Raw genomic sequence first — 144,179 nt, forward strand, 5'->3', positions numbered from 1 at the left:
TTCTATGCCACGTTTTCTTTATCCAGTCTATCATTGATGGGCATTTGGGTTGGTTCCAAGTCTTGCTATTGTGAACAGTACTGCAATAAACATCTGTGTGCATGTGTCTTTATAGTAGCATGATTTATAATTCTTTGGGTATATACCCAGTCATGGGATTGCTGGGTCAAATGGTATTTCTGGTTGTGTAATCTTGAGGAATTACTACACTGTCTTCCATAGTGGTTGAACTAATTTACACTCCCACCAACAGTGCAAAAGTGTTCCTATTTCTCCACATCCTCTCCAGCAACTCTTGTTTCCTGATTTTATTAATGATTGCCATTCTAATTGGCATGTGATGGCATCTCGTTGTGGTTTTGATTTGCATTTCTCTAATGACCAGTGATGATGAACTTTTCTTCATATGTTTGTTGGCTACATAAATGTCTTTTGAGAAGTGTCTGTTCATATCCTTTGCCCACTTTTTGATGGTTGTTTTTTTCTTGTAAATTTATTTAACTTCTTTGTAGAATCTGGATATTAGCCCTTTGTGAATGGATAGATTGCAAAAATATTATCCCATTCTGTGGGTTGACTGTTTACTCTGATGATAGTTTATTTTGCTGTGCAGAAGCTCTTTAGTTTAATTAGATCCCATTTGTCAATTTCGGGTTTTTTTGCCATTGCTTTTGGTCTTTTAGTCATGAAGTATTTGCCCATGCTTATGTCCTGAGTGGTATTGCCTAGACTTTCTTCTATAGTTTTTATGGTTTTAGGTCTTCCATTTAAGTCTTGAATCCATCCTGAGTTAATTTTTATATAAGGTGTAAGGAAGGGATCCAGTTTCAGCTTTCTACATATAGCTAGCCATTTTTCCCAAAACATTTAGTAAATAGGAAATCCTTTTCCCATTGCTTCTGTTTATCAGGTTTGTCAAAGATCAGATGGTTATAGATGTGTGGTGTTATTTCTGAGGCCTCTGTTCTGTTGCTTTGGTCTATATATCTGTTTTGGTAATACTACCATGCTGTTTTGGTTACTGTAGCCTTGTAGTATAGTTTGAAGTCAGGTAGCGTGATGCCTACAATTGTGTTCTTTTTCCTTGGGATTGTCTTGGCTATGCGGGCTCTCTTTTTGTTCCACACAAAATTTAAAGTAGTTTTTTCTAATTTTGTGAAAAAAGTTAATGTTAGCTTGATGGAGATAGCATTGAATCTATGAATTACTTTGGGCAGTATGGCCATTTTCATGATATTGATTCTTCCTATCCATGAGCATGGAATATTTTTCCATTTGTTTGTCTCCTCTCTTATTTCCTTTTGCAGTGGTTTATAGTACTCCTTGAAGAGGTTCTTCACATCTCTTGTAAGTTGTATTTCTAGGTACTTTATTCTCTTTGTATCAATTGTGAATGGGCGTTCATTCATTATTTTGGTCTGTCTGTGTCTATTATTGATGCATAGGAATACTTGTGATTTTTGCACATTGGTTTTGTATCCTGAGACTTTGCTGAAGTTTCTTATCAGCTTAACAAGATTTTGCGCTGAGACGATGGGGTTTTCTAAATATATAATCATGTCATCTTCAAACAGAAACAATTTGAATTCCTCTCTTCCTATTTAAATACACTTAATTTCTTTCTCTTGCCTGATTGCCCTGGGTAGAACTTCTCATATTGTGTTGAATAGCATTGGTGAGAGAGGGCATTCTTGTCTTGTGCCGGTTTTCAAAGGGAATGCTTTCAGTCTTTACCCATTCAGTATGATGTTGGCTGTGGGTTTGTCATAAATTGCTCTTATTATTTTGAGATACATTCCATCAATACCTAGTGTACTGAGAATTTTTAGCATGAAGGGTGTTGAATTTTATCAAATGCCTTTTCTGCATCTATTGAGATAATCATGTGGTTTTTGGCATTGGTTCTGTTTATGTGATTGATTACATTTATTGATTTGCATATGTTAAACCAGTCTTGGATCCTAGTGATGAAGCTGACTTGATGGTGTTGGATAAGCTTCTTGATGTGCTGCTGGATTCGGTTTGCCAGTATTTTATTGAGGATTTTGGCATCAATATTCATCAGGGATATTGGTCTGAAATTTTCTTTTTTGTGTGTGTCTCTGCCAGGTTTTGGTATCAAGGTGATTCTGGCCTCATAAAATGAGTTAGGGAGGAGTCCTTCTTTTTCTATTGTGTGGAATAGTTTCAGAAGGAATGGTACCAGCTTCTCTTTGTACCTCTGGTAGAATTCAGCTGTGAACTTCTCTGGTCCTGGACTTTTTTTGCTTGGTAGGCTATTAATTACTGCCTCAATTTCAGATCATGTTTTTGGTATATTCAGGGATTCGACTTCTTGTTGGTTTAGAGTTGGGAGGGTGTATGTGTCCAGGAATTTATCCATTTCTTCTAGATTTTCTAGTTTATTTGCGTAGAGGTGTTTATAGTATTCTCTGATGGTACTTTGTATTTCTATGGTATCAGTGGTGATATCCCCTTTATCATTTTTTATTGCGTCTATTTGATTCTTCTCTCTTTTCTTCTTTATTCGTCTGGCTAACCATCCATATATTTTGTTGATGTTTTCAAAAAACCAACTCCTGGCTTCTTTGATTTTTTTGAAGGGTTTTTCATGTCTCTCTCTTCTTCATGTCTGCTCTGATCTTAGTTAACTCTTGTCTTCTGCTAGCTTTTTGTTTCCCTTGCTTCTCTAGTTCTTTTACTTTGGTGTTAGGGTATCAATTTTAGATCTTTCCTCATTTGTCTTGTGGGCACTTAGTGCTATAAATTTCCCTCTAAACAGTGCTTTAGCTGTGTCCCAGAGATTCTGGTACATTGTGTCTTTGTTCTCATTGGTTTCAAAGAACTTATTTATTTTTGCCTTAATTTAGTTATTTACCCAGTAGTCATTCAGGAGCAGGTTGTTCAGTTTCCATGTTGTTGTGTGGTTTTGAGTGAGTTTCTTAATACTGAGTTCTAATCTGATTGCAGTGTGGTCTGAGATACTGTTTCTTATGATTTCCATTCTTTTGCATTTGCTGAGGAGTGTTTTACTTCAAACTGTGGTCAATTTTAGAATAAGTGTGATGAGGTGCTGAGAAGAATGTATATTCTCTTGATTTGGGGTGGAGAGTTCTGTAGATGTCTATTAGGTTGGCTTCATCCAGAGATAGGTACAAGTCTTGAATATCTTTGTTGATTCTGTTTTGTTGATCTGTCTCATATTGACAGTGCAGTGCTAAAGTGGCACAATAAAGTGCCACTATTATTGTGTGAGAGTCTGTTTTTTTACAGGTCTCTAAGAACTTGCTTTATGAATCTGGGTGCTCCTGTGTTGGGTACATATATATTTAGAATAGTTAGCTCTTCTTGTTGAATTGATCCCTTTACCATTATGTAATGCCCTAATTTGTCTCTTTTGATCTTTGTTGGTTTCACGTCAGTTTTAACAGAGACTAGGATTTCAACCCCTGCTTTTTTTTTTTTTTTTTTTTTTTTTTCCTCTCTCCCTTTGCTTGGTAAATTTTCATCCATCCCTTTATTTGGGCCTATGTGTGTCTTTGCACATGAGATGGGTCTGGTGAATACAGCACACCGATGGGTCTTGTCTCTTTATCCAATTTGCCAGTCTGTGTCTTTTAATTGGGGAATTTAGCTCATTTACATTTAAGGTTTATATTGTTATATGTGAATCTGATTCTGTCATTATATTGCTAGCTGGTTATTTTGCCCATTAGTGATGCTCTTTCTTCATAGTGTCGATGGTCTTTACAATTTGGTATCTTTTTGTAGTGGCTTCTACTACTTGTTCCTTTCCAGGTTTAGTGCTTCCTTCAGGATCTCCTTTAAGACAGGCCTTGTAGTGACAAAATCTCTCAGCATTTGCTTCTCTGTAAAGGATTTTATTTTTCCTTTGCTTATGAAGCTTAGTTTCATTGGATATGAAATTCTGGGTTGAAAATTCTTTTCTTTAAGGATGTTGAATATTGGCCTCCACTCTCTTCTGGCTTGTAGGGTTTCTGCAGAGAGAGCCACTGTTAGTCTGATGGACTTCCCTTTGTGGTTAACCCAACCTTTCTTTCTAGCTGCCCTTAACATTTTTTTCTTCATTTCAACCTTGGTGAATCTATTATATGTCTTGGGGTTGCTCTTCTTGAGGAGTATCTTTGAATTGTTCTCTGTATTTCCTGAATTTGAATGTTGACCTGACTTGCTAGCATGAGGAAGTTCTCCTGGATAATATCCTAAAGAGTGTTTTCCAACCTGGTTCCATTCTCCCATCACTTTCAGGTACACCAATCACACGTAGGTTTGGTCGTTTTCCATAGTCTTATATTTCTTGGAGGTTTTGTTTATTCCTCTACATTCTTTTTTTGCTAATCTTGCCTTCATGCTTTATTTCATTAAGTTGATCTTCACTCTTGATATCCTTTCTTCCACTTGATCAATTCATCTATTGACACCTGTGTATGCTTCACGAAGTTCTTGTGCTGTGTTTTTCAGCTCCCTCAGGTCATTTATGTTCTTGTCTACAGTGGTTACTCTGGTTAGCAATTCCTCTAATTTTTTTCAAGGTTCTTAGCTTCCTTGCATTGGTTAGAGTATGCTCTTTTATCTCAGAGGAGTTTGTTATTACCCACCTTCTGAAGCCTGTTTCTGCCAATTCATCAACTCATTCTTTATCCAGTTTTATTCCCTTGCTTGTGAAGAGTTGTCATCCTTTGGAGTTGAAGAGGCATTCTGGTTTTTGAAATTTTCAGCCTTTTACACGGGTTTTCCCCATCTTCGTGGATTTATCTACCTTTGGACTTTGTTGTCGGTGACCTTCGCATGTGGTTTCTGCGTGGACCTCCTTTTTGTTGATGTTGATGCTCTTTTTTTGTTGTTGTTTGTTTGTTAGTTTTTCTTCAAAGAGTCAGGCCCTTCTGCTGCAGGTCCGTTGGAGTTTTCTGGAAGTCCACTCCAGACCCTGTTTGCCTGGGTATCACCAGCATAGACTGCAGAACAGGAAAAATTGCTGTCTGTTCCTTTTTCTGGAAGCCTTGTCCCAGAGGTGCACCCGCCGCATGCCATCCGGAGCTCTCCTGTATGAGGTATCTGTCAACCCCTGCTGGGAGTTGTCTCCCTGTCAAGAGCACAGGAGTCAGGGACCCACTTGAAGAGGGAGTCTGTCCCTTAGCAAAGCTCAAGCGCTGTGCTGGGAGAACCGCTGCTCTCTTCAGAGCCAGCAGGCAGGAATGTTTAAATGTGCTGAAGCCTGCGCCCAGAGCTGCTCCTTCCCCCAGGTGCTCTGTCCCAGGGAGATGGGGGTTTTATCTTTAAATCCCTGACTGGGGCTGCTGCTTTTTTTTCTAGAGATGCCCTGACCAGAGAGGAGGAATCTAGAGAGGCAATCTGGCTACAGCGGCTTTGCTGGCTGACTCTTACACTAAAGGTAGGACCTTACTCCACAGGGAGAGGTCAGGTGATTTTAACAGTCCTGCTCTTAAAGTCCAGTTTCCTGTTATCATTATGCTCTCAGCTTTCCCATAACAACTATCAGCATATTTACATTGATCAACATCTTCCAAGCTGAATGTGGGGAAGGCTATTAACTCAAGTCCATGTACTGTTAGGTTAGTTACTTAACTTCTCCAGGCCTCAAATAGTCCTTTTCTTATAGCATTGTCGTGAAGATTCAGTGAGCTAATACATGTTAAGCACCTAGAAGAGTACCTGAAAAGTATTCAAGTAGTGGTAGTTATGCGGAAGATATTAGTAATGATGATTAGCTTCCTGAGAAGCCAAGGATGATGATGATGATGATGATGATGATGATGAAGACTTACTCAGAATTCCAAATGTGCAAAATCAGACAATTCAATAGGTGAGGGGTTGTCCTTGTATAGGGTCTCCCATAAAGGGCAAGCAGACAGCTAGGAGTCATGGTACCTTTCCTGAAGATTGAGAAGACTCTGAGGCTCAGCTGCCACCAGCCATTTAACCTGTTTAATGGTTGTAAAGGACACAGGCCCTTCCTGAAAACTAAGTAAAATTACCCTTTTTTACTACATTCTGTTCTGCTTATGGCTGGGAAGAGAAGTCCATCCTTAAACAAGTACTCCCCATCAGTAGTCTAGGCTCCCTTGCACTTCAGTGATTTCCATATTGCACAGTACAGGGAAATGACACTGATTCAGGAGCCAATTGTTTCTGTGCTCAAATCCCAGATCTTCTATTTAGTAGCAGTGCATTCTTGAGCAAGTTATTAAACTTATCTGATCTCCCGTTTTTCTCATCTGTAAAATTTAGATAATACCTGCTGTGTGGGGTTGCAGTGAAATTTTTAAGAGTGATGGAGAGAATCATCATTCATTGGATACCCACAATGTGATGGATTTTGTCCTAAGTGCTTTCACATACTTAATTACATATGGGATGCAGCATAGTATAATCGCTAAGAGCATGGATACTAAAGCCAGATAGTCTGGATTCAAATCTCAGCAAATTCCATTTGCTAACTATGTGACCTTTGGTGAACTCACTAACTTCCTGAAATCTCAGTACCCCAATTTGTAAAATAGAGATAATAGTAGAATCTACCTTATTGGATTGTTATGGAGAATAAATGAGTTAATATTTATAACGTGAACATAAAAAAAGCACTATTTGAATGTTTGATAAATAACTAAACAAATCAAATATTCCTACCAATACTCAGTGTCATCAACTTAGAGACAAAAATATTGAGGTTAGGAGAGGTCAAGTGTCTTTACATTTGGGTCTGTCTGATCCTACTGTATCCCAAAAATGCCTGGAAGAGTACGTAATACAGTTAGGTCCTTAATAACATTTCATTCTCTTCCTCTAGACTTGGAGTTTGAAGGCTTGAATCTTTTCTTGGCTCAGAGTCAATGAGGAGAGGAGGGAAATTGATAAGACAAAGTCACACACTACAATAAGAAGCCACTGGGGTTAATTCTCCCTACCCAGTGTTCAAGCTAGCCTTTGCCCTCTTGACAGGTACATATATTAGTGATTCCCCTGATTGTCTGCCTTCATTCTCCACTAAACCTGAGCTCCCAGAGAATGGATCCTGTATCCTCAACTGCCTAGACCACTCTCCTCTACCAGTAGGTACTGAGCTGCTGAGACTGAGAAAGACTTTCAGAAGCATATTACAGATGAGTTTCTTTATTCCTATAAAAACAGTTTTTCATCTGTCTCTCAGTTTGGGTCTCTAACTGAAGCTGGAGATAGGAAAGTGAGAACTGGCACAGGTCATCCAACCACTGCTTCCCCTAGGACATTGCCAGGCAGATTTCACCTAAATTAGGCTGCAATTGTGGAGGACAGTAGACAGGGGGCAGTCGGAAGGGGTGCCATTAATTGTCCAATCCCAGACTTATTTCCAGCTGCCTTGGTACTAAGCAATGGCAAGAAAGAGATGCTTTCAGGAGAGCAGGACTAACCCTAATTCAACTTAATTACTGTTTTCCAGGTTGTAGTAAATGGCATTTCAATGCATTGCTAATTCTGATACGTGTGCACACGTGCATACTACACAAAATTCTCTTCACCCTCTGGCTTTTTGTCCCCTCATATCCCTCATTCCTCAGCCCCAATATCAGGCTTTATCATCTGTGCATTGGGAAATTCTTGTGATTAAAAAAATAGTTCCTATTCTGGCAGCTTGTCTCTCCACAACATTCCTTAGTACTCTGTCACTCTGTCATTTCCTAGAGGCCTACTGCATGTCAAGTGCATATCACTCCCTGTCTTGCTAAGTTTTGGAGAGTCAAAGACATATGAGACACATTTTCCTGTATCCATACATACTCTTCTCTCTCATCTCTGGACCAGCCAAAGCCAATCCCTCCATCTTTGTGTGGACCCACCTTTTTCTGCTTACTCAAGCCCTACTAATTCCATCACTTATCCATCCTCTTTCCCCCAGTCCCAACCTTTACCCTGGATTATGAACAAGCTCAATTGGTGCTCATCTTTTAGAAAAAAAGGAAAGAAAGAAAGAAGGAAAGGAAAGAAAAAGAGACACCCCTGTTAAGACTTTATGTTTCTCACATCCCACCCTCTCTCCTTCTGTATTTTATTCAAACTTCTACATGGACTTCTAGATAGTCTGTGCCAACTGTCTCCACTTCTTTATACACATCTCCATCACTATAATTTACTTTTGTTTTCCAATCCGTGAAAAACCTCTGAGAAATCTCAAATTACTTTCACATTGTGGAAGTCAATGGACTTGAGTTGATCCTACTTGATCTTTCTTTGCCTACTGTATGATTAACTCTTCTTGCACTGATGACACTCCCTGGCTTCTTGCAATGTTCTGTATAGGTTCTTTCTCCTACCATGGCCACTCTTTTGTATTCTTCTTTGTAGGTTCTTATACCTCTGACTGCTTTCTGGAAGCTGATCTACCTTGAGGTGTCAACCTCAGCTCTCTTCTTTTTGTATGTTACAACAAATTCTTTGAGAGATATCATCCACCTCCTGATTTCAACAGCCCCCCTACAACAATCACCTGCATTTCTGTATGCAGATTTCCCACCTGAGCTCTAGAAAAATAGGAGAATAATGACAATGGGCATTTATTGAGCACTTGCCATGTGCCAAAAACCGTACCTAATATTTTACATGCATTTTATCATGGAATCTTCACAAAAGCTTTATGGAGGCAGGAGTATTTTTTGTTGTCCTCATCACTGTAATTATTAAGAAAAATGAAGCTCAATTTTTTAATTAATTTGCCTAATGCAACAGTTAATAAGTGGTAGAATTAGGATTTAAATTTGAATCTATTCAACCTCAGAGTTTTTGTTGTTAACCACTTTACTACTAGGTAGAAAATAACCCCATGATTTCCCAAGATAATGATACAGAATTCTTCACATGGAGAGCTTATTTTCAGCTTTTGTAGAAAGACTGGGTAATTAAAGATAAATCCACACAGAAAGCACTGTGAAAGCTGTGGAAAATTTGGACAGGTGGAACCAGAGAAGAAAGGGTTTTCCAGGCTAAGGCAGCAACAAAACCCAAAGGCTGAGGTGCAGAAAAATATACAATTCTCATGCTGGGCAAAACAGCTTGGTCTTTTCTTCAGAATAGTTTTACATAGCAACACGGAAGGTGGATGTGAGGGAGAGACAAAGGCAGAGAGATCATCTAGGAGGCTACTGAAATAATTAAGGCAAAAGTGTCTTAACTAAGAAATGCATTAGGGATTGTGTGAGAGGAACAGATTTAGCCAAAATTCAGAAGGGAGGAAAAGGGCTCCTAGGGAAAGAAGAAAACAGAAAACGATTGCCACAATGAGGGAGAAGGTTTAATTCAGAACCTCAGGCCAGCGTCTTCCTCTTCATGTTTAGCAAGGGATGAAGATAAAATTAATGACTAGAGCATTTCTGGCCTGTAACATTAGGAGGTTTAGTTCAGACTTGTCAATGCTTCAGGAATGTAGACCTGAATCCCAGCCCCTGAGTGGTGTTATTTTTTTCCCCGGGGTCAAATGAGTAGTTATGAAGAGGTACTTTCCTAATTGGGAATTGTGACTTCCACAATATAATCAGTTGCTAGGAGATAGAGTTTTTCTCCCTAGAAATCACCCCCATAGAAATTGGTTATGTTGGCCAGTGTAGTGGGGGGAAATCCAGGCCAGACTGAGGCATGGAGAGAGAGCTATTCTCTACACAACTCTGGTAGCCCCCTGATGCTAGGACAGGGACTTCCCTTTTGAGAAAAGCTTTGAAGAATGAGGACCCAACACTTCCCTGTGGTCCCACATGGGCTGTGAGATAGGGGTTGGTGGTTGGTGATAAAAATTATAGATGAGAAATATTTACTATACTTGATACTTCTGAATTGTTTTATTTTTAATAAGTAGGTTTGACATTTGTAATGAAACCAGGCCATGCATACCACTACACACCCAATAAAATGGCTAATACAATATTAAAGACTGATGACATCAAATGTTGATGAGGAAGTGGAGCAACTAATACTCTCGTACACTGCCTGAGAGAATGTAAAATCTTAAAATCAATCACTTTGGAAAAGGCCTGGAAGTTTCTTTTAAAATGAAATGGTCACCAGCACTATAATGCAACACTATATCCCAGCAGTACATATAACTACTAGACATGTACTTAAGAGAAATTAAAAATGTCCACTAATGTCTTACATATGAATGTTCATTGCAGTTTTATCCATGGCGACTCCAATCTAAATACAGCTCAGGTGTCTATCAATAAAAGAATGGATAAGACACTCAGGAACAAGATGACAGATAGGAGACAGGGCTAATGTGCAGCTCCCCCTTGGAAGGATAGAACGGAATGTGGGGACTCACACCACAATCTTTTGCTGCTATAACCACCACAGCAACATACCAGGAAAACAGAGAATTCAAAGATCCTTTGAAAGAAGCAGCACAGCACTGCAAATTCTGCAAAACTGTGAGTTCCCAAAGTGTGAGGGGGGAAAGCGTGCCTCTGAACACACATTCCCACTAGGGAGTCTGAAAATCCAGATCATAGGAGAAGGACTTAACCTTACCTAGAGTAGAAATGGATTTGGGTAATCATATGAAATATAAAAGTAGAAGTCACAGTGGGAAGTGCCTTGGTGGCACTCCCAGTCTCCAGCTCGAGTTCAGGGAAGCCATCCCTGACTATACCTCACAAGGTCCCTTGAGGTAGGCAGCCAGCAGAATTCAGGGAAGGGTCATGGGATAAAGAAAGCTTCCAATTAAAATTGGTAGTGGTTTTAACTGGGCACAAATTTACTTGAGTGAAGTCTGGGAGATGAGTGGGACCTGAGGCAGATATGAGTGCAGGAGCACAGGAGCCTCTGCCAACAGAGTGGGGAGAGAAGGGCCTAGGTCCAAAAGCCAGGCTTGCTTTCCCAGCAGGGAAGCTTATGGCCTGGGGCAAGATCTGAGCAGGGCACTGAGGGGGTGAGACCAGCCTTGCCAACTGCATGGGAGCTCAGTTAGGCCTCTTGCTACTGTCTATTTCCCACTTCCCTGACAAAGTATATGACACAGCAGAGGCAACCAAGATCTCCTCTGGAACATAACCCCACTGGGCCCAAGAACCACCTCCCATATCCCCCACAGTGGCCATGGCAAGCCCTGCCCAAGGAGAGTCTGAGCCCAAACTCACCTAACCCTGACCCCATTTGATGGTATTTCTCGGCCCACCATGATGGCCAAACACAATGGATAGAAACTCTGGTGGTCTCTTGAAAGTGCCACTGCCTGGCTGGAAGTCGACCAACTCAGATTATTATAGCAACTCATGACAAGATAACCCTGATCCTAGGAAGGATAAGATAATATCTAATTCTACTTCCTGCAACATCCTGGCTAATCAGAGGTCCAGAGGACAACTTCACTGCTGGCATAACCAGCATTGGAGATAGCCAGCACACTAAACATATCTACAACCAAGGACTTTTACAGAGTCTAACTTCACTTCCCTGCCAGCTCTACCAGTGCAGGTGCTGATATCCATGGCTAGAAGACCTGAAGATAGATCACATCACGGGACTCTTTGTAGACATTCCCCAGCACCAGCCTGGATCCTCGCAGCCCCACTGGGTGGGTAGACCCAGAAGAGCAATAATGTTCACTGCAGTCTGGTTCTTAGGAAAGATCATCTCTAGGGGAAGGGGGAGAGCACCACATCAAGGGATCACCCGATAGAACAAAAGAATCTGAGATGACCTTGAGTTTCAGAACTCTCCACTGAAATAGTCTACCCAAATGAGAAAGAACCAGAAAAGTAATTCTGTTAATATGACAAAACAAGGTTCTATAACACTTTCAAATGATCACACAAGCTCCCCAGCAATTGATCCAAAGCAAAAATAAGTCTCTGAATTGCCACATAAAGAACTCAGAAGGTTGATTATTAAACTACTCAAGGAGATACCAGAGAAAGGTGAAAAAAAGGTTTAAGAAATTAAAAAAAACAAACAGGATCTGGATGAAAAATTTTCCAGATAAATATATATCATAAAGAAAAAACAATCAGAGTGTCTGGAAATGAAAGACACACATAGAGAAATACAAAATGCAGTGAAAGTTTCAACAATAGACTAGAACAAGTGGAACAAGTGGAAGAGAGACCCTCAGAGCTCAAAGACAAGGCTTTTGAATTAGCCCAAACAGACAAAGACAAGTAAAAAAAAGAACAAAGTATCCAAGAAATTTGGGATTACTAAAATGACCAAACCTAAGAATAATTGATGTTCCTGAAGAAGAAGAGAAATCTAAAAGTTTTGAAAACTTATTTGAGGGAATAATTGAGGAAACTTATTTGGCCTTGCTAGAGACGTAGACATCAAATACAAGAAGTTGAAAGAACTCCTCAGAAATTCATTGCAAAAAGATCATCACCTAGGTGCATAGTCATCAGATTATCTAAAGTCAAGACAGAGGTAAGAATCTTAAGAACTGTCAGACAAAAGCATCAGATAACCTATAAAGCAAAACCTATCAGTTTAACAGCAGGTTTATTGGCAAAAACCTTACAAGCCAGAAGAGATTGGGGTCCCATTTTTAGCCTCCTGAAACAAAATAATTGCCAGCCAAAAATTTTGTACTCAGCAAAAATAAGCTTCATACATGAAGAAGAGATAAAGTCTTTATCAGACCAAGAAATGCTGAGAGAGTCACCATTACTAAGCCACTACTACAAGAAATGCTAAAAGGAGTCCTAAATTTTGAAACAAAAGCTTGATATACACCAAAATAGAACCTCCTTAAAGGATAAATCTCACAAGGCCTACAAAACAATATCACAATGCAAATAAACCAAAGTATTAAGGCAACAACTAGCATGATTAATAGAACAGACCCTCACATCTCCATACGTATGTAGAATGTAAATCGCCTAAATGCTCCACTGAAAAGATACAGAATGGCAGAATGGATAAAAATCCACCAGCCAAGAATCTGATGTCTTCAAGAGACTCACATAACACATAAGGAAAAGATATTCTACCCAAATGGAAACCAAAATTGAGCAGGAGTCACTATTCTTTTTTTTTATTTTATTTTATTTTTATTTTATTATTATTATTATTATACTTTAAGTTCTAGGGTACATGTGCATAACGTGCAGGTTTATTTCATCTCTATACTTGTGCCATTTGGTGTGCTGCACCCATCAACTCGTCACCACCCATCAATTCATCATTTATATCAGGTATAACTCCCAATGCAATCCCTCCCCCCTCCCACCTCCCCATGATAGGCCCCGGTTTGTGATGTTCCCTTTCCGGAGTCCAAGTGATGTCATTGTTCAGTTCCCACATATAAGTGAGAATATGCGGTGTTTGGTTTTCTGTTCTTGTGATAGTTTGCTAAGAATGATGGTTTCCAGCTGCATCCATGTCCCTACAAAGGACGCAAGCTCATCCTTTTTTATGGCTGCATAATATTCCATGTTGTATATGTGCCACCTTTTCTTTCTTTTTTTATTTTTATTTTTATTTTTTTTTTTTATTATACTTTACGTTCCAGGGTACATGTGCATAACGTGCAGGTTTGTTACATTTTTATACTTGTACCATGTTGCTGTGCTGAACCCATCAACACGTCAGCACCCATCAATTCATCATTTATATCATGTATAACTCCCCTATGCAATCCCTCCCCCCTCCCCCTCCCCATGCTAAGAATTATGGTTTCCAGCTGCATCCATGTCCCTACAAAGGACACAAACTCATCCTTTTTTATGGCTGCATAGTATTCCATGGTGTATATGTGCCACATTTTCTTAATCCAGTCTGTCACAGATGGACATGTGGGTTGATTCCAAGTCTTTGCTATTGTGAATAGTGCCACAATAAACATGCATGTGCATGTGACTTTATAGCAGCATGATTTATAATCCTTTGGGTATATACCCAGTAGTGGGATGGCTGGGTCATATCTAGTTCTAGATGCTTCAGGAATCGCCATACTGTTTTCCATAATGCTTGAAATAGTTTAAAATCCCACCAATAGCGTAAAAGTGTTCCTATTTCTCCACATCCTCTCCAGCACCTGTTGTTTCCTGACTTTTTAATGATTGCCATTCTAACAGGTGAGAGATGGTATCTCATTGTGGTTTTGATTTGCAACTCTCTGATAGCCAGTGATAATGAGCATTTTTTCATGTGTCTGTTGACTGTATGAATGTCTTCTTTTGATAAATATCTGTTCATATCCTTTGCCCACTTTTTGATGGGGTTGTTTTTTTCTTGTAAATTTGTTTGAGTTCTTGTAGATTCTGGATATTAGCCCTTTGTCAGATGAGTAGATTGCAAAAATTTTCTCCCATTCTATAGGTTGCCTGTTCACGCTGTTGGTAGTTTTTTTTTTTGCTGTACAGAAGCTCTTTAGTTTAATTAGATCCCATTTGTCAATTTTGGCTTTTGCTGCCGTTGCTTTTGGTGTTTTAGACATGAAGTCCTTGCCCATGCCTATGTACTGAATGGTACTACCTAGGTTTTCTTCTAGGGTTTTTATGGTATTACGTCTAACATTTAAGTCTCTAATCCACCTTGAATTAATTTTCGTGTAAGGAGTAAGGAAAGGATCCAGTTTCAGCTTTCTACTTATGACTAGCCAATTTTCCCAGCACCATTTATTAAGTAGGGAATCCTTTCCGCATTTCTTGTTTCTCTCAGGTTTGTCAAACATCAGATGGCTGTAGATGTGTGGTATTATTTCTGAGGACTCTGTTCTGTTCCATTGGTCTATATCTCTGTTTTGCTACCAGTATCATGCTCTTTTGTTTACTGTAGCCTTGTAGTATAGTTTGAAGTCAGGTAGCATGATGCCTCCAGCTTTGTCCTTTTGACTTAGGATTGTCTTGGCAATGCGGGCTCTTTTTTGCTTCCATGTGAACTTTAAAGCCGTTTTCTCCAATTCTGTGAAGAAAGTCATTGGTAGCTTGATGGGGATGGCATTGAATCTATAAATTACCTTGGGCAGTACGGCCATTTTCACGATATTGATTCTTCCTATCCATGAGCATGGTATGTTCTTCCATTTGTTAGTGTCCTCTTTTATTTCACTGAGCAGTGGTTTGTAGTTCTCCTTGAAGAGGTCCTTGACATCCCTTGTAAGTTGGATTCCTAGGTATTTTATTCTCTTTGAAGCAATTGTGAATGGAAGTTCATTCCTGATTTGGCTCTCTGTTTGTCTGTTACTGGTGTAAAAGAATGCTTGTGATTTTTGAACATTAATTTTGTATCCTGAGACTTTGCTGAAGTTGCTTATCAGCTTAAGGAGATTTTGGGCTGAGACAATGGGGTTTTCTAAATATACAATCATGTCATCTGCAAACAGGGACAATTTGACTTCTTCTTTTCCTAACTGGATACACTTGATTTCTTTCTCTTGCCTGATTGCCCTAGCCAGAACTTCCAACACTATGTTAAACAGGAGTGGTGAGAGAGGGCATCCCTGTCTTGTGCCACTTTTCAAAGGGAATTTTTCCAGTTTTTGCCCATCCAGTATGATACTGGCTGTGGGTTTGTCATAAATAGCTCTTATTATTTTGAGGTGCGTTCCATCAATACCGAATTTATTGAGCGTTTTTAGCATGAAGGGCTGTTGAATTTTGTCAAAAGCCTTTTCTGCATCTATTGAGATAATCATGTGGTTCTTGTCTTTGGTACTGTTTATATGCTGGATTACGTTTATTGATATGCGAATGTTGAACCAGCGTTGCATCCCAGGGATGAAGCCCACTTGCTCATGGTGGATAAGCTTTTTGATGTGCTGCTGAATCCAGTTTGCCAGTATTTTATTGAGGATTTTTGCATCGATGTTCATCAGGTATATTGGTCTAAAATTCTCTTTTTTTGTTGTGTCTCTGCCAGACTTTGGTATCAGGATGATGCTGGCCTCATAAAAGGAGTTAGGGTGGATTCCCTCTTGTTCTATTGATTGGAATAGTTTCAGAAGGGATGGTACCAGCTCCTCCTTGTACCTCTGGTAGAATTCAGCTGTGAATCCATTTGGTCCTGGACTTTTTTTGGTTAGTAGGCTATTAATAATTGCCTCAATTTCAGAGACTGCTATTGGTCTATTCAGGGATTCAACTTCTTCCTGTTTTAGTCATGGAAGAGTGTAAGTGTCCAGGAAACTATCCATTTCTTCTAGATTTTGTTGTTGATTTGCGTAGAGGTGTTTATAGTACTCTCTGATGGTAGTTTGTATTTCTCTGGGGTCCGTGGTGACATCCCCTTTATCATTTTTTGTTGCATCTATTTGATTCTTCTCTTTTTTCTTCTTTATTAGTCTTGCTAGCAGTCTGTCAATTTTGTTGATATTTTCAAAAAACCAACTCCTGCATTCATTGATTTTTTGGAGGGTTTTTTGTGTCTCTATCTCCTTCAGTTCTGCTCTGATCTTAGTTATGTCTTGCCTTCTGCTAGCTTTTGAATGTGTTTGCTCTTGCTTCTCTAGTTCTTTTAATTGTGATGGTAGGGTGTCAATTTTAGATCTTTCCAGCTTTCTCTTGTGGGCATTTAGTGCTATAAATTTCCCTCTACACACTGCTTTAAATGTGTCCCAGAGATTCTGGTATGTTGTATCTTTGTTCTCATTGGTTTCAAAGAACATCTTTATTTCTGCCTTCATTTCGTTATGTACCCAGTAGTCATTCAGGAGCAGGTTGTCCAGTTTCCATGTAGTTGAGCGGTTTTGATTGTGTTTCTTAGTCCTGAGTTCTAGTTTGATTGCACTGTGGTCGGAAAGACAGTTTGTTATAATTTCTGTTCTTTTACATTTGCTAAGAAGTGCTTTACTTCCAATTATGTGGTCAATTTTGGAATAAGTGCGATGTGGTGCTGAGAAGAATGTATATTCTGTTGATTTGGGGTGGAGAGTTCTATAGATGTCTATTAGGTCCGCTTGGTGCAGAGATGAGTTCAATTCCTGGATATCCTTGTTAACTTTCTGTCTCGTTGAACTGTCTAATTTTGACAGTGGAGTGTTGAAGTCTCCCATTACTATTGTATGGGAGGCTAAGTCTCTTTGTAAGTGTCTAAGGATTTGCTTTATGAATTTAGGTGCTCTTGTATTGGGTGCATATATATTTAGGAGAGTTAGCTCTTCCTGTTGAATTGATGCCTTTACCATTATATAATGGCCTTCCTTGTCTCTTTTGAGCTTTGATGGTTAAAATCTATTTTATCAGAGACTAGGATTGCAACCCCTGCTTTTTTTTGTTCTCCATTTGCTTGGTAGATCTTCCTCCATCCCTTTATTTTGGGCCTATGCATGTGAGATGGGTCTCCTGAATACAGCAGATTGATGGGTCTTGACTCTTTATGAAGTTTGCCAGTCTGTGCCTTTTAATTGGACCATTTAGTCCATTAACATTTAAGGTTAATATGTTTATGTGTGAACTTGATCCTGCCATTATGATATTAACTGGTTATTTTGCTCGTTAGTTGATGCAGTATCTTCCTAGCCTTGATGGTCTTTACATTTTGGCATGTTTTTGCAATGGCTGGTACTGGTTGTTCCTTTCCATGTTTAAGGCTTCCTTCAGGGTCTCTTGTAAGGCAGGCCTGGACGTGACAAAATCTCTAAGCATTTGCCTATCTGTAAAGGATTTTATTTCTCCTTCACTTATGAAACTTAGTTTGGCTGGATATGAAATTCTGGGTTGAAAATTCTTTTCTTTAGGAACGTTGAATATTGGCCCCCACTCTCTCATGGCTTGTAGAGTTTCTGCCGAGAGATCTGCTGTTAGTCTGATGGGCTTCCCTTTGTGGGTAACCCGACCTTTCTCTCTGGCTGCCCTTAAGATTTTTTCCTTCATTTCAACTTTGGTGAATCTGGCAATTATGTGTCTTGGAGTTGCTCTTCTGGAGGAGTATCTTTGTGGCGTTCTCTGTATTTCCTGAATTTGAATGTTGGCCTGCCCTACTAGGTTGGGGAAGTTCTCCTGGATGATATCCTGAAGAGTGTTTTCCAACTTGGTTCCATTTTCTCCCTCACTTTCTGGCACCCCAATCAGACTTAGCTTTGGTCTTTTTACATAATCCCATACTTCTTGCAGGCTTTGTTCATTTCTTTTTCTTCTTTTTTCTTTTGCTTTCTCTTCTCACTTCATTTCATTCATTTGATCCTCAATCGCTGATACTCTTTCTTCCAGTTGATCAAGTCGGTTACTGAAGCTTGTGGATTTGTCACGTATTTCTCGTGTCATGGTTTTCATCTCTGTCATTTTATTTATGACCTTCTCTGCCTTAATTATTCTAGCGATCAATTCTTCCCCTCTTTTATCAGATTTTTAGTTTCTTTGCACTGGGTAAGTAATTCCTCCTTTAGCTCTGAGAAGTTTGAGGGACTGAAGCCTTCTTCTCTCATTTCGTCAAACTCATTCTCTGACCAGCTTTGATCCGTTGCTGGTGATGAGCTGCACTCCTTTGCAGGGGGAGATGCGTTCTTATTTCTTGAATGTCCAGCTTCTCTGCCCTGCTTCTTCCCCATCTTCATGGTTTTATCTGCCTCTGGTCTTTGGTGATGTTGACATACTGATGGGGTTTTGGTATAGGTGTTCTTCCTGTTTGATAGTTTTCCTACTAATAGTCAGGACCCTCAACTGTAGGTCTGCTGGAGATTTCTTGAGGTCCACTCCAGACCTTGTTTGCCTGGGTGTCAGCAGCAGAGGTTGCAGAAGATAGAATATTGCTGAACAGCGAGTGTACCTGTCTGATTCTTCCTTTGGAAGCTTCCTCTCAGGGGTGTACTCCACCCTATGAGGTGTGGGGTGTCAGACTGCCCCTAGTCAGGGATGTCTCCCAGTTAGGCTACTCAGGGGTCAGGGACCCACTTGAGCAGGCAGTCTGTCCCTTCTCAGATCTCAACCTCCGTGTTGGGAGATCCACAGCTCTCTTCAAAGCTGTCAGACAGAGTCGTTTGTGGCTGCACAGGCCTCTGCTGCTTCCCCTTTGTTGTTTAGCTGTGCCCTGTCCCCAGAGGTGGAGTCTACAGAGACAGGCAGGTTTCCTTGAGCTGCTGTGAGCTCCACCCAGTTCGAGCTTCCCAGCGGCTTTGTTTACCTACTTAAGCCTCAGCAATGGCGGGCGCCCCTCCCCGAGCCTCGCTGCTGCCATTTTAGTTAGATCGCAGACTGCTTTGCTAGCAATGATGGAGGCTCCGTGGCCGTGGGACCCTCCCGGCCAGGTATGGGTATAATCTCCTGGTGTGCCCGTTTGCTTAAAGCGCAGTATTGGCGTGCTAATTACCTGATTTTCCAGGTGTTGTGTGTCTCAGTTCCCCTGGCCTGGAAAAGGGATTCCCTTCCCCCTTGTGCTTCCCAGGTGAGGCAATGCCTCGCCCTGCTTTAGCTCTCGCTGGTCGGGCTGCAGCAGCTGACCAGCACCGATTGTCCGGCACTCCCCACTGAGATGACCCCAGTACCTCAGTTGAAAATGCAGAAATCACCGGCCTTCTGTGTCGCTCGCGCTGGGATTTGGAGACTGGACAGGAGTCACTATTCTTGTATCAGACAACTGTTGTTTGATGCAACAACAGTTTTTTTTTTAAAAAAAGACAAAAACAATAAATGCTTAAAAGATTAGTCCAACAAGAAAATATCACAATCCTAAATATATGTGCACCTAACACTGGAGGTACCAAATTTATAAAACAATTACTATTAGACCTAAGAAATGAGATACATGGCAACAAAATATTGGTGGGGACTTCACTCCACTGACAGCACTAGACAGATTATCAATACAGAAAGTCAACAAAGAAATAATGGACTTTAACTATACCCTATAACAAATGGACTTAACAGATATTTACAGAGCATTTTATCCAACAACTGCAGAGTGTATGGTATTTTCTTCAGCACATGGAAGATTCTCCAAAAAAAACCATATGATAGGTCACAAAACAAGTCTCAATAAACTTAAGAAAATTATGTCAGGTATCCTCTTCATTCACAGTGAAATAAAACTGGAAATTAGCTACAAAAGGAACCCAAAAAACTATACAAACACATGGAAATTACATAATCTGCTCTTGAATGAGCTTTGAGTGTACAATGAAATCAAAATAGAAATTAAAAATTTCTACGAGCCCTATAACAGTGGTGCAATATATCAAAACCTCAGGGATTCAGCAAACGTAAATCTTAGAGGAAAGTTCATAGTATTAAACGCCTACATCAAAAAGTTTGGAAGAGTACGAATGCACAACTGAATGTCACACCTCAAGGAACCAGAGAAACAAGAACAAAATAACCCAACCCCAGAAGATGAAAACAAATAACAAAGATCAGAGCATATTCAATGAAATTGAAACAAATAAAAAAAATACCAAAGATAAATAAAACAGAAAGCTGGTTTTTTGAGAAGATAAACAAACGTGATAGACTGTCAGTGAGATTAACCAAGAAAAGAAAATGGAAGATCCAAGTAAGCTCAATTAGAAATGAATTGAAAGACATTACAATCAATACCACAGAAATACAAAATATCATTCCAGGCTATTATGAACACCTTTACACACACAAACTAGAAAATCTAGAAGAGATGGACATATTTTTGGAAACATACAACCCTCCTAGATTAAATCAGGAAGAAATAGAAACTCTGAACAGACCAATAAGAAGTAGCCAGATTAAAACAGTGGTTGTAAAAATTACCAACAATAACAATAACAACAAAAAGCCCAGGACTTTTTTTGGAATACTGTCAGTATTCCAAAAGATAGAGAAGGAAGGAATCCTCTGTAAATCATTACATGAAGCCAGTATCAACCTAATATCAAAACTAGGAAAGAGTTAAACCAAAAAAGAAAACCACACAGCAATATCCCTGATGAACATAGATTTAAAAATCCTCAAGAAAATACTAGCTAACCGAATTCAACAGCATATCAAAAACATAATATATCACGATCAATTGGGTTTTATCCCAGTGATGGTTTAACATATGCAAGTCAATAAATGTGATACATCACATAAACAGAATTATAAACAAAAAATATTGATTATTTCAATAGATGCAGACAAAGCATTTGATGAAGTCCAGCATCCCTTTGTGATGAAAACCCTCAACAATATTTTCTTAGAAAGGACATACCTCAATGTAATAAAAGCCATCAATGACCAACTCACAGCCAACATTATACTCAATGGGGAAAAGTTGAAATTATTTCTTCTGAGAACTGGAACAAGACAAGAATCCCCACTTTCACCATCTCTATTAACATAGTATCGGAGATCCCAGCCAAAGCAATCAAAGAAGAGAAAGAAATAAAGGACATTCAGGCCAGGCATGGTGGCTCACAAATGTAATCCCAGCACCTTGGGAGGCCAAGGCTGATGGATCATTTGAGGTCAGGAGCTCAAGACCAGCCTGGCCAACATGGAGAAACTCCATCTTTACTAAGAATACAAAAATAATTAGCTGGGTGTGGTGGCACATGCCTGTAATCCCAACTCATTGGGAGGCTGAGGTAGGAGAATCACTTGAACCTGGGAGATGGAGGCTGCAGTGAGCCAACATCACACCACTGCATTCAAGCCTGTGTGATAGAGTTAGACTCTGTCTCAAAAAAAAAAAAAAAAAAAAAAAAAAAAAAAAAAGGAAAAGAACATAAAAAAAAAGAAAGGGCATCCAAATCAGTAAAGAGAAAGTCAAATTGTCACTGTTCACTGATAATATGATCATATACCTAAAAAACCCTAAAGACTTATCGAAAAGACTCCTAGACCTGATAAATAAATTCAGTACAGTTTCAGGATACAAAATCAATGTACACAAATCAGTAGCATTACTATATAGCCCCAACAACAAAGCTGATAAACAAATCAAGAAGTCAATACCTTTTACAACAGTTGCAAAAAATAAAATACTTAGAAATATACCTGACCAAGGAGGTAAAAGATCTCTATGAGAAAAACTACAAAACTGCTAAAAGAAAACATAGATGACACAAACAAATGGAAACACATCCCATGCTCATGGATGAGTAGAATCAATATTGTGAAAATGACCATATGGCCAAAAGCAATCTACAGAGTCAATGGAATTTCCACCAAAATAGCATCATGATTTGATATGGTTTGGCTGTGTCTCCACCCAAATCTCATCTTGAACTGTAGCTGCCATGATTCCCACATGTCATGATAGGGACTTTGTGGGAGGTAATTGAATCATGGCAGTGGGTCTTTCCTGTGCTGTTCTCATGATAGTGAATAAGTCTCTTGAGATCTGATGGTTTTATAAAGGGGAGTTCCTCTGCACACCCTCTCTTGTGCCTACCATGATGTAAGACATATCTTTGTTCCTCATTCACCTTCTGCCATGATTTTGAGGCCTCTCCAGCCATTTGGAACTGTGAATCAATTAAACCTCTTTCCTTTATAAATTAATCAGTCTCAGGTACATCTTTATTAGCAGCATGAGAACAGACAAATACAGTTAAATGGCACTGGGTAGTGGGATGCTACTGTAAAGATACCAGAAAATGTGGAAGCAACTTTGGAACTAGGTAACAGGCAGAGGTTGAAACAGTTTCGAGGGCTCGGAAGAAGATAGGAAGATGTGGGAAAGTTTGTAACTTCCTAGAGACGTGCCGAATGACTTTGACCAAAATGCTGATAGTGATATGTACATCAAGTACAGGCTGATGTGGTTTCAGATGGAGATGAGGAACTTGTTGGGAACATTAGTAAAGGTCACTCTTCTATGCAAGGAGGCTGGCAGCATTTTGCCCCAGCCCTAGAGATCTGTGGAACTTTGAAATAGAGGGATGATTTAGGATATCTGGCAGAACAAATTTCTAAGTGGCAGAGCATTCAAGAGGAAGCACAGCATAAAAGTTTGGAAAATGTGCAGTCTGACAATGCAATATAAAAGGAAACTTCATTTTTCTGGGGAGAAATGCAAGCCAGCTACAGAAATTTGCATAAGAAGGAGCCAAATGTTAATCACCAGGACAATGGGAAAAACGTCTCCAGGGCATGTCAGAGACCTTCAAAGCAACCCCTCCCATCAAAGGCCTGGAGGTCTAGGAGGAAAAAATGGTTTACTGAGCCAGGACCAGGGCCTTGCTGCTTTGTGTAGTCTCAGGATGTGATGCTCTGTGTCCTAGCTGTGGCTAATAGGGACAAATGTAGAGCTCAGGCTGTTGCTCAGAGGGTGCATGCCTTAAGCTTTGGCAGCTTACATGTGGTGTTGGACCTGTAGGTGCACAGAAGTCAAAAATTGAGGTTTGGGAACCTCTGCCAAGATGTCAGAGGATGTGTGGAAATTCCTGGATGTCTAGGCAGAGGTATGCTGCAGTGGCATAGCCCTCATGGAGAACCTCTGCTAGGGCAGTGCAGGAAGGAAATGTGAGGTGGGAGCTCCCACACAGGGTGCCCCCTAGGGCACTATCAAGTGGAACTGTGAGAAGAGGTCCACTGTCCTTCAGACCCCAGAGTTGTAGATTCACTGAAAACATGCATTGTGTGCTCAGAAAAGTCACAGACACACGATGCCAGCTTGTGAAAGCAGCCAGGGTGAGGGGTTGTACTCTGCAAAGCCACAGGGGTGCAGTTGCCCAAGACCATGCGAGCCCATCTCTTGCATCAGCATGCCCTGGATGCCCTGGATTCAAACGTCATTTTGGAGCTTTCAGATTTGACTACCCCACTGAATTTCAGAGTTGCATGAGACCTGTAGCCCCTTCATTTTGGCCAAATTCTCCCATTTGAAATGGTTGTATTTACCCAATGCCTCCATTGTATTTTGGAAGTAACTGACTTGCTTCTGATTTTACAGACTCATAGGCAGAAGGGACTTACCTTGTCTCAGATAAGACTTTAGACTGTGGATGTTTGAGTTAATGCTGAAATAAGTTAAGACTTTCGGGGACTGTTGGGAAGGCATGAATTGTTTTGAAATGTGAGAACAGGAGATTTGAGGTCAAGGACAGAATGATATAGTTTGGCGGTGTCACCACCAAAATCTCATTTTGAATTGTAGCTCCCATAATTCCCAAATGTTGTGGGGAGACCCAGTGGTAGGTAATTGAATCATGGGGATAGGTCTTTTCCATGCTGTTCTTTTTTTTTTTATTTCTTTTATTTTTTTTATTATATTTTAAGTTGTAGGGTACATGTGCATAATGAGCAGGTTTGTTACATATGTATACTTATGCCATGTTGGTGTGCTGCGCCCATCAACTCATCAGCACCCATCAATTCATCATTTATATCATGTATAACTCTCCAAGGCAATCCCTCCCACCTCCCCCCTCCCCATGATAGGCCCTAGTGTGTGATGTTCCCCTTCCCGAGTCCAAGTGATCTCATTGTTCAGTTCCCACCTATGAGTGAGAACATGCGGTGTTTGGTTTTCTGTTCTTGTGATAGTTTGCTAAGAATGATGGTTTCCAGCTGCATCCATGTCCCTACAAAGGACGCAAACTCATACTTTTTTTTTTGGCTGCATAGTATTCCATGGTGTATATGTGCCACATTTTCTTAATCCAGTCTGTCACAGATGGACATTTGGGTTGATTCCAAGTCTTTGCTATTGTGAATAGTGCCGCAATAAACATACGTGTGCATGTGTCTTTGTAGTAGAATAATTTATAATCCTTTGGGTATATACCCAGTAGTGGGATGGCTGGGTCATATGGTACATCTAGTTCTAGATCCTTGAGGAATTGCCATACTGTTTTCCATAATGGTTGAACTAGTTTACAATCCCACCAACAGTGGAAAAGTGTTCCTATTTCTCCACATCCTCTCCAACAACTGTTGTTTCCTGACTTCTTAATGATTGCCATTCTAACTGGTGTGAGATGGTATCTCATTGTGGTTTTGATTTGCATTTCTCTGATGGCGAGTGATGATGAGCATTTTTTCATGTGTCTGTTGGCTGTATGAATGTCTTCTTTTGAGAAATGTCTGTTCATATACTTTCCCCACTTTTTGATGGGGTTGTTTGTTTTTTTCTTGTATATTTGTTTGAGTTCTTTGTAGATTCTGGATATTAGCCCTTTGTCAGATGAGTAGGTTGCAAAAATTTTCTCCCATTCTGTAGGTTGCCTGTTCACTCTGATGGTAGTTTCTTTTGCTGTGCAAAAGCTCTTTAGTTTAATTAGATCCCATTTGTCAATTTTGGCTTTTGCTGCCGTTGCTTTTGGTGTTTTAGACATGAAGTCCTTGCCCATGCCTATGTCCTGAATGGTACTACCTAGATTTTCTTCTAGGGTTTTTATGGTATTAGGTCTAACATTTAAGTCTCTAATCCATCTTGAATTAATCTTCGTATAAGGGGTAAGGAAAGGATCCAGTTTCAGCTTTCTACTTATGGCTAGCCAATTTTCCCAGCACCATTTATTGAATAGGGAATCCTTTCCCCATTTCTTATTTCTCTCAGGTTTGTCAAAGATCAGATGGCTGTAAATGTGTGGTATTATTTCTGAGGACTCTGTTCTGTTCCATTGGTCTATATCTCTGTTTTGGTACCAGTACCATGCTCTTTTGGTTACTGTAGCCTTGTAGTATAGTTTGAAGTCAGGTAGTGTGACGCCTCCAGCTTTGTCCTTTTGACTTAGGATTGTCTTGGCAATGTGGGCTCTTTTTTGTTCCATATGAACTTTACAGCATTTTTTTCCAATTCTGTGAAGAAACTCATTGGTAGCTTGATGGGGATGGCATTGAATCTATAAATTACCTTGGGCAGTACGGCCATTTTCACGATATTGATTCTTCCTATCCATGAGCATGGTATGTTCTTCCATTTGTTTGTGTCCTCTTTGATTTCACTGAGCAGTGGTTTGTAGTTCTCCTTGAAGAGGTCCTTTACATCCCTTGGAAGTTGGATTCCTAGGTATTTTATTCTCTTTGAAGCTATTGTGAATGGAAGTTCATTCCTGATTTGGTTCTCTGCTTGTCTGTTACTGGTGTATAAGAATGCTTGTGATTTTTGCACATTAATTTTGTATGCTGAGACTTTGCTGAAGTTTATTATCAGCTTAAGGAGATTTTGGGCTGAGACGATGGGGTTCTCTAAATATACAATCATGTCATCTGCAAACAGGGACAATTTGACTTCTTCTTTTCCTAACTGGATACCCTTGATTTCTTTCTCTTGCCTGATTGCCCTAGCCAGAACTTCCAACACTATGTTGAAATGGAGTGGTGAGAGAGGGCATCTCTGTCTTGTGCCAGTTTTCAAAGGGAATTTTTCCAGTTTTTGCCAATTCAGTATGATATTAGCTGTGGGTTTGTCATAAATAGCCCTTATTATTTTGAGGTACGTTCCATCAATACCGAATTTATTGAGCGTTTTTAGCATGAAGGTCTGTTGGATTTTGTCAAAAGCCTTTTCTGCATCTATTGAGATAATCATGTGGTTCTTGTCTTTGGTTCTGTTTATATGCTGGATTACGTTTATTGATTTGCGAATGTTGAACCAGCCTTGGATCCCAAGGATGAAGCCCACTTGCTCATGGTGGATAAGCTTTTTGATGTGCTGCTGAATCCGGTTTGCCAGTATTTTATTGAGAATTTTTGCATCGATGTTCATCAGGGATATTGGTCTAAAATTATCTTTTTTTGTTGTGTCTCTGCCAGGCTTTGGTATCAGGATTATGTCGGCCTCATAAAATGAGTTAGGGAGATTCCCTCTTTTTCTATTCATTGGAATAGTTTCAGAAGGAATGGTACCAGCTCCTCCTTGTACCTCTGATAGAATTCAGCTGTGAATCCATCTGGTCCTGGACTTTTTTTGGTGGGTAGGCTATTAATTGTTGCCTCAATTTCAGAGCCTGCTATTGGTCTATTCAGGGATTCAACTTCTTCCTGGTTTAGTCTTGGGAGAGTGTAAGTGTCCAGGAAATTATCCATTTCTTCTAGATTTTCTAGTTGATTTGCGTAGAGGCATTTATAGTATTCTCTGATGTTTGTTTGTATTTCTGTGGGGTCAGTGGTGATATCCCCTTTATCATTTTTTATTGCGTCTATTTGGTTCCTCTCTCTTTTCTTCTTTATTAGCCTTGCTAGCGGTATGTCAATTTTGCTGATCTTTTCAAAAAACCAACTCCTGGATTCAATGATTTTTTGGAGGGTTTTTTGTATCTCTATCTCCTTCAGGTCTGCTCTGATCTTAGTTATTTCTTGCCTTTTGCTAGCTTTTGAATGTGATTGCTCTTGCCTCTCTACTTCTTTTAATTGTGATGTTAGAGTGTCAATTTTAGATCTTTCCTGCTTTCTCTTGTGGGCATTTAGTGCTATAAATTTCCCTCTACACACTGCTTTAAATGTGTCCCAGAGATTCTGGTATGTTGTATCTTTGTTCTCATTGGCTTCAAAGAACATCTTTATTTCCGCTTTCATTTCGTTATGTACCCAGGAGTCATTCAGGAGCAGATTGTTCAGTTTCCATGTAGTTGAGCGGTTTTGATTGAGTTTCTTAGTCCTGAGTCCTAGTTTGATTGCACTGTGGTCAGAGAGACAGTTTGTTATAATTTGTGTTCTTTTACATTTGCTGAGGATTGCTTTACTTCCAATTATGTGGTCAATTTTGGAATAAGTGCGATGTGGTGCTGAGAAGAATGTATATTCTGTTGACTTGGGGTGGAGAGTTCTATAGATGTCTATTAGGTCAGCTTGGTGCAGAGATGAGTTCAATTCCTGGATATCCTTGTTAACTTTCTGTCTCGTTTATCTGTCTAATGTTGACAGTGGAGTGTTGAAATCTCCCATTATTATTGTGTGGGAGTCTAAGTCTCTTTGTAAGTCTCTAAGGACTTGCTTTATGAATCTGGGTGCTCCTGTATTGGGTGCGTATATATTTAGGATAGTTAGCTCTTCTTGTTGAATTGATCCCTTTACCATTATGTAATGGCCTTCTTTGTCTCTTTTGATCTTTGATGGTTTAAAGTCTGTTTTATCAGAGACTAGGATTGCAACCCCTGCTTTTTTTTTGTTCTCCATTTGCTTGGTAGATCTTCCTCCATCCCTTTATTTTGAGCCTATGTATGTCTCTGCATGTGAGATGGGTCTCCTGAATACAGCAGACTGATGGGTCTTGACTCTTTATCCAGTTTGCCAGTCTGTGTCTTTTAATTGAACCATTTAGTCCATTAACATTTAAGGTTAATATTGTTATGTGTGAACTTGATCCTGACATTATGATATTAACTGGTTATTTTGCTCGTTAGTTGATGCAGTTTCTTCCTAGCCTCGATGGTCTTTACATTTTGGCATGTTTTTGCAATGGCTGGTACCGGTCGTTCCTTTCCACGTTTAGGGCTTCCTTCAGGGTCTCTTGTAAGGCAGGCCTGGTGGTGACAAAATCTCTAAGCATTTGCTTATCTGTAAAGGATTTTATTTCTCCTTCACTTTTGAAACTTAGTTTGGCTGGATATGAAATTCTGGGTTTAAAATTCTTTTCTTTAAGAACGTTGAATATTGGCCCCCACTCTCTTCTGGCTTGTAGAGTTTCTGCCGACAGGTCTTCTGTTAGTCTGATGGGCTTCCCTTTGTGGGTAACCCAACCTTTCCCTCTGGCTGCCCTTCAGATTTTTTCCTTCATTTCAACTTTGGTGAATCTGGCAATTATGTGTCTTGGAGTTGCTCTTCTCGAGGAGTATCTTTGTGTGTTCTCTGTATTTCCTGAATTTGAATGTTTGCCTGCCCTACTAGGTTGGGGAAGTTCTCCTGGATGATATCCTGAAGTGTGTTTTCCAACTTGGTTCCATTTTCCCCCTCACTTTCAGGCACCCCAATCAGATGTAGATTTGGTCTTTTTACGTAATCCCGTACTTCTTGCAGGGTTTGTTCATTTCTTTTTCTTCTTTTTTCTTTTGGTTTCTCTTCTCGCTTCATTTCATTCATTTGATCTTCAATCGCTGATACTCTTTCTTCCAGTTGATCGAGTCGGTTACTGAAGCTTGTGCATTTGTCATGTATTTCTTGTGTCATGGTTTTCATCTCTGTCATTTCGTTGATGATCTTCTCTGCATTAATTAGTCTAGCTTTCAATTCTTCCACTCTTTTTTCAAGATTTTCAGTTTCTTTGCGCTGGGTACGTAATTCCTCCTTTAGCTCTGAGAAGTTTGATGGACTGAAGCCTTATTCTCTCATCTCGTCAAAGTCATTCTCTGACCAGCTTCGATCCATTGCTGGCGATGGGCTGCGCTCCTTTGCAGGGGGAGTTGAGCTCTTATTTTTTGAATTTCCAGCTTTTCTGCCCTGCTTCTCCCCCATCTTTGTGGTTTTATCTGTCTCTGGTCTTTGATGATGGTGACGTACTGATGGGGTTTTGGTATAGGTCTCCTTCCTGTTTGATAGTTTTCCTTCTGACCGTCAGAAGGACTGTCTGTTGTTCTGTTGGAGATTGCTTGAGGTCCACTCCAGACCCTGTTTGCCTGGGTATCAGCAGCAGAGGTTGCAGAAGATAGAATATTGCTGAACAGCGAGTGTACCTGTCTGATTCTTCCTTTGGAAGCTTCCTCTCAGGGGTGTACTCCACCCTGTGTGGTGTGGGGTGTCAGACTGCCCCTAGTGGGGAATGTCTCCCAGCTAGGCTACTCAGGGGTCAGGGACCCACCTGAGCAGGCAGTCTGTCCGTTCTCCGATCTCAACCTCCACATTGGGAGATCCACGGCTCTCCCCAAAGCTGTCAGACAGAGTCGTTCGCTTCTGCACCGGCCCCCGCTGCTTCCCCTGTTGGTCTTCAGCTGTGCGCTGTCCCCAGAGGTGGAGTCTACAGAGACAGGCAGGTTTCCTTGAGCTGCTGTGAGCTCCACCCAGTTCAAGCTTCCCAAGGGCTTTGTTTACCTACTTCAGCCTCAGCAATGGTGGGCGCCCCTCCCCCAGCCTCCCTGCTGCCTTGCGGATAGATCGCTGCAGACTGCTGTGTTAGCAGTGAGGGAGGCTCCGTGGGCATGGGACCCTCCCGGCCAGGTGTGGGATATATTCTCCTGGTGTGCCTGTTTGCTTAAAGCACGGTATTGGGGTGGGAGTTACCAGATTTTCCAGGTGTTGTGTGTCTCAGTTCCCCTGGCTAGGAAAAGGGATTCCCTTCCCCCTTGAGCTTCCAGGTGAGGCGATGCCTCGCTCTGCTTCAGCTCTCGCTGGTCAGGCTGCAGCAGCTGACCAGCACCGATTGTCCGTCACTCCCTAGTGAGATGACCCCAGTACCTCAGTTGAAAATGCAGAAATCACCGGTCTTCTGTGTCGATCGTGCTGGGAATTGGAGACTGGAGCTTTTCCTATTCGTCCATCTTGCTCAAGTCTCCGTGCTGTTCTTGTGATAGTGAATAAGTCTAACAAGATCTAATGGTTTTATAAAGGGGAGTTCCCCTGTACACCCCCTCTTTTGCCTACTGCTCAGCCATAAGAAGGAATGAAATAATGGCATTCACAGCAACCTGGATGCAGGTGGAGACCATTATTCTAAGTAACGTAACTCAGGAATGGAAAACCAAATATCTTATGTTTTCACTTATAAGTGGCAGTTAAGTTATGAGGATGCAAAGGCATAAGAATGATATAATGGATTTTGGGGACTCAGGTGGAGGGATAAAAGACTACACACTGAATACAGTGTACACTGCTCGGGTGATGGGCATACGAAAGTCTCAGAAATTACTGTTAAATTACTTATCCATGTAATCACCAGTCAAAATTATGTTCCCCAAAAACTATTGAAATAAAAAAAACGGATAAACAAACTATGACACATTTATATAAAAGAATACTATTTAGCAAGAAAAAGAAAAAAAATTATTGATATATTGGACAACACATGGATCTTAAAAAAACACTTATGCTGAGGCCGGGCGCGGTGGCTCAAGCCTGTAATTCCAGCACTTTGGGAGGCCGAGACGGGCGGATCACGAGGTCAGGAGATCGAGACCATCCTGGCTAACACGGTGAAACCTCGTCTCTACTAAAAAATACAAAAAACTAGCCGGGCGAATTGGCGGACGCCTGTAGTCTCAGCTACTCCGGAGGCTGAGGCAGGAGAATGGCGGGAACCCGGGAGGCGGAGCTTGCAGTGAGCTGAGTTCCGGCCACTGCACTCCAGCCTGGGTGACAGAGCAAGACTCCGCCGCAAAAACAAACAAACAAACAAACAAAAAAAAGACAAAACAAAACAAAACAAACAAAAAAAAAACACTTATGCTGACTGAAAGATGTCAGACACAAGGGTAAATCCTATATGATTACATTTTATAAGAAGTTCTAGAAGAGGCAAAATGAATTTATAGGGAAAGAAATTAGAACAATGTTTCTGAAGGATTGGATGTTAGGATTAACAGGGAAGAGGAATGAGGAAAGTTTCCAGGATGGTTGTTTTGATGGAAGGTCTCAGGACCACTTCCATGTTAGAAGATTTTATAGGAGGACTCACAGGTTTCAGCATCATGATTTAATCCAGTCCATGTTCATGATTTATTACAGTTAAAGGATACAAAGCAACAGCAGCCAAATAAAAGGGAGATGGGGTAAAGTCAGAGGAAACCAGGTATAGGCTTCCAAGAGTCATTTTCAGTGGAATCACACAGGACACACACAATTCCACCAACAATTACCTGTGACAACACTGTAAAATATTGCCTATCAGAAAGGTCACTGGAGACTCAGTGAGCTGACTTTTTTTTTTTTAATTATACTTTAAATTCCAGCGTACATGTGCACAATGCGCAGGTTTGTTACATATGTATACACATGCCATGTTGGTGTGCTACACCCATTAACTCGTCATTTACATTACGTATATCTCCTAATGCTATCCCTCCCCCTTCTTCCCTTCCCACAATAGGCCAGGGTGTGTGATGTTCCCCTTTCTGTGTCCAAGTGATCTTATTGTTCAATTTCCACCTGTGAGTGAGAACATGCGGTTTTTGGTTTTCTGTTTCTGTGATAGTTTGCTGAGAATGATGGTTTCCAGCTGCATCCATGTCCCTACAAAGGACAGGAACTCATCCTTTTTTATGGCTGCATAGTATTCCATGGTGTATATGTGCCACATTTTCTTAATCCAGTCTATCACTGATGGACATTTAGGTTGATTCCAAGTCTTTGCTATTGTGAATAGTACCACAATAAACATAAGTGTACATGTGTCTTTATAGCAGCATGATTTATAATCCTTTGGGCATATCCCCAGTAATGGGATGGCTGGGTCAAATGGTATTTCTAGTTCTAGATCCTTGAGGAATCGCCACACTGTTTTCCACAATGGTTGAACTAGTTTACAATCCCACCAACAGTGTAAAAGTGTTCCTATTTCTCCACATCCTCTCCAGCACCTGTTGTTTCCTGACTTTTGAATGATTGCCATTCTAACTGGTGTGAGATGGTATCTCATTGTGGTTTTGATTTGCATTTCTCTGATGGCAAGTGATGACGAGCATTTTTTCATGTGTCTGTTGGCTGTATGAATGCCTTCTTTTGAGAAATGTCTGTTCATATCCTTTGCCCACTTTTTGATGGGGTTGTTTGTTTTTTTGTAAATTTGTTTGAGTATTTTACAGGTTCTGGATATTAGCCCTTTGTCAGATGAGTAGATTGCAAAAATTTTCTCCCATTCTGTAGGTTGCCTGTTCACTCTGATGGTAGTTTCTTTTGCTGTGCAGAAGCTCTTTAGTTTACTTAGATTCCATTTGTCAATTTTGGCTTTTGTTGCCATTGCTTTTAGTGTTTTGGACATGAAGTTCTTGCCCATGCCTATGTCCTGAATGGTATTACCTAGGTTTTCTTCTACGGTTTTTATGGTTTTAGGTCTAACATTGAAGTCTCTGTTTTGGTTACTGTATCCTTGTCATATAGTTTGAAGTCAGGTAGCATGATGCCTCCAGCTTTGTTCTTTTGGCTTAGGATTGTCTTGGCAACGTGGGTTCTTTTTTGCTTCCATATGGCCATTTTCATGATATTGATTCTTCCTATCTGTGAGCATGGTATGCTCTTCCTTTTGTTTGTGCTTTACTTCCAACTATGTGGTCAATTTTGGAATGAGTGGGATGTGGTGCTGAGAAGAATGTATATTCCGTTGATTTGGGGTGTAGAGTTCTGTAGATGTCTATTAGGTCCACTTGGTGCAGAGTTGAGTTCAATTCCTGGATATCCTTGTTAATTTTCTGTCTCGTTGATCTGTCTCATGTTGACAGTGGAGTGTTAAAGTCTCCCATTATTATCGTATGGGAGTTTAAGTCTCTTTGTAAGTCTGTAAGAACTTGCTTTATGAATCTGGGTGCTCCTGTATTGGGTGCATATATATTTAGGATAGTTAATTCTTCTTGTTGAATTGATCCCTTTACCATTATATAATGGCCTTCTTTGTCTCCTTTGATCTTTGTTGGTTTAAAGTCTGTTTTATTAGAGACTAGGTTTGCAACCCCTGCCTTTTTTTGTTTTCCATTTGCTTGGTAGATCTTCCTCCATCCCTTTATTTTCAGCCTATGTGTGTCTCTGCATCTGAGATGGGTCCCCTGAATACAGCAAACTGATGGGTCTTGACTCTTTATCCAATTTGTCAGTCTCTGTCTTTTAATTGGTTCATTTACATTTAAGGTTAATATTATTATGTGTGAACTTGATCCTGTCATTAAGATATTAGCTGGTTATTTTGCTCGTTAGTTGATGCAGTTTCTTCCTAGCATCGATGGACTTTACATTTCAGCATGTTTTTGTAATGGCTGGAATCAGTTGTTCCTTTCCATGTTTAGTGCTTCCTTCAGGATCTCTCATAGGGCAGGCCTGGTGGTGACAAAATCTCTAAGCATTTGTTTGTCGGAAAAGGATTTTATTTCTCCTTCACTTATGAAACTTACTTTGGCTGGATATGAATTTCTGGGTTTAAAATTCTTTTCTTTAAGAATGTTGAGTATTGGCCCCCACTCTCTTCTGGCCTGTAGAGTTTCTGGCAGAGATCTGCTGTTAGTCTGATGGGCTTCCCTTTGTGGGTAACCCGACCTTTCTCTCTGGCTGCCCTTAACATTTTTTCCTTCATTTCAACTTTGGTGAATCTGACAATTGTGTGTCTTGGAGTTGCTCTTCTCGAGGAGTATCTTTGTGGCGTTCTGTGTATTCCTGAATGTGTATAATGGCCTGCCTTGCTAAGTTGCGGAAGTTCTCCTGGATAATAGCCTGCAGAGTGTTTTCCAACTTGCTTACTTTCTCTCTGTCACTTTCAGGCACACCAATCAGATGTAGATTTCTTCTTTTCACATAATCCCATATTTCTTGTAGGCTTTCTTCATTTCTTTTTACTCTTTTTTTCTCTGAACTGCTCTTTTCACTTCATTTCATCAATTTGATCTTCAATCACTGATACTCTTTCTTCCAGTTGATTAATGAAGTTGTACATTTGTTGCGTAGTTCTCGTACCATGGTTTTCATCTCTAGCAGTTTGTTTATGACCTTCTCTGCATTGGTTATTCTAGTTTTCCATTCTTCTATTCTTTTTCAAATGTTTTTAGTTTCTTTGTACTGGGTACATAGTTCCTCCTTCAGGTCTGAGAAGTTTGATCAACTGAAGCTTTCCTCTCTCAGCTCATCAAAGTCATTCTCTGTCCAGCTTTGTTCTGTTGCTGACGATGAGCTGTGTTCCTTTGGAAGGGGAGATGCACTCTGATTTTTTTGAATTTCCAGCTTTTCTGCCCTGCTTTTTCCCCATCTTTGTGGTTTTATCTGCCTTTAGTCTTGGTGATGGTGACTTACTGATGGGGTCTTGGTGTGGGTGTCCTTTCTGTTTGTTAGGAAACTCAGTTGCAGGTCTGTTGGAGTTTGCTTGATGTCTACTTCAGACCCTGTTTGTCTGGGTATCAGCAGCAGAGGCTGCAGAAGATAGAATATTGCTGAACGGCAAGAGTTGCTGTCTGATTCTTGCTCTGGAAGCTTCGTCCCAGAGGTGTACCCAGGCTTGTGAGGAGTGAGGTGTCAGTCTGCACCTAGTGGGGGATGTCTCCCAGTTAGGCTACTCAGGGGCAGGGACCTACTTGAGCAGGCAGTCTGTCTGTTCTCAGATCTGTACCTCCGTGCTGGGAAAACCACTGCTCTCTTCAAAGCTGTCAGACAGGGACATTCACGTCTGCAGAGGTTTCTGCTGCTTTTTGTTTAGCTATGCGCTGTCCTCAGAGGTGGAGTCTACAGATGCAGGCAGGCCTCCTTGAGCTGTGGTGGGCTCCATCCAATTCGAGTTTCCCAGAGACTTTGATTACCTACTTAAGCCTGGGCATTGGCGGACGCCTCTACCCCAGCCTCGCTGCCACCTTGCAGTTAGATCTCAGGCTGCTGTGCTAGCAATGAGGGAGGCTCCGTGGGTGTGGGACCCTCTGGGCCAGTGTGGGATATAATCTCCTGGTGTGGCGTTTGCTAACACCCTTGGTAAAGCACAGTATTAAGGTGTGAGTTACCCGATTTTCCATGTGTTGTGCGTCTCAGTTTCTCTTGGCTAGGAAAAGGAATTCCCTTCCCCCTTGCACTTCCAAGATGAGGCAATGCTTCGCCCTGCTTCAGTTCTCGCTGGTTGGGCTGCACCGGTGACAATGGCTATACTGCCCAAGGTAATTTATAGATTCAATGCCATCCCCATTATGCTACCAATGACTTTAGTCACAGAATAGGAAAAAAATGTTCTAAAGTTCATATGGAACCAAAAAAGACCCCACATTACCAAGACAATCCTAAACCAAAAGAACAAAGCTGGAGGCATCATGCTACCTGACTTCAAACTATACTACAAGGCTACAGTAACCAAAACAGCATGGTACTGGTACTAAAACAGAGATATAGACCAATGGAACAGAATAGAGCCCTCAGAAATAATACACACATCTACATCCATCTGATCTTTTAGAAACCTGAGAGAAACAAGAAATGGGGAAAGGATTCCCTATTTAATAAATGGTGCTGGGAAAATTGGCTAGCCATAATTAGAAAGCTGAAACTGGATCCTTTCCTTACTCCTTATATGAAAATTAATTCAAAAAGGATTAGAGACTTCAATGTTGGACCTAAAACCATAAAAACTGTAGAAGAAAACCTAGGTAATATCATTCAGGACATAGGCATGGGCAAGGACTTCATGTCTAAAACACCAAAAGCAACAACAACAAAAGCCAAAATTGACAAATGGATTCTAAGTAAACTAAAGAGCTTCTGCACAGCAAAAGAAACTACCATCAGAGTGAACAGGCAACCTACAGAATGGGAGAAAATTTTTGCAATCTACTCATCTGACAAAGGGCTAATATCCAGAACCTACAAAGAACTCAAACAAATTTAGAAGAAAAAAACAACCCCATCAAAAAGTGGGCAAATGATATGAACAGATATTTCTCAAAAGAAGACATGCATACAGCCAACAGACACACGAAAAAATGCTCATCATCACTCACCATCAGAGAAATGCAAATCAAAACCACAATGAGATACCATCTCACAGCAGTTAGAATGGCAATCATTAAAAAGTCAGGAAACAACAGGTGTTGGAGAGGATGTGGAGAAATAGGAACACTTTTATGCTATTGGTGGGATTTTAAACTAGTTCAACCATTATGGAAAACAGTATGGCAATTCCTCAAGGATCTAGAACTAGATGTACCATATGACCCAGCCATCCCAATACTGGGTATATACCCAAAGGATTATAAATTATTCTACTACAAAGACACATGCACACGTATGTTTATTGCGGCACTATTCACAATAGCAAAGACTTGGAATCAACCCAAATGTCCATCTGTGACAGACTGGATTAAGAAAATGTGGCACATATACACCATGGAATACTATGCAGCCATAAAAAAGGATGAGTTCCTGTCCTTTGTAGAGACATGGAGGCAGCTGGAAACCATCATTCTCAGCAAACTATTGCAAGAACAGAAAACCAAACACTGCATGTTCTCACTCATAACTGGGAATTGATCATCTAGATCCCTTGGACACAAGAAGGGGAACATCACATACCAGGGCCTATTGTGGGGAGGGAGGAGTGTGGAGGGATAGCATTAGGAGATATACGTAATGTAAATGACGAGTTAATGGGTGCAGCACACCAACATGGCACATGTATACATTTGTACAAACCTGTACTTTGTGCACATATACCCTAGAATTTACAGTATAATAATAATAAAAAAAAGAAACTCATTTGAAACTGCGTAACTACATGTAAACTGAAAATCCTGCTCCTGAATGACTACTGGGTATAACATAAAATTAAGCAGAAATAATATAATTATTTAAAACCATTGAGAACAAAGACACAGCATACCAGAATCTCTGAGACATAGCTACAGCTGTGTTAAGAGGGGAATTTATAGTACTAAATGCCCACAGGAGAAAACGGGAAAGATCTAAAATCAACATCCTAACATCACAGTTTAAAAAACTAGAGAAGCCAGAACAAACAAATTCAAAAGCTAGCAGAAAACAAGAAATAACTAGCATCAGAGCAGAACTGAAGGAGATAGAGACGAGAAAACCCCTTCAAATAATCAACAAATCCAAGAGCTGTTTTTTTTTTGAAAAGATTATCAAAATAGATAGACCACTAGTGAGACTAATAAAGAAAAAAAGAGAGAAGAATGAAATAGACACAATAAAAATGATAAAGGGGATATCACCACTGATCCAACAGAAATACAAACTACCATCAGAGAATACTATAAACACCTCTATTCAAATAAACTAGAAAATCTAGAAGAAATGGATATATTCCTGTCCACATACACCCTCCAAAGACTAAACCAGGAAGAAGTGTAATCCCTGAATAGACCAATATAAAGTTCTGAAATTTAGGTAATAATTAATAGCCTAACAACCTAAAAAAGTCTATGACCAGATGAATTCAGAGTCAAATTCTACCAGAGGTACAAAAAAGGGCTGGAACCATTCCTTCTGAAACTATTCCAAACAACAGAAAAGGAGGGAATTCTCCCTAACTCGTTTTATTAGGCCAGCATCTTCTTGATTCCAAAACCTGGCAGAAGAACAACAACAACCACAATAACAACAACAAAAAATCCCAAAAAATTTCATGCCAATATCCCTGATGAACATCAATGCAAAAATCCTTAATAAAATACTGGCAAGCCAAATCCAGCAGCACATCACAAAACTTATCCACCACATGCAAATCAAACATAATCCATTATATAAATGGTGTGAATGACAAAAACCACATGATTATCTGAATAGATGGAGGAAAGTCTCCAACAAAATTCAACGCCTCTTCTTGCTAAAAACTCTCAATAAACTAGGTATTGATGGAACATATCTCAAAATAATAAGAGCTATTTATGACAAACCCACAGCCAATATCATACTGAATGGACAAAAGCTGCAAGGATTCCCTTTGAAAACCAGCACAAGACAAAGAAGCCCTCTCTCACTCCTCCTATTCAACATAGTGTTGCAAGTTCTGGCCAGGGCAATCAGGCAAGAGAAAGAAATAAAAGCTATTCAAATAGGAAAAGAGAAAGTCAAATTGTCTCTGTTTTCAGATGACATGATTGTCTATTTAGAAAACTCCATTGTCTCAGCCCAAAATCTCCTTAAGCTGATAAGCAAATTCAGCAAAGTCTCATGGCACAAAATCCATGTGCAAAAATCACTGGCATTCTTGTACACCAATAATAGACAAACAGAGAGCCAAATCATGAGTGAACTCTCATTCACAATTGCTACAAAGAGAATAAAATACCTAGGAATACAACTTTCAAGGGATGTTAAGGACCTCTTCAGGGAGAACTACAAACCACTGCTCAAGGTTGTGAAAATGGCCATACTTCCCAAAGTAATTTATAGATTTAATGCTCTCCCCATCAAGCTACCATTGATTTTCTTCACAGAATTAGAAAAAACTACTTTAAATTGCATATGGAATCAAAAAGAACCTACATAGCCAAGACAATCCTGAACAAAAAGAACAAAGCTCGAGGCATCACGCTACCTGACTTCAAACTATACTACAAGGCTACAGTAACCAAAACAGCTTGATACTGATAACAAAACAAATATATATACCAACGGAACAGAACCAAGGCCTCAGAAATAACACCACACATCTACAGATTTCTGATCTTTGACATACCTGACAAAAACAAGCAATGGGGAAATAATTCCCTATTTAATAAATAGTGCTGGGACAACTGACTAGCCACATGCAGATATCTGAAACTGGACCCCTTCCTTACACTTTATACAAAAATTAACTCAAGATGAATTAAAGACTGAAACCTAATACCTAAAACCACAAAAATCCTAGAAGAAAACCTAGGCAGTACCATTCAGGACATAGGCATTGGCAAAGACTTCATGACTAAAACAAAAAAAGCAATGGCAATGAGAGCCAAAATTGACAAATAAGACCTAATTAAACTAAAAGACTTCTGCACAGCAAAAAGAAACCATCATCAGAGTAAACAGGAAACCTACAGAATGGGAGAAAATTTTTGCAATCTACCCATCTTTCAAAGGGCTAATATCCGGAATCTACATGGAACTTAAACACATTTACAAGAAGAAAACAAAAAACTCCACCAAAAAGTGGGTGAAGGATATGACCAGACATACCTCAAAAGAAGACATTTATGTGGCCAACAAACATGAAAAAAAGCTCATCATCACTGGTCATTAGAGAAATGCAAATCAAAACCACAATGAGATACCATCTCATGTCAGTTAGAATGGCGATGATTAAAAAGTCAGGAAACAACAGATGCGGAGATGATGTGGAGAAATAGGAACTCTTTTACACTGTTGATGGGAGTGTAAATTAGTTCAACCATTGTGGAAGACAGTGGCAATTTCTCAGGGATCCAGAACTAGAAATACCATTTGACCCAGCAATCTACTGGGTATATACCCAAATTATTATAAATCATTCTCCTATAAAGACATATGCACACGTATGTTTATTGCCACACTCTTCACAATAGCAAAGACTTAAAACCAATCCAAATGCCCATCAATGATAGACTGGATAAAGAAAATGTGGCACATGTACACCATGGAATACTATGCAGTCATAAAAAAGGATGAGTTCACGCCCTTTGCAGGGACATGGATGAAGCTGGAAACCATCAGTCTCAGCAAACTAACACAGCAACAGAAAATCAAGCACTACATTTTCTCACTCATAAGTGGGAGTTGAACAATGAGAACACATAGACATAGGGAGGGGAACATAACACACTGTGGCCTGTTGGGGGTAGGGGTATAGGGGAGGGATAGCGTTAGGTGAAATACCTAATTTAGATGACAAGTTGATAGGTGCAGCAAGCCACCATGGCACGTGTAAACCTATGTAACAAACCTGCATGTCCTGCACATGTATTCTAGGACATAAAGTATAATAATTAAAAAAAAATAAACAGTTTCAGAAATGGATTTCAGAAAAAGTAAAAATCATCCATAATTCTGTTCTCCGGAAAAATAATTTTTTTTTTTTGTAAATCCTAATTTTAAAAAATGGTATAATACTATTTTACATTTTTTTTTTTTTTGCAGTTGGCAATGAAAGCCACCACACACAGATCTATTTCATTTGTTTTAACTGCTATGTAATTAAATGCTGTAAGTCATTTTAATAATAGTCTCTTAGAATGCCCTTGTTTTCAGGAAATATTCACTGGAGGATTTGGGGGAAAAAACATAATGTCCACAAGTTTCACATGTTTCAAAAGAAAGATGTATGTGTATGTGGAGGAGTGGAGAATTAAGAATAAAGATGGTAAAATACTTACATTTGTAAGATAGAGGTTAAGGGTTTAAGGGATTTTTAAACAATTTATGCAACTTTTTTATAAAACTGAAAATGTATCAGAACAACAAGCTAAAAATAATCCAGCACTTTGGGAGGACAAGGTGAGAAGTTTGGTGAGCCCAGAAGTTCAAAACTGTACTCCCTTGTCTGGGAAAAAAAATTAGTGCTTGCCAGGAGTTCAAGGTGAGAGTGATAAATAATGAAGAAGAAAGGATGTTTAGGGTGGTGAAACTCTTCTGTATTGTACTATAATGGTAGATACATGACCTTATGTATTTGTCAATACCTATAGAACTTTACCACACTGAATGAAACAATGCAGGCAAATTTTTATTTTATTTATTTAATTAATTAATTAATTTATTGAGCCGGAGTCTCACTCTGTCACTCAGGCTGAAGTGCAGTGGCACGATCTCAGCTCACTGCAACCTCTGCCAGGTTCAAGGTATTCTCCCTCCTCAGCCTGCCAAGTAACTGAGATTACAGGCACCCACCACTATGCTTGGCTAATTTTTGTATCTTTAGTAGAGACATGGTTTCACCATGTTAGCCAGGCTCTCGAACTCCTGACCACAATCAATCCACCCGCCTCAGTCTTCCAAAGTGTTGCAAGTATAGGCATGAGCAAATTTTTAAAAGGTCTCATATATGAACTCTACAATCTTATTTACATAAGAGTAAAATTTACTTTTTTTTTTTTTTTTTTTTGACTGTGTTCATTCTCATGTCTTCAAGCCTAGGAATTTCAGCTGTGGAGATACAGAGAAACTAAATTTCCATACTTCTGAGAGGTACTGGCTGCCTGTATTAGTCCAATTTTATTACTGAAAAAGACATACCTGAGACTAAGTAATTTATAAAGAAAAAATAGGTTTAATGGACCCAGAGTTCCATGTGGTTGGGGAGGCTTCACAATCATGGTGGAAGGCAAAAGGCACATCTTACATGGCAGCAGGCAAGACAGAATGAGGGTCAAGTGAAGGGGTTTATCCTTATAAAATCATCAGATCTTATGAGACTTATTCACTACCATGAGAACAGTATGGAGGAAACTGTCCCATGATTCAATTATCTCCTACCGGATCCCTCCCACAACACATGGGAATTATGGGAGCTACAATTCAAGATGAGATTTGGGTGGGGACAAAGCCAAACTATATCACTGCCTATACACAAGTTAACAAACTCAATATTGCCTCACTGTAAAAAAACTGGTATATCATTGGCTATTGATGATAGTGTAAGTTAGTACAATTTTAGTGAAGGGCAGTTTGAAAGTACCCATTGCAAGGAAAAATGCACAAGTTTTCAACTCAGAAATTCCGTTTATGGACATCTGTTCAGAAGAAAAACATATGCATGTACATTGTGAGAAATGTACAAATGTGCTTATGATAGCACTGGTTGAAAAAGTAAAAGATTGACAACAGCTTAAATATTCATGAATATGAAACTAGCTAAATAAATAATAGACTATCTTCTTTATGGAATACTATGTAACAGTTCAAAAAAATGGGAAGGAACAGAACAATAGAAAGTTCCTCTGATCATGCCCTCCCACAGGAACACCAAATTTAATAACTATCAGTATAAAAAAGCACCTTCATAAGAACCAAAAATCAGGTGAGGAGAGTGAATCTTTCAGCAGCTTGGTAGAGGGAGAGCATAGTGATTGTGAGACTTTGCATTAAACTCAGTGCTGTCGTGTCACAGCAAAAAGCAAAACCAGGCTGAATTCAGCTGATGCTTGCCCATGGAGGGAGCATTTAGACAAGCTCTAGGCAGAGGAGTATTGACCATCCCAGTGGTCAGAATTTGAGTTCCAGCAAACATTACCACTGTGGGATAATGTGCTCTGGGATTCTAAATAAACTTGAAAGGTAGACTGGGCCACAAGAACTGCAAATCCTAGACAAGTCCTAGTACTGAGCAGTGCTAAGAGCCAGTAGACTTGAGAGGCATGTGAACTACTGAGACACCAGATGGGGCAGCTAAGGGAGTGCTTGTGCCACCTCTTGAACCCCAGGCAGCACATCTCATGGCACCAAAAGAGATCCCTTCCTTCTGCTTGAGTGGAGGAGAGGGAAGAGTAAAGAGGACTTTGTCCTTTATTTTGAATACCAGCTCAGCCACAGTAGGACATGTTAACAGTCAGAGTTGTGAGGCCACCATACATTGCTGTAGCTTTCAGATGACATTTTTGGACACATCTTGAGCTAGAAGGTAAAGCACTGCCTTGAAGGGAAGAATCCAGTTTTTAGCAGGACTCATCACCTGCTGACTAAAAAGCCCTCGGGTCCTGAATAACCAGCACTAATACTCAAGTATTATGCCATGGGTCTTACATGAGAATCTGAGATATGCTGGCTCCGGGTGAGATCCAGCAGATTTCCAGCTGTAGTGGCTACAGTGAAAGACTCCTTCTGCTTAAGAAAAGCAGAGAGAAAAATAAAGAGGCCTTTGTCTTGCATCTTAGGTACCACCTAAGCCACCAAGTGGGCTCTTGGTGAGTTCAATCCATATATTGGCTTAAGAACAGCACTTCTGGAACTTCCCTTTAACAGAGGAAAAGCCACTTCCATGAAGTGTGAGTTGCAGGCCTATCAGTATTCACTGCAAGCTGACTGAAGAGCCCTTGAGAGTTGAGTGAACGTTGGTAGTAGCCTGGCAGTACTCTCCTTGGGCCTGTTAGCTGAAGAACATGAAAAGAGACTCTACTGCCTGGAGAAAGGAGAGAAGAAAGTGAGGACTTTGTTTTGTGGTTTGGGTGCCAGCTCATAAACAATAAAATAGAGCACCATATCGATTTCTAAGGTTTCTGACTCTAAGACCTGGCCCTTGGATGGTATCTCTGGACACATTCAGCACCCAGGGAAATTTACTGCATTGATGTAAAAGACGTAAGTTCTGCCTGCCTCAGCATCTGTCGATTGCATAGTCCTAGGGTCTTGAATAAACATAAGTGGTAACCAGGTAATAGTTACAGCAGGCCTTGGGTGAGACCTAGGGCTGTGCTGGCTTTATGTATAAACAAGCATAATCCCAGTGGGGTGGTAACAGGGGTGCTTACATCTCCCATTCTCCAACTTCAAGTGTCTCAGCACAGTGGCAGAGACTATTTGTTTGGGAGAAAGTAAGGAAAGAAAACAGGAGTCTCTGCCTGGTAATCCAGAGAAGTATTTTAGATCTTATCCAAGACCATCAAGGTGGCACCTCTAAGAGTTTGCAAGAACCACAGTGTTACTGCGCTTGGGGTGCCCCCTAATGCAGATATGGCTGAAAACACAACACCTACATCTTTTCAAATATGTGGAAAGACTTCCAAGAAAGACAGGTACAAAGAGGCCCAGACTGTGAAGACTACAAAAAATGTCTATCTCTTTAATGTCTGGACAATGACAAAATGCTCAAGCATCAAGACCATTCAGGAACACAACCTCACCAAACAAACTAACTAACTAGGCATCAGAAATCAATCTTGGAGAAACAGAGACATGTGAACTTTCCTACAAATAATTCAAAATAGCTTTTTAAAGGAATCTCAAAGCAATTCAAGAAAACGAGAAGGACTTCAGACTTATATTAGATAAATTTAACAGAGATCAAAATAACCAAAAAGAATCAAGCAGAAATTCTTAAACTGAAAAATGCAATTCACATACTGAAAAATGCATCAGCCTCATCAGAAGAAAGAATTAGTGAGCTTGAAGGTAGGCTATTTAACAATACACAGTCAGGAGAGACAAAAACAATTAAATGAGGTATGCCTACAAGATGTAGAAACTAGCCTCAAAAAGGCAAATCTAAATGTCATTGGCCTAAAAGAGGAGGTAGAGAAAGATAAAGAAGCAGAAAGTTTATTCAAAGGGGTAATAAAAGAGAACATTCCAAACCTAGAGAAATATATCAATATCCAAGCACAAGAAAGTTAAAGAAAACCAAGAAAACTTAACCCAAAGAAGACGACTTCAAGGCATTTAACAATCATACTTCAAAAGGTCAAGGATAAAGAAAGGATCCTAAAATCAGCAAAAGAAAAGAAACAAATATCATACAATGGATCTTCAACACATCTGGCAGCAGACTTTTCAGTGGAAACTTTATAGGCCAAGAAAGAATGGCATGACATATTTAAAGTGCTGAAGGAAAAGTCTTTTACTCTAGAATAGTATATCCCTTGAAAATATTCTTCAAATATGAAGGACAAATAAAGACTTTCCCAAACAAACAAAGGTGAGATATTTCATCAACACCAGACGTGCCCTACAAGAAATGTTGGGTGCCATGACTCACACCTGTAATCCCAGCACTTTGGGAGGCTGAGGTGGGTGGATCATGAGGTCAAGAGTTCAAGACCAGCCTGGCCAACATGATGAAACCCCGTCTCTACTAAAAATACAAAAATTAGCTGTGCGTGATGGTGCATGCCTGTAATCACAGCTACTGGGGAGGCTGAGACAGGAGAATGGTTTGAGTCCAGAAGGCAGAAGTTGCAGTGAGATGAGATCATGCCACTACACTCCAGCCTGGGCGACAGAGCAAGACTCCGTCTCAAAAAAAACCAAAACCAAACAAACAGAAGAAATGCTAAAGGGAGTACTTCAATCACAAAGAAAAGAATTAAAGGATGCTAATGAGAAAAAAGAGATATTTATATGAAGATATAAAACTCACTGGTAATAGTAAAAACACAGAATATTATGAAACTGTAATTATACCATGTAAACTACTCTCAGTTAGAAAGACTAAAGGATAAACCAATCAAAATTAATAACTACAACAACTTTTCAAGGAACAGACAGTACAATAAGAAACAGAAACAATGAAAAGTAAAAAAGCAGAGGGAAAGATTAAGGTATAGAATTTTTATTAGTTTTTATTTTTCTTCTTTGTTTCTTTTCTTTTTTTTTTTCTTTTTTTTTTTTTTTTTTTTTTTTTGAGACAGAGTCTCGCTCTGTCACCCAGGCTGGAGTGCAGTGGTGTGCTCTTGGCTCACTGCAAGCTCTGCCTCCTGGGTTCACACCATTCTCCTGCCTCAGCCTCCCGAGTAGCTGGGACTACAGGCTCCCACCACCACGCCCGGCTAATTTTTTGTATTTTCAGTAGAGACGAGATTTCACCATGTTAGCCAAGATGGTCTCAATCTCCTGACCTCGTGATCCACCAGCCTCGGCCTCCCAAAGTGCTGGGATTACAGGCGTGAGCCACAGCACCAGGCCTCTTCTTTGTTTCTTTATGCAAACAGTGTTAAGTTGCTATCAGCTTACAGCTGAATGAGTTGTAAGATCGTATTTGGAAGCCTCATGGTTATCTTAAATCTAATATCATAAAATGGATACCCAAAAGATTAAAAGCAAGTAATAAAAGCAACTTTTTGGAATAGTTTCAGTAGGAATGATACTAGATCTTCTTTGTACCTCTAGTAGAATTCGGCTGTGAATCCATCTGGTGCTATTAGTATTATTATAAAATCGATATGGTTATTGAAACTAACTGTATCTTAGGATATCATAAAAAAACCATAAACGTTAAAGAAATAGCTACAGGTTTTCAAAGCACTCCACCTTTCTTGAGAGCATGTGAGGTAGGTATTAGTTATTACATGGCTCATTCTGAGACTATGTTATATAGTATAATCTTCAATTTGAGCTCATTCAAAACTTATGATTATGGACAGAGGTTCTGGAAAAGTGTATCTTTTCTTGACAAACTTTCTCTTCATCCTGAAAATTTATTATAGAACAAGATTGGCAGAGGTGGACAGAAAGGAACAGATAAAAGCTAAGAAAATAAGCTATTTTTAGGCATCCTTGACCATGTTAAAAGCTGCTGGGATCGTTACACAGAATTAACTTGCTCACTTAATTCTCCTGATTGTCTATTCTTGTAAACATGTATCAACTGATTTATTTCTACCAATTGATTCAATTTAACATCTGCTAATTAATGCCTAATATTCACAAGGTACTTTGCTTGACCCAGAGAGTCTACAGAGTGGATTTACAATCTAGTGAATGAGACATAAATATAAATACTTTCCAGTACCATATTATAGAATGTCATAAGTACTTAACAGAAGATAGTTATACACAGTGAAAGAATAAAAAAAGAAATGATTCTTTCTGACTGGGGGATATCAGAGAAGGCTTTACAATGAAGAGGTGGCACCTGAAAGATACAGCTTATTTTGATTGATAAAAAAGAGCATTGTGAACTTAATGAAAGTTTTTATATCCTCTTGAAAGTAACAAACTTCCATGTTTTAAATCTGGTCAGTAATTTAGATATCTAAATGTTAGTTCAAACTGCCCTCTCCTTTCACTCCCCTACTTCACCTTCAATTACACCTAATTAGTTAAAATTTACTATATAATGTTATCCAAAAAATGCACCTTTTTTTTTTTTTTTTTTTTTTTTTTTTGCTTTTATATAAAGCTGTAAGCAAGAATCACTTTCTAGCTGGGTTTCATGAGCTTTGTGGGTTTGTAAAATGTGTATCTGTGGGATCAGCATGAGGAAAGCAACCTGAGAGTTTGGAAAAGACATATTGCAAGCTAGTGATTCTCCCAATTCTCTGGGAGTTTACCTTTACCATTTTATTTCACAGAATCCACCTGACTGATCTCAATTTTTCCCTCCTACTTTGATTCCAGTAGCTTTTTAAAATGACTTTTTAAGGCTTATATATTAAAGTCTTGCCAATTATTTCCTTTTGTGTCTCCCTTAGTTGTAGTCATACAATATAAAATTAGAAGAATTGTTAAAAATAATTTAGTTCACTCTCCCATTGCTTTTTTCAGAGAAAGAAACTGAGGTCTAGAGAGGTTAAGATTTTACACAAGATCACATGATTATTTTGGAAAAAGGAATCTGCTAGATGGTCAAATGAGCAAATTTTCTTGCTAATTTAATACCTAGTTTTTGATCTTGCTATATTGAGTTCTGAGTAAGCTTCCTGTTCTTTGTATTGGGACTTGCAAGGAAGTTAGTGTAATATAAAAGACCTAGGGAAAGTTTCTAGGGGACACTTATTCTTCATCAAGTTTTAATCATAAATTGCTTAATCTGCAACAGATCTTGGGAATTATCTAATTAGAGTAACGTAATGTGTTGATTTCAGACAAGGGTATTGTAGTTCACCTTTCTTCTTAATTTACAGATGACCTACATAATTCACCTGTTCAGAGTAGAATCGTTTTTATTCCTCAATTCTTCTTCCTCTCAAATAAATCTCATTACCTTTGTTCTGTATTTAGTGAGTTTGAAAAGAGTTAGATCCTGTCTCTCTTATATGCTAATAACTCAACAGAATTTTTAAAGTACATGCAAATGCTAAGTTATTAGAATAGATAGCTGTATAACTGTATCAGTCAACCGTCCTTTTGAATGTTTGATTCTCATTTTATTTTATTATTCTTAATATTTTTAACATTTTTGTGGGTACACAGTAGGTGTATATATTTACCAGGTACATAAGATATTTTGATACAAGTTTGCAAAGTCAAACACATCATGGAGAATGAGGTATCCATCCATTCCTAAGGTATTTATTCTGTGTGTTACAAGCAATGCAGTTAAATCGTTTAAGTTACTCTAAAACATGCAATTAAGTTATTATTGATTATGGTAATCCTATTGTGTTCATCAAATAATAGGTCTTCTTTATTTTTTCTTATTTTGGTACCCATTATGATTCTCATTTTAAGTAACAGCATTAGAGATTGAAATTTCTGGACACTTGATTGACTAGAAAGTTATATATTTGGTAGAATGAAGATAAATTTTTTGCTGTTTGATTTTTAGTTCTCTTAGCACCTACTCCATCAACATAACCACCTCCTGCTTGGTTCCTGGGTGTCTAAGCATTGATGATTACAAGCAGGAAGCCACTGTTTGCTAAACTTGTTGATGTGCTCTTGAGGAATAGTATTAGTCTGGTGTATACAGCAATTATTCCCTAATTAATATATTAATGTCTTTGAATCAGGAGTTTAAGTAATACTTAGACCTATCATCTGTTTTGCATTAGACTGAACATTTACTCCAAAGTTATCTGCATTTCTGCCTCACACTGAATAGTATTTCATATACATCCATATAATTAAAAAAAATAAGAACTTGCCACATGCAATGGTAGTTCCAATTTTGTAAGTGGAAGTTTTGAGGTCAGGCCTTAATTTGCACTCCCAAAAATTTGCTTGGTTTCTCCTACTATCCTGTAGTTTTATGCTATGGAGAATAGTAAGCTGACACCTGCCTTACTATAAATCAGTTGTTGTGCCGCAACCTAAATATTTAATACTAGCCCTTGTAATTATAGATGGGTTAAATAAGATAAGTAACATTTTTAAAAGATTTTCTCCTCATTGATGCTTTGAAAGTGTGAGGGAAGTGAACTTTCTTAAAAGTAAAGTACTTCGGGCCTAATTCCCTGTTCCATATCCAAGACTGGATGATTTGCACATGAATATGAGATCAAAGAATTTTACACTCAGAAGAGACCTCAAGTATTATGCAGACCAATTTTCTCATTTACCTATAATAAAACTAAAAGATGGATAAGTGATATAGTCTTTTTAAAATCACAAAATTAGGTAGGGACAAAGCTTGGACTGAATCCAAGGTCTACAAATGCTTAAAACCATCAACTTACCTGCTTTAGCTACAACCATTGCCTACCCAGGGATTCTTCCCCTACTGACCTGAAGCTTGAATCATCAACTCAGTAAATAAAATACTGGGAAAAAATAACTTAAAATAGTGTGCACTATGGGAGGATGAAATAGGCTTTAGAACATTCTTGCCATTCCAACTCCATAGGAGACAGTGAACTTGCCCACATACCAAGTATGTAACTACTGCAACCAGCATCTGGGAAAGCCAGTGCACAAAGACCCTCTATAACTAAGAAATGCATACAGCGTATTCACCCTTAATAGCACCAAGAATCAAACCAGGCTATTATAAACCGTAAACATTAAAATCAGATCCTTAAGAGGAAAAAAATAAAATTTGGTAAAATCAGAAATAAATTCAAAAACAATTTGAAGAAATGGTCTACACAAATGAGAAGAAACCAGAAAAGTAAATATGGTAATATGAGAAACCAGGGTTCTATAAAACCCCAAAAAGATTACACTAGCTCCACAGGAATAAATCCAACCAAGAAATATCAGATAAATAATTCAGAAGGTTAATTATGAAGCTATTCAGGGAGATGCTAGAGGAAGGCAAAAACCAACATAAAGAAATTTAAAAAATTAGGATACAAATAAAAAGTTTACCAGAGAGATATGTATCATAAAGAAAACAAAAATCAGAACTTCTGGAAATAAAAGACGCACTTAGGGAAATATAAAATGCAGTGGAAAGTTTCAACAATAGACTCTAACAAGTAGAAGAAATAATTTCAGAGCTTGAAGATAAAGCTTTGGAATTAATCCAATCAAGGTTAAAAAATAGATTCAAAAGAAACAAACAAAGTCTTCAAGAAATATGGGATTATGTAAAATGGCCAAACCTAAGAATGATTGTAGTTTCTGAGGAAGAAGAGAAGTCTAAGTGCTTGAAAAATTGAAGAAATAATTGAAAAAAAGTTTCCTGGCCTTGCTAAAGATCCAGATATTCAAATACAAGAAACTCAAGGAACCCCTGGGAAATCTATTGCAAAAAGATCATTAACAAGGCACATAATCATCAGGCTATCTGAAGTCAACACAAAGTAAATAATTTTAAGAACTGTGGGACAAAAGCATCAGGTAACCTCTAAAGTGAAATCTATCAAAATAATAGCAGATTTCTCAACAGAAACTTTAGGAGCCAGAAGAGATTAGAGTCCTATCTTTAGCCTCCCGAAAGAAAATGATTCAGTCAAGATTTGTATGTCCAGCCAAATTAAGTTTCATAAATGAAGGAGAAATAAAGTCTTTTTCAGACAAACAAATGGTGAGCAAATTCATCACTACCAAACAAGCACAACAGAAAATGCTAAAAGGAGTTCTAAATTTTGAGACAAAAACTTTATATGCACCAAAGTAGTACCTTAATAAAGCATAAATCTAGTTTTTTCTTTTTTTTGAGATGGAGTTTTACTCTTGTTTTCCAGGCTGGAGTGCAATGACGTGATCTTGGCTCACTACAACCTCTGCCTCCCAGGTTCAAGCTCTTGACTCAGCCTTCCAAGTAGCTGGGATTAGAGGCAATCATCACCATGCAAGGCTAATTTTGTGTTTACTTTTAGTAGAGACGGGGTTTCACCATGTTGACCAGGAGATAAAGCATAAATCTTACAGGGCCTGTAAAACAATAACACAATGAAAAAAAGTACCTAGGTAACAACTAACATGATAAATAGAACAGTACCTCACATCTCAGTATTAACATTAAATGTAAATGGCCTAAATGTTCCACTTAAAAGGTACAGAATGGCAGAAAGAATTAAAAAAAAATCCACTAACCAAATATTGGCTCTCTTCAAGAGACTCACGTAACATGTAAGGACTCATATAAATCTACAGGAAAGGGGTGGAAAAATATATTCCACGTGAATGGAAATGAAAAGCAAGCAGGAGTAGCTATTTTTATATAAAGACAAAATAGACAGTAAAGCAACAGCAGTAAAAAAAATATATATATTATATAATGACAAAAGGATTAGTCCAATGAGAAGATATCACAATCCTAAATTTATATAAAGCTAAAAATGAAGCTCCCAGATTTATAAAATAATTACTACTAGACTTAAAGTATGTGACAGACAGCAACCCAATAATAGTGGGGAACTGAAAATTTCCTGATAGCACTATACAGATAAGACAGAAAGGCAAAAAACAACAAACAAACAAACAAAAAAGTGGACTTAAGCCATACCCTAGAGCAAATAGATTTAGCAGATATTTACAGAACATTCTTCCCAACAATTGCAGAATATGCATTCTTTTCATCAGCACATGAAACATTTTTCAAGATAGACTATATAATAGGCCACAAAAAAATCCATATAAATATAAGGAAATCTAAAGTATTTTCTCAGACCACAGTGGAATAAAACTAAAAATCAACTCCAAAAGGAACTCTCAAAACTATACCAATACATGGAAATTAAATAATCTGCTCTGGAATGATTTTTGGGTTGAATATACAAGGTAATAGGGACAAAACTTATCAAAAACTCTGGGATACAGCAAAAGCAGTGCTAAGGGTTTATAGCATTAAATGGCTGCAACAAAAAGTTTGTAAAAGCACAAAGTGACAACCTAATGATACACCTCAAGGAACTATAGAAATGAGAACAAACTGAACCCAAAGCCAGCTGAAGAAAAGAAATAACAAAAATCAAAGCAGTAATGAATGAAATTGAAACAAAATAAACAATACAACAGATAAACAAAACAAAACGTGGTTCTTCGGAAAAATAAGCAAAATTGATAAGCCATTAGCAAGATAAGCCAATATAAGAAGAGACAAGATCAAAATGAGCTCAATTAGAGATGAAACTGGAGATATTTCAAAGAATACCACAGAAATACAAAATACTATTTCAGGGTACTATGAACATCTTTCTGTGCACAAACTAGAAAATCTAGAGAAAATGGATAAATTCCTGGAAACATACAACCCTGCTAGATTAAATCAAGAAAAAATAGAAACCCTGAACAGACCGATAACAAGCAGTGAGATTGAATCATTAATGAATAATTGCCAACAAAGAAAGTCCAGGACCAGATCGATTCACAGCTGAATACTATCAGGTATTTGAAGAATTGGTACCAATCCTACTGAAATTATTCCAAAAGATATAGAAATAAGGAGTTCTCTTGAAATCATTCTGTGAAGCCAGTAACCCTAATATCAAAACCAGGAAGGGACATAATAAAATAACAAGAAAATGATAGACCAATATCTCTGATTAACATAGATGTAAAAATCCTCAACAAAGTACTAGCTAACTGATATGATTTGGATTTCTGTTCCATTGTATTGTAATACCCAGTGTTGGAGGTGGGGTCTGGTGAGGGTGTTTGGATCATGGGGGCCTATTTCCCCCTTTGGTGCTGTTCTTGTAATCATGAGATCCGGTTGTTTAAAAGTATGGGGCCCCTCCCCCTTTACTCTCTCTTGCTCTTTACTTACCATGTAAGATGCCTTGTTTCCCCTGCTCTGCCAAGATTTTAAGTTTCCTGAGGACTCCCCAGAATTTAAGCAGATAGCAGCATCATGCTTCTGGTACAGCCTGTGGAAGTTTGGGCCAATTATACTTTTTTCTTTATAAATTACCCAATCTCAGGTATTTACTTATAGCAGTGTGAGAATGGACTAATACACCAACCAAATTCAACAGCACACCTAAAATATCAAGATTAAGTGGGTATCATTCCAGGGATGCAGAAATAGTTTAACATGTGCAAATCAATAAATGTAATACATCACATTAGTAATAGAATTGCAGAAGATAGCTGAATAGGAACAGCTCCAGTCTCCAACTCCCAGCACGAGTGACACAGAACACTGGTGATTTCTGCATTTTCAACTAAGGTACTGGGGTTATCTCACTAGGGAGTGCCAGACAATCAGTGCTGGTCAGCTGCTGCAGCCTGACCAGCGAGAGCTGAAGCAGGGTGAGGCATTGCCTCACCTGGGAAGCGCAGGGGGAAGGGAATCCCTTTTCCTAGCCAGGGGAACTGAGACACACAACACCTGGAAAATTGGGTAACTCCCACCCCAATACCGTGCTTTAAACAAATGGGCACACGAGAAGAATATATCCCTCACCTGGCCGGGAGGGTCCCACGCCCACGGAGCCTCCCTCATTGCTAACACAGCAGTCTGCCGCGATCTAACCACAAGGCAGCAGCAAGGCTGGGGGAGGGGCGCCCGCCATTCCTGAGGCTTAAGTAGGTAAACAAAGCCGCTGGGAAGCTCGAACTGGGTGGAGCTCACAGCAGCTCAAGGAAACCTGCCTGTCTCTATAGACTCCACCTCTGGGGGAAGGGCTCAGCTAAAAAAAACAACAGGGGAAGTAGCAGAGGCCTGAGCAGATGCGAACGACTCTGTCTGACAGCTTTGAAGAGACCAGTGGATCTCCCAACACGGAGGTTGAGATCTGAGAATGGACAGACTGCCTGCTCAAGTGGGTCGCTGACCCCTAAGTAGCCTAACTGGGAGACATCCCCCACTAGGGGCAGTCTGACACCCCACACCTCACAGGGTGGAGTACACCCCTGAGAGGAAGCTTCCAAAGTAAGAATCAGACAAGTACACTAGCTGTTCAGCAATATTCTATCTTCTGCAACCTCTGCTGCTGATACCCAGGCAAACAGGGTCTGGAGTGGACCTCAAGCAATCTCCAACAGACCTACAGCTGAGGGTCCTGACTGTCAGAAGGAAAACTATCAAACAGGAAGGACACCTATACCAAAAGCCCATCAGTACGTCACCATCATCAAAGACCAGAGACAGATAAAACCACAAAGATGGGGAAAAAGCAGGGCAGAAAAGCGGGAGATTCAAAAAATAAGAGCGCATCTCCCCCTGCAAAGGAGTGCAGCCCATTGCCAGCAACGGATCGAAGCTGGTCAGAGAATGATTTTGACGAGATGAAAGAAGAAGGCTTCAGTCCATCAAACTTCTCAGAGCTAAAGGAGGAATTATGTACCCAGCGCAAAGAAACTAAAAATCTTGAAATAAGAGTGGAAGAATTGACAGCTAGACTAACTAATGTAGAGAAAGTCATAAACGAAATGACAGAGATGAAAACCATGACACGAGAAATATGTGACAAATGCACAAGCTTCAGTAACCGACTCAATCAACTGGAAGAAAGAGTATCAGCGATTGAGGATCAAATGAATGAAATGAAGCGAGAAGAGGAACCAAAAGAAAAAAGAAGAAAAAGAAATGAACAAAGCCTGCAAGAAGTATGGGATTATGTAAAAAGACCAAATCTACGTCAGATTGGGGTGCCTGAAAGTGAGGGGGAAAATGGAACCAAGTTGGAAAACACTCTTCAGGATATCATCCAGGAGAACTTCCCCAACCTAGTAGGGCAGGCCAACATTCAAATTCAGGAAATACAGAGAACGCCACAAAGATACTCCTCCAGAAGAGCAACTCCAAGACACCTAATTGCCAGATTCACCAAAGTTGAAATGAAGGAAAAAATCTTAAGGGCAGCCAGAGAGAAAGGTTGGGTTACCCACAAAGGGAAGCCCATCAGACTAACAGCAGATCTCTCGCAGAAACTCTACAAGCCAGAAGAGAGTGGGGGCCAATATTCAACATTCTTAAAGAAAAGAATTTTAAACCCAGAATTTCATATCCAGCCAAACTAAATTTTATAAGTGAAGGAGAAATAAAATCCTTTAGAGATAAGCAAATGCCTAGAGATTTTGTCACCACCAGGCCTGCCTTACAAGAGACCCTGAAGGAAGCCCTAAACATGGAAAGGAACAACCGGTACCAGCCATTGCAAAAACATGCCAAAATGTAAAGACCATCGAGGCTATGAAGAAACTGCATCAACTAACGAGCAAAATAACCAGTTAATATCATAATGGCAGGATCAAGTTCACACATAACAATATTAACCTTAAATGTAAATGGACTAAATGCTCCAATTAAAAGACACAGACTGGCAAGCTGGATAAAGAGTCAAGACGCATCAGTCTGCTGTATTCAGGAGATCCATCTCACGTGCAGAGACATACATAGGCTCAAAATAAAGGGATGGAGGAAGATCTACCAAGCAAATGGAGAACAAAAAAAAGCAGGGGTTGCAATCCTAGTCTCTGATATAACAGACTTTAAACCCTCAAAGATCAAAAGAGACAAAGAAGACCATTACATAATGGTAAAGGGATCAATTCAACAGGAAGAGCTAACTATCCTAAATATATATGCACCCAATACAGGAGCACCCAAATTCATAAAGCAAGTTCTTAGACAGTTACAAAGAGACTTAGACTCCCATACAATAATGATGGAAGACTTCAACACTCCACTGTCAACATTAGACAGATAAACGATACAGAAAGTTAACAAGGATATCCAGGAATTGAACTCATCTCTGCACCAAGCGGACCTAATAGACATCTATAGAACTCTCCACCCCAAATCAACAGAATATACATTCTTCTCATAACCACATCGCACATATTCCAAAATTGACCACATAATTGGAAGTAAAGCATTCCTCAGCAAATGTAAAAGAACACAAATTATAACAAACTGTCTCTCAGACCACAGTGAAATCAAACTAGAACTCAGGACTAAGAAACTCAATCAAAACCGCTCAACTACATGGAAACTGAACAACCTGCTCCTGAATGACTACTGGGTACATAACGAAATGAAGGCAGAAATAAAGATGTTCTTTGAAAGCAATGAGAACAAAGATACAACATATCAGAATCTCTGGGACACATTTAAAGCAGTGTGTAGAGGGAAATTTGTAGCACTAAATGCCCACAAGAGAAAGCAGGAAATATCTAAAATTGACAATCTAATATCACAATTAAAAAATCAGGAAACAACAGTTGTTGGAGAGAATGTGGAGAAATAGGAACACTTTTACACTGTTGGTGGATTGTAAACTAGTTCAACCATTACGGAAAACAGTATGGCAATTCCTCAAGGATCTAGAACTAGATGTACCATATGACCCAGCCATCCCACTACTGGGTATATACCCAAAGGATTATAAATTATTCTACTACAAAGACACATGCACACGTATGTTTATTGCAGCACTATTCACAATAGCAAAGACTTGGAATCAACCCAAATGTCCATCAGTGACAGACTGGATTAAGAAAATGTGGCACATATACACCATGGAATACTATGCAGCCATAAAAAAGGATGAGTTTGCATCCTTTGTAGGGACATGGATGCAGCTGGAAACCATCATTCTTAGCAAACTATCACAAGAACAGAAAACCAAACACCGCATGTTCTCACTCATAGGTGGGAACTGAACAATGAGATCACTTGGACTCGGGAAGGGGAACAATACACACTGGGGCTTATCATGGGGAAGGGTGAGGGGGGAGGGATTGCACTGGGGAGTTATACATGATATAAATGATGAATTGATGGGTGCCGACTAGTTGATGGGTGCAGCACACCAACATGGCACAAATATACATATGTAACAAACCTGCACGTTATACACATGTACCCTAGAACTTAAAGTATAATAAAAAAATGAAAAAAAAAAAGAAAAATATGAACAACAACAACAAGAAAAAAGAACTAGAGAGGCAAGAGCAAACACATTCAAAAGCTAGCAGAAGGCAAGAAATAACTAAGATCAGAGCAGAACTGAAGGAGATAGAGACACAAAAAACCCTCCAAAAAATCAATGAATCCAGGAGTTGGTTTTTTGAAAATATCAACAAAATTGACAGACCGCTAGCAAGAAAAATAAAGAAGAAAAGAGAGAGGAATCAAATAGATGCAATAAAAAATGATAAAGGGGATATCACCACTGACCCCACAGAAATACAAACTACCATCACAGAATACTATAAACACCTCTATGCAAATCAACTAGAAAATCTAGAAGAAATGGATAATTTCCTGGACACTTACACTCTTCCAAGACTGAAACAGGAAGAAGTTGAATCCCTGAATAGACCAATAGCAGGCTCTGACATTGAGGAAATAATTAATAGCCTACCAACCAAAAAATGTCCAGGACCAGATGGATTCACAGCCGAATTCAACCGGAGGTACAAGGAGGAGCTGGTACCATTCCTTCTGAAACTATTCCAATCAATAGAAAAAGAGGGAATCCTCCCTAACTCATTTTATGAGGCCAACATCATCCTGATACCAAAGCCTGGCAGAGACACAACAAAAAAAGAGAATTTTAGACCAATATCCCTGATGAACATTGATGCAAAAATCCTCAACAAAATACTGGCAAACCGGATTCAGCAGCACATCAAAAAGCTTATCCACCATGATCAAGTGGGCTTCATCCCTGGGATGCAAGGGTGGTTCAACATTCACAAATCAATAAACATAATCCAGTATATAAACAGAACCAAAGTCAAGAACCACATGATTATCTCAATAGATGCAGAAAAGGCTTTTGACAAAATTCAACAGCCCTTCATGCTAAAAACGCTCAATAAATTCGGTATTGATGGAAGGTACCTGAAAATAATAAGAGCTATTGATGACAGGCCCACAGCACATATCATACTGAATGGGCAAAAACTGGAAAAATTCCCTTTGAAAACTGGTACAAGACAGGGATGCCCTCTCTCACCACTCCTATTCAACATAGTGTTGGAAGTTCTGGCTAGGGCAATCAGGCAAGAGAAAGAAATCAAGGGTATTCAGTTAGGAAAAGAAGAAGTCAAATTGTCCCTGTTTGCAGACGACATGATTGTATGTTTAGAAAACCCCATTGTCTCAGCCCAAAATCTCCTTAAGCTCATAAGCAACTTCAGCAAAGTCTCAGGATACAAAATTAATGTGCAAAAATCACAAGCATTCTTATACACCAGTAACAGACAAACAGAGAGCCAAATCAGGAATGAACTTCCATTCACAATTGCTTCAAAGAGAATAAAATACTAGGAATCCAGCTTCCCAGGGATGTAAAGAACCTCTTCAAGGAGAACTACAAACCACTGCTCAGTGAAATCAAAGAGGACACAAACAAATGGAAGAACATACCATGCTCATGGATAGGAAGAATCAATATCGTGAAAATGGCCATACTGCCCAAGGTTATTTATAGATTCAATGCCATCCCCATCAAGCTACCAATGAGTTTCTTCACAGAATTGGAAAAAACTGCTTTAAAGTTCATATGGAACCAAAAAAGAGCCCACATTGCCAAGAGAATCCGAAGTCAAAAGGGCACAGCTGGAGGCGTCACGCTAGCTGACTTCAAACTATACTACAAGGCTACAGTAACCAAAACAGCATCGTACTGGTACCAAAACAGAGCTGTAGATCAATGGAACAGAACAGAGTCCTCAGAAATAATACCACACATCTACAGCCATCTGATCTTTGACAAACCTGAGAGAAACAAGAAATGCGGAAAGGATTCCCTATTCAATAAATGGTGCTGGGAAAATTGGCTAGCCATAAGTAGAAAGCTGAAACTGGATCCTTTCCTTACTCCTTATACGAAGATTAATTCAAGATTGATTAGAGACTTAAATATTAGACCTAATACCATAAAAACCCTAGAAGAAAATCTCGGTAGTACCATTCAGGACATAGGCATGGGCAAGGACTTCATGTCTTCATGAGATACCACCTTACTCCTGCAAGAATGGCCTTAATTAAAAAGTCAAAAATAACAGATGTTAGCATCGATGTGGTGGAAAGGAAACACTTTTACACTGCTGGTGGTAATGTAAATTAATATAACCACTGTGTAAAATAGTATAAGGATTCCTTAAAGAAGTAAAAGTAGAACTACCATTTGATCAGCAATCCCACTACTCTGTATCTACCCAAAGGTAAAGAAGTCATTACATGAAAAAGACATATGCATACACATGTTTACAGCAGCACAATTTGCAGTTGCCAAAATATGAGACCAACCTAAATGCCATTCAACCAATTACTGGATAAAAAAAAATGTGATACATGTATACCATAGAATACTACTGAACCATAGAAAGAAATAAAATAATGTATTTTGTAGCAACATGAATAAGCTGGAGGTCTTAATTCTAATTCAAGTAACTCAGGAATGGAAAACCAAATCTCATTGGTTGTCACTTGTAAGTGGGAGCTAATCTATGAGGAAGCAAAGGCATGACTGATATAACGGACTTTGGGGACTCGGGTGGGGGAAGGTTGGGAGTGGGGTGAGGTATAAAATATTACATACTGGGTATAGTGTATACTGCTTGGGTGATGCGTGTACTAACATCTCAAAAACCACCACTAAAGAACTTATCCGTGTAACCAAAAGCCACCTGCACCACCAAACTATTGAAATTCTTAAAAATTACCAATAATGACCCAGCCATCCCACTACTGGGTATATACCCAAAGGATTATAAATTATTCTACTACAAAGACACATGCACACGTATGTTTATTGCGGCACTATTCACAATAGCAAAGACTTGGAATCAACCCAAATGTCCATCTGTGACAGACTGGATTAAGAAAATGTGGCACATATACACCATGGAATACTATGCAGCCATAAAAAAGGATGAGTTTGCATCCTTTGTAGGGACATGGATGCAGCTGGAAACCATCATTCTTAGCAAACTATCACAAGAACAGAAAACCAAACACCGCATGTTCTCACTCATAGGTGGGAACTGAACAATGAGATCACTTGGACTCGGGAAGGGGAACATCACGCACTGGGGCCTATTATGGGGAGGGGGGAGGAGGGAGGGATTGCACTGGGGAGTTATACATGATATAAATGATGAATTGATGGGTGCTGACTAGTTGATGGGTGCAGCACACCAACATGGCATAAGTATAAATATGTAACAAACCTGCACGTTATGCACATGTACCCTAGAACTTAAAGTATAAAAAAAAGAAAAAAAAAAAAAAAGATGGCATCTTAAAAAAAAAAAAAAAAAAAGATGGCATCTTAAAAAAAAAAATTACCAATAAAAATAAATAGAAACAAAATAAAATAATTCCAAATGTATTAAATACCTAGTGTAAGAACTAAAACCATAAAACTACTAGAAGATAACCTAGAGGAAAATCTCTATAACATTGATCTGGGCAATGATATTTTTATATATTACCCCAAAAGCAAAGGCAAAAAAGCAAAATAGACAAACGAGAATACACCAAACCAAAAAGCTCCTGTAATGTCAAGGGAACAATCAACAGAATGAAAGGGAACTTACAGAATGAGAGAAAATACTTGCAAACTGTACATCTGATCAGGGTTTAATATCCAATCTATACAAGGAACTCAAATAAATTAATACTTAGAAAAAAAATAACTCAATTATAAAATGGGCAAAGGACCTGAACAGACATTTCACAAAAGAAGGCATACAAATGCCCAATAAGCATATTAAAAAATTCAACATCATTAATCATCAGCGAAGTACATATTATAACCATAATGACAGATGACTTAAAAGCTGCTAGAATGCCTATCAAAATGAAAGACAGCAAGTGTTGGAGAAGACGTGCAGAGAAGAAAACTGTTGCACAATGTTGATGGAAATGTAAATTTGTACATTCATATGTGTGATGGTTAATACTGAGTGTCAATTTGATTGGATTGAAGAATACAAAGTATTGACCCAGGATGTGTCTTTGAGGGTGTTGCCAAAGAAGATTAATATTTGAGTCAGTAGGCTGGGAAAGGCAGACCAACCCTTAATCTGGGTGGGCACAATCTAATCAGGTGTCAGCATGGCTAGAACATAAGCAGGCAGAAAAATGCAAAAACAGAGACTGGTCAGGCCTCCCAGCCTACATCTTTCTCCCGTGATGAATGTTTCCTGCCCTTGAACACTGGACTCCAAGTTCCCAGCCTATTGTGAGACCTTGTGACAGGGTGAGTTAATACTTAATAAACTTCCCTTTATATATATATATATATATATATATATATATATATATATATATATACACACACACACACACACACACACACACACACACACATACATACACACACACATATAATGGAATATATATATATATATATTCCATTAGTTCTGTCCCTCTAGAGAACCCTATTACAGATTTTTGTACCAGGATTTGTTCTAGAGGAACAGAATACTAAGGATGGGGATAATTTATTGGTTTTGGTTTCCTGGAGATGGTTGCTTATTATGATTAGACCCCAAAATGCTAAGGACTCTACTTCTAATAGTGGGGAGAACACTGATAGTCCTTGGCATGAACTTTTTAGAGAGCTATGCAAAAAAAAAAAAAAAATGCATTTGACACCCGATTCATTGTTCGTGAGAAGCAAGGAATTTAGTGACTCTATACATAATACCTTTGACCATATGGGGAGAACCAAGAAGCATAATGAAGCTGGTTGGTTTTTTCTAAGTTCAGTAGACAAAGTGATGAAAGAAAATGATGAATGATAAATTCAGAGACTCTAGCTCCCGGCCTCAGAAGCAGATACTGAAATTCAAATCCACTAAGATTGCCCTGAGTGAGAGTCTTATCTCCTGTAGAGAAATAGATGAAACTGTAGAAAAACAGACACAAGCTCTTACATGAATGGCTGACCTGAAATGAAATGTGCATGCACAGCCTTGCTAGGTTCCTATTGTTAAAGTGAGGGCAATGATTGGAAAAGAATGGGTCCTTGCAACTTCGAATGATGACAGGTGGGAGGACCCTGATGCAACTGAGGACACTAAGTTTGTTAATTCTGATGAATCTTTTTACCAGGAAAAAAAAAAAAAAAATAAGCTTCCCCATCCCCAGTAGTGGAAACATCCCTTCTCTGATCCATACTGCAGTCAGTTTTTCCATTTTTGTCTGAGGAGATAAACCCTGCGCTGCCTGAGGCAACAGTGATGGCCTGTCTTGAGGAAGTTGCCAGGCAAGATAATTTTGATTCTCCTCAGGAGCCACCACCAACACCGCTATTTGCTTCTAGACCTATAACTAGACTCAAGTTTCGGTGGACCCCCAGAGGTGAGGTTGAGAGTGTGACCCATGAGGAGGTGTGCTGCACTCAAAAAGAACTGCTTGAGTTTTTAAATTTATATAAACAGAAATCTGGAACACAGTCATGGGAATGGGTATTAAGGGTGTGGCATAATGGTGGAAGGAACATAGAGTTGAATCAGACTGAATTTATTTATTTGGCCAACTAAGTAGACACTCTGTATTTAATGTTGCAGCTTGGGGAGTTAAAAAGTTCTAATAATTTATTTGCTACGTTAGCTGAAACATGGATTACAAGATGGCCCACTGTGAGCAAGCTGGAAATGCTTGATCTCCCTTGGTTTAATGTAGAAGAAGGAATCCAAAGGCTTAGGGAGATAATGATGGTGGGGTGGATTAGTCACTTTAGACTCACTTATTTCAGCTGGGAAGGTCCAGAAGATATACACTTGACCAATGCCTTGTGAAATAGATTTGTGAGGGTGGCGCCTGCATCTTTGAAGAGCCCTGTAATTGCTGTTTTCTGTATGTCAGATCTAACAGTTGAAACTTCAGTCACTCAACTACAAAATTTAAATACAATGGGAATATTTGAGTCCCAAGGTGGCAGACACCAAGTTGTAGCACTCAACCATCAAAGGCAAGGTGGACAAAGCTACCATAATGGACATCAGAGGCAAACCATTAATAAGAATAGTCTGATTCGTGTAGAGCTCTGGCATAGGCTCATTAATCATGGTGTTCCTAGAAGTATAATTGATAGGAAGGCTACTGCATTCCTACTTAATTTATACAAGCAGAAAACTTCTAGGTCAAATGAACAAAAGATTAACTTGAATTGTAAAAACAGAATCATAAACACCTCTACGCAAATAAACCAGGAAATCTAGAAGAAATGGATAATTTCCTGGACACATACATTCTCCCAAGACTAAACAAGGAAGTAGCTAAATCCCTGAAGAGACCAATAGCAGGCTCTGAAATTGAGGCAATAATTAATAGCCTACCAACGAAAAAATGTCCAGGACCAGATGGATTCACAGCTGAATTCTACCAGAGGTACAAGGAGGAGATGGTACCATTCCTTCTGAAACTATTCCAATCAATAGAAAAAGAGGGAATCCTCCCTAACTCATTTTATGAGGCCAACATCATCCTGATACCAAAGCCTGGCAGAGACACAACAAGAAAAGAGAATTTTAGACCAATATCCCTGATGAACATCGATGCAAAAATCCTCAATAAAATACTGGCAAACCGGATTCAGCAGCACATCAAAAAGCTTATCCACCATGATCAAGTGGGCTTCATCCCTGGGATGCAAGGCTGGTTCAACATACACAAACCAATAAACATAATCCAGCATATAAACAGAACCAAAAACAAAAACCACATGATCATCTCAATAGATGCAGAAAAGGCCTTTGACAAAATTCAACAGCCCTTCATGCTAAAAACGATCAATAAATTCGGTATTGATGGAACGTATCTCAAAATAATAAGAGCTATTTATGACAAACCCACAGCCAATATCATATTGAATGGGCAAAAACTGGAAAATTTCCCTTTGAAAACTCGCACAAGACAGGAATGCCCCCTCTCAACACTCCTATTCAACATAGTGTTGGAAGTTCTGGCTAGGTTAATCAGGCAAGAGAAAGAAATCAAGGGTATTCAGTTAGGAAAAGAAGAAGTCAAATTGTCCCTGTTTGCAGATGACATGATTGTTTATTTAGAAAACCCCATTGTCTCAGCCCAAAATCTCCTTAACCTGATAAGCAACTTCAGCAAAGTCTCAGGATACAAAATTAATGTGCAAAAATCACAAGCATTCTTATACACCAGTAACAGACAAACGGAGAGCCAAATCATAAACGAACTTCCATTGACAATTGCTTCAAAGAGAATAAAATACCTAGGAATACAACTTACAAGGCATGCAAAGGACCTCTTCAAGGAGAACTACAAACCACTGCTCAGCGAAATAAAAGAGGACACAAATAAATGGAAGAACATACCATGCTCATGGATAGGAAGAATCAGTATTGTGAAAATGGCCATACTGCCCAAGGTCATTTATAGATTCAATGCCATCCCCATCAAGCTACCAATGAGTTTCTTCACAGAATTGGAAAAAACTGCTTTAAAGTTCATATGGAACCAAAAAAGAGCCCGCATTGCCAAGACAATCCTAAATCAAAAGAACAAAGCTGGAGGCATCACGCTACCTGACTTCAAACTATACTACAAGGCTACAGTAACCAAAACAGCATGGTACTGGTACCAAAACAGAGATATAGAACAAGGGAACAGAACAGAGTCCTCAGAAATAATACCACACATCTACAGCCATCTGATCTTTGACAAACCTGAGAAAAACAAGAAATGGGGAAAAGATTCCCTATTTAATAAATGGTGCTGGTAAAATTGGCTAACCATAAGTAGAAAGCTGAAACTGGATCCTTTCCTTACTCCTTATACGAAAATTAATTCAAGATGGATTAGAGACTTAAATGTTAGACCTAATACCATAAAAACCCTAGAAGAAAACCTAGGTAATACCATTTAGGACATAGGCATGGGCAAGGACTTCATGTCTAAAACACCAAAAGCAACAGCAATAAAAGCAAAAATTGACAATGGGATCTAATTAAACTAAAGAGCTTCTGCACAGCAAAAGAAACTACTATCAGAGTGAACAGGCAACCCACAGAGTGGGAGAAAATTTTTGCAATCTACTTATCTGACAAAGGGCTAATATCCAGAACCTACAAAGAACTCAAACAAATTTATAAGAAGAAAACAAGCAACCCCATCAAAAAGTGGTCAAGGGATATGAACAGATATTTCTCAAAAGAAGACATTCATACAGCCAACAGACACATGAAAAAATGCTCATCATCACTCGCCATCAGAGAAATGCAAATCAAAACCACAATGAGATACCATCTCACCCTAGTTAGAATGGCAATCATTAAAAACTCAGGAAACAACAGGTGCTGGAGAGGATGTGGAGAAATAGGAACACTTCTACACTGTTGGTGGGATTGTAAACTAGTTCAACCATTATGGAAAACAGTATGGCGATTCCTCAAGGATCTAGAACTAGAAGTCCCATATGACCCACTCATCCCATTACTAGGTATATACCCAAAGGATTATAAATCATGCTGCTATAAAGACACATGTACACGTATGTTTATTGTGGTGCTATTCACAATAGCAACACTTGGAATCAACCCAAATGTCCATCAGTGACAGACTGGATTAAGAAAATGTGGCACATATACACCATGGAATACTATGCAGCCATAAAAAAGGATGAGTTTTTGTCCTTTGTAGGGACATGGATTCAGCTGGAAACCATCATTCTCAGCAAACTATCACAAGAACAGAAAACCAAACACCGCATGTTCTCACTCATAGGTGGGAACTGAACAATTAGATCACTTGGACTTGGGAAGGGGAACATCACACACGGGGGCCTATCATGTGGAGGGGGGAGGCAGGAGGGATTGCATTGGGAGTTTTACCTGATGTGAATGACGAGTTGATAGGTGCTGACGAGTTGATGGGTGCAGCACAGCAACATGGCACAAATATACATATGTAACAAACCTGCACGTTATGCACATGTACCCTAGAACTTAAAGTATATTAATGAAATGAAATAAAATAAAATAAAATAAAATAAAACCCATAGCATCTGAATTTTTGAGCAAACTAAATTGAGGCAGATCTTACTATAAATCTGATATCCTGTTTAGGTGGCTTTACATCTATTAAACTCTTTCTCTGTTGTTGAAAACAAAAACAAAAACAAGAAGAACAACAACAACAAAAACAGAGAATCACGGACCCTCAATCAATTTTTAGACTTGAGCCAGTTTATAGACACAGAATGCCTTGAATGAAAGAGAGGCTGTGTCCTCTTGAGGAAGGACCCCATTACATTACCAACTATGTGTGCAGTGAATCTTTCTTCTATCCTTCCCCAAGGAGACCTCTGGCCTTTCACCAGGGTAACTGCATTGGGCAAAGTGAAATGATCAGACATTTGGGGACTACTGGTTACTCACTCTGAGCTGACGTTGATTCCATGGAACCCAAAACATCATTGTGGTCCTCCAGTCAAAGTAGGGACTGATGGAGGTCAGGTAATTAAAAGAGTTTTAGCTCAGGTCCTACTTATAGTTGGTCCATTGGGTCCCCAGACTCATCCTGTGATCATTTTCCCAGTGCCAGAATGCATAATTGGCATAGAACAACTTAGCAGCTGGCAGAACCCCCACACGGCTCCATCATTGGTAGGGTGAGGGATATTATGGTGTGAAAAGCCCAGTGGAAGCCATAAGTGCTGCCTCTACCTAGAAAAACAGTAAATCAAAAAGATTACTGCATCCCTGGAGGGATTGCAGAGATTAGTGCCACCATCAAGGACTTTAAAGAGGCAGGAGCAGTGATTCTCACCATATCCTTGTTCAACTCTCCCATTTGTCCTGTGCAGAAGACAGATGGATCTTGGAGAATGACCGTGGATTATCACAAGCTTAACCAATTGCAGCTGCTGTACCAGATGTGGCTTCATTGCTTGAGCAAATTAACATATCTCCTGGTATCTGGTATGCAGCCATTCACTTGGCAAATGCCTTTTTCTCCATTTCTCTTTATAAGGCCCACCAGAAGCAACTTGTCTTCAGCTGGCAAAGCCAGCAATATACCCTTACTTTTCTACCTCAGATATATTTCAACTCTCTGGCTTTATGTCATAATCTTATTCAGAGAGACCTTGACTGCTTTTCGCTTCCACAAAATATCACATTGGTCTATTAAATTATGCCGACTGGATCCAGTGAGCAAGAAGTAACAAACACCCTGGACTTATTGTTGAGACATTTGCATGCCAGAGGATGGGAAAAATATTTAATAAAATTCAGGGGACCTTCTACCTCAGTAAAATTTCTAGGGTTCCAGTAGTGTGGGGCCTGTCAAGATATTCTTTCTAAGGTGAAAGATAAGTTGCTGCATTTGTCCCCTCCACAAAAATAAAAAATAAATAAATAAAAATGCACAATGCCTAGTGGGTCCATTTGGATTTTGGAGGCAACACATTCCTCATTTGGGTGGGTTACTTTGGCCCATATGTCAAGTGACCCGAAAGGCTGCCAGTTTTGAGTGGGTTCCAGGACAGGAGAAGGTTCTTTAGCAGGTCCAGGATGATGTGCAAGCTGCTCTGCCACTTGGGCCATATGACCCAGCAGATTCAATGGTGCTTGAGGTGTCAGTGGCAGATAAGGATGTTGCCTGGGAACTTTGGCAGGTCTGTATAAGTGAGTCACCACGGAGGGTTCTAGGATTTTGGAGCATGGCCTTACCATCTTCTGCAAATAACTACTCTCCTTTTGAGGGGCAGCTCTTGGCCTCTTACTGGGCTTTAATGGAAACTGAGCATTTGACTATGAGTCATCAAGTCACCATGCATCCTGAATTGCCTATCATGAATTGTGTGCTTTGTGACTCATCTAGCCATAAAGTGGGTCATGCATAGCAGCATTCCAGCATCAAATGGAAGTGGTATATATGAGATCCAGCTCGAGGAGGTCATGAAGGCACAAGTAAGTTACATGAGGAAGTGGTTCAAATGCCCATAGTCTCCACTCCTGCCACCCTGCCTTCTCTCCCCCAGCCTGCACCAATGGCCTCATTAGGAGTTTCCTATGATCAGTTGACACACAAAGAGAAGACTAGGGCCTGGCTCACAGATGGTCCTGCACAATATGCAGGCACCACCTGAAACTGAACAGCTACAGCACTACAGCCCCTTTCTAGGACATCACTGAAGGATGGTAGTGAAGGGAAATCTTCCCAGTGAGTAGAACTTCAAGCAGAGCACCTGGTTGTGCACTTTGCATGGAAGGAGAAATGGGCAGATGTGTGATTATATACTGATTCATGGGCGGTAACCAATGGTTTGGCTGGATTATCAGGGACTTGGAAGAAGCATGATTGGAAAATTAGTGACCAAATAGTTTGGGGAAGAGGTCTGTGGATGGACCTCTCTGAGTGGTCAAAGACTGTGAAAATATTTCTATCTAATGTGAGTGCTCAACATCGGGTGACCTCAGCAGAGGAGGATTTGAATAGCCAAGTGGATAGGATGTCACATTCAGTGGACATCACGCAACCTCTTTCCCCAGCCACCCCTGTTGTCTCCCAAGGGGTCCATGAACAAAGTGGCTATAGTGGCAGAGATGGAGGCTATACATGGGCTCAGCAGAATGGACTTCCACTCACCAGGACTGACCTAGCTACGACCACTGCTGAGTGCCTAATTTTCTGGCAACAGAGACTAACACTGAGCCCTCGATATGGCACCATTCCTCAGGGTGATCAGCCAGCTACCTAGTGGCATATTGATTATATTGGACATTTTCCATGATGGAAAGGCAGAGGTTTGTCCTCACTGGAATAGACACTTACTCCAGATATGAGTTTATCTATCCTGCATGCCATGCTTCTGCCAAGACTACCATTCAAGGACTCACAGAATGCTTATCCAATGTCATGGTACTCCACACAGCATTGCCATTGCCTCTGACCAAGGCACTCACTTTACAGCTAAAAAAGTATGGCAGTGGGCTCATGCTCATGGAATTCACTGGTCTTACCATGTTCCCCATCATCCTGAATCAGCTGGATTGGTAGAACAGTAGAATGGCCTTTTGAAGTCACAATTACAATGCCAACTAGGTGACAATACTTTGCAAGTTTGGGACAAAGTTCTCCAGAATGCCATGTATGCTCTGAATCGGTGTCCAATATATGGCACTATTTCTCCCATAGCCAAGATTTGCATCTCCAGGAATCAAGGGATGGAAGTGGAAGTGGCACCAACTCAACATTACCCCTAGTGATCCACTAGCAAAATTTTTGTTTCCTGTTCCTGTGACACTACATTCTGGTGGCCTACAGGTCTTTGTTCCAGAGGGAGAAATGCTGCTACCAGGAGACACAATGATTCCATTAAACTGCAAGTTAAAATTGCCACCTGGACACTTTGGGCTCCTCCTACCTTTAAATCAAAAGGCTAAGAAGGGAATTACAGTGTTTGCTGGTGTGATTGACCCGGATTATCCATATGAAATCAGTCTACTACTCTACAATGGAGGTAAGGGAGAGTATGCATGGAATACAGGAGATCCATTAGAGTGTTTCTTAGTATCACCATGTCCTATGATTAAGGTCAATTGGCAACTACAACAGCATAATCCAGGCAGGACTACAAATGACACAGACCCTTCAGGAATGAAGGTTTGGGTCATTCCACCAAGAAAAAACCCACAATCTGCTGACGTGTTTTCTAAAGGCAAAGGGAATACAGAAATGGGTAGTAGAAGAAGGTAGTCATCAATACTAGCTAAGACCACATGAGCAGCTGCAGAAACAAAGACTGTAAATGCCATGAGTATTTCCTCCTTCTTTTGTTAAAACATGTTTGTGCATATATACACTTGTACTAAGAGAATGTCTTCATTTTATTTCCTTTCTCCTTTGTCATCTGACATGAAATTTATTGACTCCACATCAGCATTTAAATATTGTTAACTTTATGTAATAGTATTTGGGTTGGGGATTGGTGAGTTTCTGGTTGTATGAAGGATAGTTGTATTATGTTAGACATAATCATGTCCTCATCACTGTCTTTATTTCAAGGTTATATATGATCTCAGGAGATATGTATGGGTTTAAGTTGACAAGGGGTGGACTTGTGAAAGTTAATACTGTCAACTTGATTGGATTGAAGAATACACAGCATAGATCCTGAGTGTATTTGTGAGGGTGTTGCCAAAGGAGATTAACGTTTGAGTCATTGGGCTGGGAAAGGCAGACCTACCCTTAATCTGGGTGGGCACAATCTAATCAGCTGCCAACGCAGCTGGAATATAAGCAGGAAGAAAAACGTAAAAAGAGAGACTGGCCTAGCCTTCCAGCCTCAATCTTTCTCCCATGCTGGATGCTTCCTGCCCTCAAACACCAGACTCTAAGTTCTTCAGCTTTGGAACTTGGATTGGCTCTAATAGAGTAGAATATGTATATATAATAGAATTTGAAAACATAAAAATATATTATAATATTTTAATACATTTCTAATGTAATTCTATTATTCCAGTGTTGTAATATAATTTTAATCTAATATTCTAATATTATTCTAATATAATTCTATTATAATTATATTATTCTAATATAATTCTAATATTCTATTCAGTTCTGTCCCTCTAGAAAACCCTGACTAATACAATATGGAAAACAGTATGGATGTTCCTCAAAAAATTTAAAACAGGATTACTGTATGATTCAGAAACCTTAGTTTTCACTATAAAGCCAAAGGAAATGAAATCAATTTGTTAAAGAGATATCTGCACTCCCATGTTCTCTGCAGCTGCATTCATGATAGTCAAGATATGGAAACAACCTAAGTGGCCATCAATAGATATATTAAGAAAGAAAACATGGTAGATATACAAATTGGAATACTATTCAGCCTTTAAAGAGAAGATAATACTGTCACTTGTGAGAACATGAATGAACCTGGAGGACATTGTGTAAAGTGAAGCAAGACAGGCACAGGCACAGAGCAATGAATACCACATGATTTTCCTTGTATGCAGAATCTAAAATAGTAAAGCCCTTTGAAGCAGAGGGTAGAATGGTAGTTACCAGTGGCGTGTTGAGGGGAAAATGTTAGTCAAAAGATACAAAGAAATAAGTTAAAGTGATTTGTTGTACAATATAATGACTATAGTTAATAACAAAGTATTGTATACCTGGAAATTGGTAAGAGAGTAGATATTAAGTGTTCTCACAAAACATATATAATTAGATGAGGTAATTCTTATGTTGATTAGCTCAATTTAGGCATTCCATGTTGTGTATATATTTCGAAATATGTTGTACACCATACATTGATCAAATGTTTATTTAATTTAAAAATAAGTAAATACATAAAAATATTTTTTAAATTGTGAGATAAATGAGTTAGTGAGAATTGGAGCCTGCCACTCACAGCAGCCAATGCAGTCGTGAATGTAGAAAATTTTCACTGAGCCCTATTTACCTTGAAATTCAAACAGTTATAAATATTACATTTGTTTTATTTCATTTTCAAGACTACAATATAACTACAATAATACAAAACAGTAACAGTTCTAAAGAAAGATTTAAAATAAAATGCATAAATGCTTGCATCTGAACTTGAATTAAAAGCTTCTTCAAAACTGAACAAAAAATGTGCTTCATCATTCAGATTTATGACATTTAAAATAATAAACTCAAAACTAAATGTAAAATTTAAGAAATAAATAAATAGAATTATTTGTCAAGCACCTCACAACTAATCATGACACACTGAAAGTTTACATCACTTTTAGTACCTTAATGCTCACCTACAGTGCTGGTCATCACACTTGTTGATGCTGCAATTATGCATCCCTTTCAGTGAATCATTTTTGAGCAGACATTCTCATACATATTTACTCACTTATAAATTTTATATCATGGTATGAGCATTATAAATATTGTAATAATGTACACAAAATATGACATTTTTAATGACAGGATGATAAAAATGACATTATTGAAATTTTAAATGTGTATTTATTGATGGCAAAACAAAACTTTTTACTCTCACTGAAAAATTATCTTAGATGTAGCAATGTGATTGAATATGCTTTTTTTAGATCTTGGTATAACATTTGGTATGACCATCCAAAGCTCTGATTATATATTCAATTTGTTTCAGCAGTTTAGTATTTATTTTACAAAGACTAAAGACAACGTGATACATTTTGGATCTGTGTCCCTACCCAAACCAAAACTTTTGTTGAACTGTAACACCCAGTATTGAAGGTGGGGCCTGGTGGAAGATTGGATCATGAGGGCAGAGTTCTCATGAATGGGTTAGCACCACCTGCCTCTTGCTGTTCTTGTGACAATGAGTGAATGAGTTATCATGAGATCTGGTTGTTTAAAAGTGTGTAGCACCTCCGAACTCTCGGTTCTACTCCTGCCATATAAGATGCTTGTTCCCACTTTGTCCTCCACCATGAATACGAGTTCCCTGAGGCCTCCCCAGAAGCAAATGCTGCCATGCTTCCTGTACAGCCTGTGGAACCCTGAGTCCAATTAAACCTATTTCCTTGATAAATTTACCAATCTCATGTATTTTTTTATAGCAGTGTGAGAACAAACAAATACCCAGTTTACTGTTAATGGATGCTTAGATATTAATTTTTACTGTTCATATACCTGTCTTGATAATTTTGAAATTTATGTTCAAATTTATGAAATCTGATTGGATCAGTGTTTTTTTTCATTTGCTTGTTTTTACTAGTAGAGTGGCTGAAGGATCACTGGAAATATTAATATAAGTGTTAGCTGTGCCATTTTCTTATTACTATTACAATTCATTTTTAAATAAGGAGAAAACATGTTTTAATAAAAATGATAATTTTAAATTTTAATTTTACACTATTATGTAATTATTGACTCCGAATTATTGGCTTTATGTCTATCAACATTTAATACAGTATTACTCATTCCTTTTAATTTTACTATGTATTATTCATTTGTTCAGTTGTTTTCTGATACAGTATTTCAATACCTTAATTCTGTAGTATACCCTTTTCAATTTTTATTGTGCATTAAACATACATCATAAAATTATCTATAATATGTGTACAGTTTAAAGAATAAAATCAACATCTGTATACTTACTACCTACGGCAAGAAATAGAATATGGCTAGTAGTGCAAAAGTCCTCTGTATAACCCACCCAGAATGCACTGTCCTTTGTTGCCACTGGTGATAAACACTATCTTAAGTTTCGTATTAATTACACCTTTTTTTCTTTATAGTTTGACCACTGTGTGTATATATCTTTTTTATTTAACTTACAATACATGAAACCATACTGCATGTGGTTTTTAGATGCTTTTTTTCACTCAACATTATTTTCTGGAGACTCATACATGTCACTCAATACAGCTGTAGTTTATTCATTTTTTTCAGGCTGTGTACTTTTCTATCTTTTATACAATAATGTATTTATCCATTCTACTGTTGATGGACATTTGGATTGTTTGCTTATATTCAATATTACAAACAGTGCTGCTGAAAAATACCTGTATATGTTTCCTGGGAGGAAATATGCAAGAATTAATTTAAGGGGAATTGTTGGATGAAAGAGTATGCAAATGATTGACTATTCTGGGTGATACAAATAGTAAGTTTTGGAAGTGGTTGCCAATTTAAATTCTCTTCAGCAATGTGTGAGAGTTCTCATTGTACTACATGTTCACCAAAACTTGGTTTACAAAACTTTTGATTTTTTCCCCATCTGATTTTGGTAAAAGGTTATCTCAGGAACTCACTTTTCAATTTCCTCATAACCAATGATATTGTATATATTTGTATATATTTATGTATCATATTTATTTTTTCTTCTGTCAAGGGCATATTCATGCTTTTTGCTGATTTTTCTATTAAGCGTTTACCTTTTTCTTATTGCTTTCTAGAAGTTTGTTGTATTTTTGGTTACTAATACTCTGGCTGCATACATTGAACATTATTCTCCCAGTAGTAACTTATTTATTTTCATCTTTTTGTGGTAATTTTTAGATGACAATAAATTCTTATTTTAATATAGTTGAATTTGTTACTGTATTTCATTATGGTTTGGATGTTTAGTGTCTTGCTTAAGAAAAGTTTCTCGAAGGGCGGAGCAAGATGGCCAAATAGGAACTGCTCCAGTCTCCAACTCCCAGTGCGACCCACACAGAAGACCGGTGATTTCTGCATTTTCAACTGAGGTACTGGGTACATCTCACTAGGGAGTGCGGGACAATCGGTGCTGGTCAGCTGCTGCAGCCTGACCAGCGAGAGCTGAAGCAGGGCCAGGCATTGCCTCACTTGGGAAGTGCAAGGGGGAAGGGAATCCCTTTTTCTAGCCAGGGGAACTGCGACATACAACAACTGGAAAATCGGATAACTCCCACCCCAATACTGTGCTTTAAGCAAACGGGCACACCAGGAGATTATATCCCACACCTGGCCGGGAGGGTCCCACGCCCACGGAGCCTCCCTCATTGCTAGCACAGCAGTCTGCTATCTAACTGCAAGGCAGCAGCGAGGCTGGGGGAGGGGCGCCCACCATTGCTGAGGCTTAAGTAGGCAAACAAAGCTGCTGGGAGCCCAAACTGGGTGGAGCTCACAGCAGCTCAAGGAAGCCTGCCTGTCTCTGTAGACTCCACCTCTGGGGACAGGGTACAGCTAAACAAAAACAAAAACAACAACAAAAGCAGCAAAACCTCTGCAGACGCAAACAACTCTGTCTGACAGCTTTGAAGAGAGCAGTGGATCTCCCAACACAGAGGTTGAGATCTGAGAACGGACAGTCTGCCTGCTCAAGTGGGTCCCTGAACCCTGAGTAGCCTAACTGGGAGACATCCCCGACTAGGGGCAGACTGACAACCCACACCTCACACAGTGGAGTACAACCCTGAGAGGAAGCTTCCAAAGTAAGAATCAGACAGGTACACTCGCTGTTCAGCAATATTCTATCTTCTGCAGCCTCTGCTGCTGATACCCAGGCAAACAGGGTCTGGAGTGGACCCCAAGCAATCTCCAACAGACCTACAGCTGAGGGTCCTGACAGTCAGAAGGAAAACTATCAAACAGGAAGGACACCTACACCAAAACCCCATCAGTACGTCACCATCATCAATGACCAGAGACAGATAAAACCACAAAGATGGGGAAAAAGCAGGGCAGAAAAGCTGGAAATTCAAAAAATAAGAGTGCATCTCCCCCTGCAAAGGAGCAGAGCTCATCGCCAGCAACGGATCAAAGCTGGACGGAGAATGACTTTGACGAGATGAGAGAAGAAGGCTTCAGTCCATCAAAATTCTCAGAGCTAAAGGAGGAATTATGTACCCAGTGCAAAGAAAGTCAAAATCTTGAAAAAAGAGTGGAAGAATTGATAGCTAGAATAATTAAGGCAGAGAAGGTCATAAACGAAATGACAGAGATGAAAACCATGACACGAGAAATACGTGACAAATGCACAAGGTTCACTAACCGACTCGATCAACTGGAAGAAAGAGTATCAGCGATTGAGGATCAAATGAATGAAATGAAGCGAGAAGAGAAACCAAAAGAGAAAAAGAAGAAAAAGAAATGAACAACCCTGCAAGAAGTATGGGATTATGTAAAAACACCAAATCTACGTCTGATTGGGGTGCCTGAAAGTGAGGGGGAAAATGGAACCAAGTTGGAAAACACTCTTCAGGATATCATCCAGGAGAACTTCCCCAACCTAGTAGGGCAGGCCAACATTCAAATTCAGGAAACACAGAGAACGCCACAAAGATACTCCTCCAGAAGAGCAACTCCAAGACACATAAATGCCAGATTCACCAAAGTTGAAATGAAGGAAAAAATCTTAAGGGCAGCCAGAGAGAAAGGTCGGCTTTCCCACAAAGGGAAGCCCATCAGATTAACAGCAGATCTCTCGGCAGAAACTCTACAAGACAGAAGAGATTGGGGGCCAATATTCAACATTTTGTTGTTGTTGTTGTTGTTGTTGTTGTTGTTTTACTATACCTTAAGTTCTAGGGTACATGTGCATAGCCTGCAGGTTTGTTATATGTGTATACTTGTGCCATGTTGGTGTGCTGCACCCATCATTCTTAAAGAAAGAATTTTAAACCCAGAATTTCATATCCAGCCAAACTAAGTTTCATAAGTGAAGGAGAAATAAAATTCTTTACAGATAAGCATATGCTTGGAGATTTTGTCACCACCAGGCCTGCCTTACAAGAGACCCTGAAGGAAGCACTAAACATGGAAAGGAACAACCACAACCAGCCATTGTAAAAACATGCCAAAATGTAAAGACCATCGAGGCTAGGAAGAAACTCCATTAACTAACAAGCAAAATAACAAGTTATCATAATGGCAGGATGAAGTTTGCACATAACAATATTAACCTTAAATGTAAATGGACTAAATAGTCCAATTAAAAGACACAGACTGGCAAACTGGATAAAGAGTCAAGATCCATCAGTCTGCTGTATTCAGGAGACACATCTCACATGCAGAGACATACATTGGCTCAAAATAAAGGGATGGAGGAAGATCTACCAAGCACATGGAGCACAAAAAAAAGCAGGAGTTGCAATACTCGTCTCTGATAAAACAGACATTAAACCATCAAAGATCAAAAGAGACAAGGAAGGCCATTACATAATGGTAAAGGGATCAATGCAACTGGAAGAGCTAACTATCCTAAATATATATGCACCCAATACAGGAGCCCCCAGATTCATAAAGCAAGTCCTTAGAGACTTACAAAGAGACTTAGACTCCCATACAATAATAATGGGAGACTTCAGCACCCCAGTTTCAACCTTAGACAGAACAACAAAACAGAAAGTTAACAAGGATATCCAGGAATTGAACTCAGCTTTGCAGCAAGCAGACTTAATAGATATCCATAGAACTCTACACCCCAAATGAACAGAATATACATTCTTCTCAGCACCACACCACACTTATTCCAAAATTGACCACATAATTGGAAGTAAAGCACTCCTCACCAAATGTACAAAAACAGAAATTGTACCAAACTGTCTGTCAGACCACAGTGCAATCAAACTAGAACCCAGGACTAAGAAACTCAATCAAAACCGCTCAACTACATGAAAAATGAACAGCCTACTCCTGAATGACTACTGTGTACATAACGAAATGAAGGCAGAAATAAAGATGTTCTTTGAAACCAATGAGAACAAAGATACAACATACCAGAATCTCTGGGACACATTTAAAGCAGTGTGTAGAGGGAAATTTATAGCACTAAATGCCCACAAGAGAAAGCAGGAAAGATCTAAAATGGACACTCTAACATCACAATTAAAAGAACTAGAGAAGCAAGAGCAAACACATTCAAAAACTAGCAGAAGGCAAGAAATAACTAAGATCAGAGCAGAACTGAAGGAGATAGAGACACAAAAAACCCTCCAAAAAATCAAAGAATCCAGGAGTTGGTTTTTTGAAAAGATCAACAAAATTGACAGACCGCTAGCAAGACAAATAAAGAAGAAAAGAGAGAGGAATCAAATAGATGCAATGAAAAAATGATAAAGGGGATATCACCACCGACCCCATAGAAATACAAACTACCATCAGAGAATACTATAAACACCTCTACCAAATCAACTAGAAAATCTAGAAGAAATGGATAATTTCCTGGACACTTACACTCTCCCAAGACTAAACCAGGAAGAAGTTGAATCCCTGAATAGACCAATAGCAGGCTCTGAAATTGAGGCAATAATTAATAGCCTACCCACCAAAGAAAGTACAGGACCAGATGGATTCACAGTTAAATTCTACCAGAAGTACAAGGAGGAGCTGGTACCATTCCTTCTGAAACTATTCCAATCTATAGAAAAAGAGGGAATCCTCCCTAACTCATTTTATGAGGCAAACATCATCCTGATACCAAACCTGGCAGAGACACAACAGAAAAAGATAATTTTAGACCAATATCCCTGATGAACATCGATTAAAAAATCCTCAATAAAATACTGGCAAACCGGATTCAGCAGCACATCAAAAAGCTTATCCACTATGATCAAGTGGGCTTCATCACTGGGATGCAAGGTTGGTTCAACATTCGCAAATCAATAAATGTAATCCAGCATATAATCAGAACCAAAGACAAGAACCACATGATTATCTCAATAGATGCAGAAAAGGTCTTTGACAAAATTCAACACCCCTTCATGCTAAAAACGATCAATAAATTTGGTGTTGATGGAACGTACCTCAAAATAATAAGAGCTATTTATGACAAACCCACAGCCAATATCATACAGAATGGGCAAAAACTGGAAAAATGCCCTTTGAAAATTGGCACAAGACAGGGATGCCCTCTCTCACCACTCCTATTCAACATAGTGTTGGAAGTTCTGGCTAGGGCAATCAGGCAAGAGAAAGAAATCAAGGGTATTCCGTTAGGAAAAGAAGAAGTCAAATTGTCCCTGTTTGCAGATGACATGATTGTATATTTAGAAAACCCCATCATCTCAGCCCAAAATCTCCTTAAGCTGATAAGAAAGTTCAGCAAAATCTCAGGATACAAAATTAATGTGCAGAAATCACAAGCATTCTTATACACCAGTAACAGACAAACAGAGAGCCAAATCAGGAATGAACTTCCATTCACAATTGTTTCAAAGAGAATAAAATACCTAGGAATCCAACTTACAAGGGATGTAAAGAACCTCTTCAAGGAGAACTACAAACCACTGCTCAGTGAAATAAAAGAGGACACAAACAAATGGAAGAACATACCATGCTCATGGATAGGAAAAATCAATATAGTGAAAATGGCCATACTACCCCAGGTTATTTATAGATTCAATGCCATCCCCATCAAGCTACCAATGAGTTTCTTCACAAAATTTGAAAAAACTGCTTTTAAGTTCACATGGAACTAAAAAAGAGCCCGCATTGCCAAGACAATCCTAAGTCAAAAGAACAAAGCTGGAGGCATCACAATACCTGACTTCAAACTATAGTACAAGGCTACAGTAACCAAAACAGCATCGTACTGGTACAAAAACAGAGATATAGACCAATGGAACAGAACAGAGTCCTCAGAAATAATAGCACACATCTGCAGCCATCTGATCTTTGACAAAGCTGAGAGAAACAAGAAATGGGGAAAGGATTCCCTATTTAATAAATGGTGCTGGGAAAATTGGCTAGCCATAAGTAGAAAGCTGAAACTGGATCCTTTCCTTACTCCTTTTACAAAAATTAATTCATGATGGATTAGAGACTTAAATTTTAGACCTAGTACCAAAAAAACCCTAGAAGAAAACCTAGGTAGTACCATTCAGGACATAGGCATGGGCAAGGACTTCATGTCTAAAACACCAAAAGCAACGGCAACAAAAGCCAAAATTGACAAATGGGATCTAATTAAAATAAAGAGCTTCTGCACAGCAAAAGAAACTACCATCAGATTGCACAGGCAACCTAAAGAATGGGAAAATTTTTCCAATCTACTCATCTGACAAAGGGCTAATATCCAGAACGTACAAAGAACTCAAACAAATTTACAAGAAAAAAACGAACAACCCCATCAAAAAGTGGGCAAAGGATATGAATAGGAACTTCTCCAAAGAAGACATGCATACAGTCAACAGGCACATGACAAAATGCTCGTCATCAATGGCCATCAGAGAAATGCAAATCAAAACCACAATGAGATACCGTCCCACACCAGTTAGAATGGCAATCCTTAAAAAGTCAGGAAACAACAGGTGCTGGAGATGATGTGGAGAAATAGGAACACTTCTACACTGCTGGTGGGATTGAAAACTGGTTCAACCATTATGGAAAACAGTATGGTGATTCCTCAAGGATCTAGACCGAGAAATACCTTATGACCCAGCCATCCCATTACTGGGGATATACCCAAAGGATTATAAATCATGCTGCTATAAAGACACATGCACACGTATGTTTATTGTGGGACTATTCACAATAGCAAAGAATTGGAATCAACCAAAATGTCCATCAGTGACAGACTGGATTAAGAAAATGTGGCACGAGGGGTTGGAGCAAGATGGCCGAATAGGAACAGCTCCAGTCTCCAACTCCCAGCGCGAGCGACAGAGAAGACCGGTGATTTCTGCTTTTTCAACTGAGGTACTGGGGACATCTCACTAGGGAGGGCCGGACAATCGGTGCTGGTCAGCTGCTGCAGCCCGACCAGCGAGAGCTGAAGCAGGGCGAGGCATTGCCTGACATGGGAAGTGCAAGGGGGACGGGAATCCCTTTTCCTAGCCAGGGGAACTGAGACACACAAAACCTGGAAAATTGGGTAACTCCCACCCAAATACTGTGCTTTAAGCAATGGGCACACAAGAAGAATGTATCCCTCACCTGGCCGGGAGGGTCCCAGGCCTAGGGAGCCTCCCTCATTGTTAACACAGCAGTCTGGGGCGATCTAAACGCAAGGCAGCAGCAAGGCTGGGGGAGGGGCCCCCGCCATTGCTGAGGCTTAAGTAGGTAAACAAAGCCGCTGGGATGCTCGAACTGGGTGGAGCTCACAGCAGCTCAAGGAAACCTGCCTGTTTCTATAGACTCCACCTCTGGGGGAAGGGCTCAGCTAAAAAACAACAGGGGAAGCAGCAGAGGCCTGTGCAAAAGCGAACGACTCTGTCTGACAGCTTTCAAGAGAGCAGTGGATCTCCCAACACGGAGGTTGAGATCTGAGAAAGAACAGACTGCCTGCTCAAGTGGGTCACTGACCACTGAGTAGCCTAACTGGGAGACATCCCCCACTAGGGGCAGTCTGACACCCCACACCTCACAGGGTGGAGTACACCCCTGAGAGGGAGCTTCCAAAGGAGGAATCAGACAGGTAAACTCGCTGTTTAGCAATATTCTATCTTCTGCAACCTGTGCTGCTGATACCCAAGAAAACACGGTCTGGAGTGGACCTCAAGCAATCTCCAACAGAACTATAGCTGAGGGACCTGAGTGTCAGAAGGAAAACTATCAAACAGGAAGGAGAACTATACCAAAACTCCATCAGTACGTCACCATCATCAAAGACCAGAGACAGATAAAACCACAAAGATGGGGAAAAAGCAGGGCAGAAAAGCTGGAAATTCAAAAAATAAGAGCGCATCTCCCCCTGCAAAGGAGCACAGCCCATCACCATCAACGGACTGAAGCAGGTCAGAGAATGACTTTGACGAGATGAGAGAGGAAGGCTTCAGTCCATCAAATTTCTCAGAGCTAAAGGAGGAATTATGTACCCAGCACAAAGAAACTAAAAATCTTGAAAAAAGAGTGGAAGAATTGACAGTTAGACTAAGTAATGCAGAGAAGTTTATAAACGAAATGACAGAGATGAAAACCTTGACCCGAGAAATACATGACAAATGCACAAGTTTCAGTAACCGACTCGATCAACTGGAAGAAAGAGTATCAGCGATTGAGGATCAAATGAATGAAATGAAGCGAGAAGAGAAACCAAAAGAAAAAAGAAGAAAAAGAAATGAACAAAGCCTGCAAGAAGTATGGGATTATGTAAAAAGACCAAATCTACGTCTGATTGGGGTGCCTGAAAGTGAGGGGGAAAATAGAACCAAGTTGGAAAACACTCTTCAGGATATCATCCAGGAGAACTTCCCCAACCTAGTAGGGCAGGCCAACATTCAAATTCAGGAAATACAGAGAACACCACAAAGATACTCCTCGAGAAGAGCAACTACAAGACAGATAATTGCCAGATTCACCAAAGTTGAAATGAAGGAAAAAATCTTAAGGGCAGCCAGAGAGAAAGGTCGGGTTACCCACAAAGGGAAGCCCATCAGACTAACAGCAGATCTCTCAGCAGAAACTCTACAAGCCAGAAGAGAGTGGGGGCCAATATTCAACGTTCTTTTTTTTTTTTTTTTTTTTTTTTATTATACTTAAGTTCTAGGGTACATGTGCATAACGTGCAGGTTTGTTACATATGCATACTTATGCCATGTTGGTGTGCTGCACCCATCAACTCGTCAGCACCCATCAATTCATCATTTATATCATGTATAACTCACCAATGCAATCCCTCCCTCCTCCCCCCTCCCCGCTCCCCATGATAGGCCCCAGTGCGTGAAACGTTCTTAAAGAAAAGAATTTTCAACCCAGAATTTCATATCCAGCCAAACTAAGTTTCATAAGTGAAGGAGAAATAAAATCCTTTACAGATAAGCAAATGCTTAGAGATTTTGTCACCACCAGTCCTGCCTTACAAGAGTTCCTGAAGGAAGCCCTAAACATGAAAAGGAACAACCGGTACCAACCATTGCAAAAACATGCCAAAATGTAAAAACCATCGAGGCTAGGTAGAAACTACATCAACTAACGAGCAAAATAACCAGTTAATATCATAATGGCAGGATCAAGTTCACACATAACAATATTAACCTTAAATGTAAATGGACTAAATGCTCCCATTAAAAGATACAGACTGGCAAACTGGATAAAGAGTCAAGACCCATCAGTCTGCTGTATTCAGGAGACCCATCTCACATGCAGAGACATACATAGGCTCAAAATAAAGGGATGGAGGAAGATCTACCAAGCAAATGGAGAACCAAACAAAGCAGGGGTTGCAATCCTAGTCTCTGATAAAACAGACTTTAAACCATCAAAGATCAAAAGAGACAAAGAAGGTCACTACATAATGGTAAAGGGATCAATTCAACAGGAAGAGCTAACTCTCCTAAATATATATGCACCCAATACAGGAGCACCGAAATTCATAAAGCAAGTTCTTAGACACTTACAAAGAGACTTAGACTCCCATACAATAATAATGGAAGACTTCAACACTCCACTGTCAACATTAGACAGATCAACAAGACAGAAAGTTAACAAGGATATCCAGGAATTGAACTCATCTCTGCACCAATCAGACCTAATAGACATCTATAGAACTCTCCACCCCAAATCAACAGAATATACATTCTTCTCAGCACCACATCGCACTTATTCCAAAATTGACCACATAATTGGAAATAAAGCACTCCTCAGCAAATTTAAAAGAACAGAAATTATAACAAACTGTCTCTCAGACCACAGTGCAATCAAACTAGAACTCAGAACTAAGAAACTCGCTCAAAACCGCTCAACTACATGGAAACTGAACAACCTGCTCCTGAATGACTACTGGGTATATAATGAAATGAAGGCAGAAATAAAGATGTTCTTTGAAACCAATGAGAACAAAGATACAACATACCAGAATCTCTGGGACACATTTAAAGCAGTGTGTAGAGGGAAATTTATAGCACTAAATGCCCACAAGAGAAAGCAGGAAAGATCTAAAATTGACACTCTAACATCACAATTAAAAGAACTAGAGAGGCAAGAGCAAACACTTTCAAAAGCTAGCAGAAGGCTAGAAAGAACTAAGATCAGATCAGAACTGAAGGAGCTAGAGACACAAAAAACCCTCCAAAAAATCAATGAATGCAAGAGTTGGTTTTTTGAAAAGATCAACAAAATTGACAGACCGCTAGCAAGACAAATAAAGAAGAAAAGAGAGAAGAATCAAATAGATGCAATAAAAAATGATAAAGGGGATATCACCACGGACCCCACAGAAATACAAACTACCATCAGAGAGTACTTTAAACACCTCTACGCAAATCAACTAGAAAATCTAGAAGAAATGGATAATTTCCTGGACACTTACACTCTCCCAAGAGTAAACCAGGAAGAAGTTGAATCCCTGAATAGACCAATAGCAGGCTCTGAAATTGAGGCAACAATTAATAGCCTACCCACCAAAAAAAGTCCAGGACCAGATGGATTCACAGCTGAATTCTACCAGAGGTACAAGGAGGAGCTGGTACCATTCCTTCTGAAACTATTCCAATCAATAGAAAAAGAGGGAATGCCCCTAACTCATTTTATGAGGCCAACATCATCCTGACACCAAACCCTGGCAGAGACACAACAAAAAAAGGGAATTTTAGACCAATATCCCTGATGAACATCGATGCAAAAATCCTCAATAAAATACTGGCAAACCGGATTCAGCAGCACATCAAAAAGCTTATCCACCATGACCAAGTGGGCTTCATCCCTGGGATGCAAGGCTGGTTCAACATTCGCAAATCAATAAACATAGTCCAGCATATAAACAGAACGAAAGACAAGAACCACATGATTATCTCAATAGATGCAGAAAAGCCTTTTGACAAAATTCAACAGCACTTCATGCTAATAACGCTCAGTAAATTCGGTATTGATGGAACGTACCTCAAAATAATCAGAGCTATTTATGACAAACCCACAGCTAATATCATACTGAATGGGCAAAAACTGGAAAAATTCCCTTTGAAAACTGGCACAAGACAGGGATGCCCTCTCTCACCACTCCTATTCAACATAGTGTTGGAAGTTCTGGCTAGGGCAATCAGGCAAGAGAAAGAAATCAAGGGTATTCAGTTAGGAAAAGAAGAAGTCAAATTGTCCCTTTTTGCAGATGACATGATTGTATATTTAGAAAACCCCATTGTCTCAGCCCAAAATCTCCTTAAGCTGATAAGCAACTTCAGCAAAGTCTCAGGATACAAAATTAATGTGCAAAAATCACAAGCATTCTTATACACCAGTAACAGACAAGCAGAGACCCAAATCAGGTATGAACTTCCATTCACAATTGCTTCAAAGAGAATAAAATACCTAGGAATCCAACTTTGAATGGATGTAAAGGACCTCTTCAAGGAGAACTACAACCACTGCTCAGTGAAATCAAAGAGGACACAAACACATGGAAGAACATACCATGCTCATGGATAGGAAGAATCAATATCGTGAAAATGCCCATACTCCCCAAGGTTATTTATAGATTCAATGCCTTCCCCATCAAGCTACCAATGAGTTTCTTCACAGAATTGGAAAAAACTACTTTAAAGTTCATATGGAACCAAAAAAGAGCCCGCATTGCCAAGACAATCCTAAGTCAAAAGGACAAAGCTGGAGGTGTCACGCTACCTGACTTCAAACTATACTACAAGGCTACAGTAACCAAACAGCATGGTACTGGTACCAAAACAGAGCTGTAGACCAATGGAACAGAACAGAGTCCTCAGAAATAATACCACACATCTGCAGCCATCTGATCTTTGACAAACCTGAGAGAAACAAGAAATGGGGAAAGGATTCCCTATTCAATAAATGGTGCTGGGAAAATTGGCTAGCCATAAGTAGAAAGCTGAAACTGGATCCTTTCCTTACTCCTTATATGAAGATTAATTCAAGATGGATTAGAGACTTAAATGTTATACCTAATACCATAAAACCCTAGAAGAAAATCTAGGTAGTACCATTCAGGACATAGGCATGGGCAAGGACTTCATGTCTAAAACACCAAAAGCAACGGCAGCAAAAGCCAAAATTGACAAATGGGATCTAATTAAACTAAAGAGCTTCTGCACAGCAAAAGAAACTACCATCAGAGTGAACAGGCAACCTACAGAATGGGAGAAAATTTTTGCAATCTACTCATTTGGGAAAGAGCTAATATCCAGAATCTACAAAGAACTCAAACAAATATACAAGAAAAAAACAAACAACCCCATCAAAAAGTGGGCAAAGGATATGAACAGACATTTCTCAAAAGAAGACATTCATACAGCCAACAGACACATGAAAAAATGCTCATCATCACTCGCCATCAGAGAAATGCAAATCAAAACCACAATGAGATACCATCTCACACCAGTTAGAATGGCAATCATTAAAAAATCAGGAAACAGCAGGTGTTGGAGAGGATGTGGAGAAATGGGAACACTTTTACACTGTTGGTGGGATTGTAAACTAGTTCAACCATTATGGAAAACAGTATGGCAATTCCTCAAGGATCTAGAACTAGATGTACCATATGACCCAGCCATCCCATTACTGGGTATATACCCACAGGATTATAAATTATTTTACTACAAAGACACATGCACACATATGTTTATTGCAGCACTATTCACAATAGCAAAGACTTGGAATCAACCCAAATGTCCATCTGTGACAGACTGGATTAAGAAAATGTGGCACATATACATCATGGAATATTATGCATCCTTAAAAAAGGATGAGTTTGCGTCCTTTGTAGGGACATGGATGCAGCTGGATACCATCATTCTTAACAAACTATCACAAGAACAGAAAACCAAACACCGCATGTTCTCACTCATAGGTGGGAACTGAACAATGAGTTCACTTGGACTCGGGAAGGGGAACATCACACACTGGGGCCTATCATGGGGAGGGGGGAGAGGGGGGATTGCATTGGGGTGTTATCCATGATATAAATGATGAATTGATGGGTGCTGACGAGTTGATGAGTGCAGCACACCAACATGGCACAAATATACATATGTCAGAAACCTGCACGTTATGCACATGTACCCTAGAACTTAAAGTATAATAAAAAAATGAAAAAAAAAAAAAAGAAAATGTGGCACATATACACCATGGAATACTATGCAGCCATAGAAAAGGATGAGTTCGTGTCCTTTGTAGGGACATGGATGCAGCTGGAGGCCATCATTCTTAGCAAACTATCACAAGAACAGAAAACCAAACACCACATGTTCTCACTCATAGGTGGGACCTGAACATTGACATCAGTTGGACTCGGGAAGGGGAACATCACACACCGGGGCCTATCATGGGTGGGGGGGGAGGGATTGCATTGGGAGTTATACCTGATATAAATGATGAGTTGATGGGTGCTGACGAGTTGATGGTTGCAGCACACCACCATGGCAGAAGTATACTTATGTAACAAACCTGCACTTTATGCACATGTACCGTAGAACTTAACGTATAAAAAAAAAAAAAAAAAAAAGATAATTTTCTCAAGGAAGAGACAAAGATGGCTGACTCAAAACTGCCGTGGTCATAGTCTCCCACCAAGAAGAAAAAAAGTGGCAAGTGAATCCTGCACCGGCAACTGAGGTATCTAGGTTCTTTTATTTAGACTGATTAGGTGGTGGGTATCACCCACAGAGAGTGATAAAAAGCAGGGTGGAATGATGGCTAATATACGAACATTCCTGCTGGCATAAGTTTGGTGCCCCTCTGAGACAGAGCTCCCAGAGAAAGGAGCATGCAACCATCTTTGCTGTTCTGCAGCCTCCACTGGTGACATCACCAGTTTCAGGAGGGACCCAGGTTAATAGGGTGTAAAGTGGTCCCCCAGCACATCCCTCGGCAGCCCTATGGAAGAGAGGCCTGACTATTAAAAGAAAAACAATCGGAAAGCAATAACAACAGCATCAATGAAAAGTCCCTATAAAACCCCATCCAAAGGTCAGCAGCTTCAAAGATTGAAGGTAGATAAAGTAATGAAGATGAGAAAGAATCGATGAAAGAATGCTGAAAACTGTAATTGCCAGAGTGCCTCTTCTCCTTCAGATGATCACAACACCATTCCAGGAAGGGCACAGGACTGAGCTGAGGCTGAGATGGATGAACTGACAGAAGCAGGCTTCAGAAGGTGTGTAATAACAAACTTCGCTGAGGTAAAGGAACATGTTCTAACCCAATGTGAAGAAGCTAAAATCCATAATAAAATACTAAAGGAGCTGTTAACTAGAATAACCAGTTGAGAGAGGTACATAAATGACCAGATGAAGCTGAGAAACAAAACAAGGGAACTTTACAATTCAACCACAAGTATCAATAGACAAGTAGACCAAGTGGAGGAAAGAATTTCAGAGTTTGAAGCCATTATTGCCAAAATTAAGATAGGCAGACAAGACTAGAGAAAAAAAGAATGAAAAAGAACAAACAAAACCTCCGAGAAATATGGGATTATGTAAAAAGACTGAACCTATGACTGATTGGGATGCTGGAAAGAAACAGGGAGAATCAAACAAAGTTAACAAATCTACTTCAGGATATCATCCAAAACATATTTCAGGATATCATCTTCCCCAGCCTAGCAAGATGAGCCACCATTAAAATTCAGGAAACCCGTAGAACTCCAGTAAGATATTCTGTGAGAAGATCAACTCCAAGTCACATAAGCATCATACTATCCAAGGTCAAAATGAAGAAAGAAATTGTTAAGGGCAGTCAGAAAGAAAGGGCAGTAACCTACAAATGGAAGCCCATCAGAATAACAGTAGACCTCTCGGTGGAAATTCTACAAGCCAGAAGAGATTGGGGGCCAATATTCAACATTCTTAAAGAAAAGAATTTTCAAACCAGAGTTTCATATCTGGCCAAACTAAGCTTTATAAGCAAAGGAGAAATACAATTCTTTTCAGACAACCAAATGCTGAGAGGGAATTTGTCACCACCAGGCCTGCTTTCCAAGAGTTCCTGAAGGAACCACTAACTATGAAAAGGAAAAACCTTTGCCAGTCACAAAAAAAAAAAAAAAAAAAAAAAACACTGCAGTACACAGACCAATGACACTACAAAGCATTAAATTAGCAAGGCTGAAAAATAACCAGCTAGCATCAAGGTGACATAATCAAATTCACACATAACAATACTAACCTTAAATGTATGTGGGCTAAATGCCCCAATTAAAAGACACAAAATGACAAACTAAATAAAGAGTGGAGACCTATTGGTGTGCTGTATTCAACAGACCCATCTCATGTGCAAAGACACAAATAAGCTCAACAGAAAGGGAAAAAGAAAAATATAACCACAAATAGAAAGCAGAAAAAAGCAGGGGTTACAATCCTAGTTTATGACAAAACAGACTGTAAATCAACAAAGATCAAAAAAGACAAAGAAGGGCATTACATAATGGAAAAGGGGTCAATTCAACAAGAAAAGCTAACTATCCTAAATATATATGCACCCAATATGGAAGCACCCAGGTTCTTTTTTTTTTTTTTTTTTTTTTTTTTCAACTTAAGATTTTTTTTTACTTTATGGATGGTGTGAAAGTGATACACATTCAATAGAAACTGTATTTGAGTACAAAGGCTGTTTCTTACTTTCAATACAGTATTTAATAAGTTGCATGAGATTTTTAACACTTTCTTACAAAAAGGTTTCATATTAGATTATTTTGCCCAACTGTAGGCATTAGTAAGTTTCTTATTTTCTTTTTTTTTTTTTTTTATTATACTTTAAGTTCCAGGGTACATGTGCATAACGTGCAGGTTTGTTACATATGTACACTTATGCCATGTTGGTGTGCTGCACCCATCAACTCGTCAGCACCCATCAATTCATCATTTATATCATGTGTAACTCCCCAATTCAATCCCTTCCTCCACTCCCCTCCCCATAATAGGCCCCAGTGCGTGATGTTCCCCTTCCCGAGTCCAAGTGATCTCATTGTTCAGTTCCCACCTATGAGTGAGAACATGCGGTGTTTGGTTTTCTGTTCTTGTGATAGTTTGCTAAGAATGATGGTTTCCAGCTGCATACATGTCCCTACAAAGGACGCAAACTCATCCTTTTTTATGGCTGCATAGTATTCCATGGTGTATATGTGCCACGTTTTCTTATTTTTTTATTTTTTAATTTTTTTATTTTTTAATTTTTTAATTTTTTTTATTATACTTTAAGTTCTAGGGTACATGTGCATAACGTGCAGGTTTGTTACATATGTATACTTATGCCATGGTGGTGTGCTGCACCCATCAACTCGTCCGCACCCATCAATTCATCATTTATATCATGTATAACTCCCCAATGCAATCCCTCCCTCCTCCCCCCTCCCCATGATAGGCCCCAGTGTGTGATGTTCCCCTTCCCGAGTCCAAGTGATCTCATTGTTCAGTTCCCACCTATGAGTGAGAACATGCGGTGTTTGGTTTTCTGTTCTTGTGATAGTTTGCTAAGAATGATGGTTTCCAGCTGCATCCATGTCCCTACAAAGGACGCAAACTCATCCTTTTTTATGGCTGCATAGTATTCCATGGTGTATATGTGCCACATTTTCTTAATCCAGTCTGTCACAGATGGACATTTGGGTTGATTCCAAGTCTTTGCTATTGTGAACAGTGCCGCAATAAACATACGTGTGCATGTGTCTTTGTAGTAGAATAATTTATAATCCTTTGGGTATATACCGAGTAGTGGGATGGCTGGGTCATATGCTACATCTAGTTCTAGATCCTTGAGGAATCGCCATACTATTTTCCATAATGGTTGAACTAGTTTACAATCCCACCAACAGTGTAAAAGTGTTCCTATTTCTCCACATCCTCTCCAACACCTCTTGTTTCCTGATTTTTTAATGATTGACATTCTGACTGGTGTGAGATGGTATCTCATTGAGGTTTTGATTTGCATTTCTCTGATGGCCAGTGATGATGAGCATTTTTTCATGTGTCTGTTGGCTGTATGCATGTCTTCTTTTGAGAAATGTCTGTTCATATCCTTTGCCCACTTTTTGATGGGGTTGTTTGTTTTTTTCTTGTATATTTGTTTGAGTTCTTTGTAGATTCTGGATATTAGCCCTTTGTCAGATGAGAAGGTTGCAAAAATTTTCTCCCATTCTGTAGGTTGCCTGTTCACTCTGATGGTAGTTTCTTTTGCTGGGCAGAAGCTCTTTAGTTTAATGAGATCCCATTTGTCAATTTTGGCTTTTGCTGCCGTTGCTTTTGGTGTTTTAGACATGAAGTCCTTGCCCATGCCTATGTCCTGAATGGTACTACCTAGATTTTCTTCTAGGGTTTTTATGGTATTAGGTCTAATATTTAAGTCTCTAATCCATCTTGAATTAATCTTCGTATAAGGAGTAAGGAAAGGATCCAGTTTCTGCTTTCTACTTATGGCTAGCCAATTTTCCCAGCACCATTTATTAAATAGGGAATCCTTTCCCCATTTCTTGTTTTTCTCAGGTTTGTCAAAGATGAGATGGCTGTAGATGTGTGGTATTATTTCCGAGGACTCTGTTCTGTTCCATTGGTCTATATCTCTGTTTTGGTACCAGTACCATGCTGTTTTGGTTACTGTAGCCTTGAAGTATAGTTTGAAGTCAGGTAGCATGATACCTCCAGCTTTGTCCTTTTGACTTAGGATTGTCCTGGCAATGTGGGCTCTTTTTTGGTTCCATATGAACTTTAAAGCAGTTTTTTCCAATTCTGTGAAGAAACTCATTGGTAGCTTGATGGGGATGGCATTCAATCTATAAATAACCTTCGGCAATATGGCCATTTTCACTATATTGAGTGTTCCTATGCATGAGCATGGTATATTCTTCCATTTGTTTGTGTCCTCTTTGATTTCACTGAGCAGTGGTTTGTAGTTCTCCTTGAAGAGGTCCTTTACCTCCCTTGTAAGTTGGATTCCTAGGTATTTGATTCTCTTTGAAGCAATTGTGAATGGAAGTTCATTCCTGATTTGGCTCTCTGCTTGTCTGTTACTGGTGTATAAGAATGCTTGTGATTTTTGCACATAAATTTTGTATCCTGAGACTTTGCTGAAGTTGCTCATCAGCTTAAGGAGATTTTGGGCTGAGACAATGGGGTTTTCTAAATATGCAATCATGTCATCTGCAAACAGGGACAATTTGATTTCTTCTTTTCCTAACTGGATACCCTTGATTTCTTTCTCTTGCCTGATTGCCCTAGCCAGAACTTCCAACATTATGTTGAATAGGAGTGGTGAGAGAGGGCATCCCTGTCTTGTGCCAGTTTTCAAAGGGAATTTTTCCAGTTTTTGCCCATTCAGTATGATATTAGCTGTGGGTTTGTCATAAATAGCTCTTATTATTTTGAGGTACGTTCCATCAATACCGAATTTATTGAGCGTTTTTAGCATGAAGTGGTGTTCAATTTTGTCAAAAGCCTTTTCTGCATCTATTGAGATAATCATGTGGTTCTTGACTTTGGTTCTGTTTATATGCTGGATTATGTTTATTGATTTGCGAATGTTGAACCATCCTTGCATCCCAGGGATGAAGCCTACTTGATCATGGTGGATAAGCTTTTTGATGTGCTGCTGAATCCGGTTTGCCAGTATTTTATTGAGAATTTTTGCATCGATGTTCATCAGGGATATTGGTCTAAAATTCTCTTTTTTTGTTGTGTCTCTGCCAGGCTTTGGTATCAGGATTATGTCGGCCTCATAAAATGAGTTAGGGAGGATTCCCTCTTTTTCTATTGATTGGAATAGTTTCAGAAGGAATGGTACCAGCTCCTCCTTGTACCTCTGGTAGAATTCAGCTGTGAATCCATCTGGTCCTGGACTTTTTTTGGTGGGTAGGCTATTAATTGTTGCCTCAATTTCAGAGCCTGCTATTGGTCTATTCAGGGATTCAACTTCTTCCTGGTTTAGCCTTGGGAGAGTGTAAGTGTCCAGGAGATTATCCATTTCTTCTAGATTTTCTAGTTGATTTGCGTAGAGGTGTTTATAGTATTCTCTGATGGTAGTTTGTATTTCTGTGGGGTCGGTGGTGATATCCCCTTTATCATTTTTTATTGCATCTATTTGATTCCTCTCTCTTTTCTTCTTTATTAGTCTTGCTAGCGGTCTGTCAAGTATGTTGATCTTTTCACAAAACCAACTCCTTAATTCCTTGATTTTTTGGAGGGTTTTTTGTGTCTCTATCTCCTTCAGTTCTTCTCTGATCTTAGTTCTTTCTTGCCTTCTGCTAGCTTTTGAATGTGTTTGCTCTTGACTCTCTAGTTCTTTTAATTGTGATGTTAGAGTGTCCATTTTAGATCTTTCCTGCTTTCTCTTGTGGGCATTTAGTGCTATAAATTTCCCTCTACACACTGCTTTAAATGTGTCCCAGAGATTCTGGTATGTTGTATCTTTGTTCTCATTGGTTTCAAAGAACATCTTTATTTCTGCCTTCATTTCGTTATGTACCCAGTAGTCATTCAGGAGCAGGTTGTTCAGTTTCCATGTAGTTGAGCGGTTTTGAGTGAGTTTCTTAGTCCTGAGTTCTAGTTTGATTGCACTGTGGTCTGATAGACGGTTTGTTATAATTTCTGTTCTTTTACTTTTGCTGAGGAGTGCTTTACTTCCAATTATGTGATAAATTTTGGAATAAGTGCAATGTGGTGCTGAGAAGAATGTATATTCTGTTGATTTGGGGTGGAGAGTTCTATAGATGTCTATTAGGTCCGCTTGGTGCAGAGATGAGTTCAATTCCTGAATATCCTTGTTAACTTTCTGTCTCGTTGATATGTCTAACGTTGACAGTGGAGTGTTGAAGTCTCCCATTATTATTATATGGGAGTCCAAGTCTCTTTGTAAGTCTCTAAGGACTTGCTTTATGAATCTGGGTGCTCCTGTATTGGGTGCATATATATTTAGGAGAGTTAGCTCTTCCTGTTGAATTGATCCCTTTTCCATTATGTAATGACCTTCTTTGTCTCTCTTGATCTTTGATGGTTTAAAGTCTTTTTTATCAGAGACTAGGATTGCAACCCCTGCTTTTTTTTGTTCTCCATTTGCTTGGTATATCTTCCTCCATCCCTTCATTTTGAGCCTATGTATGTCTCTGCATGTGAGATGGGTCTCCTGAATACAGCAGACTGATGGGTCCTGAGTCTTTATCCAGTTTGCCAGTCTGTGTCTTTTAATTGGAGCATTTAGTCCATTTACATTTAAGGTTAATATTGTTATGTGTGAACGTGATCCTGCCATTATGATATTAACTGGTTATTTTGCTCGTTAGATGATGCAGTTTCTTCCTAGCCTCGATGGTCTTTACATTATGGCATGTTTTTGCAATGGCTGGTACCGGTTGTACCTTTCCATGTTTAGGGCTTCCTTCAGGGTCTCTTGTAAGGCAGGCCTGGTGGTGACAAAATCTCTAAGCATTTGCTTATCTGTAAAGGATTTTATTTCTCCTTCACTTATGAAACTTAGTTTGGCTGGATATGAAATTCTGGGTTTAAAATTCTTTTCCTTAAGAACGTTGAATATTGGCCCCCACTCTCTTCTGGCTTGTAGGGTTTCTGCCGAGAGATCTGCTGTTAGTCTGATGGGCTTCCCTTTGTGGGTAACCCGACCTTTCTCTCTGGCTGCCCTTAAGATTTTTTCCTTCATTTCAACTTTGGTGAATCTGGCAATTATGTGTCTTGCAGTTGCTCTTCTCGAGGAGTATCTTTGTGGCGTTCTCTGTATTTCCTGAATTTGAATGTTGGCCTGCCCTACTAGGTTGGGGAAGTTCTCCTGGATGATATCCTGAAGAGTGTTTTCCAACTTGGTTCCATTTTCCCCCTCACTTTCAGGCACCCCAATCAGGCGTAGATTTGGTCTTTTTACATAATCCCATACTTCTTGCAGGCTTTGTTCATTTCTTTTTCTTCTTTTTTCTTTAGGTTTCTCTTCTCGCTTCATTTCATTCATTTGATCCTCAATCGCTGATACTCTTTCTTCCAGTTGATCGAGTCGGTTACTGAAGCTTGTGCATTTGTCACGTATTTCTCGTGTCATGGTTTTCATCTCTGTCGTTTCGTTTATGACCTTCTCTGCATTAATTAGTCTAGCTGTCAATTCTTCCACTCTTTTTTCAAGATTTTTAGTTTCTTTGCACTGGGTACGTAACTCCTCCTTTAGCTTTGAGAAGTTTGATGGACTGAAGCCTTCTTCTCTCATCTCATCAAAGTCATTCTCTGACCAGCTTCGATCCGTTGCTGGCGATAGGCTGTGCTCCTTTGCAGGGGGAGATGCGCTCTTATTTTTTGAATTTCCTGCTTTTCTGCCCTGCTTTTCCCCCATCTTTGTGGTTTTATCTGTCTCTGGTCTTTGATGATGGTGACGTACTGATGGGGTTTTGGTATAGTTCTCCTTCCTGTTTGATAGTTTTCCTTCTGACAGTCAGTACCCTCAGCTATAGGTCTGTTGGAGATTGCTTGAGGTTCACTCCAGACCCTGTTTGCCTGGGTATCAGCATCAGAGGTTGCAGAAGATAGAATATTGCTGAACAGCAAGTGTACCTGTTTGATTCTTCCTTTGGAAGCTTCCTCTCAGGGGTGTACTCCACCCTGTGAGGTGTGGGGTGTCAGACTGCCCCTAGTGGGGGATGTCTCCCAGTTAGTCTGCTCAGGGGTGAGGGACCCACTTGAGCAGGCAGTCTGTCCGTTCTTAGATCTCAACCTCCATGTTGGGAGATCCACTGCTCTCTTCAAAGCTGTCAGACAGAGTCGTTCGCGTCTGCACAGGCCTCTGCTGCTTCCCCTGTTGTACCCCGTCCCCAGAGGTGGAGTCTACAGAGACAGGCAGGTTTCCTTGAGCTGCTGTGAGCTCCACCCAGTTCGAGCTTCCCAGCATCTTTGTTTACCTACTTAAGCCTCAGCAATGGTGGGCGCCCCTCCCCCAGCCTCCCTGCTGCCTTGCGGATAGATCGCCGCAGACTGCTGTGTTAGCAATGAGGGAGGCTCCGTGGGCGTGGGACCCTCCCAGCCAGGTGTGGGATATATTCTCCTGGTGTGCCAGTTGGCTTAAAGCGCAGTATTGGGGTGGGAGTTACCCGATTTTCCAGGTGTTGTGTTTCTCAGTTCCCCTGGCTAGGAAAAGGGATTCCCTTCCCCCTTGCGCTTCTCAGGTGAGGCAATGCCTCGCCCTGCTTCAGCTCTCACTGCTCAGGCTGCAGCAGCTGACCAGCACCGATTGTCTGGCACTCCCTAGTGAGATGACCCCAGTACCTCAGTTGAAAATGCAGAAATCACTGGTCTTCTGTGTCGCTAGCGCGGGGAGTTGGAGACTGGAGCTGTTCCTATTCCGCCATCTTGCTCCGCCCCCCGGTCCCAAAATTCAGTAGCATTTCTATACACCAATAATGAACTAGTTGAAAAAGAAATCAAGAAAGCAATTCCATTTATAATACCAACAAAAAATAACTAGGAATAAATGGAATAAATTTAACCATAATGTGAAAATCTCTATAATGAAAACTATGAGACACAGATGAAAAAAATTGAAGAAGGTACATACAAAAAAACCCTGAAAAAACATGCTGTTTCTGGATTGGAGTAATACATGTTGTTAAACCGATCGTACAATCCAAAGTAATCTACAGATTCAATGAAATTATATTCAAAATATCAATGACATTCTTCAGAGAAATACAATAAAGAATCCTAAAATGTGTATGAAACTGCAATAACCCTGAATAGCCAAAGCAATTCTGAGGAAAAAGAACAAAGCTGGAGGCATCACACTATCTGACTTCAAAATATAGTATAAATCTACATCAATAAAGACAACATGGTACTGGCATAAAAAAGACACAGCCTAATGGAACAGAATAGGTAACCCCTAAATAAATCCACATATTTACAACCAATTGATTTCTGACAAAGGTGTCAGGAATATACACTGAGAAAAGAACACACTCTTCAATAAAAAGTGCTGGGAAAACTGGATAACCACATGCAGAAGAATAAAGCCAGATTGCTGTCTCTCACCATATACAAAAAATCAACTCAAAATGAATTAAAAATTTAAATGTAAGATCCCAAACTTTAAAACTACTAGAAAATACAGGTGAAATTATCCAGTACATTGATCTAGGAAATGATTTTATGGTTGAGACCTCAAAAGTACAGACAACAAAAACAAAAATAGACAAATGGAATTATAGCAAACTGAAAAGCTTCTGCATAGCAAAAGGAATAATCAATAGAGTGAGTAGACTACCTGAAGAATGGGAGAAAATATTTTCAATCTATTCACCTGATAAGGGATTAATATACAGAATATACAAGGAACTCAAACAATTCAGCAGTAAGAAATAATCTGAGTAAAATATAGGCACAGACTTTGAACAGACATTTCTCAAAAGAAGGCATGCAAATGACCAACAAATATATGAAAAGCTGCTCAACATCACTAATTATCAGAAAAATGCAAATCAAAACCACAGTGAGACATCATCTCACCTCTTTTTAAATGGCTTGTATCAAATCGACAAGAAATAACAAATGCTGATCATAATACAAAGGAAAGGAAACTCTTGTACACTGTGGGTGAGAACGTAAATTAATACGACCATTATGGAAAACAACATGAAGATTCCTCAAAGAGTTAAAAATATAACTACCATGCAATCCAGAAATCTCAACTCTGGGTATATATCCAAAGGAAAGGAAATCAGTATGTCCAAAAGATAATTGCACTTTCATGTTTCTTGCAGCACTATTCAGACTGCCCAAAATATGGAATCCAACTAAGTGTATATCAACAGATAAATGGGAAAAAAATTGGAATATATAAACAATGAAATTAATTGTTTAATAAATTTATTTTATTAAACATAAAAAGGCCATAATAAAGAATGGAATTCTGTTATTTGCAGCAACATGGATAAGACGGGAGGAAATTATGTTAAGTGAAATAAGTCAGGTACAGGAAGCTAAATATCAAATGTTCCCACTCATATATGGAAGCTGAAAAAAGTTGTTACAAAAAATAGAGAGTAGAATAGTTGTTATTAGAGGCTGAGAAGAGGAGGGAAGAAGGGGATAGAAAATGATTAGTTAATAGATACAAAATTACAGCTAGATAGAGGGAATAAGTTCCAGTGTCCTATAGCACTGTAGGGTAACTATAGCAAAAACAATTTATTGTATTTTTAAAAATTTCAAGAAGAGAGAATTTTGAATGTTACTAACAGAAAAAATGATAAGATTTGAGGTAATAGATATGCTAATTGTTCTCCTTTATTTATTACACATTGTACACATGTATCAAAATCACACTGTACCCCCAAAATGGTAAAGGGCAGTATTAGGGTGGGAGTTACCCGATTTTCCAGGTGTTGTGTGTCTCAATTTCCCTTGGCTAGGAAAAGGAATTCCCTTCCCCCTTGGGCTTCCAATGTGAGGTGATGCCTTGCCCTGCTTCAGCTCTCACTGTTCAGGCTGCACCCACGGACCAGCATCAACTGTCCGACACACCCCAGTGAGATGAACCCAGTACCTCAGTTGAAAATGCAGAAGTCACCCATCTTCTGAGTTGCTCATGCTGGGAGCTGGAGGCTAGAGTTGTTCCTATTCAGCCATCTTGGGCGCCACCCCCCAGATGTTCTATTTCTCCCTGGTTCCCTCTTGTTAGGTTGTGTGTGTCCAGAAATTCGATAATTTTCTCTAGGTTTTCAATTTGTTGGCATATAGCTGTTCATAATAGCCTCCCCTGATCATTTTTATTTGTGTGCTGTAAGTTGTAATGTCTCCCTTTTCATTTCTGGTTTTATTTATTTGGGTCTTCCCTCTTTTTATTTTAGTTAGTCTACCTAATTTTTTAAAAGTTTTTCAAAAGACCAACATTTTGTTTTATTAATCTTTTGTATATTTTAGTTTCTATTTAATTTATGTCTGCTTTATTTTTATTATTCCTTTCCTTTTACTAATTTTTGGGTTTTGTTTTTTTCTTGCTTTTTTACTTCCTTGAGGTACACTGTTAGATTATTTGAATGTTTCTACTTTTATGATGTAGGCGTTTATTGCCATGAATTTCTCTCTTAATATTGTTTTTACTGTATCCCATAATTTTTTATATGCTGTGTTTCTAGTTTCACTTAGTTTAAGCAACTTAAAATCTCTTTCTCAATTTCTTCCTTGACTCAGTGGTCATTCGGGTATGTTGTTTCATTTCTACATATTTGTACAGTTTCCAAAGTTCTCCCTGTTATTGATTTCTAGTTTTATTCTATCGTGGTCAGACAAGATACTTGAGATAATTTTGTTTTCTCAAAATTTGTGGAAGCTTGTTTGGGAACCTAGAATGTGGTCTATTCTGCAGAATGCTTCATGTGCTGGTAAGAAAAATGTATATGCTGCAACTATTGAATGAATTCTTCTGTAAATGGTGGTTAGATCAATTTGGTTTATAATGCAGTTTAGATCTGATATTTCTTTTTTTTTTTTTTTTTGATTTTCTGTCTATATGATATCTAATGCTGAAAATGGGTTGTTGAAATTCCCAGTTATTGTTGTATTGGAATTGATCTCACTTTATTTCTAATAATGTTTGTTCTATATATCTACATGCTACAGTATTGGGTCTGCATGTATTGTTATTGCCTCTTTCTGAATTGATCCCTTTATTATTATACAGTGACCTTTGTCTCTGTCTACAGGTTTTGACCTAGCATCTATTTTATGTATATATAACTATTGCTTCATGCTTTTGGTTTTCATTTGCATAAAATATTTTTTTCTATCCTTTCACTTTCTAGTTGGTTTGTGTCTTTACAGGCAAAGTGAAGGCATTATATATTTGGGAAATATTTTAAATCCATTCATCCAGTCTATATATTTTAAATGAGAAATTTAATGCACTTACATTCATAGTTACTATTGATAGGTGAGAACTTACCCTTGTCATTTTGTTGTTTCTGGTTTTTTGTATATGCTTTATTTCTTACTTTTTAAATTTTTAAATTTTTTAACTTTTATTTTAGGCTTAGGAGTAAATGTGAAGGTTTTCTACATATGCAAATTCGTGTTATAGGGGTTTGTTGTACAGATTATTTCATCACACAGGCATTAAGCCTAGTACCCAATAGTTATATTTTCTACTTTTCTCCCACCCTCTTCTTTTTATTGTTTATCTTTGAGGCTTGGTGGTTTTCTGCAGTGACTGGGTTTGATTCCTTTCTCATTTGTGCATCTGCTCTACAAGTAAATTTTATAATCTTTGATTTTTTATGATGATAGTTATCATCCTTTTGCTTTCAGATGTAGGACTCCTTTCAGCATTCTTTACAAAGGCAAGCTAGTGGTGATGAAATCCCTCAGGTCAGAAAATGAACCATCCAGTTTTTAAAAATAAGACATTACAAATATAATTGAAATCTCATTTATCTCCCTGATTACATTATTCCTACGTCTCAGAGGTAATGATTTTGTCTTACATTTGAGGTTTATTATTTCCATGCCTGTTTTTATATTTTTATTACATGTATAAATATTTACAAAATGGCAGTATTTTTCATGGAGTTAAATTTCTTTATAAATGGCTCCATATGTACATATATTTCTGCAATTTGTTTATTTGCTCCACTTTTAGTTTTTATTTCTGTTAATATATGTAGTTATTCACCTCCATTGAAATATCGTATTCTGTATTACTTACTATACCATAGTTTATCCATTTTTCTGCTGATGACCGTTTAGACAGTTGTTAGTTTTTCACTATTACAAACAATGCTACAACGAACAATTTTTTTTTTTTTTTTTTTTTTTTTTTTTTTTTTTTTTGAGACGGAGTCTTGCTCTATCGCCCAGGCTGGAGTGCAGTGGCCTGATCTCAGCTCACTGCAAGCTCCGCCTCCCGGGTTTACGCCATTCTCTTGCCTCAGCCTCCCGAGTAGCTGGGACTACAGGCGCCCACCACCTCGCCCAGCTAGGTTTTTTTTTTTTTTTTTTTTTTTTTTTGTATTTTTTAGTAGAGACGGGGTTTCACGGTGTTAGCCAGGATTGTCTCGATCTCCTGACCTCGTGATCCACCCGTCTCGGCCTCCCAAAGTGCTGGGATTACAGGCTTGAGCCACCGTGCCCGGCCTACAACGAACAATCTTGCCCATGTCATGTATGCACATGTTTAAGACTTTATCTGGGGTATATATCCCAAAGTGTAATTTCTGGGTTATAGAATGTGTACATATACAACTTTACTAGATATTTCCAAATTGCCTCTTAAGTCTTCATTCCCATCAATAGTGTATAAGATATTCCATTTATCTGTCTGTAACAAATTATTGTACAGTCACACAGTTCTTAAAAACTTTCATGTCTCAGAGGGCTTTCAGGCTGGTAAACAAGAATACATCTACATGCCAGAGGGATGGATCTGGGAAAAAAAAAAAAGGGGGCCCTGTATTTAGAATCCTTCCAGATATCTCCATATAGCTATTGATTTCACCTGTGGCAAGTCTTAAGCCTGTGAAGCAGCATTGGGCTTCCCCAGAATGTGATCCAGCCTAGGACACCACCCCCAGGGAAGCAGCACCCAAGCAGATCCACTGGTTAACCAGCCCTGCTCTTTCTTGGAGCAGGAAGCAGGCAGGCACACAACCTCCAGGAAAGCATATCCCAAGTAGGCACATCAGCTACACAAAATTCTATCACCTGAGCCATCAAAGCACATGAAGACATTGCTGATATTGACTATAGCTGAATAAACTCCAGGGAGACTACCCTACTGCACCCACCCAGACCAAAACGAATGTACCCTATCCAACAGCACCCGAGACACACCTGCAGGAGAAAGTCTTTTCGTATGAATACCTTACAAAATTAGAAGAGGTGACCATTCCACCAGATGGACAGATATTAATGAAAGAATACAAAGTACATGAAAGAGCAGAGAAATATAATACTACCAATAAACACAACAATTCTCTTATAACTGACCTCAAAGAAGCAGAAATTTATAATAGCCTGAAAAGAATTCAGAATAATAATCTTAGACTGGGCACAGTGAGTCATTCCTGTAATTCCAGCACTTTGGGAGGCTGAGGTGGGCAGATCACTTGAGGCCAGGAGTTCAAGACCAGGCTGGCCAACATGGTGAAATCCCATCTCTACTAAAAATATAAAACTTAGCTGGGTGTAGTGGCCCACACCTGTAATCCCAGCTACTTGGGTGGTTGAGGCACAAGAATTGCTTGAACCCAGGACGTAGACGTTGTAGTGAGCCATGATCACACCCCTGTACTCCAGCCTGGGTGAAAAAGTGAGACTCTGTCTCAAAAGAAAAAACAAATGAGAAAACTCAGCAAGATGCAAGACAATACAGTTAGGCAATTCAATAAAATTAGAAACATAATTTAGTATCCAGATCCTGAAAGTCCCCAAACTGTGTAAACTCAAAAAAGTCCTTTCTGAGGTACATTATAGTCAAAATGTGATAAAATATTTTACCCATAGAAGCAGTGTAAAGAATAATGTATCCAACACCTGTGTATTCACCTGTGTGCTCTCCTGTCCACAAGGAGATTGAGCACTGTGGGCTGAGTAAGCAAGCCATGCCTTCAAGAGTCCCTTGGAGGGGTCAAGGGAACTATCTTGTCTCATTTGTATTAATTTATATTCCCCCCAACAGTGTACAAATATACCATTTTCTCAACATCTTCACCTACACTTGTTATCTTTTGCCTTTTTAATTATAGCTATTTTTAATAGGTTTGAGGAGATATCTCATTGTGGTTTTAATTTACATCTTTCTATTGATTAGTGATGCAGAACATTTTTAAATCTATCTATTAGCCATTTGTATGTCTTCTTTTGAGAGGTATCCATTCAGTTACCATGCCTGTCTCTCCCATTAGACTGGTAAGCTCCAGAATGGCAGAGAACTTGCCTGATTTTGTTTAGTATTATATTTCCAGTTTCTAGCATAATACCTGACTCATACTGCTGGTGTAATAAATATTTACTGGATGAATCAGCAAGCAATCTGCTTTAATCTCTCCAGTTTACCAATGAAATAATGTTTCAAGCCCACACACAATAATATCACTCCTCAATTCAGAAATCTTCCTTGTGGTTCCACTATACCTTAGAATAAAGTCTATTCAATACTTCTTAGAATACTCACATTGAGGGATCCCAGCCTACTCCTCACTTCAACTGTTTCTTTCTTTCTTTCTTTTTTTTTTTTTGAGTCTCTATTTCTTTCTTTTTATTATTATTATACTTTAAGTTCTAGGGTACATGTGCACAACGTGCAGGTTTATTACATATGTATACTTGTGCCATGTTGGTGTGCTGCACCCATCAACTCCTCAGCTTTCTTGCTCTGCTTTCCACCCCAAGTCAGTCACAGCATAATTATTGCCATTCTCCAAATGTGCCATCCTCTTTCATTTCTCTTTACTTTGATGGATGCTATTTTCTATCATGTGATATGATTTTTCTTTTTTCTTCAACCAACAAGTGCTTATTAACCCTTCACAGGGTATGCCAGTTGTCATCTTCTCTGTGAAGATTTTTCCCACCTCCATTTTAGTAAGCAAAAAGCACTTTTCACTTACTTTTTTACAACAGTTACTACATTGTTTGTTCATTACCTGTTTTTCTCTTGTCTCTTTTCCCTTCCCCAGACCATACTCTTTGAGGGCAGATATTAATATTACTCTTTTATGCACCTGACCTGGTACAGAACATAATAAAGTAACTACATGTTTCCTTGCTTACTTCTCCAAGAAAATGCTAGTGCATCTTTTGCCAAGCCTTGATCATCCCCCAAGGCTGGCATGACTGGAGAATCAAATGTCATGAGTTCAGAGAAAGGAAATCTCAGCATTGGCATGAGTAAGTCAAAACAGTTTAAAAACAAGACAAAAACAACAAACAAAAGTACTTTATTTAGCAACTGAGACTTGAAGTTTGAGATATAAGGGAAGGGGCAGTAAAGGAACGGCTAGAGAATGTAATGAATTTGATTTTAGACATTTTGAACTTAGTGACAGCTTTATATAGAAATAGAGGTGTCCTGAAGGCAGTTGGAAATATGATACTGAAGTGCAGATGAGAGGTTACAGCTAAATATATAGTTAGTCACTAATTTACAAAGTTATCATATTTCAAAACTTCACTTGTAAGTTTTGGTGTAATAACTCAAAATGTAGTTTTTCATAGAGGCAATACTATAAGTGGTGATTATGTCTATTAGCCCACAATGTATATTTAATCTTGTTCTGTAACTGAAATAACATATATTTGCAATAAATAGTATAAAATACTATTGCAATTTTAGTTATTAAAATGGAAAAACAATAAAACTGAATAAGAAAAATTCCCTGTTTTGAATACCAGTACTTGAGGTAATAACAAATTTAAACACAGTAATTTGCAGAATTTGATAGAATTTCATGGAGATTCTGAATGAGATCTGTAGACACTTTCAAAGGCTTTAGAGCTTTATTTTTTATGTTTTAGGAAGAAGGTCTTACTCTGTCATCTAGGATGGAGTGAAGTGGTGTGATCATAGCTCACTGCAGCCTCAAACTCCTGGGTTCTACAGGTGCATGCCGCCTGCCTGTCAATTTTATGATAGAGTGTTTTTTAAATTGCTTATTTCTGTTAAAAACATCAGGATTTTGTATCACTAGTACTACCCTTCCCTTGCTTTCTGGCCTTCATTGGGATTATTAGGGGCTCACAGATAGAAAGAAAAAGAAAAGGATCGAAATCAAGAAAAGGATTGAGAGTATTTCCAAAGATCACTGAGCAGTGGTTGATAAAAAGGAGAGACCAAATGTTTCAAGAAGGTGCTCATCAAAAAATTGTCTGAGGAATTACCTGGAGCTGTCAACCATAAAAGACAAACAAAGTTTAACATGTTCATACATTCATTAAACAAGCAAACAATATTCTTCTATAAGGAAATCAATGTAGAAAGATTGTCAGTGATGTTACTTGGTTGTTTCAAAGTATCATCATCACAAAATGACTTGGTTGCTATTCAAAGTGAGTGTGGAATGGTAAAGTAACATGTAGTTATCCAGTTGGAGATTGGAGGGGAAAGCAGTATAGAAACAGCTGCAGATATGCAAGACATATTTTTTAAAGCTAGGTGTTTGCAACTAGAGAAATAATTACAAAAATGGGCAAAAGATCTGAATAGAAACTTTTCAAAGGAAGACATACAAATGGCAAACAAGTAAATGAAAAGGTGCTGAACATCATTAATCATCAGAGAAATGCATATCAAAACTACAATTAGATGCCATCTTACCCCCGTTAAAATTACTTTTATCCGAAAATCAGGCAATAACAAATGCTGGTGAGAATGTGAAGAAAAGGGAACGCTCATACACTGTTGGTGAAAATTAGATTAGTACAACCAGTGTAGAGAACAGTTTGGAGGTTTCTCAAAAAACTAAAAGGAGAGCTAACACACAAACCAGCAATTCCACTTCTAGATATATACTCAAAAGAAAGGAAATCAGTAAATGGAAGAGATATCTAAACTCCTATGTTTATTGCAGCATTGTTTACCATAGCCAAGATTTGGAGGCAACCTAAATGTCCATGAAGAGATGAATGGATAAAGAAAATGTGGTACATATAAACAATGGAGTACTATTCAGTCATAAAAAAGAATGAGATGCTGTTATTAGCAGCAACATGGATGGGATTGAATGTTATTATTTTAAGTGAAATAAGCCAGGCACAGAAAGACAAACTTTGCATGTTCTTGCTTATTGGTGGAAGTGAAAAGTTAAAACAATTGGAATAGTAACAGCTCTGGTCTGCAACTCCCAGTGAGACCAATGCAGAAGGTGGGTAATTTCTGCATTTCCAACTGAGGTACCCAGTTCATCTCATTGTAACCGGCTAGGCAGTGGACGTGACCCACGGAGAGTGAGCATCAGCAAGTTGGGGTGACACTTTACCTGAGAAGTGCATGGAGTGGGGGGACCTCCCTCCCCCAGTCAAGGGAAGAGATGAGAGACTGTGCTACCCACCAGGAGTACTACACTTTTCCCATGGAGTTTTGCAGTCTTCAGATCAGGCCTGTACCACCAAGCCCTGGGTCTTAAGCACGAAACTGGGTCACTATTCAGGCAGGCACTGAGCTGCAGGAATTTTTACATACTCCAGTGGCACCTGGAACTCTAGGGAGACAGGATAACCATTCACTCCAGTGGAAATGGGGCTGAAGCTGGGGAGCCAAGCAGTCTCACTCAGCAAGTCCCACTTACACGGAACCCAGCAAGCTAAGAATCACTGGCTTGAAATCCCCATTGACAGCACAGTAGTCTGGAGTTTGCCTGGGATGACCAAGTTCTGAGAGGAGGGAAGGGTGACTGCCATTACTGTGGCTTTAGTAGGTGCTTGTCTCCTGACAGTGCTAAGGAGACTTGGAGGTTTGGACTGGGCAGAATTCCCCACATTACAGCAAAGCAGCTGTGCCCAGACTCCTTTAGATCCTTCCTCACCAGGCAGGGCATCCCTGCAGGAAGTCCATCAGCTCCAGTCAAGGGCTTATAAACATAATTCTCATCTCCCTAGTATAAAGCACCTGGGGGGAGGGTTGGCCATAGTCCCGGGTTCAGCAGACTTAATTTTTCCTTCCTGCTAGCTCTGAAGAAATTGGTTGATCCCAATGAGGGGGATTCCCCCAACATAGTGATATGGGAGCAGGGCAGGGAAGTCATGGGAAGGGAAGGGTCTGGTCCCTGGCTAGGGCTTCACCCCCAGGCCTGTGCCCACAGACCTAGGTGAAGACAAGCATTTCTGTTTTTATGCCCAAATGTTGCATTTTCCAAGAACACCCTGGCATACCACATCCCCATCCTGTGCCTATAACAACCCTGAGACCCTAGTGGGCATGCACACGAGCAGCTAGATGTTGAGAAGAACGCATCACTGGGAGAAAACACAAGCAGGTGGATGTCGAGAGAATGTTAGGAGGAGCATGCCAATGAAAGAGCACACCGACAGACACTGGCAGGCCAGCAGGCATTGACCAGCAGAACTATGCGGAGTTTCTCTGGGGTGGTTGGAAGGGAGCCCAGCTGCCAAGTGGCCTATCTCCAGGGGGAAAACTACCTTCCCACTCTATCCCCTTCTGGCTCCCCAATCTGCTGAGAGCTACTTCCACTCAATAAAATATTGCACTCATTCTCCAAGCCCACATGTGATCTGACTCTTCTGGTACACCAAGGCAAGAAACCCCAGGATACAAAAAACACTCTGTCCTTGTGATAAGGCAGAGGGTCTAATTGAGCTGACTAACACAAGCTACCTAAAGATGGCTAAACTAAAAGAGCACACAATAACACACACTCACTGGGGCCTCAGGAGCTGTAAACATTCACCCCTAGATACTGCTGTCAGGTCAGAGTCCCACAACTTGCCCATCTGCCTGCTCCTCCTAGGGGTTTGAGCACTGGGGCAACAAAGAAGGGAGTCACACCCCCATTGCATGCCCTGTGAGGAGGATAAGGAAACTTTTCCCATTTCAACAATACACCAGTCCTGCAAAGGGACAGACTGCCTCCTTAAGAGGGTCCCTGATCCAGTGCCTCCTGTCTGGGTGAGACCTCCCAACAGGGGTCAACAGACACCTCAGACAGGAGAGCTCTGGCTGGCATCAGGTTGGTGCCCCTGTGGGAAAATCTTCTGGAGGAAGGAGCAGGAAGCAATCTCTGCTGTTCTGCAACCTTCACTGGTGATACAAGGCAAACAGGGTCTAGGGTCTAGAGTGGACCCCAGTAAATTGCAGCAGACCTACAGAAGAGGCACCTGATTTTTAGAAAACAAACAACAACAAAAACAAAAACACAAACAAAAAGTAACAACAACATCAACAAAAACGACCCCACAAAAACCCATCCAAAGGTCATCAGCCTCAAAGATCAGAGGTGGATGAGGAAAAATCAATGAAGATGAGGAACAATCAATGAAGATGAGGAAAACAATAAAGATGAGGAAAAAACAATGCAAAAATGCTGCAAATTCCCAAAGCCAGAATGCCTCTTCTCCTCCAAATGATTGCAACACAACCAGCAAGAGCACAGAATGGGGCTGACACTGAGATGGATGAACTGATAGAAGTGGGCTTTAGGAAGTGGGTAATAATGAATTTGATTGAGCCAAAGGATTAAGTTCTTACCCAATTCAGAGAAGCTAAGAACCGTGATAAAATATTACAGGAGCTGTTAACTAGAAAAACCAGTCCAGAGAGAAACATAAACGACCTGATGGAGCTGAATAACACAACACAAAAACTTAATGATGCAAAAACAAGCATTAATAGTCAAATAGACCAAGCAAAGCATAAAGACTATCTTGCTAAAATAAGGCAGGCAGACAAGATTAGAGAAAAAAGAAGGAAAAGGAACAAACAAAACCTCCGATAATTATGGGACTATGTAAAAAGACCAAACCTACAACTAATTGGAGTACCTGAAAGAGATGGGGAGGATGGAGAAAAGTTGGGAAACATACTTAATGATATAATCCAGGAGAACTTCACCAACCTAGCAAGACAGGCCAATATTCAAATTCAGGAAATCCCAAAAACCCTAACAAGATACTTCATGAAAAGATCTACCTCAAGGCACATTATCATCAGATTCTCTAAGGTAAAAATGAAGGGAAAAAATGTTAAGGACAGAAAGAGAGAAAGGCCAGGTCACCTACAAAGGGAAGCCCATCAGATTAACAGCTAACCTCTTAGCAGAAACCCTGCATCCCAGAAGAGATTGGGGGCTAATATTCAAAATTCGTAAAGAAAATAAATTCCAACCCAGAGTTTATTTGGCCAAATAAGCCTCATAAGCGAAGGAGAAATAAAAGCTTTTTCAGACAAGCAAATGCTAAGGGATTTTGTCACCACCAGGCCTTCCTCAAGGAAGCACTAAATATGGACAGGAAAAACCATTACCAGCCACTACAAGAACACACTGAAATACACAGACCAATGACACTATGAAGCAACAACATTAATAAGTCTGCAAAATTAACCAGTGAGCATAATGATGAGAGATTCAAATTCACACATAACAAGATTAACCTTAAATGTAAATGGGCTAAATGCCCCAATTAAAAGACACAGAATGGCAAGCTGGATACAAAGATAAGACCCATTGGTGTGCTGTATTCAAGAGACACATCTCATGTGCAAAGACACATATAGACTCAGAGTAAAGGGATGGAGGAAAATTTACCAAACAAATGGAAAGCAGACAAAAGCAGATGTTGCAATATTAGTTTCTGACAAAATAGACTTTAAACCAACAAAGGTCAAAAAAAAACAAAACAAAACAAACAAAACAAACAAACAAACAAAAAAAAACAAAGAAGGGCATTACATAATGTTAAAGGGTTCAATTCAACAAAATAAGCCAACTACATTAAATATATGTGCACCTAATACAAGAGCACCCAGATTCATAAAACAAGTTCTTAGAGACCTACACAGAGACTTAGACCCCTACACAATTATAGTGGGAGATTTTAATACCCTACTATCAGTATTAGACACATCATGAAGACAGAAAATTAACAAAGATATTCAGGATTTGAACTCAGCTCTAGACAAAGTAGACCTGATAGATATCTACAGAACTCTCCACCCAAAAACAACAGAATATACATTTTTTTGGCACCACATGACACTTACTCTAAGATTGATCACATAATTGGAAATAAAACACTCCTCAGCAAATGCAAAAATCCCAAAATCATAACAAACAATATCTCAGACCACAGCACAATCAAATGAGGACTGAATATTAAAAAGCCCACTCAAAACCACACAACTACATGGAAATCAAACAACATACTCCTGAATGACTCCTGGGTAAATAATGAAATTAAGGCAGAAATCAAGAAGTTATTTGAAAACAATGAGAAAAAAAGAGACAATGTACCAGAATCTCTGGGACACACCTAAAGCAGTATTAAGAGGGAAATTTATAGCACTAAAAGCCCACATTGAAAAGCTAGAAAGATCTCAAATCTACACCCTAACATCACAACTAAAAGAACTAGAGAACCAAGAGCATACAAACTCCAGAGCTAGCAAAAGACAGGAAATAACTAAGCTTAGCGTGGAACTGAAGGAGACAGAGACACGAAAAAACCCTTCAAAAAAATCTACAAATCCAGGAACTGTTTATTTGAAAAAGTCAACAAAGTAGACCACTAGTAAGATTAATAAAGAAGAAAACAAAGAAGTTTCAAATAAACACAATCAGAAACGATAAAGGGGATACCACCACTGTACCCAAAGGAATACAAATAGCCATCAGAGAATACTATAAACACCTCTATGCAAATAAACTAGAAAATCCAGAAGAAATGGATAAATTCCTGGACACCTACACCCTCCAAAATCTGAACCAGAAAGAAGTTGAATCCCTGAATAGACCAATAACAAGTTCTGAAATTGAGGAAGTAATAAATAGCCTACCAAAAAGAAAACAAAAACAAAAAAACACGTACAGATGGATTTTCAGCTGAATTCTACCAGAGATATAAAGAGGAGCTTGTACCATTTCTTCTAAAACTATTACAAACAATTGAAAAGGAAGGACTCCTCCCTAACTCATTTTATGAGGCCAGCATCATCCTGATACAAAAAATTGCCAGAGATACAACAACAATAACAACACAACACTTCAGGCCAATATTCATGATGAACATTGATGCAAATATCCTCAATAAAATACTGGCAAACCGAATCCAGCAGCACATAAAAAATCTTATGCACCATGATCAAGTTAGCTTCATCCATGGGATGCAAGGCCAGTTCAACATACAAAAATCAATAAACGCAATTCATCACAAAAATAGAACTAAAGGGAAAAACCACATGAATATCTCAATAGATGCAGAAAAGACCTTGAATTTGATAAAATTCAACATCTCTTCATGTTTAAAACTCTCAATAAACTATGTATTGATGGAACATACCTCAAAATAATAAGAGTTATTTATCACAGATCCACAGTCAATATCATACTGAATTTCAAAAGCTGGAGGCATTCCCCCTAGAAAACTGGTACAAGACGAGGATGCCCTCCCTCATCCCTCTTATTTAACGTAGTGATAGAAGTTCTGGCCAGGACAATCAGGCAAGAGAAAGAAATAAAGCATGTTCAAATAGGAAGAGAGGAAGTCAAATTGTCTTTGTTTGTAGATGGCATAATCCTATATCTAAAAGACCCCATTGTCTCAACCCAAAAGTTTCTTAAGCTGTTGAGCAAGTTTAGCAAAGTCTCAGGATACAAAATCAACGTGCAGAAATCACAAGCATTCCTATACACCAACAACAGATGAGCAGAGACCCAAATCATAGATGAGCTTCCATTCACAATTACCACAAAGAAAGTAAAATACCTAGAAATACAGCTAACAGGGGAAGTGAAGGACCTCTTCAAGGAGGACTACAAACAACTGCTCAAGGAAATCAGAGAGGACACAAGCAGATGGAAAACCATTCCATGCTCATGTATAGGAAGAATTAATATCATAAACATGGCCATAGTGCCCAAAGTAATTTATGGATTCAATGGTATTCCAATTGACCTACCACTGACATTCTTCATAGAATTAGAAAAAAAAAAAAAAACTATTTTAAAATTCATATAAAACCAAAAAAGAGGTCACTTAGCCAAGACAATCCTAAGCAAAAAGAACAAAGGTGGAGGCATCACACTACCCTACTTCAAACTATACTACAAGGCCACAATAAACAAAACAGCATGGTACTTGTACAGAAACAGGCACATAGACCAATGGAAGAGAATAGAGTACTCAGAAGTAAAACAGCACATCTACAATCATCCCATCTTTGACAAACCCCCAAAAACAAGCAATGGGGAAAGGATTCCCTATTTAATAAATAGTGCTGGGAGAACTGGCTAACCATAGGCAGAAAATTGAAACAGGATTCCTTTCTTACAACTTACACAAAAATTAACTCAAGCTGGATTAAAGACTTAAATGTAAAACCGAAAACCATAAAAACCCTAGAAGAAAATCTAGGCTGTATCATTCAGGATATAGGCATGTGCAAAGACTTTATGATGAAATTGTTGAAAGCAATTGCAACAAAATCAAAAATTGACAAATTGGATCTAATTAAGCTAAATAGTTTCTGCACAGCAAACAAAACTATTACCAGAGAGAGAAGACAATCTATAGAATGGGGGGAAACTGTTGCAATCTATCCATCTGACAAAGGTCTATTATCCAGAATTTACAAGGAACTTCACCAAATTTACCATTAAAAATAATACAATCCCATTAAAAAGGGGGCAAAGGACTTGAACAGACACTTCTGAAAAAACTGAGACATTCATGAGGCCAACAAACCCATGAAGAATAGCTCAACATCACTGATCATTAGAGAAATGTAAATAAAAAACACAATGAGATACCATCTCATGCCGGTCAGAATGTCAATTATTAAAGTCAAGAAACAACAGATGCTAGCAAGGTTGAAAAGAAATAAGAACACTTTTACACTGTTGGTGGGAATGTGAATAAGTTCAACCATTGTGGAAGGTAGTAGGGTGATTCCTCAAAGATTTAGAACCAGAAATACCATTTGAGCCAGCAATCCCATTCCTGGGTATATACTCAAAAGAATATAAATCATTCTATTATAAAGATACATGCATGCATATGCTCACTGAAGCATTATTCACAATAGAAAAGACATGGAATCAACCCAAATGCCCATCAATGATAGGCTGGATAAAGAAAATGTGGTACATATATACCAAGGAATACTATGCAGCCATAAAAGGGCACTAGATCATGTCCTTTGCAGAAACATGGATGAAACTGGAAGCCATTATCATCAGCAAACTAACACAGAAACAGAAAACCACCCACTGCCACCCAGGGAACAGCTGGTGAGGACTGCCATTCTGAGGACCGTCCTGATGAGCTTGGGCCCTCTCTTGCTTAACAAGCCTTAAGGGTAAAAGCTGTTAAACTGGAGAAGGAAGTCCAGGATTTAACGGTGAGATACCAGAGAGCTGTAGCTGATTGTGAAAACATAAGGAGGCGAACCCAGAGATGTGTGGAAGATGCCAAAATATTTGGAATCCAGAGTTTCTGTAAGGACTTGGTGGAGGTGGCTGACATTTTGGAGAGGACTACAGAGTGCATTTCTGAAGAATCAGAGCCTGGGGACCAGAAGCTCACTCTGGAGAAGGTCATCCAACGGTTGTCACTTTTAGAAGCAAAGCTGAAAAGTGTGTTTGCCAAGCATGGCCTGGAGAAACTGACACCCATTGGTGACAAATATGATTCCCACGAGCATGAATCCTCTGTCATGTGCCAGCTGGTGTTGTGGTGCAGTCTGGCACCATGGCATTAATAAGACAAGATGGTTACAAACTTCATGGCTGCACCATTAGGATTGCCCAGGTAGAAGTGGCAGTGGAGTCTCAGAGGGGACTGTGAAGAGGCCATCAGAAACTCAATGTTCTCCCAGAGCGCAGTCACCTGTGTTTCATTTATTTAGTAAAGTAGGTTTGTATTGTACATGAGGTACTTCATGTGATATGTTTTGGATTTAGTCATACTGGTTTTATTTCTAAGATATTCTATTGATTTAATGTGACCTGTTTGGTCTCATCAGAAGTCTTATCATTGGGAATTTGAACAGTGTGACGAGTCTTCCGATGGCCTTTATGAAAACATGGTTAGCAAAATTGGTACTCTGATGAATTTGAATCCAAAATTCTTTTAACTATGTGTTTTCAACTACATGTTCCTTCCTAGTGGTCCCTATAACAGGAATTGTATAGTATCTTGTATTTTGTGGAGAAAGGAGATGGTAGGGATTGGTTCAACATTTAGGTACTTAGAAGATAAAGCTTCTTTGTATTCTTGTAAATTTATTCTTGTATACATTTAGATCATTTGGATTTATTTTATTCACATAGATTTTCAGGACTTTACCTTTTGTTTTCTTTCATTTTAGTATTTTGTCCTTGTAATCCCAACTAGATAGGCTTTATGCTCACATCATTATCTCATACCCATCCTTTCTCATCCCCATTTGCAGGGGCTAAAGGTCTAGGTGAGACTTGGAATGCAAGGAACATCAGGAAATTTGAGATACCCAGGACCCTTTCAAACAAGAATGACCAAAAAGCCTTGGGCTGTCTTTGCTCTGAGTTATTTTCAAATTATTTTCAGCTTCCCTGTCATATAATCATTTCTGGCAAATTGAAGCAACACTAACAGCTAATGACCCAGATGGCTCTATTCAGATAATTTACCTACAACTTCTCATTTCACCAGTCCTTACCCCTCTTCCTCTTTGTCAATTTTGCCTTATAATCCTTTATTAGATGATGGGAGGTGATGATCAGGACAAAAGTGTTAGATTTGCGTGATTTCTCATTTCATTTATTAATAGTTTTGCTGAAATTTTTTAAAGTTTCCTCTTGATCTATTTATGTTATTTTTGTGACAAAAATCTAAATATAAGTATTCTCTCCTCTTAGCAATTTTTTTTCTGTGTTGCTCAGGCTGACATCCAACTCCTGGGATCAAGCAATCCTGCCTCCACCTACCAACTAGCTGGGACTACAGGCACTCAACACTGTGCCTGAGAATTTTTTTTTTTTTAGTTGGTACTCACAAATCACTACCTCTGTTATACTGACAAGCTTTATTGCCTATTTTTTGTATCTGTTAGGTCACATTTGTGTAAACATCTAGCTCACTTTTTATATATTAACTAACCTCCTAGAGTTAATGGGTTTATGTGTTTTTTTTTTTTTTCAGTTTTATAGCTGGTGTTCTGTAAAAGATTTGTCCAATAAGTGACTTAGTGAATGAACGATATATCAGTCAAACTTAAGGAAGGCAGTCAATTATGGATATTTTAATGTTGGAATAGCCTTAATTATCAAATCTCACCTTTTCTGCTTCAGAAGTATGAAAATGTAGTCATTTTAGGACTGGACCAAAGGAAAAGAATCTCTAAACTGTTGACTAAATTTCAATGAGAATGTAAAGAACAACTAGATATTAACATCCAACATTTAAGATTAATGGGCATGCAAATAAGTTTCCAGCAGACAGTCAGATGTTGTTGGATGTCCAGATTGTATAGGTTTAGGTTTAAGTTACTACTCATAAAATAAATCCATTTCTACTAGAACTCGATGACCTCAGTCAGTGGAGTGGTAAAAAGTTATCCTTTTACACATTATAGATAATTCTAAGACAGCACACAAATGTATCAACAAAGCCATCTTCTTGTGGGCCCTACCATCTTCATCAGATTTAGATACCTAAAAAACAAGTAAATAAGCACTTTTAAAATGCAATCAAAAGACTGGTGGTAAGCTTTTAAAACCAGAACATCTTTTGGCATTTCACTAAGTGTATATTGTAAATTTAATGAACAATCAAAGTTCACAGTAGAAAGCTGTCTTTTTTTGCTTTCATTTCTATGAGATTGACAGATGGTGACAATAAGAAAATGAACTGATTATAATTATTCTCCGTGTATCTTTTTAAAATGTTTTTTATTGCTAGCTACCATTACCAATTAGAATTAACATTAATTAGAATTAACAATAATTTTAGGTATAGAATGTTATGATTACCTAGAGATGTCTCTATCTACCAGGCTCAAGTGATCCTCCCACCTCAGCCTACCAAGTAGCCAGGACTACAGGCAAGTGCACCACCATGCCCGGCTAGTTTTTTTTTTTTTTTTTTTTTTTTTTGGTTGTTTTTTACAGGTGGGGTGTCACTATATTGCCCAGGCTAGAAGAATTTTCTAATACTCTATTACATCTCCCGATTTGCCAAGTAAATTGAGAATAATTTTAGATTATTTTATTATTCAGTAGTTTTACAGACTTAAAAGTGTAAATTTAGAATTAGAAGATGAAGCTATAATAGTAAGAATGTCAAGTTGAAGGGCTTTGGGGAGCCAAGCAGCATAATAGAGCATAGGCTTGAACTTAAATCCCAGCTCAGTCACCTGCATGACTTTAGGCACCAGTCATTTCACACTCCTGAGCCTGGTTCTTTATTTCTAAAATGATTATAATTCTTTTGCAACATTTTGAGGATTAAGTGAAATGTGTTAAAAGGCTACTACAGTAGGCTCTCTGATATTTATTTTTATTTTTTTTATTATGCACATTGTTTACCTGGCTTTTTATGGCTGCCTAAAGTCTAGGGAAAAGGGAAGACTGATTAATGATGAGCAGAAATAACATGTGAGCTAATCATTCACTGACTTATTTTCCCTCCAGTTTTTGGTTTTTTAAAAATTAGCCACACCACAAGAAACCCACGTTTTTAGATGGAAAGAGCAAGAAAATTGTGTCAGTGCTCTTCATTATTTTCATCTTAATGGTATAGTGAAAATACATTGGCTAACAGATGATGCTAAGGAAACTTTGGCTCACTCTAACTTGAAGGGGGGATTTTGGTGTTTTAGTACTTGGATTGTACAAACCTTTTACTGACTTTTATTTACTGCTAAAAAGGAATTAGGTAGTTGGGGATTGGTATGCTAGTTGGTGCTCTCATTCATGGCAAAGGATTTTATAAATGAATAAAAGTTCTTAAAACATCAAAGCAAAAATCAAATGAGGAAAACTAAGGATGAAATGCAACATTCATCAGAACAAGGATCACTGAAAAAAAAAATATTCAGAAACAACATTGATAAAACCTGAATTGAAATAACTGCAAAAAAAGAAGTACTTATGGAGTTACTCCCCAGTGATACAAAGTTGAATATCCATTGACTAGATTACAAGGGTCTGCTTTGTCGTCATCCTCTCTCCCTCTTATTCTCACCTTAGAGCACATTAAATAACCCATTAGGAAATTAAAGGAAAGGAAACTTGGACCATTCATTTCTTTATTTAATTATTTCCAGAAGAAAACCTCACAGTACTTTTATCTTGTGAAATTGGGTGGCCTCACTGAGCATCTAGAATCTGAACACAATGAGAGCCACTATCAAAAACAAAAAAAAAAAAGCCAGAGTTGGAGAGTAAAGTGGTAAAAACAGATTTTATTCAGGGCTATTGCAATAGGTAAAAAGAGACTTCAGTACAGAACTGGGCTCAATTCAAAATACACCATGGGCAAGCAGAGATTTACAGCCAAGGAATAGGGTGAGGGTCAGCAAATGGAAAATCATCAGGAAATGTCAGAGGTAAGAGGCATTCTGGCAAAATCAGCTTGACAGAACTCATTCTGAAGACAGGCCAAGGTGAGCAGACATCACCTGGGGCATAATAGAGAATGAGAAACTCGATCACATATTAAGGGTGATCAGATATCAAGGGTGGGGATTTCTTGCTATGCTGACAGCAGGATTCTTGCTAAAACTAGATTTTACAAGCAAGTACACAGATAGGTATAGAAAAAAGTTCAAGAGCCTAACAAAAATTTGGTCAAGCAAAGAACCTTCATCAACATCCAAGAAATGTTGATAGAGAGTACCCCGAAACTGTGGGAAAAGGGAAAACTCACAGAGAAATTCTGCTCTGCTTATCTTGAGCCATGTTGAGTTTTACAAGACTTATCCACTGATTTTAGGAGGCAAGAAATGCACGCTTAATATTTCATAGCTCCATTTGGGAGATGAGGAGAAACAAACAGTGTTTAATTAAAACATGCGTGCACACACACACAAACACACACACACACACCACACAAAGTTACATCTTTTGAGCCTCTAGGATTTCACTAGTGTGGTTCAAGTTACTTTTGGCTTCCTCAGTTTTTTTGTTTATAACACATCTCTCTCATGTTTAATGTTCTTTGATGTTGCAAAGGGCTGGAGTAAAAAAATAATTTTATTTATCTGGAGAGTCCATTTACCAACACATAACAGCTCTTGTTTAGATGGTAATTGGGCCACCAAGCTCATCCTGATTGCTGGATGAGTTCTAGATTTAATCATGTTTCCCTAGTTGACGTGACTGTAATTATATTCTTGTTGTGATTGTTTTATTGCCCTTTTTGTTGTTGTTGTTTTGGGGTTAGGAGGTGCCTCAGTAGGCTCTGTGGCTTCTGGAGACACTTCCTTGTCTACCCATCAAGTTTTTTAAAAAATTAATGAATTAATTACTTTATTAATTAAATATTTTTAAGAGCAGGAAATACACTTGGAGATTATATATATTTTTTAATTTTTACAAATAAGGGCTTACTTTTATTATTCTTTTATTTAACTTTTATTTTAAGTTCAGGGGTACATGTGCAGGTTTGTTATATAGGTAAACTTGTGTCATAGAGGTTTATTGTACAGATTATTTTGTCACCCAGGTATTAAATCTAATACTCATTAGTTATTTTTTCTGATACTTTCATCCTCCCATCCTCCACCCTCTGACTCTGATAGACCCCAGTGTGTGTTGTTCCCTTCTATGTATCCATGTCTTCTCATCAATTAGCTCCTACTTATAAGTGAGAACATGAGGTATTTGGTTTTCTGTTCCTGTATTAGCTTGCTAAGAATAATGGCCTCCAGCTCAATCCATGTTCCTACAAAGGACATGCTATCATCTATAAACTATATTTGAATTGTCAAACTACTTCCCTGTGTTTTGGTCCTTCCATGAGACAGTTGATGTGAGTAAGCATAGTCCCTGAATAGCTGAGGCATCCTAGAGCACCTAGATCATCCAGAAGACCTTCTAGATTATCATCTTGCTCCAACAAGATTGTCCTTGGACACTTCTCCTACTGTTTACTAAGAGGATGCAAATAAAACCACAAAAAATGAGATCTCTTGGAAGAAACCACCTCCAGTTAGTGTGGGCATCTAGCTTATGTTGGTTGTTTTTTGAAGGAGACTTTAAAAAATATGTACATTGAAGATTATACTTGGTGATTTTCTTGTCATTTTCAGTGACCATTTCTCGATATTCTTCCTTATATGCTCATCTGCAGAATTTGACACAAAATAATCACCCTGTCCTCCTAAACTCTGCTCTTACCGTCTTTACAGCTTTTTTGCTTCTTTCCTACTTCTCAGCTATTTTTCTCTTTCTTTTCTCCCTGATCTTGGTCTTCTGGCTATCTAATCTTAGCATTTCGAGTTTCTTTTTTGTACTAAATCACTGATTGATATAATCATATTTCAAATTAACATAAAATATAACTTGCAGATGTCCTGTAGTCAAATTTTACTTTCCTTCTCTCTTTTTATATTACCTCCATACCTGAGAAATGACCATCATATATAACATTGATTTCCATCACTCTAATACAACAAACATTAATTGAGATTGTACCCTGTTTCATGAATTTTCATTTCAGGTATCTCATTGAACAGTCTCACTGTGACCCCATGGAAATAGTTTTTACCTCTAGTTCATAGTCTAAGAAATTCAACTTCAAAAGTGTTTGTAACTTTCTCAGATTCATTTATTTAGGAAATTATAGAACAAAAATTATGTGGGCACATTAAGCTATTTGTATATTAATTTGACATTATATTGGTGAGCAGACAGTATACCATGTGCTACAGATGAATAAAAGGACAGTTTCTTCTTTTAAGAATTAAGGAAAGGACAGATCTATAAACAAGAAATTATGATGCAATGTGATAAATAATAGAGGCATATGTTAAATGTCACAAAGTGTTATGTGAGTAAAAAGATCTAGTTTGTCTGGTGGGATCAAAAACAGCTTTGAGGTTGGTTAACATTTAAAATAGATTCTAAAGGATGAGTAGAACTTTATAAAAATCCTATGGAAATGTATCATCAAGTTCCAAAAACTGATACAAAAATCACACTTTAATACATAAATCATTTGTTGGTTGGGCACAACCCTTACTTCATTTAGATTGTGGGACATAGAATGAAAATAAGCTTGTCAATACTTCTGAATTTTCTAAGTGTTTCCCAGAATTTATCAGAATTACCCATTCTTGTCTCCTTGGAACTTTTTTCCTTAGGAGAACTTAGGACACTATACATATGTAAATACTCGTTCTATTGGGTAGTGCACCTGGGAATTATATATTCCCAAGCATTGCAAGATAAACAGGATACAATCATTCCCTCAACAAAGGAGTCATGGGTGGAAGTATAGGGGCATGTGGGAGCCCTGCAGTCAGGGGTAAATCTATAGGTCCTATATCTGGTCTATGAGACTTAACCCCAAGCCCCACTGGATTGTGTGACTGATACTGTTAACCAACCTGAATGACACTTCAAGGTAGAGTCAAGATTGATTCAGAATGGGAATGGGACAGATAGAGCCTACCAGTTAATCTAGCTGTGAAGGGCCAAAGAAATAAAGTGGGGACAGATGAGTCACCAGAATCTAGAAGAAAAAGAAGCTGAGAGAGGTTTGAAGGAGAGCACTGTCCCTTCAGACCTCTGAAAAGCTGCTGTGGAAAAAAAGATGCAAATTTGTTTCATTGTGACTCCCAGAGACATATCCTGAACCAATGGGAAGAAAATCTAGGGAGATATCACAAAAGGCTTTCTAACTATTAATACTGAGCAATGATGGCCTGAACTTTCTCAGTAGAAGTAAAGCTAGATGATTTCTAAAGTCTCTTTACAGGTTTGATATTCTATTAGTCCTTCTGGTCAACATTTTTCATTTTAAATCAGGAGATGAATTAAATCATCCAAAAGAAATGGGGGAAGTGACTATGCTCTGAAGGCCATATACTGCTTTTATATGCCATAAAACAAGTATCAATGAGATCTTGGAGCCATCATCTTTTTTCTCTAGCCTGGTAAATTGAGTTGTGACTTTCACTCCTTCCCATTCTGGTTGCCTAATTATGCAAGTTGTTTGCTGAAATACAGCTATTGCTTCTGTACTCCTGATCTTCATGGTTGACTCTGATGTATACCCCTTCAATCCCTTTCTATGAATGGTATTACACATTTCCCTTTCCAAACAAGAACAAGGTCCTGAGAACCTAGTATCATGGTGTAGTCTAAAGTAAATGGCTTTTATTTTTAAAAAGATGAATTTAAGTGAAATCTTCCATCTAAATTCTGTCATCAAAGGATGAATAATACACAATAGTAGTCCATGGTCCAAACATAAGCCAAAAATCTAATGCAGACATGCATGAAGAGAAATGTGGCACATGCACATGCCATTATGAACTTCAGAAATTTGAGACAGGTATCAATTAATTTAGAAAGTTTATTTTGCCAAGGTGGAAGACATGCACCTGTGACACAGCCTCAGGAGTTTCTGATGGCATGTGCCCAAGGTGGTCAGAGCACTGCTTGGTTTTATACATTTTAGGGAGATATGAAACATCAAGCAACATATATAAAATAAACATCAGTTCGGTCTAGAAAGGTGGACAAGTTGAAGTAAAAGTGGGGCAACTCAAACCAGGAAGGGGGCTACCAGGTCACAGGTAGGTGAGAAACAAACGGTTGAATTTTTTTTGAGTTTCTGATTAGCCTTTCCAAAGGAGGCAATCTGATATACATTTATCTCACTTAGCAGGGGGATAACATTGAATAGAAGGCAGGCAGATTTGCCTTAAGCAGTTTCCAGTCTAATTTTTTTCTTTAGCTTAGTGATTTTGGGAGTCCAAGATATTTTCCTTTCACATTTCTTCCCTATTCTTTTTGAAAATTTTTTGTAGAAAGCATTTTAGGGGGAAAAAAAAAAAAGAGTTTTGGTCCCAGGTTTTATCTAACCTCTCATGGCTAGGATGGTTTATTCCTGTACAAGTAGGTCCAAAGTTATTAGAAAAGTTCATTTTTAGAATGTTGTGAAGTCCCATGTCCTATGAAGAGAAAACAAGAATAAAAAGGGAGAGAAATAACAACAAGTGGAAAAAAATCATGGGAAATTGATATAGGCCACACTACTCTAAAGTCTATACATCAGTAGACAGGTATGAAAATGGCTTATGCATGTAAATAGGTGACTGTTATTTTCTTCTGAAATTTAAGTTATCTAGTCTTTGTTCATGGGCTTTATGAAAGCACAGTTTAGTTTTCAGTGACTCCAAAATAGGAAAAATGGGAAAAAAAGAAAGAAAAAAATTGAAAACTTTATGTTGAAGACTTGAAGCCAAGAGAAACTAGAATTTTGTCAAAACTGTAGAAAATAATAAAAATTGAAAAACATCAGGCAAGAGTAGAATCTAGCAACAGGTGTACTACAGTTTATTTATTTATTTATTTATTTATTTATTTATTTAATTTATTTATTTTATTATACTTCAAGATCTAGGGTACATGAGCACAAGGTGAGTTTTGTTACATATGTATACCTGTGCCATGTTGGTGTGCTGCACCCATTAACTCGTCATTTACATTAGGTATGCGTCCTAATGCTATCCCTCTCCCACTCCTCCCCACAATAGGCCCTGGTGTGTGATGTTCCCCTTCCTGTGTCCAAGTGATCTCATTGTTCAATTCCCACCTATGAATGAGAACATGCAGTATTTGGTTTTCTGTTCTTGTGATAGTTTGCTGAGAATGATGGTTTCCAGCTGCATCCCTGTCCCTACAAAGGACACGAACTCATCCTTTTTTTATGGCTGCATAGTATTCCATGGTGTATATGTGCCACATTTTCTTAATCCACTCTGTCACTGATGGACATTTGGGTTGATTCCAAGTCTTTGCTATTGTGAATAGTGCCACAATAAACATACGTGTGCATGTGTCTTTATAGCAGCATGATTTATAATCCTTTGGGTATATACCCAGTAATGGGATGGCTGGGTCAAATGGTATTTCTAGTTCTATATCCTTGAGGAATCGCCACACTGTTTTCCACAATGGTTGCATTCTTATACACCAGTAACAGACAAACAGAGAGCTGAATCATGAATGAACTCCCATTCACAATTGCTTCCAAGAGAATAAAATACCTAGGAATCCAACTTACAAGGGATGTCAAGGACCTCTTCAAGGAGAACTACAAACCACTGCTCAGTGAAATAAAAGAGGACACAAACAAATGGAAGAACATAACATGCTCATGGATAGGAAGAATCAACATTGTGAAAATGGCCATACTGCCCAAGGTAATTTATAGATTCAGTGCCATCCCCATTAAGCTACCAATGACTTTCTTCACACAATTGGAAAAAACTGCTTTAAAGTTCATATGGAACCAAAAAAAGACCCCATTGTACTACAGTTTTTGAAACAATTTCTCTCTCTACAGTTTTCCATTTTTACTAAAGACAAATCATGGCAGGACTGGTTTGCTTTATTATACTTGGCCTAATTATTTGTATACAGTGAAGCAATAATTATTTTTTACATAGATTTTTAAATTGGCTTTGATGGAACTTTCTTCCATAGAAGGAATCTCAGATAAGACTTTTTAAAGCTGAGCCCAGCCATAGATGTATGTCCTCTCCTCTTGAGGTTCTAATATAAACCTGGGGCTGCTGGTCCTGTCAGAAAGTGACCATATTTACTTACCACAGGTCAGAAAGCCTGTACAGGAACTGTGTACAAAAAATATGAAACCAGTTTTCCCAAGGGCTTCCCTTGTCTCCATTAGTCAGGTTTGATTCCTTAAAGGAAAGCACACCATTCCAGTCAAAGCCTGGATAAAAATAACCAGTTTTTCCAATTGTGCCCTGTTACAAATAAAAACTGATTCTTATCACACTTATGCAAATAACTGTATTGCCATAAGTTAAGAATACTCACAAATAGTTTCTAATTCTCTAGAAATCACATAGAGAGAAACAAATATGCTCCAAATGTTGTTCATAGGAGTATACTAAATTGTTAAAACTGTCAATATCTCAAAAGAAAAGTTCCAAGACTCTGAAAAACAAAACAAAGGATCAGAAACATTTTAAGAAAAAATTCAAGAAGATTAGTTCAGTCCATCCAGTTAATTCCTGGACTGCTGTATATTCATGAATGTTTTAGCTCTCCATGAGTCTTGAAAGCTTTTTCTCTATTCTGAAGTTACAATCTCCAAAGTTATCAGAAATCTGCATTCAAGAGCACTTATTAGAGTATTATAGTTGATTATAAAACCACCTTCTAAAGAGGTCCAAAATAATACAACAATTGTCCATGGATGACAAAAAGTTTTAGGGAAGCCATAGCCAAAGACACAATTGACAAGAAAGTTTGTCACTTTCATGGCATACAATACTTTAATATAGGAGTTATAACTATTACTAATAATACACACTAAGTTTTATCAGAATTATAGGAGTTTTCTGTAATTTTGGAAAACATACCAGTAACATATTTATACAAATACAGCCCCTAAAAAAAACCAAACACCATTTCATATTTGACAATTCTTCATGTATAATATTTATACCAAATAAACCAAATTATGTCATTTTTTGGACTTTAGGAAACCTAATATCTTAAAGGATTAATTAGGCCAGAAAAAGACATAATTTATAATTTGATTTTGGAAAGTTTGTCAAATATCAAAGGTTTAAAACAACTGATATCACAAAATAGGTTCACAGTTATTTTAAAGTAAGTAATTCATTTAAATAAAATGATAACTAAAAGATTTAGAAAAACAAAAACCTTCATTCTCTGAGAAGGGAGAAATAATTTTTCAAACAATAAGCCCTAATATAAATAGCATGAAGCCAATTAAATTTGTTTTTCAAAGTTTGACAAAAATATATAAAATTTTAATTGTGATGGTAAGATATAACTTCCATAAGCCTTTTCTAACCTTCATAATGCTTATTAAGGAGTTGGTTAATGCTTCAAGATAATCTTGTTTAATTTGACACAGTAGCCCATATGCTGGTCTTGAATCAGTGTGACTTTAACATTAATGATTAATATATAGGGAAACTGAACTTATTTTACCGTACAAAATTGACTCCTACAATTTCACACATCATGCATCAACCTCTTCTGCAATAGTCCCTGGGTCTTGAGTCGAAATAGCTTTAATATCTGGCATTGTGTCTTAGGAATGCAGTTTATTTTCATTGGCATCTTCTATGTGGCCTGAAGATGGGGCTTTAATTACTGTCAGTGTTTAAAATTTAGCAGGACTTGGTGTCCATTTTAGACCTAGGAGTCAAAGCACTAAAACTCAATGTCACAAGTACTTTAAAAGCAATACAGAGAGATACACAAAAGTAAGAACCTTTGATTTAAAAAATCTCTTTTTTTCCTAAGCAAACTAAACCTTAATAATAATGACATAGGAATTGTTTTGATAAAATGTAAATCTGTTAGGCCAGTTACCAAAAGTTAGAAGAAAAGACATTTTGCACTGCAAAGAATAATATGTTGGAAGAAAACATTTTCTTTAGACCTTTAAGAAACATTCTTAGCCTCAGGCCATTACAACAGAACTCCAGAAACAAACACAAAAACAAAAATGAAAACAAAAAACTTATATGAGCTAAAAATAAGTTGAGAGAGAGCAATACCATTTAATGCCCTTTAAAAGGGGAAAGAAAACTGAAAATGGAGAGATGCAATAAAAGTTAAATTTCGTTTAAATTTGGTTGAAATTCAAGGAGATATATATATATATATATATATATATATATATATATATATATATATATATATCTCCTTGAATTTCAAGGAGTTTCTCCTTGAATCTATGGCTGGGCTCAGGTTTAAAAAGTCTTATCTGAAATTCCTTCTATGGAAGAAAGTTCCATCAAAGCCAATTTAAAAACCTATGTAAAAAATATAATATATATATATATATAATATATATAGATATATAGATATCCCTCTATTGTAACCTACATAGACCATTCATAATAAGCTTGGACTTTCTGGTTTGTCCTGAACATGCTGCTTTCTTAAAAAAATCAGTCATTTTATTTTAGCTCTGAATTTACCACACATGATTCTTTCTCATATAAAATTATTTCACTTTAAGCTTTCTTACCAACAAAAAAAAAAAATCTTTTTATTTCTATAACTTTATTTACATTTCTCTGATGTCCTGGTTCTTTTTACCTTGTTTTATACAGAACCTTTAAATAAGCTTTGAATTAGATAAAAATGGTTCACCCTTTATAAATGACACATTTTTTAAGAAAGAATGTTTTCCTATGATCTATTTTTATCAGAAAATGGAAAATTAACAAGGATATTCAGGATTTGAACTCAGCTCTGGACCAAGCACACCAAACAGACGTCTACAGAACTCTCCACCACAAATCAACAGAATATGCATTCTTCTCAGCACCACATCCCACTTATTTTAAAATTGACCACATAATAGGAAGTAAAACATTCCTCAGCAAACGTAAAAGAACAGAAATCACAACAAACTGTCTCTCAGACCACAGTGTAATCAAATGAGAACTCAGGATTAAGAAACTCACTCAAAACTGCACACATACATGGAAACTGCACAACCTGTTCCTGAATGACTACTGAGTAAATAACAAAATTAAGTCAGAAGTAAATATGTTCTTTGAAATGGAAGAGAACAAAGACACAATGTATCAGAATCTCTGGGACACATTTAAAGCAGGGTGTGGAGGAAAATATATAGCACTAAATGCCCACAAGAGAAAGCAGGAAAGATCTAAAATCACCACTCTAACATCTCAATTAAAAGAACTAGAGAGGCAAGAGCAAACAAATTCAAAAGCTAGCAGAAGACAAAAAATAAGTAAGAAGAGAGCAGAACTGAAGGAGGCAGAGACAAAAAAACCCTTCAAAAGAATCAGTGAATCCAGGAGCTGGTGTTTTGAAAAGATCAACAAAATAGACCGCTAGCAAGACTAATGAAGAAGAAAAGAGAAAAGAATCAAATAGACACAATAAAACTTGATAAAGGGGATATCACCACTGATCCCACAAAAATGCAAACTGCCATCAGAGAACACTATAAACACCTCTATACAAATAAACCAAAAAAATGTACAAGAAATGGATATATTCCTGGACACATACACCCTCCCAACACTAAGCCAGGAAGAAGCTGAATCTCTAAATGGACCAATAACAGGTTCTGAAATTAAGGCAATAATTAATAGCCTACCAACCAAGAAAAGTCCAGGAGTACATGGATTCACAGCTGAATTCTACGAGATATACAAAGAGGAGCTAGTACCATTTCTTATGAAACTATTCCAATCAATAGAAAAAGAGGGAATCCTCCCTAACTCATTTTATGAGGACAGCATCATCATGATGGCCTGGCAGAGACACAACAAAAAAAGAGCATTTTAGACAATATCCCTGACGAACCACGATGCAAAAATCCTCAATAAAATACTGGCAAACCAAATCCAGCAGCATATCAAAAAGCTTATCCACCACAATCAAGTCGACTTCATCCCTGGGATGCAAGGCTGATTCAACATACGTGAATCAATAAACGTAATCCATCACATAAACAGAACCAAAAACAAAAACCACATGATTATCTCAATAGATGCAGAAAAGGCCTTTGACAAAATTCAACGGCCTGTCATGCTAAAAACTCTCAATAAACTAGATATTGATGGAACGTATCTCAAAGTAATGAGAGCTATTTACGACAAACCCACAGCCAATATCAAACTGAATGGGCAAAAACTGGAAGCATTCCCTCTGAAAATGGGCACAAGACAAGGATGTCCTCTCTCATCACTCCTATTCAACATAGTATTGCAAGTTCTGGCCAGGACAATCAGGCAGGAGAAAGAAATAAAGGATATTCAGTCAGGAAAAGAGGAAGTCATATTGTCTCTGTTTGCAGATGACATGATTGTATATTTAGAAAACCCTATTGTCTCCTCCCAAAATCTCCTTAAGCTGATAAGCAACTACAGCAAAGTCTCAGGATACAAAATCAACGTGCAAAAATCACAAGCATTTCTATACATTAATAACAGACAAACAGAGAGCCAAATCATGAGTGAACTCACATTCACAATTGCTACAAAGAGAAGAAAATACCTAGGAATCCAACTTACAAGGGATGTGAAGGACCTCTTCAAAGAGAACTACAAATCACTGCTCAAGGAAATAAAAGGGGACACAAACAAATGGAAGAACATTCCATGCTCACGGATAGGAAGAATCAATATTGTGAAAATGGCCATACTGCGCAAGGTAATTTACAGATTCAATGCTATCCCCATCAAGCTACCACTGACTTTCTTCACAGATTTGGAAAAAACTACTTTACATTTTATATGGAACCATAAAAGAGCCCTCATTGACAAGACAATACTAAGACAAAGGAAGGAAGCTGGAGGCATCATGCTACCTGACTTCAAACTATACTACAAGGCTACAGTAACCAAAACATCATGGTACTGGTACCAAAACAGAGATATAGACCAATGGAACAGAACAGAGGCCTCAGAAATAAGACCACATATCTACAACCATCTGATCTTTGACAAACCTGACAAAAACAAGAAATGGGGAAAGGATTCCCTATTGAATAAATGGTACTGTAAAAACTGGCTAGCCATACGTAGAAAGCTGAAACTGCATCCCTTCCATATACCTTATACAAAAATTAACTCAAGATGGATTAAAGACTTAATTATAGTAAGACCTAAAACCACAAAACCCCTTGAAGAAAACCTGTGAAATACCATTCAGGACATAGGCATGGGCAAAGTCTTCATGACTAAAACACCAAAAGCAATGACAACAAAAGCCAGAATAGACAAATGGCATCTAATTACACTAGAGTGCTTCTGCACAGGAAAGAAACTATCATTTGGATGAATAGGGAACCTACAGAATGGGGGACATTTTTTGTAATCTATTCATCTGACAAAGGGCTAATATCCAGAATCTACAAAGAACTCAAACAAATTTACAAGGAGAAAACAATCCCATCAAAAAGTGGGCAAAGCATATGAACAGACATTTCTCAAAAGAAGACATCTATGCACCCAACACACATATGAATAAAATGGTCATCATCACTGGTCATCAGAGAAATACAAATCAAAACCACAATGAGATACCACCTCACACCAGTTAGAATGGTGATCATTAAAAAGTCGGGAAACAACAGATGCTGGAGAGGATGTGTAGAAATAGGAATGCTTTTACACTGTTGGTGGGAGTGTAAATTAGTTCAACCATTGTGGAAGACAGTGTGGCAATTCCTCAAGGATCTAGAACTAGAAATACCATTTGACTGGCAATCCCATTACTGGGTATATACCCAAAGAATTATAAATCACGCTACTATAAAGACACATGCACAGGTATGTTTATTGCAGCACTATTCACAATAGCAAAGACTTGGAACCCACCCAAATGCCAATCAATAATAGGCTGGATAAAGAAAATGTGGCAATATACACCATGGAATACTATGCAGTCATAAGAAAGGATGAGTTCATGTCCTTTACAGGGACACAGATGAAGCTGGAAGCTATCATTCTCAGCAAAATGTCACAAGTACAGAAAACCAAACACCGCATGTTCTCACTCATAAGTGGGAGCTGAACAATGAGAACACATGGATGCAGTGAGGGGAACATCACACACTGGATCCTGTTGCGGGGTGAGGAGCTGGGGGAGGGATAGTGTTAGGAGAAATACCTAATGTAAATGACGAGTTGATGGGTGCATCAAACCAACATGGCACATGTATACCTATGTAACAAACCTGTACATTGTGCACATGTACCCTAGAACTTCTAGTATAATAATAATAAAGAAAATAGCCAAATAATAAAGTATTTATTATTTAGTTTAACTTTATATTCTAAATAATGACAAGTTTGTCTACAAGTATTTATCCCATTACATTTACCTAATTATTTTAATTGTTTACCTATATTATTTATGAAAACTGTGATAATCATCACTCAAAGTTATGAAATCACCATTGCAAAATAATAACTATAATAGTGAAAAAAATCTGACCTAACTGACTTCATCTTGCTTTTTTTTCTTTTTTTTTTTTTGAGATGGAGTCTCACTCTGTCACCAGGCTGGAGTGCAGTGGCATGATCTTAGCTCACTGCAACCTCCGCCTCCCAGGTTCAAGTGATTCTCCTGCCTGAGCCTCCTGAGGAGCTGGGACTATAGGCATGTGCCCACATACCTAGCTAATTTTTGTATTTTTATTAATGATAGGGTTTCACCATGTTAGCCAGGATGGTCATGATTTCTTGACCTTGTGATCCGCCTGCCATGGCCTCCCCAAGTGCTAGGAATACAGCTGTGAGCCATCATGCCCAGCCTCATCTTGCTTTTAACCTCCAAGCTGTCCTTGCTTATTCCTGGGCATATGCCGAACTAACTTTGGGAGGAACGTAGTTAATAGTTTAGCTTTGAAACACAGGTGATAGCAGTCATTTCCCAAAACAAACCTCCTTACTGCCTGTGGACTAGACTGCCTAAAGTCACAGGATTAGAAGTTATGATAACCTTACTAAATTCAAAATGCAACTATTGTTAGATTGTATACAGAGACCAATTTTACTTAGATAGAGAGCATCTTTTTCTTTTTTTTTTAATTGGATCTCTAAGCTCTGGGCAGAGCCCACTTTATCCTGGGTTTCCAAAAAGGAAGAATTATTATGAGGCTAGACCACATGATGCTTTTACAGTGCACTTAATTTTTTTAAAACTAGTACATTTCTAAGTGTCTAAACTACATTGTTCCATAAAAAACCAAAAATAGCCTCTGTTGCAATAACTGTTTTAGTCAAAAAAATTTAAAAACTGTATCTTGCCAAGTTTGAGGATGCACACTTGTGAAACAGCCTCATGAGGTCCTGACAACATGTGCCCAAGGTGGTCAGAGCACAGCTTGGTTTTATACATTTTTTACTTACATTTTAGGGAGATATGAGACATCAATCAACATATGTAAAATGAACATTGGTTTGGTCTGGAAAGGTGGAACAACTTGAAGAAAAAGTGGGGCAACTCAAGGTGGAGAGGTGTCTTCCAGGTCACAGGTAGTTGAGAGACAAACAGTTGCATTTTTTTGAGTTTCTGATTAGGCTTTCCAAAGGAGGAGTTCAGACAGGCATTTATCTCAGTAAGCAGAGGGATGACATTGAACAGAATGGGAGGCAGGTTTGCCTTAAGCAGTTTCTAGCTGAAATTTTTCTGACAGTTTAGTGATTTGGGGGGGTCCAAGATATTTTCCTTTCACACTATCATGATTGTAACTTATTTTGATCAAAGAAATAATTACATCTACTTATCCTTGCTTACAAGTGAAAAACCTGGGATCTCATAGTGTGGATTCACCGCTTGTTGGCTATTTGACATTACAAGTGTCAGCTTTTCTGAAACATGTTGCTCTAAGCTGTAAAATAGGGATAATTGTAATAGGTGGGTACCAAGATTGTCTCTTTCTGCTTTCTTCTGCTCCCACCACCCCTGAATCCTTTTCCCTAATTGGAACTCAACAGTATAAAGTCAAAAATACACTCACATGAAATAATGAAAGAAAAAGTGCTTAGTAGTTTCTGGAATGTTAAATGCATGTCATTGCCTTTCATTCACGAAATCCCAGTAACACGGATCAGTTTACAGAGTGTTCATTCTCCAGAAGAAAAGCACTGACACTGCATCGTGGCCCAGAAAGTAATTCATTTTCTTTTATGTGCTACTCACTGCCATTTATCCCAGAACAGTAACAACTTTTTCCTAAAACTTCCCTTTCAGGTCATCAGTACTGACCTGTGCAAATGATAGCCATGTACTGAGCAGATACTCGGGAATTTGATTCTCATTATTATTCAGTGGCAGCTCTTGTTAGAGAAGAGTTATTGGGGTCTGGTAAAGGTATATTACCATGTGAAAAACATATTTGGGGTCTTCTCCTCCAACCCAGGTTAGGAGAATTCTCCCACAGAACCTGGTAGCCACTGTTTCAGTGAGTTGGGATACCTGTACTGGTGCTGCCTGTGACTTCATTTCCTTCCTCTAAATCTTCCCAGGTTCTCACGCCCCACCAGCCAAGAAACATACAAATCTTTTCTGTTCTGCAGAATAGATTCCTAAGGTCTCTGCTGGGAAATACTGACTACTGTTTTCTGTGTCACATGGGCTGACAGTCTGGAGTACATTTCCATCTCAATGCTGCCTTTTCCCAGGCTGATTAGTTTCTTCAGCCAGATAATGCCTCATATTTTGGTCATCATTAAATAAGCCACTCATCTCCTGATAGGAAAGGAATTCTGCTGCAAAACTCATGCTGCCACTTCACATGTCTGCATCTGCATTAAAATGTGGACATTGAAGATAGGCTATGTGGTAGAAAGGAAAGTAGACTAGATTTGGCATTGGCCAGAGCTATATTCCCACTAAATGCAAGTAATTTAATGTGTGTCTGTGTCCTCTTCTCTTTAAATGAAGAGAATACTCCCAACATTATAGTATTGTTAGAATTAAATGAGGTAACATGCAAAGCACCTAGAACATGTAGGAGTACAAACATATTAACTGTATTTCTGATTTACACACACAAAAATATTGTATTAACTGGTTTCACCTGTCACAAAACAGAAAATCAGTAGCAGAGTGTGCCTTTAACTTAACAACACTTTTTACAACACAGAATTTGCAAGTTGTCTTGGTCTGTTTTGTGTAGCAACAGAATATCTAAGACTGGTTAATTTATAAAGAGAAAAGGTTTACTTAGCTTACAGTTCTTCTGGCTGGGAAGTTCAAGGGTCTTAGCTTCTGGAGAGGGCTTTCATGCTGCATCATAACGTGGTGTATGTTGTGGGTGAGCAGCGACTATTCAAGGCCATTGGCACAGTGGTAAGAAGAATTTACTAAGGCAGCTCTGAGTTAAGAAGGCAGATTTATTAGAAAAAGTATAAAAATACTTTGCAAGAAAGCAATGGGCAGATCAGCATGAGAGGAACTGACTGCAAATAGACAAAGGCTTGCTGGGGATTTTATAGACTGGTGCTGTGCTGTGAGCTGAAGAGGGCTTTGTGTAGTACTGATAATGCCAAGGTTGCGGTGAGCTAGCTAACTTGTATTTTTTGTGTCAGTTGAAGGTCTGGTGATAGTTGAACACAGGAAAATTGTGGTTCATTTGCATAGGAGGGCTATGTGTCCTGGACCATGAAGAAAAGCAGACTTATAGTTTATCTGGTCTCTCTTTCTGCTTTCTTCTGCTCCCACCACCCCTGAATCCTTTTCCCTAATTGGAACTCAACAGTATAAAGTCAAAGGGGAAGAAGACACATGAGAAGAGACAAACCCTGAGTAGTGTCCTGACTTTATAAAAATCCATTCTTATGGGAACTAATTAATTTCCTCAAGAACTAATCCAGTCTTGCCAGAAAAAGAACTCACTACTGCAAGAATGACACCAAGCCACCAGCAAGGACAGTGTCCTATGACCCAAATATCTCCCATTAGTTCCTACCACCAAACACTGCCATACTGGGGAACAAATTTCAACATGAGTTTTTGTAGTGACAGACAAACCATATGTAAACCACAGCACATGTAATACTCATTTTTGGTGACATAGCAGCCTTGAGTCAGGAAGAAAAAGCAAAAAGTAAAATTAATCCTAAATAAAAAATGAAAGTGAGTCACTGAGAGATACTTGGACTTTTTAAAGAAAGTGCTCCTCTGCTTATCATAGCCTCCCTCTTTCATCCTTCACTCACTTTTAAAATATTTTTTGACATAGCATTTTCAGTGTCCCCCACTCTGTTTCCAAATTCCTACGTCCAGCCAAGATATATCCTTCCCTGCCTCAATGATTTCCATATACTTATCAGAACCCAACATATACCTACACCCTTTAACTCAGAGTTTCTGCACTCAAGACCCAGAGACCCCAAAAAAACTAATATCCAAAGGATGGAAAGTAGAATCAGATGCCTATTGCTTGATTTTCTGATACTAATCTTTCTTTCAAATTTCTTTAGGACCAGTGCTACCTTTTATTGGTAGAACAGGTGCTTGATAAATGTAATTTAATGAATATTATAACAATAAAGAAATAAACTGGACCAATAACAGGTAGAGAAACCCATACTGTGGTGAAAGGAATTGAGAACGTTAACTCAAAAAAAAAAAAAAAAAAAAGCAACAGGCATTGAAATCTATAGCCTCATTTGTTACTACACAGCTCCACATGAAATAAAAAAAAAAAAAAACCTTTAAAGTGGCCTTGAAGATCTATTTTAACCTCCTAGTCAGTGCAGAAGCCTTCTGTACTGTACTCCTGATATTTTGCCATATACGCTTTGCTTAAATACCTCCAGGATAGGGAGTTCACTATTTCTAGTAAAATGAGGCCAGTTACATTAATGAGCAATTCCTCTTGCTAGGCAGTTCTTCTTTGTATTCCATTAAGTCAGATTCTAATTGTTTCTAGGTCTGTTTTCTAGAACAACACAGAGAAGATGAATTTCCCTTCCGTATCTTAGCCTTTCAGATATTTGAAAGCAGTGATCACCTCCTCTAGAATATTCTCTTCACTAGGGTAAGCATGGCTAGTTTCTTTAATTGTTGCCTCTGTTAGATCTTGTATCTTCTAGGATGTCTCCCAATAAATATACTTCTATTTGAATTTTCCCCTCTAATGCAAAGGACCCAGAACTAAACTCAGCACTCTACCTGTACTGACTACATTACCTGTATAGTGGTCTCAATGAGAGTTTGGTAGCCAATTTAAGATTCAGCATGTGTTACATTGAAATATTCCATGATTTGAATTTATTTTCTCTGTACAAATATAACCTTGTCAATCAGATCCTCAACAAAGGTAAACACCACCAGTAATAATGATAGCCACAAGTAACACCACACCACCCCTACCTCATCCTTGGCTTCTGTGATACTATTTCTTCTAGATAATTTCTTCTTTACTGACCCCTTCAATGTTGTTCTTTCCCACTGTTCCATCCTCCTTTTTTACATTTCTGCATGTATTGAATGTCCAGGATTTAGGTAGCTACTCTTAACATACTAATTGCTCCAAAATATATACTCACCGCCTTTCCTGTATTGAGATCCACATTTCAAACTGCTGACTGCACATCTCCACCTGGCTGGGTCTTAAGAACTTCATACTCACCATTTTAGCAGAAATCATTCTCTCTCTGTGATCCCCCATTCCTCCTGTGTCCCCTGCTCTGGGAACAGCACCACTCTGTACCCAAAAACTTACTTGTCCTTGATTACTCCATCTCCTTCTTCCTACTGCCTCCATATTCAATGAGTTACCACATCACCTCTGTTCTACTGCCTAATTGCCTTTTCAATTTCTTTCATTCTTTATCCCCACTGCCACCAGTCTATTTCAGGCCCTTATTATTTTATTTTACCAGGACTAGTAACATAGTCTCTCAACTGGTCTCTCTGCCTCCCTAGTTCTGTTTTCCTTCCCAAGTCCTCCTCCATGCTGTCACCAACATGGTACTGGTCTGTGGCCTGTTAAGAGCCAGGCTGCACAACAGGAGGTGAGCCGTGGGCAAGGGAGCATTACCACCAGAGCTCCGCCCCTGGTCAGATCAGCTACAAGCATTAGATTTTCACAGGAGCACAAACCCTATTGTGAACTGTGCATACAAGGGATCTAGGTTATACACTTCTTATGATAATCTAATGCCTGAAGATCTGAGGTGGAACAGTTTTATCCCGTATCCATCTTCTCCCTTGTTTGTGGAAAAACTGTATTCCACCAAACTGGTCCTTGCTGCCAAAAAGGTTAGGGAACACTGGCCTAAAGTATATAACCCAAAACTCTTCATTGTGTACAATAATCTGGCTCCTGCCAACCCTTCCAATCTCATTTCCTACCACTTGCTAATTTATACCTGTTTGGGTACATCTAGGTCCTTAAATAGTTTATGCATTTTTATTATTGGTGACTTTACACATGATATTTCCTCTCTTTGGAATGAATTTTCTCTTTTCTACCCTTACCAGATAAATTTATACATTGTCTTCAATACTGCACCATGTAAAGTCATTCCTGTATCCATCCCTAGGGACAGTTCATAGCCCTATTCTCAGTAGACCTTACCGCTCTTCTAAGTATATCTATTCATATTCTGCTGACTTTATAGTTGTCCATTTTCATGTCTAACTGTTACACAAAAGCAGAGGCTGTATCTTGCTCATCTTTATCTCTTTGAAAAATAACACATAGTCTAGTCCCAAGTGCTCATAAATGTTTACGTGAACAAAGAAATGAATGGGTGAATAATAAATGAAGGCATGTATGCACCCTGTTGGTGTATCAGTATGTCTTTTGATTCAGAATGTCTAAAAGCATTCACATAGCAATTCAGAGCAGAAATGTCAAATAAATGGGGAGAGGAAAAGAGAGAGAAAGTGAGAAGACATATTCAGTGTGACTCTCCATGTTTATTTGGGGTGTTATCTGAGTTAATTATTAAACACCAGAATTTATTACCAGCTGAAATTGAGTCCCCCTTCTTACTTTCTGAATGTCTGGGAAAGGATTAGTTGTTTTCATCTGTGCTGTTGTTGTAAGGAAAAGGACACAAGGCACAAAGATTTTTTAAACCTGTCCATTTTAACCTCCTATTCAGAAAAGAAAAATTTCTAAGTTTAAAGCCAAAGAAATTTAGCTCAAGAGGGTTGAAGAGGACAGGAAAAAAGCATGTTGCTAGATTGGAAGATACCGGAAATATTTTCAGTTATACTGCATAATTTCTAAAAGACATATAATGAAAGATTTTTGATCATCAGTTGTTTAGTTTCACAAACATTTATGGAGTCCCTAATTTGTGTTCAGTTTTACACTGAGTGTTATAGGCAATGTATAAATGAATGTTGTAGGTGATGTATAAATGAATGTTGTGGTTCTTACTCTCAAAGGAACTTACAGTATTTGAGGGATCACAAAGAATGAATAAACTTGTTTGGGGGGGTGGGGTGCTAGTGACGGAGAGGGAAGGCTGCCTATGGGTTTAGAAAGATGTTAGCCAAATCAAGGTTCTAAACTGGAACATTATAGTAAATGATAGAACAAGACTTCATTAAACCTCACTCTAGAGGTAAGTGAATTAATGTGACAGATTTGATGTTACAGTGTTCCTGGGACAGAAGAAAAGAAGGAACATATATTGAGTCTCTACTTTTGGCTGGTTATTGTATCAACTATGGCAGAGTTGTTATCTTTTAAAATACAAACTCCGCAAAGTACATAGAGAGACTATGAGACTTGCCTAAAGTCCCACAGTATTAGACTTAAGAGAAAGGGCCATATCTTATTCATATTAATGACAGTAGCAGCACTAAACTATGTGCAGGCTCCATTCCAAGTGTTTAAACCTATTAAATCATTAAGACTCACAACAGTTCTATGAAGGATACTCAATTATTACACCATTTTTTCAAAGGAGGAAAGTGAAGCAGAGAAGCCATCTTTGTATACCCAGCATTTTGCCCAGAACCTATGTCTGACACACTGTAGGCATCAAGAAAATGGTGGGCGAATGATAAAACTGGTGCTTATTCCAAAGCTGGAGCATTTCAAGTCTTGTTCTGGTGATGGAATGAGTACTAGAGGGCCCTACCAGGCAAGGAAGTAGAAAATAGTGAAAAACAGCCTGCAGGAATTTCATGAAGTAAACTTCTTCCATAGAAGAAAAGAAGCATCTCTCTCTCTCTCTCTCTCTCTCTCTCTCTCTCTCTCTCTCTCTCTCTCTCTCTCTCTCACTCGCTCTCTCTGTCACACACACACACACACACACACATTCTTCAGGAGCTCAGGCTATCTCAAATAGTGAGAAAATGAAATAATATTACCATGGATGTTATGACTGGGAGTCCAAAATTTGATTTGGTTTGATATCTCTAGCGCCTTAAAACTTTGGCTAGTGCATCTAATCTCCAGGCAGATGTACTTTATAAAATTGCCTCAATTTTCATCACCTCCCTTGTGATTAAGTTTTCTAGCCATGTTCTCTGTGCTTGAAGCCCTCCTGCCTCACTTGTAACTCTAATGCCATTACAGCATAGTTACTTTACAATCTTCTTCCCACAGCCCCCCAAAACGTAGACACCTCTATGTTCTCTTTAAAAAATTAAACAAGGCCAGGCTTATGCCTGTAATCTCAGCATTTTGTGTGGCTGAAGCAGGAGGATTGCTTGAGACCAGGAGTTCAAGATCAGCCTGGGCAACAAAGTGAGATCCCATTTCTGTAGAAAAAATGTTTTAAAAATTAGCCAGCCATGGTAGCTGCACCTGTAGTCTCAGCTCCTTGGGAGACTGAGGTGGGAGAATTGCTTGAACCCAGAAGTTCAAGACTTCAGTGAGCTAAGACTACACAACTGCACTCCAATCTGAATGCCAGATCAAGACTCTGGCAAAAAAATAAATAAATAAGTAAAAAGGCACCAGGCACTGTGCTTGTGCTCCCAACACTTTGGGGTGCCAAGGTGGGCAGATTGCTTCAGTCCAGGAGTTTGAGAACAGCCTTTGCAACATGGTGAAACCCCATCTCTACAAAAAATACAAAAATTAGCTTGGTGTGGTGGTGCGCACCTGTAGTCCCAGCTATTTCATGGGCTAAGGAGGGAGGATAGCTTGAGCGTGTGAAGTTGAGGCTGCAATGAGCCAAGATCGCACCACTAAACTCCAGCCTGAGTGACAAATTGAGGCTCTGTCTGAAAAAAAAAAAAAAGAAAAAATAAACTTTCATGGCTAGAAAAATATTTAAATGATGTGCTAGTTTAGATGAGATTATAGCTATCTTTTCTATCTTACTTGGACTCACAAACATTCATTCATTCATTTATTCTATTTTTATTTAGAAGCTAGTAATAATATCATCCATTTATTAAATATCTGCATTGTATCAAGCAAGGTATTAATGAACTTGACCACTTATCTTGTTAACGTTTAGTTAACACACACACTATCCTGTAGTGTGTGTGTTGCTCTCTCAATTTTTATTTTATTTTATTTTGGTAAGAGGGTCAAATTGTAAGATCTACCATCTTTAAAATGTTCGAGCATATAAATAATGTATTGTTAACTCTAGGTACAACGTTGTACAGAAGATCTCTAGAACTTATTTATCTTGCAAAACTGAAATTTTATCCTTACTGTTTAGTAACTTCTCATTTTCCCCTCCCTGCAAACCCTGGCTGATTCTATGAGTTTGACTATTCCACTCTGTGATTCTATGAGTTCGACCGTTTTAGAGATTTCATATAAGTGGAATCATGCAGTATTTGTCCTGTGCCTGACTTATTTCATTTACTGTCCTCAGGCTTAATCAAGTTGTAGCATATTTCAGAATTTTCTTCTTTTATTTTTTTTTAAAGAGGAAGGATCTTGCTCCATTGCCCAGGCTGGAGTTGGAGTGCAGTGGCACAGTAATAGTTCACTGTAGCCTCAGACTCCAGGACTCAAATGATCCTCCCACCTTAGCCTGCCAAGTAGCTAGGACAACAGGCAAACACCAGATAACTTTTTTCTAATAAAAATATTGAGACAGGGTCTTGCTATGTTGCCCAGGCTTGTCTTGAACTCCCAGCCTCAAATAATCCTCCTGACTCAGCCTCTTAAAGTGCTGGGATTACAGGCATGAGCTACCTTGCCATGCCCCAGAATTGTCTTTAAAAGATCAATAATATTTCATTGTATGTGTATACCACATTTTCTTCACCAATACACCCATTGATTGACATTTGTTTCCACATATTGGCTATTGTAAATAGTGCTAAAATCAATAAACACAGGAGTACTATTGTCTATTTGAGATGCTTATTTCAACTTTGTGAAATAAATACCCAGATATGGGATTTCTTGATCACATGATAATTTTATTTTTAATTTTTAAAGAACTTTCATATTGTTTTCATGGTGGCTGACCCAATTTACATGCTCCCCATTGCTATACAAGGGTTTCAATTTTTTCCACATCCTCGATGACACTTGTGGTTTTTTGTATAGTTTTTAAAACAATATCCAATTCTAATAGGTATGAAATAATAATCTCATTGTGGTTTTGATTTTCATTTCCCTGATGATTAATGACATTGAGCATCTTTTCATACATCTATTGGCTATTTGTATATCTTCTTTGGAGAAATATCTATATGACTCTCCATTACTATAGCCTATTTTTAAAATAAGATTATCAGTTTATTGCTGTTGAGCTGTTGGAGTTCCTTACACATTTTGGAGATTAACCTCCTTTTCGAATATATGATATTCTGCAAGATCCCCAGAAATATGTGAGTGTGGTATCCTCTTCTATAGGTTGCTTTTTCACTCAGTTGGTTGTTTCTTTTGCTGTGCAAAAGCTTCTGAGTTTGATGTAGTCACACTTATTTATTTTTGCTTCTCCTTCCTTTGCTTTTGGTGTCACGTCCATGAAAGCATTGCCAAGACCAATGTCATAAAGCTTTTATTGTATGTTTTGTTTTTCTAGGAGTTTTATAGTTACAGGTCCTAGATGTGAGGCATTAATCCATTTTGATTTTCTGTATATGTTGTGAGATAAGGGTTAGATTTCATTCTTTTGCATGTGGATATCTAGTTTTCCCAAAAACATATGTTGAAGAGACTGTCTCATCCACACTGTGTATTCATAGCATCCTTGTAGAGGATCAATTAAACATATATATGCAAGGATTTATTTCTGAGCCTTGTATTCTATTTTATTGGTCTTTATGTCTGACTTTATGCTACTTCCATACAGCTTAATTATTGCACCTTTGTAATATATTTTTACATCAAGCAGCGTGATGTCTCCAGCTGTGTTCTTCCCCAAGCTCGATTTGGCTTTTTGAGGTCCTTTGTGGTTTCACATGAATTTATTTATTTGTTTGTTTTTATAAGAAAAAGCCACTGGGATGTTTAAAATGTAAAAATGTCACTGGAATTGTATTGAATCTCTGAGTACTATGGACATTTTAATAATATTAAATCTTTCAATCCATGAACACCAGAGGTCTTTCCATTTGTTTGGGTCATCTTTAATTTTATCCATTAATGTTTTAAAATTATCAATGTACAAGTCTTTTGCCTCCTTAGTCAAGTTTATTCCTATTTTATTCTTTAGGTGTTATTGTAAATGGGATTTTAAAAATTTCTTTTACAGATATTTCATTGTTGGTGTATAAAAGCACAACTTGTTTTTGTATGTTGATTTGGTATCCTACAACTTTACTGAATCTGTTAGTTCTAACATTATTTAAATGAAGTATTCAGGGCTTTCTATACACAAAATAATGTCATTTGCAAACAAAGATGGTTTTAACTCTTTCTTTCTGATTTGTATGTCCTTTATTTCTTTGTTTTTATTTATTTATTTGCAGGATCACTTTGTCTAGGACTTCCAGCACTATGTTGAATAGAAGTGGCAGGAGGGGGGGTGGAGCAAGATGGCCGAATAGGAACAGCTCCAGTCTCCAACTCCCAGCGCGAGTGACACAGAAGACCGGTGATTTCTGCATTTTCAACTGAGGTACTGGGGACATCTCACTAGGGAGTGCCGGACAATCGGTGCTGGTCAGCTGCTGCAGCCTGACCAGCGAGAGCTGAAGCAGGGCGAGGCATCGCCTCACCTGGAAGCTCAAGGGGGAAGGGAATCCCTTTTCCTAGCCAGGGGACCTGAGACACACAACACCTGGAAAATCGGGTAACTCCCACCCCAATACTGCGCTTTAAGCAAACAGGCACACCAGGAGAATATATCCCACACCTGGTCGGGAGGGTCCCATGCCCACGGAGCCTCCCTCATTGCTAACACAGCAGTCTGCGGCGATCTATCCGCAAGGCAGCAGCGAGGCTGGGGGAGGGGCGCCCACCATTGCTGAGGCTTAAGTAGGTAAACAAAGCCGCTGGGAAGCTCGAACTGGGTGGAGCTCACAGCAGCTCAAGGAAGCCTGCCTGTCTCTGTAGAATCCACTTCTGGGGACAGCACACAGCTGAAGACCAAGCAGCGAGGGCCTGTGCAGACGTGAACGACTCGGTCTGACAGCTTTGGGGAGAGCTGTGGATCTCCCAATGTGGAGGTTGAGATCTGAGAATGGACAGACTGCCTGCTCAGGTGGGTCCCTGACCCCTGAGTAGCCTAGCTGGGAGACATCCCCCACAAGGGGCAGTCTGACATCCCACACCTCACAGGGTGGAGTACACCCCTGAGAGGAAGCTTCCAAAGGAAGAATCAGACAGGTACACTCGCTGTTCAGCAATATTCTATCTTCTGCAACCTCTGCTGCTGATACCCAGGCAAACAGGGTCTGGAGTGGACCTCAAGCAATCTCCAACAGACCTATAGCAGAGGTTCCTGACTGTCAGAAGGAAAACTATCAAACAGGAAGGAGACCTATACCAAAACCCCATCAGTACATCACCATCATCAAAGACCAGAGACAGATAATACCACAAAGATGGGGAAAAAGCAGGGCAGAAAAGATGGAAATTCAAAAAATAAGAGTGCATCTCCCCCTGCAAAGGAGTGCAGCCCATCGCCAGCAACGGATCAAAGCTCGTCAGAGAATGACTTTGATGAGATGAGAGAAGAAGGCTTCAGTCCATCAAACCTCTCAGAGCTAAAGGAGGAATTACGTACCCAGCACAAAGAAACTAAAAATCTTGAAAAAAAGAGTGGAAGAATTGACAGCTAGACTAATTAATGCAGAGAAGATCATAAACGAAATGACAGAGATGAAAACCATGACACGAGAAATACGTGACAAATGCACAAGCTTCAGTAACCGACTCGATCAACTGGAAGAAAGAGTATCAGCGATTGAGGATCAATTGAATGAAATGAAGTGAGAAGAGAAACCAAAAGAAAAAAGAAGAAAAAGAAATGAACAAAGCCTGCAAGAAGTATGGGATTATGTGAAAAGACCAAATCTATGTCTGATTGGAGTGCCTGAAAGTGAGGGGGAAAATGGAACCAAGTTGGAAAACACTCTTCAGGATATCATTCCGGAGAACTTCCCCAACCTAGTAGGGCAGGCCAACATTCGAATTCAGGAAATACAGAGAATGCCACAAAGATACTCCTCGAGAAGAGCAACTCCAAGACACATAATTGCCAGATTCACCAAAGTTGAAATGAAGGAAAAAATCTTAAGGGCAGCCAGAGAGAAAGGTTGGGTTACCCACAAAGGGAAGCCCATCAGACTAACAGCAGATCTCTCGGCAGAAACTCTACAAGCCAGAGAGAGTGGGGGCCAATATTCAACGTTCTTAAAGAAAAGAATTTTCAACCCAGAATTTCATATCCAGCCAAACTAAGTTTCATCATTGAAGGAGAAATAAAATCCTTTACAGATAAGCAAATGCTTAGAGATTTTGTCACCACCAGGCCTGCCTTACAAGAGACCCTGAAGGAAGCCCTAAACATGGAAAGGAACAACCGGTACCAGCCATTGCAAAAACATGCCAAAATGTAAAGACCATCGAGGCTAGGAAGAAACTGCATCAACTAACGAGCAAAATAACCAGTTAATATCATAATGACAGGATCAAGATCACGCATAACAATATTAACCTTAAATGTAAATGGATTAAATGCTCCAATTAAAAGACACAGACTGGCAAACTGGATAAAGAATCAAGACCCATCAGTCTGCTGTATTCAGGAGACCCATCTCACAGGCAGAGACATACATAGGCTCAAAATAAAGGGATGGCGGAAGATCTACCAAGCAAATGGAGAACAAAAAAAAGCAGGGGTTGCAATCCCAGTCTCTGATAAAACAGACTTTAAACCATCAAAGATCAAAAGAGACAAAAAAGGCCATTACATAATGGTAAAGGGATCAATTCAACAGGAAGAGCTAACTATCCTAAATATATATGCACCCAATACAGGAGCACCCAAATTCATAAAGCAAGTCCTTAGAGACTTTCAAAGAGACTTAGACTCCCATACAATAGTAATGGGAGACTTCAACACTCCACTGTCAATATTAGACAGACCAACAAGACAGAAAGTTAACAAGGATATCCAGGAATTGAACTCATCTCTGCACCAAGCGGACCTAATAGACATCTATAGAACTCTCCACCCCAAACCAACAGAATATACATTCTTCTCAGAACCACATCACACTTACTCCAAAATTGACCACATAATTGGAAGTAAAGCACTCCTCAGCAAATGGAAAAGAGCAGAAATTATAACAAACTGTCTCTCAGACCACAGTGCAATCAAACTAGAACTCAGGACTAAGAAACTCAATCAAAACCGCTCCACTACATGGAAACTGAACAACCTGCTCCTGAATGACTACTGGGTACATAATGAAATGAAAGCAGAAATAAAGATGTTCTTTGAAACCAATGAGAACAAAGATACAACATACCAGAATCTCTGGGACACATTTAAAGCAGTGTATAGAGGGAAATTTATAGCAATAAATGCCCACAAGAGAAAGCTGGGAAGATCTAAAATTGACACTCTAACATCACAATTAAAAGAACTAGAGAGGCAAGAGCAAACACATTCAAAAGCTAGCAGAATTCAAGAAATAACTAAGATCAGAGCAGAACTGAAGGAGATAGAGACACAAAAAACCCTCCAAAAAATCAATGAATCCAGGAGTTGGTTATTTGAAAAGATCAACATAATTGACAGACAGCTAGCAAGACTAATAAAGAAGAAAGGAGAGAGGAATCAAATAGATGCAATAATAAATGATAAAGGGGATATCACCACCGACCCCACAGAAATACAAACAACCATCAGAAAATACTATAAACGCCTTTACGCAAATCAACTAGAAAATCTAGAAGAAATGGATAATCTCCTGGACACTTACACTCTCCCAAGACTAAACCAGGAAGAAGTTGAATCCCTGAATAGACCAATAGCAGGCTCTGAAATTGAGGCAACAATTAATAGCCTACCCACCAAAAAAAGTCCAGGACCAGATGGATTCACAGCTGAATTCTACCAGAGGTACAAGGAGGAGCTGGTAC

General features: G+C 38.8%; 1 pseudogene; it reads left to right on the forward strand.

Annotated features, from left to right (window-relative positions):
* Positions 1–5,768: 5,768 nt before the first annotated feature.
* Positions 5,769–112,811, forward strand: LOC104658444 (annotated as a pseudogene).
* Positions 112,812–144,179: the final 31,368 nt, after the last annotated feature.

Source organism: Rhinopithecus roxellana, chromosome 7, assembly GCF_007565055.1.
Source record: "Rhinopithecus roxellana isolate Shanxi Qingling chromosome 7, ASM756505v1, whole genome shotgun sequence".
In the NCBI taxonomy this organism is placed as follows: domain Eukaryota; kingdom Metazoa; phylum Chordata; class Mammalia; order Primates; family Cercopithecidae; genus Rhinopithecus; species Rhinopithecus roxellana.